Source organism: Carassius carassius, chromosome 28, assembly GCF_963082965.1.
Source record: "Carassius carassius chromosome 28, fCarCar2.1, whole genome shotgun sequence".
Taxonomy (NCBI): domain Eukaryota; kingdom Metazoa; phylum Chordata; class Actinopteri; order Cypriniformes; family Cyprinidae; genus Carassius; species Carassius carassius.
Window position 1 is genome coordinate 27,305,429 of NC_081782.1, and position 144,179 is coordinate 27,449,607.

Sequence of the window (144,179 nt, forward strand, 5' to 3'; positions counted from 1 at the left end):
ATCATAGTACTGAGACTGCTCTTCTTAGAGTTACAAATGATCTGCTCTTATCATCTGATCGTGGGTGTATCTCTCTATTAGTTTTATTGGATCTTAGTGCTGCGTTTGACACAATTGACCACAACATTCTTTTGCATAGTCTTGAATACTTTGTTGGCATCAGTGGAAGTGCATTAGCATGGTTTAAATCGTACTTATATGACCGCCATCAGTTCGTAGCAGTGAATGAAGATGTATCCTATCGATCACAAGTGCAGTTGGAGTACCTCAAGGCTCAGTACTAGGGCCGCTACTCTTCACGCTTTATATGTTACCCTTGGGAGATATCATCAGGAAACATGGTGTTAGCTTTCACTGTTATGCTGATGATACTCAGCTCTATATTTCTTCGCAGCCCGGTGAAACACACCAATTTGAAAAACTAATGGATTGCATAGTCGATATAAAAAACTGGATGACGAGTAATTTCTTACTGCTAAATTCTGAAAAAACAGAGGTGTTAATTATAGGACCTAAAAACTCTGCTTGTAATAACCTGGAACACTGTCTAAGACTTGATGGTTGCTCTGTCAATTCTTCATCATCAGTTAGGAACCTAGGTGTGCTACTTGATCGCAATCTTTCCTTAGAAAGCCACGTTTCTAGCATTTGTAAAACTGCATTTTTCCATCTCAAAAATATATCTAAATTACGGCCTATGCTCTCAATGTCAAATGCAGAAATGTTAATCCATGCATTTATGACCTCAAGGTTAGATTATTGTAATGCTTTATTGGGTGGTTGTTCTGCACGCTTAGTAAACAAACTACAGCTAGTCCAAAATGCAGCAGCAAGAGTTCTTACTAGAACCAGGAAGTATGACCATATTAGCCCGGTCCTGTCAACACTGCACTGGCTCCCTATCAAGCATCGCATAGATTTTAAAATATTGCTTATTACTTATAAAGCCCTGAATGGTTTAGCACCTCAGTATTTGAATGAGCTCCTTTTACATTATAATCCTCTACGTCCGCTACGTTCTCAAAACTCAGGCAATTTGATAATACCTAGAATATCAAAATCAACTGCAGGCGGCAGATCCTTTTCCTATTTGGCGCCCAAACTCTGGAATAACCTACCTAACATTGTTCGGGAGGCAGACACACTCTTGCAGTTTAAATCTAGATTAAAGACCCATCTCTTTAACCTGGCATACACATAACATACTAATATGCTTTTATTATCCAAATCCGTTAAAGGATTTTTAGGCTGCATTAATTAGGTAAACCGGAACCGGAAACACTTCCCATAACAACCTATGTACTTGCTACATCATTAGAAGAATGGCATCTACGCTAATATTTGTCTGTTTCTCTCTTGTTCCGAGGTCACCGTGGCCACCAGATCCAGTCTGTGTCCAGATCAGAGGGTCACTGCAGTCACCCGGATCCAGTACGTATCCAGACCAGATGGTGGATCAGCACCTAGAAAGGACCTCTACATCCCTGAAAGACAGCGGAGACCAGGACAACTAGAGCCCCAGATACAGATCCCCTGTAAAGACCTTGTCTCAGAGGAGCACCAGGACAAGACCACAGGATACAGATGATTCTTCTGCACAATCTGACTTTGCTGCAGCCTGGAATTGAACTACTGGTTTCGTCTGGTCAGAGGAGAACTGGCCCCCCAACTGAGCCTGGTTTCTCCCAAGGTTTTTTTCTCCATTCTGTCAACGATGGAGTTTCGGTTCCTTGCCGCTGTCGCCTCTGGCTTGCTTAGTTGGGGACCCTTCATCTACAGCGATATCGTTGACTTGATTGCAAATAAATGCACAGACACTATTTAACTGAACAGAGATGACATAACTGAATCCAATGATGAACTGCCTTTAACTCTCATTTTTGCATTATTGACACTGTTTTCCTAATGAATGTTGTTCAGTTGCTTTGACGCAATGTATTTTGTTTAAAGCGCTATATAAATAAAGGTGACATTGACATTATTATTACACTTGACGTTTACCTACATTATTCATTGATTAGACTTAATGTACACCTACCAAATATTACCTTTACCTTACCTTTTGCATATACACTGTGCAGAATTAAGAGGCAAGTTGATTTTCTGATCATATTTTTTATATAATTCCAAACAACATCAATCTTAACTATTAATTTTGCATTTAATCTTTTATAAGTGATATATAATCTTTTTTGGCTTGTTTTATCTGTAAAAGAAAATCTGCCTAATAATTATGCATACCTGGATATAAGGCGTTTTTCACTTCCAAGTTCCAGCCTCCTTTTCTAATGTGTAATGCACTGCTCACAATTTAAGAGATATATTATTCGAATGCTTGGCGAAAGACATGCGTTTTTAATCTAGATTTAAACAGAGAGAGTGTGTCTGAACCCCAAACATTTTCAGGAAGGCTATTCCAGAGTTTGGGATGTGAAATGTGACGAAATTTGAAAAAGCTCTACCTCCTTTAGTGGACTTTGCTATCCTAGGATCTTCCAAAAGTCCAGCGTTTTGTGACCTTAGGGAGCGTGGTAGAAGGCTAGGTACGCAGGAGCTAAACCATTTAGGGCCTTATAGGCAAGTAATGATAATTTGTAACTGATACGGAACTTAATAGGTAGCCAGTGCAAAGGCTGTAAAATAGGGGTAATATGATCATATTTTCTTGACCTGGTAAGGACTCTAGCTGCTGCTTTTTGGACTACCTGTACTTTGTTTATTGAAGATGCAGGACAACCACCTAGAAGTGCGTTACAATAGTCCAGTCTAGAGGTCATGAATGCATGAACTAGCTTTTCTGCATCAGAAACAGATAACATGTTTCGTAGCTTGGCAATGTTTCTAAGATGGAAGAATGCATTTTTTTTGGGAAAAAACTTTTGGGACAAGTTGCTGTCTAATATAACAGATTTTCGACTGTAGAGGAAGTAACAATACATCCGTCTAGTTGAAAATTCTAATCTACAAGATTCTGTGTAGTGTTTTTTGGTCCAATAATTAACATCTCTGTCTTATCCGAATTTAATTGGAGAAAATTATTGGTCATCCAATCTTTTACATTTTTAACACACTCTGTTAGCTTAGATAATTTAGAAGTTGAGTATCATCAGCATAACAGTGGAAACTAATCCCGTATTTTCTAATAATATTACCAAGGGGCAACATGTATATTGAACATAGAAGGGGACCTAGGACGGATCCTTGTGGCACTCCATATTTTACTGATGATAAATGAGATGACTCCCCATTTAAATAAACAAAATGGTAGCGATCGGACAGGTAGGATCTAAACCATCTTAGAGCCTGCCCTTGAATACCTGTATAGTTTTGTAATCGATCTATGAGTATGCCATGATCTATGGTGTCGAACGCAGCACTAACATCAAGTAAAACTAGAAACGAGATGCAGCCTTGATCTGACACAAGAAGCAGGTAATTTGTAATTTTAACAAGTGCAGTTTCTGTGCTATGGTGGGGCCTGAAACCTGACTGAAATTCTTCATACAGATCATTTTTGTGCAGGAAGGTGCTCAATTAAGCAGACACAACTTTTTCTAAAATTTTAGACATAAATGGAAGATTTGAAATAGGCCTATACTTTGCCAGTTCACTAAGATCTAGTTTTGGTTTCTTAATAAGAGGCTTAATAACCGCCAGCTTAAATGGTTTTGGGACGTGACCTAAAGATAACGATGAGTTAATGATATTGAGAAGCGGTTCTTCGGCTACAGGTAACAACTCTTTCAGTAATTGAGTGGGTACAGGATCTAATTAACATGTTGTTGGTTTAGATACAGTGATAAGTTTATTTAGCTCTTCCTGTCCTATATTTGTAAAGCACCGCAGTTTATCTTTGGGTGCGATGGGAGAAACTGAAGTGTTAGACGCTGTAGAATCTACATTAGCTATTGTATTTCTAATGTTAACTATTTTATCAGTGAAGAAATTCATAAAGTCATTACTATTAAACGTTGGTGGAATATTTGAATCAGGTGGCATCTGGTTATTTGTTAATGTAGCCACTGTGATAATAAAAACCTTGTTGTTTTGGTTATTTTCAATGAGTTTGTGTATACTGTATGCTCTGCTCTGGCAGTTTTTAGAGCCTGTCTATAGCTGGACATACTGTTTTTCCAAGCCATTCTTAAAACTTCCAAGTTAGTTTTTCTCCATTTGCATTCAAGACTACGAGTTACTTTCTTTAAAGAGTGAGTATTACTGTTATACTATGGCACAGCATTTTTTCTCTAACCTTTTTCAATTTGATGGGGGCAACAGCTTCTAATGTATTAGAGAAAATTGTTCCCATGCTGCCAGTCATTTCGTCTAATTCATGTGTATTTTTGGGTACAAATAGCAGTTGAGATAGATCAGGCAGGTTATTTGCAAATCTGTCTTGCAATGTTTTGCAACATATCATATCGCAACCCCTGTATCGTATCGCCAGATTCTTACCGATACACAGGCCTACTAAGAGGTCACCATGCATTGGTGCGCACAGACAACACAGCGGTGGTAGCTTATATCAACCACCAAGGGGGTCTGCGGCTTAGGCTTTTTTTTTTTTTTTTTTTTTACAAACTAGCGTACCAGATCCTTGTGTGGTCCCAGAGCAACCTTTTCTCACTGAGAGTAGTTCACAATCCTGGGCATCTAAATATGAGAGTGGGCATCCTGTTGAGGCAGGGGCCAAAACCCATGGAATGGATGCTTCACCCAGAGGTGGTGAAGCAGATATGGATAACTTTTGGCCAGGCTCTGGTGGATCTGTTTGCGACTCAAGAGACATCACACTGTCCCCTCTGGTTCTCTCTCTTGACTCACCCCGCTCCATTTGGGGCTCGATGCCATGGTACAGAAGTGGCTGAGACTTTGAATGGGCATGAAGCCTCTGATCATTCAAGAAATTCACACATCATTGTAAGAAGTAAAAAGCTACAATTTGAGACCAGAAATGCATCACGTAACTGTAAGAGTAAATAATAATTATAATAATTATTATAATAATAATTACTAAGCACCCACTTGTAAGGAAGCTTATAAATTATTTTCTCTATTCAACTCTTTCACGTTACGTGACAAATGAATGAACGATAAGTTAAAGCTTTTGAGGCTGTCACTTGATGAAGGAACGACTTAAACCTGTTTTACTTCAGAGATAAAACAATTCTATTTCCGGCTCAAGATTGCATTAGTTAAGTTCATAAGGCTATCACGTGACGAAGGAACGACTTGTCAGATAAGAGGTTAGGTGAGCTAATCATAGACTGAAGAGCTGGGTAAACAATTAATTAATCTTTTCTGTTTCTTATATTATTATAGTTTTGTGTTGTTTTTAGTGTGATCAATGTTTGCATAAGTAGTAGTTTTTATCATATCTTAATAAAATGAACAAAATGACTTGGAAAAAAAGATTAATTCGGTAAAACAATCCGAACTTCCCATCACTACACCCGACTCTCAGCATGAGAGAGAGAGAGAGAGAGAGAGAGAGAGAGAGAGAGAGAGAGATAGAGAGAGAGTGTGTGTCATGGTCAGAACTATATTGCCACCCAATATAAGAAAATATTATCAAATAAGGTTGTGAAAATAAACCTTTTTTCTTCATCCTTTTATTTTATTATTATTTTACATTTTGAGCTTTGAATAAATAAATAATTAACTTTTCAACAACAACAACAAAAAATGCTCTAAAACACACTGGTTACAATTATTTGTAGTTCTAGAAATCATAATATAAACAATACCTGAAGATCTATATTTCCAATCATATTTATTTTTATGTTATTATTATTTATTTATTTTTAACGGACCAGGACTATAAATATGAGGAACACAAAGGCCAAATTCCCTTATATCATTCATCACAATGAGAAAAAACAAAACAAAGAATAAAGTTCTGACATGCAGCAGCAGATTGTTGAGCTTCACAAAATATAAGTCATGACAATATCACAAAATAGAAAGTCAAAAGGGGGAAGAAAAAAACAACAACAAAGAAACAAAGGGCAACAATTAATCAACCGCAAATGTACATATCTGCCTACAGTACAATTTCTGTGTCTATTTCAGTGCAGGGCCGTCAGAGTCAGCAGGGCCTCCTCTGCTGGCCGTATTACAAATAAAATTGTGTGAATTTTTATTATTATTTAGATATAATTTTCATTTGTGTAATGTCCACAAATTGGCCTATGATTAGTTTCATTGAAGTTAATATCCTACATAAAAATATTAACAGCCGCAGTCAAAAGAGGAATAAATGAGAAAGGATAAACTACTCAAACTGAATTTGCTAACAAAGGTTTTATGCACCTTTTTAAAGATTGCAACTGAGTGGCTAACAGCAAGAACCGAGCACAAGAAGTAATTTGACAGACACACTAACACACTTTATTTAGAAGTGACAGGTGAGTGCTTTAATATTTGACGAGTATTGTATCATGCACATTGTTATGGAGGTGTACATTGAAAATACTGTGATGTGGTGTGTGTATGTCCAGCATTTGTACACTTTTGCTGCTGTGGGCGCATCGTCATTGTAGAGTGACGTGAATCTTCATATTGACCCATGTATTGGTGGATTACTTTTACTGATCCATGTAGGGACATTTCCATTTACATTTAACCCACCCTATAGCCTACTGTTGAAATTGTCGATCAGCTTTTTTTGAGAGCCTGTGTGTGGCATAATATGCATATGGCTGCATCGGCTGTGTAAAATAGATGTGAAAGTTACTTACTGAAGGCACTGACTGAAACCCCATTGTATGCTACTGATCTATATTAACTTAATGTAATGTGAGGAAGATAGTTTGAGTAGCCAAAGTCCACATTCCAAGGATCTCAAATGGATAATTGTAGAAAAGAGTTTAGTCTTGGGGTCAGAAAGGCTTGTGATGGGCAGTGGTTGGATCTTCCAACAGAACAATGATCCATCACAATCAACCATCACAAAGGATCATCAAAATCAACAAACAAAATGGGTGCATTTTGGATATGAAATTTACAGCTGAGAATGAGTTTAGAAAAAAAGTGACCCAATTATTGGGAATCCTAATGATTGTATTAACAATAATATTAATAATAATAAAATCCCCATTGTATATCATTTTGTTTCGATTTCAGTAGACATTGAAATTTTGAAGCTCATGTGGAAGTTTGCTAACGCCCCCTAGTGGGTTGCCTGGTTGACAGCCACTGATTTAATTCACCCATCTCAGTAGTTTGAATGTGAAAATGCGGATTTGTGGACTGGTTGCCAACATAATATGGTAATTACCCTACTGTCCAAGTAATCAGTGGCACCAGAATATTATACAGATTTATTGTTCTTTCCTATATATTCCTTGAGAGGAGTAACAACACATCACAAACACAAACATTTATTGGTAGAGAGGTATATATATGGATATTTCACAATAATGCAGGGGGTGGAGGGGTTCTGTACTTATATGCATTACACTTCAGAAAACGGTTCTTCCTTTGGTTTTCCAAACCTATCACTCATACAAAAAAATAAATACATAAATAATAATAATAACAAAAGGCAAAAAAAAAAAAAAAAATCAGGTACACTCTATTTGACCCTCGACCAGTGAAGTCAACTAAAATATTACTTTATTACTCTTTCAAACACTAAAACATTTCAAATTGATTTTTATTAATGTTTATTTGAATATGAATAGGATCATATAGTATCTTTAATCAAACAATAGTACACTGAAGAAATTTTTAATACACAGAGTATAACAAAATAGCAGGATATTAATGGCACAAATTCAATATCAAGACATAGGTAAATCTAAATCGGGGGGGGGGTAGAACAACCAAATAAATAATGTAAAATAATAAATATTATATTGGAAGAGCTGAACTCTATACTAAAACCTAAACCAAGGAATAAGTGCTTGAGATCTGATAGAAATCTGGGGCCCTTTCTTTGTACACTGCTAACTCAGTTAGCTGGATTTAATTGTTGACGATTTGGCATGATCTTGGATTGGTTGGTTCTTCAAAACTCATCTCGGAGTTGCTGTCAAAGGCAAACCGGTCTGCAAGCTTAAACCTGCTTGGGTGCAGGCTGGTTCCATATAAACAGGATTAGATTGCATCTTTTTTTAAGTGATACTTAAAATCTGTCCCAGCAACTGCTACTTTATTACAAGAGTACCCCACTGATCCATTGAGAATAATTTAAAATAATAAAAAAATGTATTTGAAAATAATAAAATGCTTTGTGGTCTATAATCTGTAAATTTTACTATCTGAAATATTTATTCATCATGAAATAATTACCTCATAATTGGAGTCTTACACACATGCTATAGAGTTAGTGTGAGTAGTGCATTAATTGGAGTGGTGACAGTTATTATGGGAGTGGCTTGATGGAGCGCAGGAGATGCAGATTACTTGATCTTGACCCTTAAGAAACTTGTAATTAATGCCGTCACATAACAAATCTGCTTCAAAGATAAAATTAAATGAAATTTTAATTACAACACTGACATAATCATGTAAAACAAATAAAATAAACACCGCACATTTCATTTATCTGTTATGACATTACTTTTGTTCACTTGGTTGTTTATTTATAAAGGTCCTTAATTTGGTCAAGCTTTCCATTAGGTGCCTTTTTTTTAATGATATGATGCCATTACGTTGCGGTCTTGCCTTCAGCCCATCGATGCTGATGGTTTCAAGCAGAAATGTTCACAAGTCTTTAACTTGGAGTCCGAGTCAAGTCTGAAGTCTTTGGTCATGAGTCCGAGTTCAGATGTAAGGTTAATGTACACCCAGTCTGTTACTTGTATGTTTGAATCCATTACCATGCTCAAAACAGTTTTTCTGTAATCAGATTCTATAATAGAGTCCTATCTACCATGACACATATGTGACAGATATAACAAAACCATACAAATAAATAATTTTTTTAATAAATGGGGGGTATTCAATTAAAGTTCCAAGAGGCACGGCCTCTATATTTTCTTCCAAGTAGAGATCCTGACGAAAAAAAAAAAATCCTGTATTGAATTTTTACATTTAGATACATGCGAGGCCATGTGACAAAAAATAAAAGTTTCTTTTCAGGCTTTTCCTCCTGAAATCTATACTATTTTAATTTTATACTTAAAACATTATCTAATAAAAATATATACAATAATCAAAATGTTCTCAAACTTAAGCAGAAAAGAAAGATAACCAGCAGTTTCAAAGTTGTATCCTAGCCATCTAACATCAATTTCCCAATTATAATTACATGATTCTTCTGAAATGTTCTTAGCCAACAGATGCTAAATGTACTTCAGAAACGTCTTGCCACATCTGGATTGAACATGTTATAGATATAATAGATACTAAGAAAAATAACTATATTTGCAGCATTGTTTTTATTCTGCCGTTTTATGGCGTTATTTTTGTGCCTCAATCCTGAGCGAGTTATTGTACGTTTTGAGCACAGATAACTATATTTTGCAAGCGCATTACATTATATTTTGAACAGAAATTAACAAATCGCAAAAAAAAAAACATTTGCTTGAGCAAAGAAAAAACTATTCCGTGCTCAATAAATGTATTTGCTTGTTTGCTATTATCCATATTAATGTGCAGTAATAACCCATCTCACCCGGTTTACTCAGGTTCTCTCTCACAAACTTATTCTCTGCACATAAACCAGTGTGAATAAACTATCTCTTAAAATAAATTTGGAGGTAGGTTAAAAAGCCAGATTGTGAAGTTTTAAGTAGTTGTACAGCTTGAAATGTGAAGTTTATTTTTGTACACAGATAATGGCATATTCATGGAAGTACAAATGAAATTCATCTATATATTTGTCACTTAAACTATTTTAAACAGAAATCCTGTCGCCCCCTCTAGTGGACATTAAGTGTTAAGGCCTTCATTGCTCGGGTAACAAAAATCACTAGGATTTTTTGGGAAGTTAAGTCTGACCAGTTATACAGCAACGCGAGTCAGACGAGTCTGAAGATCTGAGCTGAATTTGGTGAAACATTAAAGTTCTAGTAGGTGTCAATTACTCTTATAATAAATAATAATAATAATGTTTAAATATATGTTGGCTTTCTCAAGCCCAGGAGCGTATCCATCGTTTCAGAAGTGAGGGGGACAGAAATCACACACACACAGAGACATATACATATATATATATATATATATATATATATATATATATATATGTCTGTGTGTGTGTGTGTGTGATTTCTGTAATCTATATCGCCTAATATTCAACAGTTTTTTAACAGTAAGATTTTTAATGTTTTGAAAGAAGTCTCTTCTGCTCACCAAGTCTGCCTTTATTTGATCCAAAGTACAGCAAAAGCAGTAATATTGTGAAATATTTATACTATTTAAAATAACTGTTTTCTATCTTAGTATAATTTAAATGTAATGTATTCCTGTAATCAAAGGTGAATTTTCAGCATCATTCCTCCAGTCTTCAGTGTCACATTAATCAGAAATCATTCTTAATATGCCGATTTGCTGATTATCAATATTTAAAACAGATGAGTACATTTTCTTCAGCATTCTTTGATGAATAGAAGGATCCACAGATCAGCATTTATGTGAAATAAAAAGCTTTCGCAACATTACTTAGTCAGTATATATATATATATATATATATATATATATATATTTTTTTTTTTTTTTTTTTTTTATAAATTATAGAAATTAATACTTGTATTTAGCAAGGATTCTTTAGATTGATCAAAAGTGATGATAAAGACATCACTTTACAAGAGATTTCGATTTCAGATCAATGCTGCTCTTCTGAACTGTCTATTTCATCAAGGAAACCTGAACAAATTCTACTCAGCTGTTTTCAACATTATCATAATAAGAGTTTTTTTTTCTTAGCAGCAAATCAGTATATCAGAATTATTTCTGAAGGATCGTGTGACTGGAGTAATAATGCAAAAAAATTCAGTTTTGAAATATCAAATTACATTTTGAAATATATTCAAATAGAAAACAGCTATTTTAAATAGGCTAGTAAAAATATTTCAAAATTTCACTGATTTGCAGTAGGCTACTTGGATCAAATAAATGCAGGCTTGGTGAACAGAAGAGACTTCTTAAAAAAAAAAAAAAAAAACATTAACAAGCTTACTGTTCAAAAACTTTTGACAGGTAGTGGATACTAAAGGCAACTAATGTTTCTCTTTTTTTGGCTTAGAAATCTATAACTGCTGGACAATAACAAATAATAATGATTTGTTTATATACTACAAACACTTATCACATAATAAGGCAGAATAGTTTCTATACTGTAATAAATGCTATGCCAGTTAGCAGTGCATTGTTCATATAATTTATTTATCACCTGCTGGAGATTTTTTTGGACTTGAAAAACCGAAAACAACTGTTTTCATACAGTGATAGCTGGACGCTGTTGTCCATATTAGGAGTTTCCTGGTATGACTTTCTGCGCGAGAGCGCCCTCTGGCTTCGATTATGAATGAAACACACACAAGCACACACACACACACTGCAGGAGAGTTTAGCGCTCTTTGATGTTCATTTCGCTTTCTCGGTCCGAAAAAAACATCAGGTCATGCGCAGACTATCCTGTCTCTTTGAGTTTAAATCTAATATTTATTCACACCAGCTCTTGAAAACCTCTATATGAACACACTAGCCCGAAAAAGTGCCTTTAGACTTAAAAGACAAAAGTAATAAATGTTACAGACATATCAAGGAACTGTTCAGTCCATTATTGATTTTGATTTACACTTCACTTTTATCCAAGGAGACAGAACTATTTGCACTGTATTTACAGTGGGACAATATTCATACAGTACTATAACCTAGAAATAATTTAAAGGGGTCACTTGCAAGTCACAGCAGCACGAATTATGTGCCCAGCCACATCTGTTTCAAATATTATGCTAATTAACAGTGAGCGGTGGTTTCAGACATTACAGTGCTTCACTCATACTGACTAATTCTGCTGAAAGAATGAAAAGACATGCTGAAGGCGCAGCGATTCGACCAATCAGATGAAAGCAGCATTTCAGCGCCGCCCACAAGTGCGCATGAAATATTGAAGCCATAAACCGATTTGTAAACCCCAAAAGACAAAATGAGATAGAGCCAAAAACAAAATTTCCGTTTGTTAAACTAAACGTAAAAAACGAATAAACGAGCCATTTTTCCATTTCTCGTTATTGAATTCTAAATAGGAAATGATAGGGCTTTGGTTCTACTAGAGACCAATAGCCAATCACAGTTGACCTTTAATTTTCCGATTGGTTGATTTTGTGGCACACTTGTAACGCTGCTGTAAGTTGAGCGAGCGTGTGTCAAGAGTTGAGCGTGCATAGAATTAAGAGGTTGAGAGAGAGAGAGAGGGACTTGACAGGAGCGCAGAGAATAAGTTTTTGAGAGAGCACCTGAGTAAATCAGGTGAGATGGGTTATTACTGCACGTTAATATGAATAATAGCAAACAAGCAAATGCATTTATTGAGCTCGGAATCGTTTTTTTTCTTTGCTCAAGCGATTTTTTTTTTTTTTTCGATTGTTAATTTCTGTTCAAAACAATGTAATGTGCTTGCAAAATATAGTTCTCTGTGCTCAAAACATACAATAACTCACTCAGGATTGAGGCACAAAAATAACGCCATACTGTTGTAGTGAAAGTAATTATAATTGTGCTGCTCTGTGTGTTTCTGTTGTTGTTAAAATAACCGCGTCATCTGTGCAGCCGCGTGTCCAGAGAGAGAGAGAGAAAGCACACAGAGCTGAACAGATTTATCCAGATATTTTAATCAAATCCATAAATTTGTTCGAAGAACCAAATTAACCAGAGATCAGTTATCGCAATTAGAAAATCTGGCATCTTTTAAATCATCTCAGATCTATTAAGCAAGGTGTAAAGAATGGACCCCTGATTTTTTTTTTCTTGTGGGTGTTTGAGTAACAAATGGCTGAAGAGTGAATGATTATCTTCCTTATTGTCTCAATGCAATGCCTTACTTGTTTTGTTTGCACACTGAACCTTTGTGTATATAACCAACAAAGGTCAAATATGCCCATCAAACACTGCAGAAATCAAAAGCTTCAAAAATTATTACATTCCATTCATTACCCTGTGCGTATTCAGCGTGACAAAGCCAACAGAAACACAGGAAGCAACAAGGTGCCGTCCTGCCTGCCTAATGATTATCAATGCATATGACGCTATATAAAGCAGAGAGCATCAGCAGAGAGAAATATAAATACAATATGGACACAGATTTATGAGAGCACAACAGATACACATGCTCATAGAGCTTTAAAAGGTAGCAGCAGCAGCTCCCAGAAAAACCTTGGAGAAAAACCAGCAGGCCATGTCTACCATATTGTCTACGTAAAGTGATATTGAAATCTGGACACCAGCAAACACTGAACCATAGAAAGTTGGCCTAATACAGCTGGCATTATAGTAGTAATGTGACACTCTTGAAAAATGTAACACAAATAAAATCAAAGCCTTGAGGATTTCTTTCTTTGAGCAAGACATTCAACTGCAAAAGAGCATAATGATCATGACAATATTTTTTGTCATATATAAACCACTAAAATGAATGAGCAGTCATGTTTACTTTTTTGTTTGAGAGCCATAAAGTGATTATGCTTCAAATCATTTCACAGTGATAAAACAACACTAACAGAACAGTTCACTGACAGGCCTTTGGGACTGGTTTTACACAAGATGCCCATGAAGACAATGATCTTACCACTATTTTAATTAAGCTACATTGATCTGCGAAGCAGGTTGTTCTTGTCAGGCTCTAGAAATTCTTCGACAAGAGCAGTGGTCACATTCCTCAACACGTCCTCCAGACAGGAGATATCACTGCAAAACAAATACATAAATAATAAAAAATTAAAAGATATCAAATTTGCTATTATTTGTCTTTTACATTTAAAAATTAGGTGGCGTTCATGAAAATAGAGTGGCCTCAAAATGCATTTGGACATTTAAGCCACACATAAATAGGCTTTCTCAAAACCAGTATCAATGTTCGGAGCCATTTTTGGAATGATGTTTTATGAATTGAACACAAAAGTAGTGAATACACGATCAACAATATCATTTACCGTATTTTCCGGACTATAAGTCGCACTTTTTTTTTTTATAGTTTGGCTGGTCCTGCGACTTATAATCAGGTGTGACTTATTTATCAAAATTGATTTGACATGACCCAAGAGAAATGAACCAAGAGAAAACTTTACCGTGTACAGCCGCGAGAGGGCGCTCTATGCTGCTCAGTGCTCCTGTAGTCTACACTGAAAACATAGAGCGACCTCTCGCCGCTGGAGATGGTAAAGTTTTCTCTTGGTTCTTGGTTCTAAATAAATGCGACTTATAGTCCAGTGCGACTTATAGTCCGAAAAATACGGTATTTGAAAACTTGAATAGAAGGTACGGACCGTTCTCCTGGTGCTGCACAGAATTCTGTGTAACACTTGATCTTTGGCTCAGTCCCGCTGGTCCTAAGTGTAGCAACAATGCCATTCTGAAATGTGAATGTGACCATTTGGCTATTTCTTGACAATGGAAGAATCTAAAGGAGATATTAAGAGAACATTTATTCCAGTCAAACGGTTTGTCAAAGCAATTCTTTTGTATATTTCTTGATTGATGACATACACATTTTTTGTCAGGCTGACTGCTGTCATAACCAGTGGTCACATCTCTGATGTGTGTGATGCAGTAGTCACCACATGATTCTGGGTAAACACCTGGACCCCCAAAATTGCGCAAATGACTAAATATTTTATGAATAGTTGGTGGGTCATTGCAGATGACATAGGATGTTCTGGAAATGTGATAGCCATATCTGGGGTACGACAGTGAAGAGAAAAATCAACATACTGTACGATCAAATGTGAACGCAATGATACAGTATACACCTAAAAAAAATTATTTGATTATCATTAGACACTTAAAGGGGAAAAAAAAGAGAAGCAGAAGAGATACATTTCATAGATGTTGATTAGTTGTTGGTTCAAGGACAGGTTTTTGGTGTGTAGATAAGCAGCCATCTCAGCCACAACAGCAGCTGTGCTGACTCCATCCTTATCAAGAACCATGTTCCCACACAAAAACCCTGGCATCAAAATAAAGACGAAGACACAACGTTAGCATTCTTCTACATATGCTTTAACACTCAAATTGATAAATACACACCCTTTTAAACTGTGTGACGTACAGTATTCTGTATTTTTGGGTGAACCATCTAAACTATCCCACTATATTTATAGAACAAACAGGGCTGTTAAAGGGATCATATGATGCGATTTAAATTTCTCTTTTCTCTTTGATGTGCTACAAGCTCTTGGAGCGTAAAGAAGATCTGTAAAGTTGCAAAGACTAAAGTCTCAAATCCAAAGAGATATTCTTGATCAAAGTTAAGACTCTGCCAAGCCCCAATAAAACAGCTCATTCTAACATGCCCCCACATGTCTACATCACTATGTGGAAATATTTGTGTAATGCCGCCCAAATGTTCATGCAAAGAAAGGCGGCATGGTTTCAGTAACAGTTAGTGTTGAAGCAGTCATGTCAGGGAGATGCTGTGTGTATCTAGAAGAAAGCAAAAGCACTTTATTTGGCCTTCCGAGAGTAGATGCATTTAGGAATCTTTAAGATTACAACAGAACAGCAACACTTTTTATGGATGACTAGGGGTGGGACGAGACATTTATCCCACGAGACGAGACGAGACACGAGACTGGGTTCACAAGAACGAGACGAGATTTTTCAACTTTTTTTTTTTTTTTTTTTTTAAAGAAATCCTTAATGATGAAATATATAGGGAAAAATAATCTTTTATTCAACTGAAAAACACAAAATGCAAAAAAAGTAGGTGCATTTTGAAGTCAACTTGTACTTTATGAAAGTAAACATTTATTTAAATAAATTTTGTGCAGCAATAAACGTCATGTAAACACTGCAGAAGGTTTTGCCACAAACTCAACTGACAAGTAATTGCACAAAAATTATAAATAGTATAAATAAAAATAAACAACACAAATATCCCTTTGAAGTGAAGAAGTCAGTCAACTTTATTATTTAGTAAACTGATTTCCACTTTAATAAAAAAGTATATATAATAAACACGATTTATGTATCAATTTTAAAGAATAAAGCAGTGGTTTAGGTTTGGTTTAGGGCCCTATGAAATCGATAAATTTTTTTCCTGACTTCTGTTTTATTTTAACTTTTTTTTCAGTTTGAATTGTTCTCAACTCCATTTTGATAAATAAAATTGTATCAATTAGGGCCCTATGAATTTTTTTTACCTCACTAGATTTATATTTTTTTATTGTTACCTAATTTTGCGTTTTAGAATGTTTAATTATTTGAATGTATAAACTAAATTTATTTTATTTTTTCTTAAAGTAGCCTTATTAATTTTTTTCCCTCGGAAATTCTGTGTTCATTGTTATCACAAGGAAGGCATAAAACAGTAATTTATTTTATCATTAATCTTTTAATAACTGAAAATGAAAAAAAATGGCAAACAAAGGGGATTTACTATTAAAATTAAAACATGGAAGAAATGTTGTTTGATTAAGCCTTAAATTAAAAAACATAACTGTAGTAGTAGTAGTAGTAGTAGTAGTAGCCGGCTATGTAGCCTACATTCTACTGAATAATAGTACCGGACTTTTATTTTGATTGGTTGCTGCGAATGCCTTTAAAGTTCTGTGTGACATGAAGCTATTTTTACTTAAATAAAATGGTAAAATGCTCATGAAGTGACTCTCAGAGAAGTTATGCAGACATTGTTCATGTGTTTCCGTCCTCATTTAGAGAGCGTCAGGCGTGCCTCTGTGTGTAGTAAAAAAAACGTGCTTCTGCGCCATTCATTAACAGAGACGCAGAACATGCAGGATTCATATTTAAAAGGATTTTTGCGGTTTTATAATTACAGATACATATTGTGATTTGATTTAAGTGTAATGACCTACTTTTGATTGATTAATTCAAAGTTTGACACATTTTGTGACATTCCATGTAAAACTGTGAAATCTGTTTTTATGACTGGATAAAGACTACACTGCATAATTTTTATGAGTCCGCTTGCCTGATGTGAACATAAAATATTGTACATAAAACCACTGGTGAAACTAAGGACATTATTAACAGTCTTTACATTTATTTTCAAAGATGAAGCGGGATTATGGAAAGGGGCGTTACATTTCCGATGAGTGCTTGCGGCGTTCGGCCAATCACAATGCACTGGGTCAGTTGGCCAATCAGAGAAGACTGCACTTGTCAGAAGGAGGAACTTTGTAGAAAATGACTGTTTGAGAGAGACAGGGCATAGAGCAACTACAACAATGTACAGTTTTTGATGTGTTTTTTGAACATTAAAGCATGTCAACTCTGTTACACCAAATAAACAAAATAATGATCTTCAAAAAGCATTATATGACCCCTTTAACATAGTTTGAACTTCAGGTGTGTCTGCCGATAAATGCACTTACCAATGGATTCTTCAAAGGAAAAAATGACCTCTTTTCCTGTTTTTGTTAATTCGTGGATTCTATTTCCAATCCATTTGAAGCCAGGCAATGTTTCCTAGGATGAAGGGGAGTGAAGTAAAAATACCAGAGTAATAATGTAAGAAGTTAAACTATTAAGCAGTGGCTTTGTATTTTATTTAGCAAACAAAAATATTCTAATCTTCATTTAGATCATAGTCTCTATGTAAGAATAGCAAAGCACTCAAGCTAATAACTTCAAATTGAGACTTGAACTTACCTCAAAATGAAAGCCTTCTATGCGTGCAAAGGCTTTAAGTATTTTGGAAGAAACAGCGGTGGCCAGCATGTATACTCTCTCCATATCTGCTGGGTCAGGGTGTGCTTCCTTCCAGTTAAACAACATCCACCAGCCAAGCAATGCAGCCAACTCGTTTCCCGTGAACACTTTCCAACCACAACTGCCCATAAAACATAGGACACAAGTTATACGCTTGTAGGGCTTGCATGTAGCTGCTCAGCCATAGAAACTCATTTCATGAAGCCTCCACCACACAGTTTGTGTGCAGATATTAAATTGCAGTGGAAGTTTGGAATTCTTCAGCTGTGGAATCAGTGTTAATGAACAAGAAAACCTACTTGTCATTCTGCTCTGCAACAGCCAAGCGATCAGCATCAGGGTCTGTGGCCACAACAATCCGGGCCTCTTCTCTCTCAGCCAAACGAAGGGACAGCTCCTAAAACAAAGTCAGTGTCAGTGCAACACAAGTCAGTGGTTGTATTTGCATGATGACTTAGGCCCAATCCCAACTCTATTTTATACCCCTTCCCCTTGTCCCTTGAAACAGACTGTCAAGGGTTAGGGGTGAAATATTTCCCTAAGAAATGTGACACATCATCATACGTTGTCTAGCACCTACAATACACACACCTACATTAATTCGCTGCTTACTGACACACACACACACACACACACCAGAGATGGCGCAGCTCACACATGCAGAAGCAAAGAAACTTATCAACACTGCCCAGTGAAACTTATTAATAATGGTTTAAATACTGAATCACTACATTATATGTTCCAGCAATGAAAGGATAAAATCACTGTTATTTAAATAATATAACTCACTGTAAAGAGTAGCATGGACACACGTACACACAACTTCCATCTCTCTCACTCGAACTGGCAATATTTGAGAAAAAGGTTTAGTGATTTCTAATTATTTGGGGGAATAGCCCCACCTCAAAGTCTATGGTGGTAATAATCGCCCTGATCAGACATTAAAATCACTTGCGGCACTATCATGCAGTCAGTAACATTAATGATATAACATCAAACTTTTTTTTTTTTTTTAACAATTCTTTGAATAACATGACTGTAATATGAACACATTATTGAATGTAACAAAACAAATGATTACTTTTCCATTAAAATCTTTATAAATGCTAAAACTGCTTACATTTATGGGTCTTTTTGTTTATCAGGGCTGCCATGTTGCCACTGTAGCTGGTGTATAATTAGATAATTCTCATACATCTTTGTTTGAGGTGTGGCATTGAAAAATCTTTGTTTAAGGGGCTATCTGACCCTTCCCCTAGCCCTACGCCTCCAACCAAAACACCTCTACTCCTTCACGTGAACTCTCAATACGGAGGGGTTAGGGGTAAATTTAGGGTGGTCGACTGATATTGTTTTTTGACAGCTGATGCCTATATCTTGGAAAGCAGGGGGGCCGATAGCCTATATATATATCGTATATAAATTGTAACCAACTGAGCACTCAGTATTCTGGGACGTTTGTGTGCATTGGGAATCATTTTCATTAAAGCCAGGTTAACCCTCATTTTGCATACATTTAAAAATTACATGAAAATTACATGAATATGACAGTGGGCAAATGCATAAAGCGTAGTATAATTTGAAAACATGAGTTTAAAAGTTTAAAGCATTCAATTCACATGGACGGACCGTCACACAGAGAACATGTAATCATGCTGGATAAAAATGCTCACTTAACAAGATCTCACAGCTGGATTTGATAAAGTCTGCAAGGTCTGTGAAATTAAATGTTCATTAGCCATTCGAAGATTTGTTTGAATTTTATAAATGTGTATTTGCTTCATGCTGACGAAATAGCTCACAATCTCCATTCTAGTTCATTCCAAATGTGTTCGATGCAGCTGAGGTCAGGGCTCTGTGCCAGCCAATCAATTTCTTTCACACTAAAATCATCCAACCATGTCTTTATGGACCTTGATGAAATAGAAAATGGCCTTTTCCAAACTCTTCCCTCAAAGTTGTAAGCATAGCATAGTCCAAAATGTGTTGGTATGCTGAAGCATTTAGACTTCTATATGAGGCTGAGCACAAAAACAGCCTCATGCCATTATCTCTCCTCCACCAAACTTTACTATTGACAAAATGCAGTCAGACGGGTAATGGTCATCCATCATTTGCCAAACCCAGAGTTGCCAATCAGAAGGAACAAATTTCCACTGGTCCAGTATCCAGAAAAGGCATGCATTACACCACTCCATCTGACGTTTGGTATTGTACTTGTGGGGCTTGCATGCATGTAGCTGCATTTCATGAAGCTCCCACCGCACAGTTTTTGTGCAGATATTAATGGCAGTGGACATTTGCAATTCTTCAGCTGTGGAATCAGTGTTGGCAATTTTTGAGCACCATACACCTCAGCACTCAGTGACCCTGCTTCTTTGCGTGACCTAAATGATTCCACTTTCCAATAATATCACTTACAGTTGACTGCTGAATATCTACCAGGGATGAAATTTCACGAATTTACTTGCAAAGGTGACATCCTATCACAGCATCGCACGTTTTAATTCACTGAGCTCTACTGGGCATCTTATTTTTTTTTTTCGTTTTATATTAAACATAAAAAGGAGCAAAAGTGGTTTATTTTGTTTAAAAATCTTATTAATGTATGGGGTGGGGGGGGGGGCTTTTACCCCACACATTGGGTAAAAGGCCACGATATTGATACAAATAGTTCATCTAAAATAATGATGCTTTTTTTTTTATTATGTCCAAGTTAATACTTTTTCAAAACAATCACTTTAGCTAAATGTATACTATTTTCTGCTTATTTTGAAAAATAAAAGAATTAGTTTTTGTTCAATAAATATGTCATTAAAATGTTAATATAAAAATGTATATTTTAAAATACACAAGATCAATTTAAAATATAAAGATTTTGAAAGCATCGAAAGATATCCCATAATAATTGAATATAGATTTACAGTAGTAACAACAACATTTTATTATATGACATGTTTAATATCATGTAAGAAATAATTGACGATGGCCTGTTGAATTATTAGAAAAATATGCTACGTGAAGCAGAATGACTGTTACAACTCGGGGTGTGCATTATAGTTCTAATAATTCAACGGCCCGGGGTCAATTATTCCACTTATACTACGGTTACCACACCTCAAGACATCGATCAGATGACATATTTAAAGGGCTTTGCATGCTAACTATGTGACAATTATTACAGTTAGATATGCGAATACGGTCAAGAGTGCTGCCTGGAACTACGTTCGCTGTTCGTTTCCCTGAAAATAATTGCAGACCTCAAAACATTCGTCAGCCAATCAGATTCAAGCATTCAACAGCCTCAGAGTATAAGTTTTATTAAATATGATGATTTCATTCTAAACATGGTGAGCTAAGATGGCTAAGATAATATATGATATTTACCATATGAATCTAACCATGTCATGTCAACAACTGGAAAAGTCAGCCATCTATTATGATGTTAAAGGTCCCCTTCTTCGTTCTAAATCTCAAAGTTCAATGCCAAGCGAGATATTTTATTTAACAGAATTCGCCTACAACGAACGACCCGTTTGGACTACATTCCTCTAGTTCCTGCAGTAATGACGTCACTAAAACAGTTTTTTGACTAACCTCCACCCACATGAATTCACAAAAAAGGGGGCGTGGCCTTGTTGCACTCCGACGGAGGAGGAACAGCTGCGTTTGTGTTTGTCGCCATGTCGTCGAAACGCTGTTATTTTCATCTCGGAGTCTGATCACCTTTGTTTGGGCTTCCCAGGGATGCTGTACTTGGAGATTAATGGTTACAATTTATGTTTAACTCGGTTCCCCGAAAATTATAATTCACGTTAAACTATGTGCAGCACATTTTGCTGAGGACAGCTTCCTCAATCTCAATTGAGGAAGCTCAAAGTTTAATGCCGGATTTGCACAAAGATTATTCCTGAAAGATGGAGCAGTTCCCTGTTTGTCTGGAGATGGCGTTGTTTATGGACCACAACCGGTAAGTGTATTTTATTATTTAAGTTGGTGCGTTTAACAGTTTCTGTAACTTATTACACAAAGGGCAACGCTGTTTAGCTTTGTTAACTAGATGTTAGGGCTGTGCAAAAAAAAAACGAATGGGATTTTCATGCTCCTCAGCACATGCTCCTGCCCACTTGCTTCTCAAAACTAGTCCAATCGCGTTTCCAGGAGGGCAGCATGCGCTCAGCTGATGTCGAATCACAACACAGGAACCGCTGGCCCAATCAGAACTCGTTACGTATTTCTGAAGGAGGGACTTTATAAAACAAGGAAGTCATCAGCCCGTTTTTATGTCAGTGAAAACAGCGGTATACAGATAGGTGAATTGTGTGAAAAATACTGTTTTTTTTACACGCGAAACATGAACACAAAAAAAGAGTGAAAAATGGGACCTTTAATTAATGCGCGCCTTTTGCCCCAACAGCAGGAGCACATTTACCCCAAATACCATACTTTTACATATAAAGGTGCCATAGAATAAAAAAAAAATCACTTTTAAAAAGGTGTTTGAACACAGCTTTGTGGCCGCAGTGTGTGAAAACAACCAGCCTACAATGGTAAAAATTCATTGTCTCTGCCTGTTTTTCTAATGCTGCCTGCACGTGCTACCAGAATTATTGTGAATAGTAATGTGGTAGTTAAAAATTGCATTTGAAAGCAATGTGTTAGGTCAGTTTCTTTTCTGAGAATGGAGCAGGGTTGGCAAGTTTTTGCAACAAAACCCATCTGAGGACCTGAAAAGCAGCCTGGGCCAACAGTGTTAAAGTAGCCCAGTTCCGCGGGAAAACCGCAGACTTTTTATACATTTATAAAAAACATTTATAAAAAATTACTTGTGGGATATTTTGATATAAAATGTTGCATACACACTTCAAAACAAAATCAAAGGGACATCAAGAAACAATTAAAAATATTGCATCAATGCATTCTATGACACCTTCCAACGAATCAGAAAATCGTTAAAAGACCCTTGTCTTAAAAATTAATTTTAGCGATTCTCATTTGCCACTTAAATCTACAACATTTAAAAAATGTAATATTCGATTAAGTAAGGACAGAATCAACTATGCGGTGCTGTGCACGAACATGTCAAGGATCAGACAAAAATACATGTGCATCTTGAAAAGCGGATATTTTGGAAAGTGCTACGTCACATTTTGTGCCATCTAGTTATTTAGAGGAAAATAATATCAAAGGTGCCTTTAGCTCCGTTGTATCATATATATATATATATATATATATAATAACAAACATAATCGCAGTGTGGAAGCATTTAAAACTGTCCAAAAATATGTAAAAATCAATACAAGCACTGTGAGAGACTGTTTATCACTACATCGCATGTGTTCGATGAGCGGTGGAAGGGGTGGTTGCTGCTGGTTAATGTATGGTGACTGAAATCCCAAAATGACTTTAAACAATTAAATAAACTGCAGAACGTGTTGTTTTTTAATACATTTACAAATTGCATGTATTCAAACAGCGCTGTATGAGCTCGCGACGCCAGGGTTCAAAGTGCGAGGAAAATCTGTGCTGAAATAGTATTAATCATCAGTTGCTTAGTAACATTTTTAGGAATTTTTACAAGGCACGTGAGAATTCGATATGTGAAACAAACGTCTTCCCAAATTCGTAATGAGAATCATTTATAAATCTGCTGTACTGGTGTCTTCCTGTGGGTTTCTGCCTGAGAGAAAGCAAGACCTCCTTCAACATTAATAAATATTCTTGTAATTGTAATTTTGTTCTAATTTAATTTAATTATTATTATTATTATTATTAATATTAATATATATATATATATATATATATATATATATATATATATATATATATATATATATATATATATATATATATATATATATAGACACACACAAAGAAAGAAAGAAAGAAAGAAAGAAAAAGAAACTTACCAAAACTGTTTCTCCTTCCTCTGGGTTAGGACAACTCACAGTGGAAAAATCTGGATCTGGATCCTTCTGTTCTGGAACAGGGATGGGAGGTGGAAAGCCAAACTGCTGAAAGGCTCTCTGGACATAGTTGTGACCAACACCATGGAAAGATGAGTGCACAAACTTCAGGGGAGACATTGCATTAAGCTCTCTGCAATGAAGAGGGGGTGGAAATTGTGTGATTCTATTGTTTATATATAAATGCACCTCTATTGGGAATTATTTTTAATATCCCAATATACAGACTTAAAAATACAGTTTGTTTTTGGTTAGTATGTTTGGTGTCAAAAAGAACATTCACAGTGCACGAAGATTCTTTATAATAGATAAAAGGATTTCTAGAAGATAAAAAGGCTTTTGACACTCAATGTCCTATAATGTATTTTAATGGCACCGAGATGCTGCTTTTATTTTTATCGATTAGTTCAAATTTAATGTTTTGCTACAACACGTGATTAACCACCCGCTTGTGATGTGCTATGAAGGACCAGAAGTATATTACACAGAATTCACTTTTGCATTGACAAAGATGTGACGTGAGCAGTGGTATAGGAAAAAATGCAAGAAGATGTGAGTGAACTTCTTTTAACTTGAGCGCAGCGTTGTTAGCATGCTGTTTTATGCATGAGATGCTGCAAGAGATGCTAGCGCAACAATCAAACACGTCCACATTTACCTAAAAAACATAAATATAAAAAAATAGAACTATTACTGTATGTCTGATATTTAATGTTTGCATCGTGGTGACATGCTGAAAGCAGCCGAGCATCATTTTTACAGAAAATGTATAGTTGATTATAGTCTACTGGTGTTCCTTCAATACCCTCAGTCATTTTGCATTTGAATTACCTTGACTTTTGATAATTTTTTTTTTTCTTTTAAGCATTTTTCTTGTTTTATTTCTGAACATATGTATAAGTTTGTACAAGATGCAGTTGTATTTCTTGCATATTTTCTGCAAAGTTATTTAAGTGATTTGTTTAACAATTACGTAACTTCATGTATGGTGCACTTGGAATAGAATTTTCTTTAAATAGAGGGTTATTGGTTTAGTTCACCCAAAAATCTAAATGATGTCATTAATAACTCACCCTCATGTCGTTCCAAACCCGTGAGACCTCCGTTTATCTTTGGAACATAGTTTAAGATATTTTAGATTTAGTCTGAGAGCTCTCAGTCCCTCCATTGAAGCTGTGTGTTCAGTCTACTGTCAATGTCCAGAAAGGTAAGAAAAACATCATCAAAGTAGTCCATGTGACTTCAGAGGGTCAGAGGGTTAGAATATTTTGAAGCATCGAAAATACATTTTGGTCCAAAAATAGCAAAAACTACGACTTTATTCAGCATCGTCTTCTCTTCCAGGTCTGTTGTGAAATTTAAAAAAACTGCAGTTTAGTGATATCCGGTTCGCGAACGAATCACTCGATGTAACCGGATCTTCTTCAACTAGTTCACCAAATCGAACTGAATCTTTTGAAACGGTTTGCTTCTCCAATAAGCATTAATCCACAAATTACTTAAGCGGTTAAGAATTAATAATAATAAGAAGAACCAGTTGCATCGGTTTTCGGATCACCAGTAGTTCTTTCGGACAGTTTGATTCAATAAACCGGTTGAAGAAAGCGGTTCACCGGTTCTTTTGCATCAATCACCAAAAAAACAGTTCGGTTTAGACTCGCTGTGTCAGTCTGTTTCACACATGCGCAGTATCATCAGCTCCTCGGTTCTCGAATCGGACACGTCTGACAGAAACGGTTTGTCTATTGTTCGTTAATCTGGCTCGGCTCGGTGTTCATCTTCAGTTCTCTCTACACAGCAGTTCAGTCAGTGTACTGTTTGAGTAAATGAATTACTCCGGGATATTGGTTTGTTTGAACTCAGAGGGATTGTCAGCCACATTAAAAATGTTAACAGCTTAAGTCATTTGTGTATTGATGCTTATTGGAGACGCGAACCGTAAAATTATTCAGTTCGATTTGGTGAACTGGTTCAAGAAGATCCGGTTACATCAAATGATTTGTTCGCGTACAGGATATGACAAACTGCAGTGTTTTGAAATCTCACAACAAACCAGGAAGAGAAGACAATGCTGAATAAAGTCGTGGACAGTAGACCGTACACACAGCTTCAATGGAGGGACTGAGAGCTCTCGGACTAAATTCAAAATATCTTAAACTGTGTTCCGAAGATAAACGGAGGTCTTACGGGTTTGGAACAACAAGAGGGTGAATTATTAATGACATAATTTTGATTTTGGGGTGAACTATCCCTTTAATAAAGAAAAGGGTAATTGAATCTTGTAATTACATTTTTAAGTTGACTTGCTAAAAATCATAAAAATCAAGAATCTGTCAAACAGAAGACAGGGAGAACAGAAATGGTCTATTTACATCAGTTTCTTCCTGGCACCTTTATTTTTTTGTGTACAGTTTATAAAGACTAATAGTACTTTACTTTAGTACAAGTGAGAGACTGCACCTTTGGAAGCAGATACTGTTTAGCTCTTCCATGTACCAGCGGCAGACGTCCTCCAGTGGGTCTCTCCGTAAGAGGCTGCTTTCAACTAGGTCCTCATTCCACGACTCAGGCCAGGGTTCACTACTCTCCTCAATGCAACGCAAGATCTCCTTATCATGTGGAGAGGAGATCTGTGCACCATTGTGCCAGTAAACCTTCAGAAAGTTGAAAAAGATAAAACGAAACATCTTAGACTCACTGCACTGAGGTAATGTATATGCAAGAGGTCGTCTGATTGATCGGCTTGCCGATTAAATTACCAATATTTGGCATTTTTGATTAATTGGCATCGGCTGATTGTGCTGTAAATTAGGCCGATTTATAGGCAGGTGCACCGGCGGGCTGTTGAGGAACTCCCTCTGAGACTGAGTGAGACACAGAGCAGCTCACACTCTGCAGCAGAGATTTGTTCACAAACGTTTTACCCTAGTTGATGCCGGAAAGTTATCATATTCAGAAGTGAAATAAGTAATTTGCATGTGAAAGTATTGTTTTGAGAAGGTACTTAAAGGGTTAGTTCAAGCAAAAATGAAAATTATGTCATTAATTAACTCACCCTCATGTTGTTACAAACCCGTATGACTTCGTTCATCTCCATTCATAACAAAAAGGACGACTTTATTCATCATTGTCTTCTCTTCCGGGTCTGTTGTGAGCGTCTTCATGACACTGCAGTGACGCTGTTGACGTATGACACTGCAGACATGTTATCTTTGTTATTGGGCGCACCAGAAAACACGTCAGCAGCTTCGTGAACATGCTCACTGATGATGAATAAAGTCGTTATTTTTGGAACAAAATGTATTTTTGATGCTTCAACTAATTCCAACTGACCCTCTGATGTCACATGGACTACTTTGATGATGTTTTTATTACCTTTCTGGACATGGACAGTATAACGTACATACATTTTCAATGGAGGGACAAAAAGCTCTTGGACTAAATCTAAAATATCTTAAACTGTGTTCCAAAGATGAACTGAGGTTTTACGGGTTTGGAACGACATGAGGGTGAGTTATTAATGACATAATTTTCATTTTTGGCTGAACTAACCCTTTAAGTTTTGAGCCATGTATTATTACGCTAAAGTGGGCTAATACTACTATCTTGTACCCTGCAATAATAATTTGCTCAGACTCACTTTAATGAGATGAATTTTAAAAAAAAAGGCACTATATATCGGCCATCGGCTGTCCTGATTTCTAAATATCGGCCAGTGAAAAACCCATATCGGTCGACCTCAAATCTGCAACACATACATTTATTAAGATATTAGGACATTATATTAGAGTGTGCTTTTGTTACTGTTTTTCTCTTAAAATATCAGTGATATTAACCTTGGTGTGTTTACAGCCCCTTACAGAAACTAGGGGTGCTCCGATCAGGATGTTTGGTTCCAATCACTGATCTATATATGACTGGATCGCTCATCGCGTTCTAAACTGCCAACAGACAGTGAAGCTACCGGAAGTGTTCGATCTGCCATCTTACTAATCCCTACCAGCAGAGAGCACCATTGGGACACATTCAAACCGCTGTCCTAAAATAACTCGATTTGAAGCAAATCAGTCAAATGGGATTTGTTTTTATGTTATGTGTGTGTAAATTAATGTTTACGGTCTTTTGGGGCAGGATAAGCGATATATTCAAATCGTTTAGGTGGGTGTGTCTGCTGCGCACTGATGAGACAGGTAACTGATCCCACACAAAATATACCTTATTTCTTTATGAACATAATTATTCAGGAATTATTAAACATGAACGTATTATAATCAGAAATGGATTTTAATATATTACAATGAATAATACAATTGTTGTTAATATTGCTCTATAATGAAATTAAAAGCTTAACTTACTATCTGGGAAATAAAGCTTCATGTCTTTAAATCCGTACTGTTATAGTCAGTTATTTCTCTGAATAAATTCAGATTTCAGAACGAACACTTTGTCGTTTGTTATACATGTTGAGGTCGTGTCCGTCTGATGGTTATCATGTTCATGATGCTCACTACTGTAATGAACGTAGCTTTTTAATAAGTAATGGAAATTCCCGACATTTAAAAAATAACCGTTTGCATGCCTAGGGTGTTTGCATTGTAATAATGTACAGACATACTTCATATTTATAAACGCTGACTAGTTAGGTGATGTTTTCTCATTAAAATCATACAAATTCCTAATAATTCAACAGAACGTTTTCGCACACTAGGGATTACCAATATGGCGGCGCGGTGGCTTCACTTTAATGACGTCATGAGCAATCCAGTTCTATATTATAGATCAGTGGTGCCAATCCTTTATCATCGACCACAGGAAGCAGTATCTACCGATACAATCACCGATACCAATCTTTTTGAAGCCTTCTTTTAATAATGTAGAATTATTTATAGTTATGCTCTTCTCAGGACTTTTACAGACATTCATTCAGGGCCTAAATTTCATTTTTGAAAATAGGGGAATTACTCTCTTAGGTGACTCTTGTGGTGGAGGGGGGCATTTTATATTGGCAAAACAAATTTTTGTTACATTATCACAAACAATCTAAATTGAAACTTTCAACTGAAAGAAACAGTTAGTTGTACTGTCTTTTGCATTTAAATCTTCAAGCAATCCTGTAGTTAATAAAGAACTTTTCCTACCTCCATGAGTGCACCTACTATGTTGCCTTGTTTATCTAAAGTGCACTTTTCCTTGTTTTAAACCGAAGCAAAAAACTATATGTGTTGACTTCTGAAACACAGCAGACTTTAATTGTATGCATTTAAGGTGTAATCACTACATTGTCATTTCGATCCATGTGGATTTTTACCATGAACAATGTGCTATCACTTTAATTTATTGCGTGCAGCACAACAAAAACTCGGTGTGGAAAAGATAGCTGATCGTTTTTGGGGAGTTGAATAATTTGGATTGCAACTGTATGTTATCCACAGGGATTTATGTGCTTGATGAGCAGGTGTGATCAAAATAAAAATGTGGTGCATAAATAAGTTTAGACCCCTCATTTGCATACCAACATGGTTGCCAGCTGTTAATACCCATTTAATCACCATTTTAGATTGACTTATTGTTATATTGTATAAGTTAAGATTTCCATTCAAACTGAAAGCATAAATCTAGGCTGCATGGTTTCAGAGAAAAATTTGAAACTGTGACATTTTATTCACTGACAAGCTTCACTCGGCAGAGCTTAAACCGAAAGCACTTATACTTACTTGCCGGTAACCTATTAAAATAAGGGCTTGTTGATTTAAAGGTGACATATCATGAAAATCAGAATTTTCCAAGTTTTAAGTGCTATAATCAGGTCCCTGGTGCATCTACCAACTAAGGAATCATGAAAAAAGATTTACCCAGTAACTTAGTTTTGGTAAGCCTTTTTCTGCAAGTGTCTGAAAAAACGAGCGCATCTGATTTTGCTTCCTTGGTGACGTGGCTAAGGGATCTGATTATAATACTACCGCTAAGTGATTTTTATGTCCACACAAACGTGGTTTAGCCAGTGGTTCTGACTAAACCTCTTACCTTCATTCTTGAAAATATGTTCTTTTGTAACAACTTCAGGGTGTCAAAATTCTAACAGAATTTCCATTTATTGGTTGTTATATTTTAATTGTACACTTATCTTTCAGTTGTCTTTTTAGCCCAAGTGTATTGTCTCCCTGTGATGCAGCAGGGATGGCCTTGATAACTGAAAACAGTTTATAATTTCTGTTTTGTAAGTAAATTCACAATAGGATACGCAGATGCTCACCTTGTATCCATTGTCCTCTTTTCTGTTATGAGATGCAGTGATCATGACTCCAGCTGCAGCTCCATACTTTATCACAGCATATGGCTGTAGGGCAAAAAGATGGAAAAACTATTCACCGGATTCCACAGAAGTTATTATTATTGTTCCTTATCATGCTTCCCAAATAACAACTTTGTTGAGAAAGATATTTTAGTTCTTTTACAACTGTAATTTAAACACATAATAACTTTTATTATGATCAATCAATAACATGTTCTTACCACAAACGGGGTAGGCACATATGTAGAGAATAGATAGACAGGAATATCTTTACAAAGCATAACAGCCGCAGTCAACCTTGCAAGTCTGCAGAGAGGGAAAAAAATATTATCTCTCTGTATATATATATATATATATATATCTATATACACTCACCTAAAGGATTATTAGCAACACCATACTAATACTGTGTTTGACCCCCTTTCGCCCTTCAGAACTGCATTAATTCTACGTGGCATTGATTCAACAAGGAGCTGAATGCATTCTTTAGAAATGTTGGCCCATATTGAGAGGAAAGCATCTTGCAGTTGATGGAGATTTGTGGGATGCACATCCAGGGCACGAAGCTGCTGTTCCACCACATCCCAAAGATGCTCTATTGGGTTGAGATCTGGTGACTGTGGGGGGCATTTTAGTACAGTGAACTCATTTTCATGTTCAAGAAACCAAATTGAAATGATTCGAGCTTTGTGACATGGTGCGATATCCTGCTGGAAGTAGCCATCAGAGGATGGGTACATGGTGGTCATAAAGGGATGGACATGGTCAGAAACAATGCTCAGGTAGGCCGTGGCATTTAAACGATTGCCAATTGGCACTAAGGGGCCTAAAGTGTGCCAAGAAAACACCCCCCACACCATTACACCACCACCACCAGCCTGCACAGTGGTAACAAGGCATGATGGATCCATGTTCTCATTCTGTTTACGCCAAATTCTGACTCTACCATCTGAATGTCTCAACAGAAATCCAGACTCATCAGACCAGGCAACATTTTTCCAGTCTTCAACTGTCCAATTTTGGTGAGCTCGTGCAAATTGTAGTCTCTTTTTCCTATTTGTAGTGGAGATGAGTGGTACCCGGTGGGGTCTTCTGCTGTTGTAGCCCATCCGCCTCAAGGTTGTGGGTTTTGTGGCTTCACAAATGCTTTGCTGCATACCTCGGTTGTAACGAGTGATTATTTCAGTCAAAGTTGCTCTTCTATCAGCTTGAATCAGTCGGCCCATTCTCCTCTGACCTCTAGCATCAACAAGGCATTTTCGCCCACAGGACTGCCACATACTGGATGTTTTTCCCTTTTCACACCATTCTTTGTAAACCCTAGAAATGGTTGTGCTTGAAAATCCCAGTAACTGAGCAGATTGTGAAATACTCAGACCGGCCCGTCTGGCACCAACAACCATGCCACGCTCAAAATTGCTTAAATCACCTTTCTTTCCCATTCTGACATTCAGTTTGGAGTTGAAGCAACTGCCATGTGATTGGTCGATTAGATAATTGCATTAATGAGAAATTGAACAGGTGTTCCAAATAATCCTTTAGGTGAGTGTATATCTATATCTATGTATATGCAGTGCAGTTAAGTTAATGTTAAAATTACAGTAGAGTGGGTGAGTGAACGACTTTAACAGCAACCTCTAATGCTATTGTTCTTATGACTCTAAAAATGTGCTTTCAGTGCATAAATAATAAAATTGGGCTCAGCACATGCCTGAATGTAACACTATTGTTCAGTGCAGGAAGCAAGAATGTGTTCTTTCACTTCCTCTTAATGCTTTTGTCCAAAACAGGCAGTTTTGCATTTTGCTCATTTCACTTGCAAAATGAGATCGACAGCACTTTATTTTACAGTCTTGTTCCACCTGTATATACTATATACTTATTACAATAATACAATATAATAACTGGTTAACAACTAGGTACTAACCCTGAACCTACACCGAAAACCAAGCAGTTACATTATATTATCCAGTACTTTCCTGGGCAAGCACATAAAACAAAGTGCAACCATGAGATGTCTGCTAATAGATCCCCCCCCATGTTCGATTCCAACTGCGTTCTCTTCCCAACAGTCCAAAAATATATTAGGGTACAGGTAAGTTTAAAAGTGTTTGTTTACCCCCAAATTAAAACCCATCAACTACTCGCTCTAATTTTGTTCAAAACCGGTTTCTCCTTTTGTGAGCCACAGGAGAGCAAGACAGATACATGGTTTGCAACTACACCTTTAATTAAAAACTGATAAAACTGAATAAATTTGTGCACCTACTAAATAGGCTAGGCATGATGGCACATATGACATTTCTAGTTCTGAAACTCTTGTATGTGCAACAAACTGGCATGTACAAATCAAAAGATAAAATACTTGCCTATAATAACATTTAAGAAAGAATATGCTTTTTTTGTTGATGTACAGTACTGTGCAAAAGTCTTAGTGTATAAAAGGCTCTGACGTTTCTGGGTGCCTGCCGCTTTAAGACTCTTCTTCGGTGGTTACGGCAGAGGAAGTGTGTAGCTAGTGTGTTGGTTTTGGTTATAGTGAGTTCGGAAATGTATTCAAGTTCAGCAGCATATGTACCTGTGTTGTGTAGTTTCCTTAATCTGTTCTGAAGGATCCAGCTTCCAATATTAATGTGTTGAGTTCATGACAAAAAGTAAGTGACTGTCACTTCGTTGTGTTTGTGTTTCTATACTGTAGAATTACAATGCATTAACGTGCCCAGCGTGATGAGTGAGATTTATAGCGATAGAACAATGTTTAAGCTGTAAAACACTGTAGGAAATAATAATTTAACTGATGTGAGCTTTCTGATTTCTAAATTATGTAGTACGTTTGTAACATTTAATTAGGAAGAGTTAATATCGTGCTCAGGAGACCATGTGCAGACGCTGTTGTGCAGTAGCCTTTTCTCGCCAGAGGATGTCGCCATTTCTCCTTCTGTAAACCCCTTTTTAATATAGTTTAATGTAAACTGGTCAGTGATATAGGAGGTGAAGCTATTATGTGAAGGAAGTAATATCCTCATGTAATTGTTGATTATGTTTAAAGGGACATAGCAATGTTTATTGATATATTTATGTTTGATGATCCTGATTTGTATTATTTGTGTGGATTTATTATTTACGTTGCATAGTAATTTAAGTACCTAATGGTGATTTATTTGTTTCTTTATCAGACTATGACAATATTGAATATTGGAATGTTCTGATGAGTACTGCTGGATCTCAATACAGTCAATAGAAGAAATTACATCTCCTCGTTTTTTATTCCTGTATCCTGACCGATACACCATCCTGTTTACTGGCTGAAAACCTTGGTGAACTAGCCCTGATAGATTACCTCATTAACACTTAGGCCAATATTATTTTCACCAAAAAAAAAAGGTTTCATCAAGCTTTTTCTGTTTATTCATGTAATTGAAGACAGACTGATGATCAGATCAGATCTCTGTGTGGAGCACCGGCTATTGTCAGATTCCTTGTGCAAACAATTTTCTCACTGGATTATTACAATTAATGGCAAAATGAATGTTTGTAAATGCAAACTGACATTTACTACTGACACACTACAGAAGTACATAGAAAATTCAGACTTTTGCCCAGTACTGTATATATGAAATATGTCAGATTATAAACACAATGAAGGTGTATTTGGATAAAGTTCATATAACGGAGTGGAGAGTGTTACCGTTCACTAGTGCAGCCACTAATTGTTTGGGCACGAGTGTCAAAACCGACCACCAGCCCTCTTGTTTTCAGGTCAGGGACATATTTGGCTAAGTACTTGTACATTCCCTACAACAACAATGAAGAAAAAACAGAGTTATCATCATTATCAACAGAGAACCGACAATATGTAACTGCCAAAAAAATTCAAGAAATAAATCAAACAAAACAACAAAGGAAACAAGATAAAAGCTTGTGGATCTGACTTACAACTACCGTATTTTCTGGACTGTAAGTCGCACTTTTTTCACAGTTTAGCTGGTCCTGCGACTTATAGTCAGGTGCGACTTATTTGTCAAAATTAATTTGACATGAACCAAGAGAAAACATTACCGTCTCCAGCCGCGAGAGGGGGCGCTCTATGCTGCTCAGTGCTCCTGTAGTCTACACTGAAAACACAGAGCGCCCTCTCGTGGCTGTAGACGGTAATGTTTTCTATTGGTTCATGGTTCTAAATAAATGTGACTTATAATCCGGTGCGACTTATATATGTTTTCCTCATCATGACGTATTTTTGGACTGATGCGACTTATACTAAGGGGCGACTTATAGTCGAAAAAAATACGGTACTACACTTGTGTAATAAAAAAATCTAGGCCATGTTTCTATATTAGCATGATATTTTTCTCATCATTCGACATTTTTCACAGATGCATCTCAATATTATTATACAGTATATCCTGTTTACTTGTGTTGCTCAGGGGCAAGCAGGTAGGAGGGTTGGGGCTTGGATAAATGGAGGGCAGGGTAAATTTACTAGACTGTGGACTAGCTCTTCGAACTTTGTTCACTGCTGATTTGAGTGACGATGCTTCCCGTTTCAATTGTCTGTTGATGGCCTTTCATTTTTAACCAGAAATGTACATGCAGCTTTTCTGATGTTCACTGAACTTCTCAGTGCATTTTTTCTATTTGCCAAATCCAGTCACTTTAAATGTGTCCATTTTGGACTTTTTGCCACCAAATGCCTGGCGGACACATGAAACAAAAACCCTGATCAATGGCAGGAACATATTCAAGCATCGCATACCATTCTTTCCAGAATTTTTTTAAAGTCCATTACTAGAGATAAAATTACTGGTTGATGTGGCCCAGTCTGAATACATTTGGCTTCACATCGGTGATCCTCCAGTTCTGAATGAGTGCACTTGTGTGCTTAATCACCTGGCCTTAATTACCAATATCTGCTTTTACTTAATTATAATCAACTATTACAATTACTGGGATGATTAGCCATTTTGTCCAATCATTTAATTTTCATACAACAATGATAAACTACAGTGGAAAATAAAGACATATAACCTATTATTACTTATTATCTGCTCCTCATCACCGTGGAAATACTTCAACAGTATTTCAAAGGTAAAATATGAAATGCCATGACCACTAAAAAGACATATTGTCATTATATTGTGTTATATTCTTGCTATCACTATATGAATGGAATTTATATTGCAAGAAACACTGCAAACAGAGTTCTTTTTACCTGACACTACGTGCAAGCAGGCCGTTATACTGAAGGTCAAATAATGAGATTCCACCTGCACACTGTAAACCTGAACCAACCTGTGTAGACTGGATGACAGTGAGGTCATTGATGCAAGCAAACCCTGCACCCATCTCCGCTCTCAATCCAGCTGTCCCAAACGTCATCCTGGAGCACAACCTCCTCCTCAGCTCCACCACACGCCCCTCTCGCACCAGAGACTCCATCTGCTTCCATGTCTGAGGATTCTAAAGAGACCAAAACTAGTGTTGTCAACTTAAGTTTCGTTAAAAATTACAAAGATTTAAATAAATAATAATAACATCCTTGAACCCATGCATAAAATGACCCCTAAGTCTATATTCATTGGGGGTCCCAACATAGTTCCCAAACGGCTTCATTTTGGGACTTTTCCCAGCAAATACTGATATGCAATCATTTGTTTAATTGGCATTTCTTTCATTCATTCATTCATTCATGCAAATCTACTAAGAGCCTTAACAAACCCACACATAACAGTAAAGTACAGAAGTCTAATTTAGAGTGATTTTTAAGGACAGATGTGATTTTAGGACACCGCAGCGCATTGCAAATGGTCCGTTATTGACCAGATCAAAAATCAATAATGTTTTCCCATCTAAAAAGTGAAAAAGAGGGCAGCACCAGACACTCTCCCCAGCATTTGCTTTAGTATGCCAGGTGCAGCAATGAGTCAGCTGTAATGCATCTAATCATGTTTTTTTTTTCTTTTTAACAGGATGGAAAATTAATCATTCCTTTTTTTCTGTTGCTGAAAGCTCATCTCTGCACTTCCGATTAATCCAAACATGTAAGATAGCTGAACCACCTAAACATGTGAACACAAGAATGTTTAGATATCATTTAAAGTACATAATCAGTAAAAGAAGGCCTACCACTTAATCAGTCCATGACGGGAAATGCCACTTTCCGTCTATTTTTGCTGAGCTAATGGTTTTCTCTTACAACTGCCAGCTGCTTGCTCTCGTGTACTTCTATAAACACCAGTCATCCAGAGCTGGTGGAGTCTGACATTTGCAAGATGAGGTCAGCCAGACATAGGACTAGAAAACTGGCCTGTGCTACAAACTACTAAAATCTTTACAATACAATGTGTCAATTCTGAAAACAACACTTAAATAGCGGTTACAACGTACCAGACAAACATAGCAAAAACATGGTGATGGCATACCATGGTGCGTCGTCTTTAGTACCTTAAATCTAATAACATCACTGTGCCATGTCCTGCACTAACTAGAGCAGTGCTTTTTGTAAGAGTGGAAACAGTTGTGTACCATGGTAGGACCATCCATTACGAAAGAGTACTGGGGTACGGCAATGGAATCAGATGCCCATACCTTGTTACTATTATATATTTCATGATACTAAAATCCATGGGCCACGGTACAACTATGGTACATATCAAATTATAATGGTGTCTGATATCATCCCTGTGCCACCCAAGCCAAAACCTCTGAATGACTCAAACTGGCACTGCAATGCAGTGAAATGCAATGCAATACTGAATGTTTCAGAGAGTTTCTCTCTCTCTCTAAACATTGCACTTTATGGTGCACTTTATGTTTATAACATAAAACACATTTATGTAGTTTCTCAACAGATTCTGTATTTAAAAGTGTATGAGCACAGTCTGACATAGACAAACAACATATGAACAATATGAAAACACTTGAAAACCACTGACGATGGCAAGGGTTGCCAACATGATCACACTCACGCACGCGCGCGCACACACACACACCAGTCATAACGTCAAGGTGAGAAATGAGAATGTTTAAAACCGGTTACATCCTCACCTTATCCCAGGCCATCCACTGACTGACTGCTTTGTCCAGGGCCAGGTCCCCAGTGCTGCTGGGACACTGTGAGTTTGCGTTGAGGTCTCCATTAGACCCCATTTTAGCGGTAGAGCCAGATGGCTGAGTTTAGATGGGAACTTCTTCTAATCCAGCTGCTTCCAACCGGCGCGACTGGATGTTTCTGCGCACAACAGCGTGCTCGGAAATTAAAGATTAACGGCGTGACGTCACCGTTCAAATAGGTCACAGACGAAAGGCGAGACGGTCTGTCAACTTGTCACACTTAAACGCGCATCAAAATAGGTAACGTTACTGTTGAATTCCGCGTCACATCCATGCTCACAGACCAAATGACATCTGGATCGGTTTAAACACTAAATTTTTTCTGGCGACATCAACAAAAACGATTCAACATTAAATGCACTGCAGCTGGATCAGTTCACTTTAAAGCTAACAACTCTTCCTCAGCCGGTGAGCCACATGTAGTTAGCATCGATGCGTTAACGTTAGCCCAAGTGCGTTTGTTGGTGATCCGAAAGCAGTTCCGTTATTTACGCACGTCACGTCACAAAACACGTGTGCAAATGTTTCTCTATAACTGGAAGAGAGTATTGCAGGGGCTTTATGTCGCACATGAACCGCTGTGAGCATCATACTCTTCAGCTAAACTGCTGTCACAACTCAGGGGTGGGTCGGGCTGAGATGGGGGATGCTGGGAAATTGAGTTGTTGTTTTTTTCCTCTGTATTTTGTTCAACCTTGAAGTAAGGCCCCAGTGTATGGGATTATAATCCCATATCAGTGGGCTAATAGTTTTGTGGTTTGTTATTATAGAGATCGCTAATATGAAATTACAAATTAAAATGTAACTTAGTATTTGTAAATGTGACGAGACTTAATGAGTGCATAATTAGAAAATTGAGTAATGTATGGATAGCATACTGCCAACACACATGTATGTCCAAACACCATGTAAAAGTGGATTTTGCATAATAGGTGCCCTTTAAATAAAGCACCATGTTTATTGTTATATAACCTGGCATATAATGTACTGTATGTATATATGCATGACCTTAATTATACAGTGGCATGCGAAAGTTTGGGCACCCCTTGAAGAATCTGTGAAAATGAGAATAATTTTACCAAAATAAGAGAGATCATACTACATGCATGTTATTTTTTATTTAGTACTCTCCTGAGTAATATATTGTACATAAAAGAAGTTTACATTTAGTCCACAAAAATAAAAATTGCTGAAAAAGTTTTCACCCCCCAGCTGCATCGTGTTTCCTTCTGGAGCATCAGTGAAAGTTTGAACCTTTTTTAATAGTTGTGTTTGAGTGCCTCAGTTGTCCTCAGTTTGAAAAGATGTACAAAATCATACAGTCACTGCTGGGAAGGGTTCAAATATGCAAAGATGCTGTAAAACGGAAGAATCTGCAGGACCTGAAGGATTTTTCTGAAGAACAGTGCTCAGTTTAACTGTTCAGAACAAACAAGGGACTCATGCACAACCATCACCAAACAGAAAGACAGTCGTAGATCATCAGGTAACAGCACACAGTATTAAGAACAAAGGGTTCCCAAACTTTTGAATGGGGCTATTTAATAATTTCAGCCATTTTTTTTGTGTTGTGGACTAAATGTTAACATCTTTTATGTAAAATATCTTACTCAGGACAGTACTAAATAAAAAAATAACATGCATTTAGTATGATCTCTCTTATGTTATTTTTTTTTATTATTCACATTTTCACAGATTCCGCAAGGGGTTCCTAAACTTCCGCTTGCCACTGTGAACAACAATCATTTTAGATCAGTTTGTTGTAGCCACCTCCCCTCTAACTACACAGAATAAGGGGAACAAGCAACACTTTAAATTACAGTTCACAAATTTTGTTTACCCTGTAAATACATGGAACAAGGGAGGAACGTTGCACTTAAACACAGAAAACATATATATATCTGCCCAGCCAGTATACATCCAATTAAATTTAAGTGTTGTATCATGTGTTTTTTTGTGCAAACAGCTGGAAAGAGGTAAGCTTTTTTGAAGCTGCACTGAACCTTGATGATATATCATGCAAAGTTATTTGATGTTAGTGATGTTAGTTTGAAAACTGTGTACCCAAAGCAACAGATTTTGCAGAAATTTATCCAGTCACATATTTCCAGTGAGACTGGGTTGAATGCAGAATTCTTGTTTTAAATTTTTTACATTTTAAATTTTATTGTTTTAGCCCAAAAAATAAAAATTATAAATAATAATAAATAAAATAAAGAAGTGAAGCATTCAGATCCAAAAAAAAAAAAAAAAAAAAAACAGAGCAGACCAAGCACAAGCACTTTGAAAATCATTCATCTTTATTATTATATCTAAAATGTAACAATTTGTGTAGCAGAAACATATCATAGAAGACCATTTAAAATAAATGAAGTAATTTTAAAACATTGAATGTCTACAGAAACCTCTTATATTTAAATTCTAAATTTCATATCGTAAGTACACAATTCTAAGAGGCAAACTAAATAATAAAAACAAGAAAATTAACATACATTTAAAAACCAAATAAAAATATGCTCTACATTCTATGCAGAAATACCAAAAGAACAAAGATTAAATATGTAGCAAGACGGCATCGATTTCCACATCAAGGTCCACAGCAAAGGTTTGGTATGATTATAATGGTCATAACACTTGAGTTGAAGCTCAGCATTCACATTGTGGCCTGTAATGTCTAGTGAACAATGCTCTGGGGACCTACAGCTTGAAGGTCACTGAACATAATGGACATTAATAAAAGGAACACAGATAATTAATAACATTCTTCTTCATTTTTGTCTCCATTTACACTTTTGCATTGACTTTGTAATTAAAGTTATTTTTAGATTGTCCCATAACCAGAAAGAATAAAATCTGTGCATAGATGTCAACAAATAACAACACATTAATTAATGGCCCTTTAATGTGAATAAAACATGTTTGGATGATAAATGCCACTTGGAGGTGTGCGAGATCCTCTATGAAAAACCCAAAATACATTTCTGAATGTAGAAAGAAAAAATGAAGGTTTGCCAACCTGGAGTTTGTTAACGGTTATGAAATCCTATAATTGACCTTTCAATGAACAAATAAAAGCCATGCATTTTGCAAAAACTGGCAAAATTATTATTTTTACATATGAAGATGGTTTACTGTGCATAATGTGGCCCCATAAACACAGGCAAAAGTCATTACGCTCTATTGACCAATTTTCTAAACATGCTGTATTTAGCTTTAAAGATGATGCATGCATTTATTAATCCTAAAATCAATTCCCAGATTAACTCAGAAATGTCAGCATGAATTAAATGTCACCACATGCCACATTACCCAGCAAGCCAGTTACTTTTTACCACATCTGTAAGCTGGAGGCGAGACTGCTCAACCACTGAAACCTTTTGTGTTCGGTGACAGTAGTGGCACAAAAATTACACATAATTAGGATTTGATGCATTTTTCATGCATTTAGTTCTCTTTTTGAGTGTTATTATTAATGATCAAAGTATGTGCATTCTACAGTTTAATTTTTTGAAACACAGTTAAACAGGTTTTTTTTTTCAAGAGTAGCAGTAATTACCGACAGAATAAGAGCTTTTCAGTAACGTAGAAGGAATGTCAGGTAAACCAGCAATCAATTAATAGGAACAAAAACAATCTAGATCTATGTGCTCAAACTGGGCACCCTTGTGAAAAAGAAGCACATTTTAGCATACATTTAAAAATAGTACATATTGAAGAAATAATTAAATCTAAAAAGAGTATACTTTAGTACGAATTGTACTGTTTTTAGACACTTAATCACATTGTAAATGCAATTAAATGCACATTCTGCACATTTATACTGAATATAATAAGCCTGAAATTTAGAGCCCTTTTTGTACCCACTTAAGTACACCATTATATGTAATTACTTGTTTATGAAATATGGTTAATTTTGAATGCACTGAAAAATATCGATGGTAAAACTAAATATACTTAAAAATGGTTTTGATTCAAACTTTACAATATAGCACATTTGAAATATATAACTTCGAAATGTAATATCAAATAACAGTACTTGATTATAATTTAAAATGCAGTAAGACTTTTGATTTGACATTATTACAAAGTGCACTTTTTAAAAGTGCACTAAAATGTATTAAGAAACACTCATGACAGTGTACTCTCTTAAGTGGTCTTTTATTGCATTAATATTATATTATTTGCAAGTACATTTTAATAAATGCACTTTCTAAGATTTGAAGAACACTAAAAGTGCACATTTAATAGAATTGAACACACTTCTTTTTCACAAGATTCCAGCTCTCCAGTATGATCATGCAAACCCTTTTCAGTCGAAATCAGAACCTCTCCTGTGAAAGTCTTTTATCAGTTTCTACAAGTTTTCTTCAGCATGCTCATGTTTCTCTCTCTATCCGTACAAACTTTCGGTTGAGCCCCAAAACTGTTGTGTTCTAAGCTCTTTGTCTTCTTATATAAGCAAAAGCTGGTCATCTACATACTGTGACTTCAAGTTGAGCCCAGGTTTCTGGGAAAACACGGCGATGGTCAGTTTGGAGGGAACAACCCCTCTCTGCTTTGGCTTTCTCAGCTTAGCCCTCCCTGGGCAGGAAAGTCTCCACAGTCCATCACATCTCCCACAAGTCTACCTCTCAGCACTGATCTTGTATCGCAGGATGAAGTAGGCGATCAGACGGAGCGACACAAAGAAGATGCCCAGTACAATGAAGTCCAGGTAGAGCTTTGCATCTTCAACATCCAACTCCTTCAAAATGGCTCCAGACTTCTGGAAGTGGCACGTCTCATCTTTGTCGCAGTGCAGGTCTTCACGGTCAAGACCGTAGATGGACAGAATGACTCCTTCAAAACCATATCTGAAAACATTTAGAAGAAGACCACTTAAGATATACTGGTATCCTGTTTTGTTGTACTATAGAGGTCTCTAGCATACTTGATTCTGATTGGTCAAATGCAACATTGTGTTGCAACTATTGTCAGATATTTAATGTTTGAACCACTAAGTACATCTCCTTAGTGTTTAGTTTCTTTCCTATCATCCTACAGCCTCTTTCTACTTGCAAAATAAAATAATTTAAATTTAGGTCAATATCATGATCATTTATCATCACGATAAACCTTTTCTGTGCATTATATCTTGCATAATTTAAAGACGACTTAAATCATATTAGTGGCATATTTAATTTCTGTAACGGGAACTTTTTTTTTAAGCAAAGTAGAATTCTTGTTCAGGAAATAATGTTATATTATCCATAATAATTTGACTGGAATGTAAAGGAGTTAAATACACTTAATTGCTGTAATACACTTGCAGATTATATCGTATTAATAGAATAAAAGGCCACTAAGGTTTGCAAAAGGTTTCTTAAGCACACATTAAAAAGTATACTTTTTTTGATAATGTTAAAAGTACATTTCAAATAACTATTTTAATATAATTTTGTAATGTTTTGTAGAAGTGAACTTTTTGTGTAGATTGACATAGTAAAGAACGTAAATTATTTTTTTTTTTTATACCACTATGCTATATATTACTATACATTTGAATAAAAGTTTTAATACAGATTAGATTTTTGATTACCATAAATGTGTGTCAGTACTGTATAATTCAAAGAAAATAGAATTATGAAGTTACATTTATTAAACTGATAGTTCCGCAATAAGCAATAAGCACCGTGAAGCAGTGGTTTACAGTGAATTTATAACCGTCTTGTGCCTAACAACGCCCCTTAGCTCAATACTGAGTCTTTCCTGAGGTTGCTTTACCTGACATAGGAAATGTAGGATATCCATTGGAGGTATTTTGGAATGGTGTCAAAACTGACAAAGAAACCTGAAAACAGCAGCACGGGGATGGCTGTCACAGGACCGACAAAAGTTGCTACCTGTCAAAGAAACACAACACTGCATCATTATATCACCATTAGGCAAAACATGCATTTTCTATTAATGGCATCGAAATGCATTGATAATGATATTGAGGTATTTACTTGTAAGGACGTGGACGCTGCTCCTATCAAGAGTCCCAGTGACTGTGCAACCAGTGAGGTGAGTGTCCCTAAAGCCAGGAAGAGTATGAAACGCACTGCATCTGAAGGTTGAGATGTCATCCAGTACACTATACTGCAGTAGGCCACTGGGAACACGATCTGTGAGGAAGAACAGACCGCTCAGATTCATCCTTTCTGAAAGTCTGTTTTAAAGAGAAGACTGACAGTCTGAATACTCCTCCATAACATTCAAAACTATTTTTTCCATCTAATTGGAGAATTTTTCTGATTGGAGGACATTTCTGATTTTTGACCAAAGGCTGCTTGTGTAACATTGCGGCAGGATTTGTCTAAATTGAGCAAACAGTGATTTGACCTGAAAAGCAAATCTGCTTCGAGCGTTTATGCCATAACCATCTTAGTGTTCCCCCTTTCCTGATTTCTGTTCTGTTTTTAACCTGTTATGTTTCTGTAGTTTGAGGAAACCCTGCTGTAAATCCTAGTCATAACTTTTCAGGAGGAAAGCACACGTTTTCTTTTGTTCCATGTTACCTGAAACGGGACGTCCGCCATTGTTTTGGCCAAGTAGTATGCCTTTAGGCTGTACCAGTAATTTAGATGCTCTCTCAGAAAGACGCCCATCTCAAGAGGAACTATAATAACAATCAGAAAGAACAGATGAGCAAGGATAGCATGTCATTATCAAGATAGTGAAGGTGTGCATCGTAAAGAATATAATGGACATTTCTATACACATTTTACAGACTCACATGTGAGGACGGTGGGCATCAAAGCTGCGAACATGAGGAACAACATTGAGAAGAACAGCAACCCTGAATTGCTAAGGACCTTCTTGGCCTCGTTGCCGATGCCCTGGTATAAAAGACCGATCAGAATTCCAATCCCAAGATGAGACATGATCCGCAAATGTGTCAACACCTAAATGAAGAAGAATCATGTTCAAACCTTCAGTACTGACTGGCTTCTGAATTGCAGCTTAGTAACTGAATTTGAAAATATTATGAATTTAGGGAGCAAACAGGATGCATTTCTTTTCATTCTAAATTGAATTTGAGTGGAATTTAAATATAATGAAATTCTGCTGTAAAATGCTATATGTGCTAGTGTGTATTTTCTAATGTGCATATTCATGCACACAATATGAGGTATTTCCAAAAATAATTGATTAAATAAATCATTATTTAATAATGCAATTTGTGTACAAATGCATAAATTAGCAATTTATCATGTTTTCATCTTTTTATCATGTTTTTATTGTGTTAGTTAGCTAGTATTTTTTTGTAATTTTTTTACCTAATCAAAATTTGATTGAGATTAATTGGAATGCACAGTGAAAAAAAAATATGATCTGTGAACAACAATTCAGTAATTTTCAGTGAAATACTCACAAAATTGAAATCCACGACCTCACTACTAATATTAAAAGGTAATTATGATAATTATATCTCTTTATGATAAGCTTAATGTCTGTTTTTGTTGCATAACATCTGATGGTCTTTATGGCAGATTTGGCTTTGCTGTGTGTGTGTGTGTGTGTGTGTGTTACTAAACTTCCCCACAAGCTGGCAGTGCTGCTTACCGAATCTCTCATGATGCTGAGAAAAGTTCTCTTGAAAAGCACACGAAACTGTGTCAGGCAGCTGGCAGAGAAACTATGGCAACCCTCTGAAGATGAAGAGTCCTAAAGAAAACCGGTTCAAATATCACATTTACTGACTGTCAGAAAAAAAGAACACCGTTGTACCTTTTTTACCCCTAAAGGGTGTACATTAGTACCTCAGAGTAGCCATATATATTCATAAAGTGGTAATATGTAATTTTTTTATACTTTATGAAATGCATAGGGGCAAAGAAGGTACGAAGTTGTCTCTTTGAAAGTACTGCCCCAGTGAAAACCCAGATGTTGTACCCCTAAAGGTTAAAATTTTTGCAATTAAAAAAAAGGGTTGTATAGAGATTCTGCAGATCTTATATGACATGTTAGATAAAGACTTTATGTATTTTTACATACCTCATCGGAAGGTCTGTGCCACAGAAAGGGATAATGGACCCCATTACCATTCATTTCACTTCTGCAGTCTTTCTCACACTTGCACTCCTGAACGGCCTTCACCAGCCGAGCCGTCTGGTCCCCGTATTCACCAGAGGCCACCTCCATCACTGAAGAAATGAACAAAAACACTCTCAGACTCAAAAAAGACACCAGTGCTGAGAATATAGACGTGTATTACTCTCACTATATTATTCGTTTATGTATAGATAGCATACAAAAATAACATTTGCATTTGTCATTGGTGAGTGAACTGGTAAAACTTGCAGCACAAGTGTTTTTATACTTAGATAATACATAAGCAATGTTTCTTGAGGAGCAAATCAGCATATCTGAATGATTTCTGAAGATCATGTGACACTGATGACTAATGATGCTGAAAATTCAGCTTTGATATCACATGAATAAATTACATTTTTATATGGAAAAAAAATATTTTAAAATGTAATAATTTCAAAATACTATACAGTTTTTTTATTGCATTTTCAGTCAAATAAATGCAGCCTTGGTGAACAGTAAAAAAAAAAAAAAAACATTGTGATATCAGGACACAACTCTGTATAATGACATGGGTATGAAACAGGTTTTACAAGGAGAGGGTGACTTAATTTGTCAAAACGCTTATAAATCATACAGAATGAGTTTTTTTGAGAAAGTAAAAATGCACAAAGTTTCCTGTGAGGGTTAGGGTTAGGTGTAGGATTGGTGTAGGGCCATAGAATATACAGTTTGTACAGTATAAAAACCATTACACCTATGGGATGAACCCACTTTTCACAAAAACAAACATGTGTGTGTGTGTGTGTGTGTGTGTGTTTGCTAATGTTGGACCGCTGTGTACTGATATGTTATTTTCTTACTGAAGTCTGCGGGGTTGTGATAGGTGGGACAGTTGAGTCCCAGTTCTCTGAGATATGGGATTAAGCTCGATACTCTTCCTCTGTAAATACACTGGCCTTGACTGAGGACATACAGCTGAAAAAAACAAACAAACAAAAAACACCAAAAATGAAGTGTGGGAGACAGCATTTCTTATAATAGCATGTATTTAAAAATATTCTAGTATAAATGTAAAATCATGATCACCTTATCGAAGAGTTCAAAGACTTTAGCGCTGGGCTGGTGAATTGTGCAGATGACAGTTCGACCACCCTGAGCAAGAGCCTTCATCAGAGAGACCACCTGGAAGCAGGATGAACTGTCCAGTCCACTTCAGAGAGAACAAACACACAGAGAAAAATGAGTTCACAACACCTCCCTGTGGCTGGAGTCATGTCACAGTAACAACCATGAACACACTGGTGCTCTGTGGCCCTACATTATGCACATTTTCCCTTCTCCCATCCCCAAAATTACGATCTCACTTTCATTCCTATTCAGTCAGTCCGTTCTACGTCACGTCGGAACGAACTGACGAATTTTAAAGTACTTTTCATTCTAATAGAAACGGGCAAATATATTATATTACATTACATTATTTTATTTTATTTTATTTTATTTTATTTTATTTTATTTTATTTTATTTTATTTTATTTTAACTAACCCTAAAATCAAAAATGTTCTGAACTATAAACAAACAAACTTTTATGGAGAAAAAAAAAGTACAATAATTTAATTTTAGCTAGTTGCCACGGCAACATCTCATTTTATTTTAACTTAATTAAGCTTAATTTTAGATTACTAAAACCACTAAAACTTAAACTGTAATAAAAAAAAAATATATAGACAAAAATAATTTTGAAAATGACAAAACCTAAAATTATAAAAACTTTATAACTTTAAAATGATTTACAATTAAAATAAAAATAGAAAAAAAAAATCTAAATATTAACTATAACTGCACCAATGATATATTATATTATTTATAAAAGGCTTCATTTCAACTACGTAGTATAAAAAAATAAGACAATATATATGAAATATAAAAACAAAATATTAATAAAACTATAATTGTATGCTATTAAAATATTAAAATAACACTGATATTATTTTGCATTATATGATATTATATGATATGATATTATATTATTAGATTAGATTAGATTAGATCAGATTCAACTTTATTGTCACTGCACATGTAAGGTACAAGGCAACGTATAATTATATTATTTTCTATGATATGATATATTATATTATACTATATTACATATGGTGCTGCTCAAGTGTGTTTATTAGTGGGCCAGACATGATTATAGAGATGAGATTAGATTGTAATCTTCACCTCCCTCTATCAAGGCCATATTAATTATCACAGATGACAGAGACACTGCTGGATAAAGTGGAAAACTGCGTGTCTATCTTAAAGGACAAAACAGCACAACATCACAGCACATGCTGCACACAAGCTTCTGACAGGATGCTCAGCTAATGTGTTCCTTTGAGGCATGAATGTGTCCTATTTAACTCTGTGACATCATATTAACGATAACGCTGCTGCTCTTATGCAACCTATAGAAGCGAGCCGAAGCCACATGGCTTTAACTTCCATGACGGAGAATCTGTTTATCTTTGGATAAGCATGGTTATCGTATAAATGTGATTTATGAAAGTATCGTTTTATGCCAAAATTAATTTAGTTTGCCACTCTCCAAGAAAATCAGGGAATCTTTTTTGTTCTTAGCAGGCAATCCCAGAGAGGAATGAAGAGCTTAACAGAGCCCATAGAGACCAGGTCTCAGCCGTCCTACAGTATCCCAACTGCGCAAAGCCTGTAAGTGAATATGCAATTAAACTGCATTCACACATTACAAGGATGTAACAGAGAAACCTCATGGGTGAGAGATATATTTGGATCAGGGACGTCACTTGTATGCCGCCTCATAGCCAAGCATGTCATAATTTTCACGTGCACTGTAAAAATGATTTTTCAAAGTTGTAAATAAAACCAAGATTACTATTGCAAAATTCACTAGCAGTTTCTGAGTGGAGACTGTAAATCCTACACCATTTTTCTTAAGTCTGGAGAAAGCTCACCTTGTGGGCTCATCAAAGAACATGACGGGTGGGTTGTTGACGAGCTCCAGAGCGACGGCCAGACGCTTCCTCTGACCCCCAGACAGGTTGGATGTGCGTGTTTTGGCACATTCTAACAAACCCAGAGCGGTCAGGATTTCACGAACCTACAACAACAGCACATATGCATCATTACGCAATTTATTCCTGTGATGCGAATTTTACTCTCCTTGTTTGTGTCTTCAGTGTCACAAACATCCTCATTGTCAGTGTTGAAAATTGTTGTACTGCTTAACATTTTTGTGGAAACCATGATAATTCAGAAGAATATAATTTATTTGAAACTGAATTTTGACAATGCACTAGTAGTCCTTATTGTCACTTTAGTATAATGCAAAAAAACATGCAGGTCAAGTAATGTTTTATGCACCCACAGTAGACCTTTACCAAAAGTCCCAAAGATTAGGGCGTTCATACAGTACATAACCACTTGGGAAACTTCCCACGCCTCTCACTTACCATTTCACGCCTGCCTTCATCTTTTTCCTGGAGTTTGAGATTAGCTGATACCTGAGCAGGGAGAGGGAGCGATTTAGATCATGATGAGCATTAGCGCTACAACTACAGCTAACAGAGGGATTTGCATGAACTCCACAACACCTGCAATTACATGAGACGTATTCCTGTGAAACTAACAGTGAGAGCATGTTTTCTGTTTGTGTATGTTATATTTACCATGAGGTATTGTGCTTGGTATTAATGTGTTTTTCTTGGCTGAATATAAAGCTTATACAGAGGCTATATGCAACAAGGGCTGTAAAGTAAATGATTTTAAGCACTTTTGATGATTTGTACTTTACTACTGAAAGCGAATACTCATACTTTTACACAATAACAGTAGTCCCTTTCACACCAGTAATCTACTGTAAAATGACCAGAATGACTTTACTGGTAAATTAAAAAATGTGGCGTTTTATTCTGGTAAGGCGCCATTCACACATCGGTTTCATATTACTGGTATATTCTGTGACATCATTAAATGAAAAGGACATGGAGGGTTATATGAGGTCAGTGTTTTTGTTGAATTAGACAACTACACAGTGCGGAGTAAATGTGTCATCTGTCAGATTGCTTTGATTGAATCTTGAATTTCAACAGCTCTGGATTGGCCCAGAGTAGACGTCTTAAGGCCCGTTCACACCCAGGACGATAACTATAAAGATAATGCTAAAATTGGAATCGTTGGAATCACTTTCAAAACTTTTTTTTTATGGATTTCCTCATTAAAACACTGTTTCCTGGATACTCCATTGCCGAGTGCTTCATTAGCCACTGTTGCGTGTCACTAATGCAGCTCGGTGATATCATTTCAGCAGACACGCACCATCATGGCTTCCTGTACGGTGAGGTGTGGCAGTAACATGTCATCCTGCATGATGTAGCAGGACACTTTCCTGAAAGATCGCAGATCTCTGGGATGCCCGTTGATCAGGATCGCCCCCTTCATGCCCGTTTCCCTGTGTGACAAAGCACACAGTTTAAAATTAATTAACTACAATAAAGTGTTGCATGTAATTCTGTATAATTTCTTGTTATTACAATAGCACATACAGTATAGCGTGTAACAAGGACACCTTGAAATAAAGTATTTTATGTACGTAATAAAAGTACCCTGCAATTATACTTTTGGTATACTAAACTGGTATACTTAAAGTCCACTAAACCAGAACAACTAATTGTGTGCTTAATGCAATTTAATAGTGCAGAAGTCCAACTAAAATTGAAGATATGATTGTTCAAATCAAACTACTGCATGTATACTTTTCAAAACGTACATTTAAAGATCTTTATTATTCAAAGATCATACAATCGTCATCAATAGTGACAATAAAACACATTTTAGCCTTTATTAAGAAATGTGCACTGTGCATAAGTAGTACTCCAAATAAAATTATTATATTTTCTATATCAGTAAGATTTGAGCGATGTGTCAGTAAATATGTTAATGGATTTGAATTATACTTAGTATGAAATAAATGTATTTTTAATATTACTTTTTACTAGATAGAAGGCACTACTAAGAAGTATCATATTAAAAGTAACTGCTACATCTTCCAGATTGCTTCAGGAATTCTTCATTTGTTAACTGCTTTGCATGAAAGTGTCCACAAAATAAATACATTTAAATAAATAATGAAAAGCTTCTAGTAGATGAGACAAAAGGAAGAAAAATATACGATGGCTGTGCTGGATATGTCAAGCACATAACTGTTCAGTGATTAGTGGCAAATTTGGTGCCTCACTACAGATGGGTGTTCATACAAACCTCACACCAATTCACTGAAATGTAAAATAGTTAGTGCCACATGCCTTATGTTTGATGGAGTATAGTATGGTCATACTAACCTATAACCTGCTAGAATGTTCATCAAGGTAGACTTCCCGGCCCCTGAGGGTCCCATGATGGCCACCAAAGCACCGCTGGTGAAGTTCCCAGAGATCCCTTTCAGAAGGGTCTTGTAACCTGACACAAGGTGGAAGAGAAAAAAAGGTGGCCCTGTGAGAAACCTTCCACAGTCTGGACAATAAGCACAATGAACAACCTGAGCTGTCCCATACAGTTGTATAATGTACCTCTTTCAAATTCTCCTGATTACATAATGGTTGCTCTGTGATTGGAGGTGAAAAGGGATTTTTATTTGTTCACAATTGGGTTTCTGAAATTTTCCAGTTGAGTGAGATCTTGAGATAAACCCCGTTCTTGGCTCTAACTGACCTTTTTGTTTCTAACTTTCAAAGAATGAAGAACTAATGCTATAACGCTTTCTCCAATATCCACCAATTTTCTTTTGTCAAGATGTATAATGCATTCTTCACCATCTTACAGCAGCTTTGTGTGCAGATTTGTAAGCAACTGGACATTTTTAGGTTCCTGATTTAATGAACACTAGACTCAAAGAGTGTTTGTATGGAAGTCTGTTCCAGACAAACACTCTTTGTCTGGAATATTTTTCTAATCTGTGGTGGAAACAGGCTTCCATATATTTGACACTTAAGGTCTACTTAAAATATACGCATTTTATTAGGCCATTGGTTAAATTTTGTTGCATTAGACTACAAGATGACTGAATATCAGGATACAGTATGTTGTCACATTATAATGCTTTGTCACAATGGGGTAAAAGAAAATTACCTTTTAACACAAATATAGTATAAAAAATTCATTCATGAAGCTGAAATGTGGTAACTGACGCTGAGAGCAGGAACTATTGTAAAGATCAGATATTGACTTTGCCGATTGGTGGCTGGCTTTTTAAGTTGGAAAGTCAAACTTAACTACTGCAACTGCCATATTGAGTGTTCCAATTTTCCACTTAATTACAGGTAACTTTAAAGCACATTTTCAATGTTTTAATAATCTTCTGTCATGCTTTAAAGAAGTACACTTATTTTGATGTGTTGTCTAACATACATCTAAATGTAATCTATTTTAACATATACTGTACGGAAATTGCCACTTCAAAAAAAATTTAGCAAGTGCATAATAAAAATTACATTTAAATACATGACACACAAGTTTTAATAGATTAGACACTTTATTTTAACGTAAATGCTTGTCATCACATTTAGCAGCACACTCCAACCATATATAAAAACACAGTAACAGTAATTATGCAAATGCATATAAAGATGCATATAAGTTGTGTGTCCAATAAGCATGCAAATTATAATACATTTTCAAATTAACATGCATTTAAGTGTCCAAAAACACTACTTAAATTATTTTAAAGTACTCTTAAATATATACCTAAGTATATTATTTTAAAAGTGTATGCTATTTTTTTTTAACATAAGCTGCTATAGGACAATTTGGAAATGATAACAGTAGCACTATTAACTTAAGAGCTTGCCCTCAATAAACTCCTAATTTGCAGCCTATTGACAGTAGGGAATATACTGTAGGTTAGCAACTAGTTAATAGTGAATAGTGTTCCCTAATCTAAAGTGGTACCATGATAACTCATGTTTTTATACAGCAAAAAGAGGACATCCACAGGATGACCGGTTATAACCTGTTATTTATTCAGTAGCTGAAGCTGAGATGCTAATCCATTTGATTGCAGTGGCTGCCAGTTTAATTGGATTGTACTTACAATCCATCAGAGCAACACACAAATACTTCTGACCTTCCCCGTCCTCTTTTAGTGCAGGATCCCAGGGCTTCTCCCTCTGTGCACTCTAGTAACCCCAAAAATACAGGAAGGTGCATCACACTGTTTCTAAAGTGGTGCAGTCTCTAGGTGAAACCAATTGGTTAGCAAATAACGGCAGGATGATTTTGCCTAGTGCACCTGATGTGCAGCATGTGACAGAAGAGAGAGCTATTCCTGGCCATGAGGGACTCCAAGGTTACTTTGAGTCATGATCAAGTGTGCAAGAAATCAAAATAATATAGAACATGCTGCGGTACTGCATATTGGTGTCTTTTGCACCACCACAGTAGGGGGAAAAAATAAAAACAATTCTCTGCTTCTCTTATACTCATGTTGCACTGGGTTTAATCAGACGATGCATATGTTATGCTCTATAACAACATTCAAATCGCTTGGCAAACAGCAAATTTGTGCCCTGGGGATAAATGTAAGTTTGATAAGTAGTCAAATGAAGCGCCTACACACTTTCACATCCTACACAACCAAATCACCAGCAATGTAAAACACCATATCAATATAAAACACAAATGCCACAGAACCAGATCATATCATGATCGTACCACGGAATTGCTAGATTTTGTGATGGTTTATTTTAGACATATTTGTGTACACATTTCCCATAGTAAAGTCCTATTGTGGTGCTATAGTCATGTTATCAGATTTTAATTCTATTATATTTAATATATCAATCTTTAATATATTATATTAAAGGTTATATTATAACCTTCTATGTCTTGCATCCACTGAAAAAACAATATGACTCACCAATTTTCTGTATTGCACCATGGACCACCGCTCAGTTTTTCATTAAATTGCAGTCATACCAATTATGTTAGTCCTTAATAGTTTCTAATATACATATTGACTTCACTCCAGGCTACAAGACTGAGTATTGTACATTTTCCAGTATAGATTTATCTTTTTATGCCTTGAATAAAGTATACGCTTCATATGAATGCCTTAAACTTGAAAATGCAAGCACTGAATGATGTGTATGGTGTGTGGGATGCTTCTCATAAAACCAGCTTGTCAATGCAGAATTGTGACTAGATGTCTTGGCTACAACTTATCGAATGGCTATTTACAGTAACTCCTTATCTTATTGGTTGGGGTTGGGTGGGAAAGAGCTTGGGTACCTCATTCACTGATTCATTTCTATACCTAGTGGCAGAGGCAGGGGAGGCACAGCTTCCCCAAAAACCTTAGGTAAAAATTAGGATGATTTAATGTTAATAAAATGTAAAATTTTAAGTTCATTAGAATGTGTTTTTTTTGTATGTAATACCACAACATGTTACTGAATTTGTAAAGTGCCACTTTTTTATTGCGAATGTGCCGAATCTGCTCATTTAATTACAACCACTAAGTGATTCAGAATGGAAGGGGGACGCCGAGGGAGATCTGAACTCTTGTGCCTCCATTGGATAATAAATAAATAAATAAAATAATAATAGCCAATCATCATCGAGTGTTCACTTTCAGCGCTGAGGAGTGTTGAGAAAAGAAACCATGTAGGGGAGGCTAGTCTCCTTTCTGGTGTATCAACCAATCATCATAGAGACAAACTGTAAATGACATGATATTAGTTTGAACGTCTCCCACTGCGCTGATAAAGTACGAAGTAACTAATGGTGAGTAGCGATATTGAATATTTGATTGCCAACAAATTTACCAAGCTGTCATTCAAACAGTATATATACAAAAATATAAAAGTATATAAAAATAAAGGGAAAATGCGCCAAGCTGAATATAAGATATATTCAGCATATATACAGCAGTCGGCACAACAGGCAGCTCTCTTTTAACACAGACTTTTAAGAAGGGATGGATGTTTGCTTCAAGTGATAGGCCAGCTAAGTGAAGTTATGATATCTTGCTTAATGTGTGTCATTTGACTAAAAGCCACAAAAGCCATTTTAAAGTGGTTAGCAAATAATAATAATAACAATCGGCAGGGATCCCCAAGCTAATACAATTAGTGTTCCTCCTCTATTTTAAAACCCATGAGCCGCCACTATACCGATCAAACCTGCGATTCAGAACATTGTTTCCATGCCAATGTTTTACAGGCAGCTATTTTGGTCGTTCTGACCTATGAAGGAGATTTCATTGGGTAATTGAGCCATCAAGCTATTAGTCCTCCCTGGCACATGCTTCATTTTCTCCCATGCAGCTACTACAACACAAGGGACCAGTCAAGGTAAAAATACCAGAGGAGGAGGAGAGGGACTACAGAGTTCACTTTACTCTTTTACATGCTTCAGTAGGCTGGACATAGACATTATTGTCTGTTACTCGAGGCTGTGCAAGGTTCTTTAAGGGCTTTTAAATGCTATTAAAAGCTCTACCCACACAAACATCATGGAAAATATTGTTTTTGGGCATGGCAAGGTACACAGCATAAGAGTTTTAGACTTCAACATGCTGTGTAATATATATATATACAGTATATATATACACACACAACACACACACACACACATATGGTTACTTTTAAATGTATTGCATTACAAGATTGCATTGCTCCTTAGAAAATTTTCTCAACATGGGGACAGGAGAGCTGTCAGTCAATAAATGGTAAAACAAAATAACTGCCGTTACTTATTTGAAAGCGTAAATTAGATATTTTTCATGTAAATTAAAAAGTAATGTAACTTTAGTAGTTACCTGAAAAAGTAATCTGATTACGTAACTCGCATTACCATAATGTGTATAATACATAATGTGTCGTCACCAACACTGTACAGTAAATGATGATTGCAATTTAATACAATTAAAAACAATGACCTTCTTTATATACTTCTAAATTCTAATATTTGAAGTAAACTACAAGTCCAGATTCAATAACAATTATGCACTTTTTTTCACAAGGGTATATAGAACACTTCATGTTTGAGTAATGTAAAAAAAAAAAAAAAAAAAACTCTGTGCTGACCAAAAGCCCATCAAATAGCCATGAAGTTTTGTCACATGACTTTAACAGAAGGATTGTAAGAACTTTTTCAGGTCCCAGAAACAGCGCCTGAAAAATCACTCCTGTAGATTGCACTATTATATATTTATGACACAATCATTGGCAAGGAATCCATAATGTGAGTGCTTAAATTATAACAACACTTTACAGGAGACCCAACATTTGGAAGAAATTAGGTCTTCGAAATCTAATGGCAAAATCTAGATATAGCGAGCAAGATATTTAAACCATGAGATATTCACGGTTATGTCTCATTTAAACTTTGATGTTCGGGGTCACGCATCTTAACATAGAAAATAGCAGAATAGAACAGGTACAATAAAGTGAATAATAAACTGAATGTCATTGCGTGTCGGCCCTTCCCATATTGTGCATATTATCATTATAATGCAATATATAAGGGAAAAGTTAAATTAATTAATTCTTATATAATACTCAAATAAAACTTACAAATAAAATGTTAATTATTACAAATTCAAAAAGTCTTGCTTGAAACAGTTAAATGAATATACTAGACTAGACTAGAACAGAACAGAATAGAATAAAAAAGTTCTTAATAAAGTGCCAACTTTTCACCTGGAGACATTATGTGTATAAGGATGAAGACAGGAAAATGCACTGTGTAACAGGAATAATCCATTAATGATGGAAAAAATGAATCATTCCTAAAGTAAACAATGTACATCCAAGATATTCTGACAAGTTACCTAGTGACAGGGCAACGTGCCTCCTCCAAAAGCATTGCTCAGTAGCAGCCTTATCTTCTCAAGTGCACAGCGATGGTTTCGTCCTGTTCCAGCGCGCCCTCAGCTCTCAGCAGAGGTTACTGGAGGTTACTGGAGTTTATTGACCGATAGTTACCGGCTGTGAGAGCGGAGCTGAGCTGCAGGCAGTGCCTCTGCTCGCTATGTCTTTCCTCTAAGTATGGATTACAAAGATTTGTTAGACAGCTAAATCCCAGTTTCTATTGCAGTAAAGTTGAAGCTGTCCATCACTCTCTATACCTTATTGGTGAACAGACACATTTTTTAAAGCAACTCAATGGTTCAACAGACTGACACCCAGGAAAAGTTTGAACCAGATAAATTCAAGGGTTAAAAATAGAAGAACCTTTTTTTTCACGCAAACATCAATATTCAGTGTATGAATCTCAACAATGGTGACATGATTCATGCTGTAGTGTATTCTGGGTGCATCATACAAAACTCATCCATTGCTCCCAGAATGCATTGCGGCACAAAGCATGTCACCATTGTTGAGATTCATACACTGATTCTTGATGTCTGTGTGTATCTAAGCATTCAGTTCTTCTAAGTGATTTATGACCAATGTAATTTAAAAAATACAGTCACAAAGTCAGAATATCTGATTTAAACTGCTGGATCTTATGTTCTTGAAACTCACTCACTATAATCACTCATATGAAAATAATAGCATAGACTAGATACTAGATGAGAGCAGTTGATCAGACCATTAAAAGTAGCCAACATCACCTGACCACACTTTTCTCTCACTGCTTTTGCCATAACAAACAGTCAGAGCAGCCAAATAAAAACTAATGATTTTTAACCTTTTCATATAAACAAGCTTATGTTTATATTCAGAATTATATTTCAATGCACACATTTTATGCATTTCAATCATATATTCATATTCAATAAAGAAGTTTTTGTTAACCTAGTTTACTGCATCAAATGACATAGCATAGCACAATGGCTGGCAATAACACATCAGCTGCATAAATGCTTCAGTCTCGTTGTTCAGCCCAAGGCTCTGAAAGCTTTGATCGCTGCTGTTGTCTACAGGACCAAATCAGCCCTGTCAACATCTGCTCCATACTTCCAAAATGTGACATCATCATGGTTCTATCCCTGATCATTTCATGACAAGATTCTCTTATCCATGCCCGTCTGTTTGCCAATCCAGAGCATTTTCTGGCTGCTTCCAATGCTAAATGCATGATATGAAGGCAGGGCTGTGTGTTGAGCACCCTGTTCTTTTTGGAGAAGGACAAAAAAGCTGATGGCAATCTAAGAGGATTGAACCAAAGTCGATGAGTGAGCCACCAGAACGATGAGCCATTTGGCTATGGGACCTGGACTTCTATATATTTCATGACACAAAGTGACAGTGGAGGGTGTCACTGAAGTTTAAAACCTGCTTCTGTACTTCGGGAAAATGTTTCCACTTTTCAAACTGTAATTATTCACAATGCAGTACAATTTGAATGACAAGTTCAAAATGATTTCAAGAGGAATATTTGAACCAGAAATTGATTTTTTTTTCTGTCATGTCATACACAGCCTGAACACTATTATGTATAAGGATTTCTCCAAGGACAATTATCATTTATGGAGGCCACTATAAAAGTGCCATATGAAAATTCTCCATATGATGACAAAAAAAAAAAAAAAAAAAACTTTAATTCTTAGACTAAGCAAGAAATTCATTCATTCATTCATTCATACATTCATATATTCATTCAGTTATTCATAGCATAGAGCCACAAAATGGTACATTACAGAGGCCAACAGTTCAAAAAATAAAACAAAATAATGTTTTAATCAACTATATTAATTACATTTATTAGAAACAAATATTTATATATATATATATATATATATATAATAAAAGTAGTTCACAAAGTAAAAAAAGCTAAAGAGTGCGGGGGTGGGGTGTATGATTTGGTTGTGGGATGCTCCACTGAAAATAAAGCTCTAAAATACATTTACCAAACAGTGCATCATTTCAACCAACTTTTTTTTTTTTATATATTTTGCTTTCTAAAGACTAGTCAGAAATCAATTGATTATCTGTAAGTTCACATTTATTCAGGCCCTGTTTACACTAGTGCTATTTCATTTTAAAACAAATAACTTTTGCTACGGTTATGCCTATCATTTACACTACTCTGGCGTTTTCAACGTTCAAAAACGTCGAATTTTGAATATGCTGCTGACTTCAATGTAGTTTGAAAACTGCAGAGTTTGTGTTTCAGTGTAAACAGACCAAAACGGAGACTCGAAAACGATGGCTGCCCATGTGATCTCTGCGTATCTTGATGACCGTGTAACCGAATCATGAACAGTAATCATGCTTATTGTTGAACCTGCCAGTGACTAGAAACAGACTTCTTGTTTACACTTTTACTCGCATGCATAGTGTGCATGATTGGTCGTGTGACATGCGTTTTTGGTTATGCAGTGTAGACGAGATCGTTTTTGAAATGCAGCTAAAAGGCAAGTATAAAAGTGGATCATTTTAATTCTAAAACGCTGTTTAAAAAACGAAAACACACTAATGTAAATGGGGCCTCAGTCATTCTTTCAGTTAGTTATTTTTTATTAAAGATTTTTATGTTATATTTATTTATGCGTGCATACATGCCTATCAGAATAAAAACACCCTTCTACATATGATCAGAATAAACAAAGTAAGTTCTAATCACTAACAGCTATTCATTGTTTTTATCAGAAGACCTAGGTCACACTGAGCAATGAAGTAACACATCCCAAATAGCTATAGGGGAAAGTTGACAAAATGTGGTAAAAATAACAGATTGTGCATCTTGAAGGATGAAGAGCGCCCATCTCTCGGCCCTCTGTTCAGGCATGGCAGCTCAGGATTTACTGCTTTACAAAGCTGCTGCTGCTGAACATTTGCCAACTTAAAATTACATTACAATCCAGATGGTGAGCCTAATGAAGACTTCACTGCCCGTCAGTAAAACCCTGCTCCTTAAGGTAAAAGTATGAAGAGCAAAGCCAAGGCAAAGCAGACAGCTGGGCTGTTATGTCAGCCTCGGTGCTTTATTTATGAATTTCCATCAGAGTTATGCATGGAGGCATTTCAGGATAACATCCATCAAAAATGACACTTTTGGACCCAAAGACTAAACACTCTTGGCGAAATGCATACTCTCTATATTACTGGACAATTCATGTACTGTACTATTCCCACCTGAAATCAATCCAATTAAAGGTACAATTTGTAAGATTTTTCACTAAAATATCCAAAAACCACTAGGCTAGTGTTATATATTTTGTCCAGCTGATTACTAACAATATCTCTAATGTTTTCAACTACTTGTAAATCATGAGAAAATTCCCATTCTAAACAGTGACACGGGGCAGTGCAGTCGCCTGTCAATGACGTTAGTTCCCCTTTGTTACCGCCTTTACTGACGTAGAAACCACATGACAACAGTGTCGTAGACAAATGCGGAAGTAGTGTTTAGCGTCCAGCAAACCACTAGCTTGCTTCAAGCAGTTCCTCATTTACTTCTTCTTGCATGTTTTATGGTGGATTGTGTTACTTATTTATGGAACATAATTACTGTTTACCGCCTGCCGCTGGTTCTGTCGATGAGGACAGCTCCCGTAAACGCAAGCGTACGGGCCAACACGCTTGTGTTTTACTCGCAGGTGAGTTGTTTGATTCGTATCTTTACAAAAAACGTATGCTATTATAATGATCAACAAGATTAGTATTATGGGGCATACATGCCAAAGGTGGGGCATCGTGCCTCTAGACCCGCGTGAGGACGCGTCTGATCGCGTCTTTGCATTGACTTTGTATGTAACCTACTCACGCAAATAGTTGAACTCGTGTTTGCTATGTATGCCCAATTATTGTGTTTGAATGTACACAAGTGTATATATTTGTTGAACAAGTGGTAATCGTTTTCATATCGTCTGATTGATGGCCGTCAGCGGTTGGGTAGAAGACAACACATCCCATCATTCCACGCTCCTTCTTAACATCACCAAACCACGCGATTGTTATTGTTTTGGTAGTGCGCCCTCTAGTGGCAGGTCCTAACAACCTGTACCTTTAACAGAATATTTACAACAGAAACCAACAAATACCTTTGAAATTAATTGAATTAAAATGTTTAGCAAAATCCGTTTGTAGTGTGCTTTTAAAATACATTTTCTAGACATAAATTATTCAGAATGCATATCTGTTTAAAGAAAGCACACTAAATAACTGTTAAATTTGGAAATACATAAAAAAAAATAATTAAAAGTGTACTGCTGAATATACTGAAAATCATTTATAATAGTCTAAAAAATACTTTAATGTCATTGTATTGAAACTTGTATGGATGTAACATGATAAAGTTTCAATTCAGTAAATTTTATTTAATATTTGTACTATTGAATAACACTGCTGGTAAAAAAAACAATCAAGTACTTATATTTAGTTTTTAGTATGTTAGTCAACAAATCAAAACAAGTATACCTCTTTAAAACACATCAAAATATTATTAAAACTATCATTTTAAATATGTTTTGAAGTAAAACTTTTAATTTGACATTACTACATTGCAACTTAACTGTGCTTAAAGCGTACATACGTGTGTTAAGAAACAGTAATGAAAGTGTGCTCTTGTAAAGTAAACTTAAGTGGCCTTTTATTTCATTAGTATTATCTGCAGTGTTTTTTTTAAGACTTAAATCGCAGTACAAGTGCACGTTCAGCACTATTAGGTGCACTACTTATTCACAAGGGTCTCTCTGAACGCATTAGAATTCTGTAGTAAAACCTGAATAGTAATTCTTTACTTTTATGATACATTGCAGTGCTTCAGTGATTGGAGGTCACGCATACCTTTTTTTCTCCACCATGGTCCTTCAGGAACGGAGTAAGAGAGATCTTTGAATTCGATGTTGACTGCAGGTCTGCGGGGGAGATAGGAGAAGCGCTGGGCCTCGGTCAGATTGTTCTCTACTTTCTTCAGGTGTCCGTGTAACAGCGGCGTCTGCTGACTGGACATCAGTTCATCAATGGACACGCACACGGTTCTGGGGTCTAGCATGAGATCAGGAGGTCCATTTGTATTCTGAGGGAGGACAGAGAGAGCGCTTAGGCAAGGCAAGTTTATTTATATAGCACATTTCATACACAATGGTAATTCAAAGTGCTTAACATAAAAGAAAGTAAAATAGTCATGAAGAAATAATAAAACAAAAATAAAAACAAGCAATTTGAAACCTTTGGAAAGGATTTTAAAATGGAATTATTTAAAATGAATTTTAAACAGTTAAAAATATAAAATGATTTGACATAAAATACAGTGAATACGTAAAATATAGTGCAATCGGTTCGGACATTGCACAGTGCTCATTCAATAAATGCACAGCTAAACAGATGAGTTTTGAGTCTAGATTTAAATGTGACTAGTGTTTTAGCACATCTGATCTCTTCTGGAAGCTGATTCCATCTGAGGGCGGCATAGTTACTAAAGGCGGACTCCCCTTGTTTTGTTTGAACCCTTGGTATTTCTACCTGACTCGATCCTAATGATCCGAGTGCTCTGTTAGGCTTATATTCAGTGAACATATCTGCAATATATTTTGGTCCTAGGTCATTTAGTGACTTATATACGAGTAAAAGTACTTTAAAATCAATTCTAAATGTAACTGGAAGCCAGTGTAAGGACCTGAGGACTGGTGTGATATGCTCCGATTTTCTGGTTCTGGTCAGAATCCTGGCAGCAGCGTTCTGGATAAACTGCAGCTGTCTAATGGTCTTTTTGGGAAGGCCGGTGAGGAGCCCATTACAATAGTCCACCCTGCTGGTGATGAAGGCATGAACAAGTTTCTCCAAGTCTTCACTGTAAACAAAACATCTAATTCTTGCAATGTTTTTAGATGATAGTATTTTGATTTAGTTACTGCTTTGACATGACTACTGAAACTAAGATCTGTCTCCAGAATCACACCAAGAGTCCTGACTTGATTTTTAGTTGTTTGACCCCTAGAGTCAAGGTATGCATTCACCTTGAACACTTCATCTTTGTTTCCAAATGCAATAACTTCGGGTTTTTTTCCTTGTTTAACTGAAGAAAGTTCTGGCACATCCAACTATTATTTTCATCAATGCATTGGCAGAGGGAGTCAATGGCGCTGTAGTCATTTGGAGATAAGGCTAGGTAAATTCTGGGTATCATCAGCATTGCTGTGATAGGCAATTTGGTTCTTTCTCATTATTTGACTTAGTGGGAGCATATACAGGCTAAACAAGAGTAGTGCAAGAATTGACCCTTGTGGGACTCCGCATGTCATGGACGTCCACTTAGACTTATGCTCTCCTAGACTCACATAATAACCTCTCCCTTCTATGTATGACCTGAACCATTTGAGTACCATCCCAGAAAGCCCGACCCAGTTTTCCAGTCTCTCTAGTAGTATCTTATGATTGACAGTGTCAAACGCAGCACTGAGATCTAGCAATACCAGCATCAATATTTTGCCAGAGTCAGAATTTAAGCGAATATAATTAATTATCTTAATGAGTGCCGTCTCTGTGCTGTGATGCGGTCGAAAACCAGATTGAAAATTGTCCAGGTATCCATTTAGTTCAGCTGACTAAAAACAACCTTTTCTATAATTTTACCTATAAAAGGAAGATTAGATATTGGTCTATATTTGCTCAAAATTGTGTTATCAAGATTGCTCTTTTTCAGAAGGGGCTTAACAACTGCAGTTTTCAGGTAGTTTGGAAATGTCCCAGAAAGAAGTGAGGCGTTCACCACTTCTAAGAGATCTGCTTCTAACCAATTTAGCACACTTTTGAAAAAAGATGTAGGAAGTGTGTCAAGATATCAGGTTGATGACTTTAGGTGATGCACTATTTCTTCCGAAATTTTGCTATCAATTGCTTCAAAAGTAGACATACACTGTAGTATCTTTTTGATATTGTGGTCAAAACTGTCTGACCTCTGCATTTCTTGAGGATGTGCCAATCACCTTATGTAACACACTGCAGCCCAGAGGAGTTTGTAGACAACAAACTCTCTGCTGACAAATGACAAAAAAGATTTTTATCAAAAGTCACACTGAAAAGCTGTACAGTAAAGAAGAAGATTCAAATGACACCAAAAAAAGATGACTACTGAATACTGACAGAAATAATTGTAGATATTATAAAATAGCATGATATTACATATATTACTGCTAAAAGGTTTGGGATCAGCAAGTTTTTTTTTCTTAAGCCCATGAAGGCTGCATTTATTTAATGAAAAAATACAGTAATAACAATAATATTGTTAAATTAAACATTTTATACATATACCAAAATTTGGAATGATATTCCACATCACATAAGAAAAATACCATCCATCACATGTTTCAAAAAGGCATGTGTACTCACTTATCATTTATTTACTCTCCTGTTTCTGTTTGTATTGTTTTTAGTTGTTTGTATTTGTTTAGCCTGTGCTAGTGTTTTTGAGCTTGTGTTGTAAATTGTGTTTTATGTTTCATGTTCTGCAGAACAGGAACCTGCTGGAAACCCGTTTTTAAACTGAATAAGGGACAATTAAATTTTCTCTCTTGTTACCTTTTAACCTTTCCTGTATAATAAATGAAATTAAATGAAATAGTATAACCATTCAAAATAATAGTTCTATTTTAAGAAAATATATTTTTCCCCTTTACCAGAGCTGAAATTCCAGCATCATTACTCCAGTCTTCAGTGTCACATGATCCTTCAGAAATCATTCTAATATACTGATTTATTATCAATGTTGGAAACAGTTAAGCTGCTTTGTTGTTTTTTTTATTAAGTTATTTATTGACTGATTGATTGATCCTGTGGTACTTTTTTCAAGATTCTTAAAAGAATAAAGAAAAAAAATAACAACATTTATAAAAAAATATCTTTACTAAAACTTTACTATCACAAAACAAAAACAAAAAGAAAAACAACAGGAATAAATTATATTTATATTAAAATATATAATTTAATTTATTAATTTAATTAAATATAATTTATCATATTTAAATAGTAATAATATTTCACAATATTGGTGTGTTTTTATTAAATAAATGCAGACTTGATGAGCATGAGACTTCTGTATAAAGAAATAAATGAAAATAAAAAGTAAACAATCTCACTGATCCCAAACTTTTAAACACCAGTGTATATAACAACATACTATTTTATACATAAACTATAAATTATTCATCTCATTACATCACCGTAAGCACAGTGGTTTAACCACCATATTTCTTGGCCATACCATATCTGTGGTGTTCAACAATTTTCCATGGTATATTTTGAAGTACATTATCATGTTATTGCTCTCTAATAACATCACTGTAACATGATGGTACAAGACAGTATTTTTGGAACAGAACTCCATGCAGCAATTTAACCTGCAAATGCACTTGATTGTTTAATAAAATGTACATAGGGGTTGCAAATTTGAGGACTATATGGTAGTCTATATTAATAGTTCATTAGTGAAACGCATGCTAAATTTAAAGAGAGACAACCTAATCCGCCTCAGGCAGATGAGGTTACTATCAGACAAAGCTTATTCTAAGCTCTGGGAAAACAGTAGTGCCCAAATGTCCGTTTAATGCACTAATGTGTTTTTCATATTAAAACTATATCATGTAATATAAAAGGATATTAAAATCCACCTCATCAATTTCACATATGAATTTTTAATAATTTATTCCATTTGAGCAAATTTAGTCCTGGCATCTCATTTTTTGAAGGGAAATATTTATTTTGCGCACTAAGGATTGTGCAGTCTATAACAACAGGAAAGTACATTGATATAAAGTCGTCAGTGAGTGAGGGTTACTCTAGCTCATTTGAAATACATCACTGAAGCATGTTTTAAACAATGAACATTTATATGCATCTTATCGAGAATATGTTTAAAAAATATTCAATCTGAATATTAAAAAATCTTTTAAAACAAGTTAAAACAATCTTACCATTATGATGGAGTTGGTCACTGTAGTGTTGTTGACTGAAAAGGCTGCCATAAGACATGCCATTCCTGTAGAGTGTGCTGCGACAGACTCAGTGCAGTGAGATGCAGCATTCGTTCTCGCCTCTGTTATTGTTTACACGCGAGCTACCTGCGCTGCGTGCTCAGAAGGTGACGTCACAGCAGCGGAGGACGCGTGCGATGCACACACGGCGCGTTTTTGCAATGAAACCAAACAGAACACACCGGTGATCGATATCTACCAGGCGCGTTGTAAAACGCTGAACTGTTTTGATAAAACGTGACGCGAGACGCCACGCACAGAGCAAGAGACTAAAAAAAATGTCACGTGTAACTATATTTGGACAATTATATAGAATTAAAATCTATATGGTACAGATATAGCTTACTCTATGTACATGCATGCATTTAATAAAAATGTTTACTCAAATTAATTCTACATTATTTAGTGCAATAATGTAGTGCTAATATATGATACTGTAAATAACTTGAGTATATCAGTTCATTACCCAGAGCCTTTAAACAGAAATATAGCTCAACTTTTTATTCTATCAAACCAGAGAACTGGTTTAATGCACTCCCTCCCTCTGGTGGCTGATTACTAAAAATTACATTTTATTGGCAAAGAAGTGAACAACCATAATAATACTCATTTAAATGTATACCAATTTAATTGCAAGAATATATATATATATATATATATATATATATATATATATATATATATATATATATATACAATTACTACTACTACTTCTGCTACTACTATTACTACAACAACTACTACTACTAATAATTAGCATTATAAACTAACAAACAACTAAATATATACATGCATGCATGCATACATAGATAACATGGAAGAATGTTCAGTTAGGTTCTTTACCCAACTTTTTCTTACTGTGGATGGGTTGTGTGTGTGTGTGTGTGTGTGTGTGTGTGTGTGTGTGTGTGTGTGTGTGTGTGTGTTTGTGTCTCCTGGTCACAAGGTATTGCAGCTGTTGCCACTGCAGTGGGTCCTGAATAGTGCATTTTTGCTGACAGCATTCCTGATTGTACGCTGTTGCACAACTACCTGTTTATCAATGAGTTTCCACTGCAGGAACACACACTTATGAGTGTGAAATGAGGTCATTCTAAACATAATGGTGCAGTCTAATTCTTTTTTTAGATTAACAATGATATTCTTATCAGCAGTGATTCTGATGGTCTTCTGAGGTCTTAGCATTAAATGGCCCATAACTTAACAATGCAATATATCAAGTAGAAAGAATTGAATTCTGTTACAAATCTGTTACAAAACCAATTCATCCACATCAGTTACAGTTTTTTCAAAATACGCTTTGATTAGACAGAAAATAGAGACAATCATCAGTGGAATGAAAACTATGTTATATTGACTGGGCCCACAGCCACCTTCCCTCCCCTCCTCCAGAGCTGCTGTACAATATAAATGTGAGAGGTGTCAGCCGTCTGGACAGAGATGCTATGAGCTACAACATGATGGCACTGGGACTGATCATTATAACTCTGCTGCTGCTGACAGCGGGTGTGCAGGTACAGCTGCAGTTAAACAATACAACACAACAAGTCTTGATCTATTATTCCAAGAAATGCAGGGCCGGCCCGCGGCATAGGCGGTACAGGCAAATGCTAAGGGCGCCACTCATCCATAGGGGCGCCAGAATGAGTGAACGAGTGAATTTTTTTTCTTAATAATAGGCTACTATTTAAAAACCATTAATTCGAAATGCTACCAAAAAAAAAAAAAAAAAAGTCAGGCTCTTCAATCTTCCCCCGCCCATCGAGTGCTTGAAGTGCGTCAGAAACAGAGTGCGCGCACAATCAGTTGTTGGTAATAAGTGAGTAATAAGTGAAGTGACATTCGGCCAAGTATGGTGACCCATACTCAGAATTTGTGCTCTGCATTTAACCCATCCGAAGTGCACACACACAGAGCAGTGAACACACACACACTGTGAACACACACCCGGAGCAGTGGGCAGCCATTTTTTATGCTGCGGCGCCCGGGGAGCAGTTGGGGGTTCGGTGCCTTGCTCAAGGGCACCTAAGTCGTGGTATTGAGGGTGGTGAGAGAACTGTACATGCACTCCCCCCACCCACAATTCCTGCCGGCCCGGGACTCGAACCCACAACCCTTCGATTGGGAGTCCGATTCTCTAACCACCAGGCCACGACTTCCCCATTCCCCAATTTGTTGTGTAGCGTGCCCGACGCCGCATCCAATGTAAACAGCACTGCTTTTGTTAACACACAGCTCGTAGAAACGGGCCTGGCAGCTCGCGCCAGTTCTAGACACGGTGAAAGTTTCCTGATTGTGATGGAAGGCCGAATTTACATGACACATTATAAATGAGCCATAGTCTGTGATAGATACAGTGCCAAAAAGAAGAGAAGAGGATAAAGACAGCGGTAAAGAGATGTAGTGAATGAACAATTTATTGCATAGGAGTAAGATACTATAATTTCATGGCAGTTATTTTTACCTTAAACTTAATGTTAGCAGTTGTTCTGAGTTCTGAGTCCCCAGACTGTGATTTTGTACAATCATGTCAGTTTTAAGACGCATTTTTTATTATCACTTTTTTATTAATGTTTTACTCTACAGTTGTGCAGTTTTGGGGGGATACAGTACAGGCCAAAAGTTTGGAAACATTACTATTTTTAATGTTTTTGAAAGAAGTTTCTTCTGTTCATCAAGCCTGCATTTATTTGATCAAAAATACAGAAAAAATGTAATATTGTGATATATAATTACAATTTAAAATAATTTGTTTTCAATTTATTATACTTTAAATTATCATTTATTTCTGTGATGCAAAGCTGAATTTTCAGCATCATTACTCCATTCTTCAGTGTCACATGATCCTTTAGAAATCATTCTAATATGATGATTTATTATGAGTGTTGGAAACAGTTCTGCTGTAATGTGTGTGTGTGTATACAACCCGAATTCCGGAAAAGTTGGGACGTTTTTTTTTTAATTTTAATAAAATGAAAACTAAAGGAATTTCAAATCACATGAGCCAATATTTTATTCACAATAGAACATAGATAACGTAGCAAATGTTTAAACTGAGAGATTTTACACTTTTATCCACTTAATTAGCTCATTTAAAATTTAATGCCTGCTACAGGTCTCAAAAAAGTTGGCACGGGGGCAACAAATGGCTAAAAAAGCAAGCAGTTTTGAAAAGATTCAGCTGGGAGAACATCTAGTGATTAATTTAGTTAATTGATATCAGGTCTGTAACATGATTAGCTATAAAAGCTTTGTCTTAGAGAAGCAGAGTCTCTCAGAAGTAAAGATGGGCAGAGGCTCTCCAATCTGTGAAAGACTGTGTAAAAAAATTGTGGAAAACTTTAAAAACAATGTTCCTCAACGTCAAATTGCAAAGGCTTTGCAAATCTCATCATCTACAGTGCATAACATCATCAAACGATTCAGAGAAACTGGAGAAATCTCTGTGCGTAAGGGACAAGGCCGGAGACCTTTATTGGATGCCCGTGGTCTTCGGGCTCTCAGACGACACTGCATCACTCATCGGCATGATTGTGTCAATGACATTACTAAATGGGCCCAGGAATACTTTCAGAAACCACTGTCGGTAAACACAATCCGCCGTGCCATCAGCAGATGCCAACTAAAGCTCTATCATGCAAAAAGAAAGCCATATGTGAACATGGTCCAGAAGCGCCGTCGTGTCCTGTGGGCCAAGGCTCATTTAAAATGGACAATTTCAAAGTGGAATAGTGTTTTATGGTCAGACGGGTCCAAATTTGACTTTCTTGTTGGAAATCACGGACGCCGTGTCCTCCGGGCTAAAGAGGAGGGAGACCTTCCAGCATGTTATCAGCGTTCAGTTCAAAAGCCAGCATCTCTGATGGTATGGGGGTGCATAAGTGCATACGGTATGGGCAGCTTGCATGTTTTGGAAGGCTCTGTGAATGCTGAAAGGTATATAAAGGTTTTAGAGCAACATATGCTTCCCTCCAAACAACGTCTATTTCAGGGAAGGCCTTGTTTATTTCAGCAGGACAATGCAAAACCACATACTGCAGCTATAACAACAGCATGGCTTCATCGTAGAAGAGTCCGGGTGCTAACCTGGCCTGCCTGCAGTCCAGATCTTTCACCTATAGAGAACATTTGGCGCATCATTAAACGAAAAATACGTCAAAGACGACCACGAACTCTTCAGCAGCTGGAAATCTATATAAGGCAAGAATGGGACCAAATTCCAACAGAAAAACTCCAGCGACTCATAGCCTCAATGCCCAGACGTCTTCAAACTGTTTTGAAAAGAAAAGGAGATGCTACACAATGGTAAACATGCCCCGTCCCAACTATTTTGAGACCTGTAGTAGAAATCAAAATTGAAATGAGCTCATTTTGTGCATAAAATTGTAAACTTTCTCAGTTTAAACATTTGCTATGTTATCTATGTTCTATTGTGAATAAAATATTGGCTCATGTGATTTGAAAGTCTTTTAGTTTTCATTTTATTAAAATGTAAAAAACGTCCCAACTTTTCCGGAATTCGGGTTGTATATATATATGCTAAATCATGAACACAATGACATGGTGAAATGGGCTGTGATGCATGGGGCGCCAGGTAAAATCTTGCCTAGGGCAGCAAATTGGTCAGGGCCGGCCCTGAAGAAATGTATGGCTGCTGATGTGCATTTGTTGATTAGTTACATAATTTACTACTTACTGGCAAACACAACAGTTATATGACAGCTGAAAATATGGATTGTGGCTTTGCTCACGTTTGAACTTTTCCTGAAAGCTTGACACAGATGTGTAGGGCTGGACTTTTGGATATCGAGGGTTGTGCAGGAGAAAGTCCATATATATATGGGCATATATTAATTTTTTTAATCTAGATTAATCTCACTGTGATCTTGAAATTAATCTAGATTAATCTAGATTAAAATGGCTCATTCGAATTCTGCCGAAGGCATTCAGAATATGTGTGTTACCCAAATAAAATTGACAAACAGTAAGTCTTTGAGAATGGGTTTATCAAGCTAGTATACGCACTGCAGATGGAACGGAGTATGTGTGAAACAGGCGTGAGCAGGGCCGTAGCTGGGGTCAGCGGGGACCCGGTGAAGGTTGTACCAGTGGGCCCTGTTTGAAATTGTTTAATTTGTATGTTCGTTTATTTTTATTTATTTGTGCTATTTACACAATGTTTAAGTTTTTTTTTCAAGTTTGTAGGTGTCAAGGTACAGAAACCAAATAATTAAATGTAAAATAGCACTGGATATTCTTCAATGTAAAAATTAAATATACAGTCGTGGCCAAAAGTTTTGAGAATTACATAAATATTGGAAATTGGAAAAGTTGCTGCGTAAGTTTTTATAATAGCAATTTGCATATACTCCAGAATGTTATGAAGAGTGATCAGATGAATTGCATAGTCCTTCTTTGCCATAAAAATTAACTTAATCCCAAAAAAACCTTTCCAATGCATTTCATTGCTGTCATTAAAGGACCTGCTGAGATCATTTCAGTAATCGTCTTGTTAACTCAGGTGAGAATGTTGACGAGCACAAGGCTGGAGATCATTATGTCAGGCTGATTGGGTTAGAATGGCAGACTTGACATGTTAAAAGGAGGGTGATGCTTGAAATCATTGTTCTTCCATTGTTAACCATGGTGACCTGCAAAGAAACGCGTGCAGCCATCATTGCGTTGCATAAAAATGGCTTCACAGGCGAGGATATTGTGGCTACTAAGATTGCACCTAAATCAACAATTTATAGGATCATCAAGAACTTCAAAAAAAGAGGTTCAATTCTTGTAAAGAAGGCTTCAGGGCGTCCAAGAAAGTCCAGCAAGCGCCAGGATCGTCTCCTAAAGAGGATTCAGCTGCGGGATCGGAGTGCCACCAGTGCAGAGCTTGCTCAGGAATGGCAGCAGGCAGGTGTGAGCGCATCTGCACGCACAGTGAGGCCAAGACTTTTGGAAGATGGCCTGGTGTCAAGAAGGGCAGCAAAGAAGCCACTTCTCTCCAAAAAAAACATCAGGGACAGATTGATCTTCTGCAGAAAGTATAGTGAATGGACTGCTGAGGACTGGGGCAAAGTCATATTCTCCGATGAAGCCCCTTTCCGATTGTTTGGGGCATCTGGAAAAAGGCTTGTCCGGAGAAGAAAAGGTGAGCGCTACCATCAGTCCTGTGTCATGCCAACAGTAAAGCATCCTGACACCATTCATGTGTGGGGTTGCTTCTCATCCAAGGGAGTGGGCTCACTCACAATTCTGCCCCAAAAACACAGCCATGAATAAAGAATGGTACCAAAACACCCTCCAACAGTAACTTCTTCCAACAATCCAACAACAGTTTGGTGAAGAACAATGCATTTTCCAGCACGATGGAGCACCGTGCCATAAGGCAAAAGTGATAACTAAGTGGCTCGGGGACCAGAATGTTGAAATTTTGGGTCCATGGCCTGGAAACTCCCCAGATCTTAATCCCATTGAGAACTTGTGGGCAATCCTCAAGAGGCGGGTGGACAAACAAAAACCCACTAATTCTGACAAACTCCAAGAAGTGATTATGAAAGAATGGGTTGCTATCAGTCAGGATTTGGCCCAGAAGTTGACTGAGCGCATGCCCAGTCGAATTGCAGAGGTCCTGAAAAAGAAGGGCAAACACTGCAAATACTGACTCTTTACATAAATGTCATGTAATTGTCGATAAAAGCCTTTGAAACGTATGAAGTGCTTGTAATTATATTTCAGTACATCACAGAAACAACTGAAACAAAGATCTAAAAGCAGTTTAGCAGCAAACATTTTGAAAACTAATATTTATGTAATTCTCAAAACTTTTGGCCACGACTGTACAATCGAACCTACATTTATTCAGACACCTTCAACATTTCTCACATTATTACAGTTTTGCTATATATATATCAAAAATTATATCTGGTGTCTGTGTAATTTTTGGTTCAACTGTTAAAACTACAAAGTAATTCAGTCGAGAGCAGTGAGTGATTTTCATTTTCTTGGATTAACATTACAGCAGCCAGTAGGCAAATTAGGTGCGGTCACTTTAAGAGACGATGAACACATCCAATAATACACATCCCATTTTTTTCCTCAACCGTTTACTTTCACTTAAGAAATAACTGACAGTTTTTTCGAGCATAATGTCCAAGGTGGATATTTTGACATATTTTGTATGTATTTGTCGGCACAAGAGCAAAAATAAGCAAATTCGATGTTCAAGTGTTTTGAGACGCCTCTCTCTGCGTGAGCCCTGAACACCAGAACACCGCGGTACTGAATTGGGCTCTTTCACATCTTTTTATTTGTTCAAACTGCGATTTGTATTTGTTTGTTCAGGTGCAGGAGGGACTTCGAGAAGAACTTCGCAGAAGAGAGCTCGGTTCAGTGTCGCTGTCCGTGATACGCGGCGCGCGAGTAACAAGCTCTCTTCAGCTTTTCCGTGACTTGTGTTTGGATGCTTTAATGTTTAAATCGACAAGCGGCAAGGCTTAAAACACGTGAAAAAGATAAGCTTTCATTAAGATGCGCAGCAGTGGACCGTAAACTGTCCTGAGCATCTTTTTAGGCTGGCCTCAGCCAGTCGCTTATATAAAATATCAAGGTGAAAGTCATCATAGCTCGCTTAGTATAGACCCATCTCCCAACCCAACTTTGAGAATAGATTAACGGCGATATTTTTTTTTATCGCCCGATAGGAGTCTCACGTTAACGCCGATAACGGCCCACCACTAATATATATATATATATATATATATATATATATATATATATATATATACATACATACACATACATACAGGTTCTGGTCATAAAAAAAAAGTTTATTTAATTAATTTCATTCAAAAAGTGAGGCTCGTATATTATATTCATTACACACAGACTGATATATTTCAAATTTCTTTTAACGTTGATGATTATAACTGACAACTAAGGTAAATCCCAAATTCAGGATCTCAGAAAATTAGAGTATTGTGAAAAGGTTCAATATGGTAGGTAAAAATTGATAGCCTGAATGCACTGTAATTCGCTTTTGGATAAAAGCGTCTGCTAAATGCATACATTTTATTTTAATTTAATTTATTTTAAAATTTAATATTGAAGACACCTGGTGCCACACTCTAATCAGCTAATTAACTCAAAACACCTGCAAAGACTTTAAATGGTCTCTCAGTCTAGTTCTGTAGGCTACACAATCATGGGGAAGACTGCTGACTTAACAGTTGTCCAAAAGACGACCATTGCAACTTTGACCAACTTTATAGAGATGCAGATTTAATTTTCCAACAGGACTTGGCCCCTGCACACAGTGCCAAAGCTTCCAGTAGCTGGTTTACCATGGTATCCCTGTTCTTAATTGGCCAGCAAACTCGCCTGAACTTAACCCGATAGAAAATCTGTGTGGTATTGTGAAGAGGAAGATGCGATATGCCAGACCCAACAATGCAGACGAGCTGAAGGCCACTATCAGAGCAACCTGGGCTCTCATAACACCTGAGCAGTGCCACAGACTGATCGACTCCATGCCACGCCACATTGCTGCAGTAATTCAGGCCAAAGGAGTCTCAACTAATGAGTGCTGTACATGCTCATACTTTTCATTTTCATACTTTTTTGTTGGTCAAATTTCTAAAAGTCCTTTCTTTGTATTGGTCTTAAGTTAAATTCTAATTTTCTGAGAAACTGAATTTGGGATTTTCCTTAGTTGTCAGTTATAATCATCAAAATTAAAAGAAATAAACATTTGAAATATATCAGTCTGTGTGTAATTAATTCATATAATGTACAAGTTTCACTTTTTGAATGGAATTAGTGAAATAAATCAACTTTTTTGATGATATTCTAATTATATGACCAACACTAATTATATGCATCTTAAATGCATGTGTTTGAATTTATATACACAGAAATCTACACAGTACTCATATGTAAACTAAGACTTATTTTATTTTTGACAGCAATACTTACAATGGAACACTGTATCAACAAAAATAAATATTTAAAATGTAAAAGTAAACCTCCCTGCATAAAAGTAAATCTTCTCAATTTAATATTTAATTTAAAACTTTACATTTCTCAGTATATTAATTCTTTTTTAGGTGCTGTGCTTTGCGATTTCAACCTTTAGGAAGAAGCTCCGGCTTACCAAGATGGCGTGCAGAACCTCTTCTTTCACAGAACATTAGAAATGCTATGTTGATTTATGAATGTCAACATAAGGTGCGGTCATATTAACCAAATGTTGCGTGGCAAATGGTCAATTGTCAATAATGTAGAGATATATGAAGCCACTTTCAAACCAAGCAGTTTTCTGTTGGTAACTAAGGCAAAATCACATTAATTCACAAGAGTGAAATCTGGTTTGTGAACTCTTTCCCTTTCATGCACAACTCCTGATCCTGCAGAGAATCTGACTTGATTTCGCCCATAACATTTTTCTGAGCAACAGTAAATGTGACCGCACCTCGAGAATGATTTCTGCTGTAAAATGTCACCAAATGTTTGCACTCTTCTGTCACCACCTCAGTTAAAACATCACCTGATTTAACACAAACACAGAAAAAGTTACAGCTAATAATGTCAAAAGGATCTACCAATATGTACTCAAAATAGGTTGACCTTCAGTCTATTATTAGACTGGTCACTGTATACATGCAGTAGAGTGTTTGGTATTGGCTCTAATTGGATTAATGGAGAAAGTAGCTCAGCTTTGGTTTTCAGGGTATGACCTGCATAAAGCAACAAGAGTTCACTGACCTATATATGTCTCTCTAGTATCAGCTAGCATAAAGTCCCATTCAACACAGAGAGAGCAAATGAAAGTTTAATGTCTTTTAACAGTTCGGTCATGAAGCAGCTGGATTGCTGAATGCTTTGTGTTGTTCTTTGGGGTATTTTACTTAAAGAAACATATACCGTCTTTTATTCTGAATGTCAGTTGTGTAAGAAAATAAATGTGCAACTTTTTTTCTCAGAATTGCAAGTTGTTAGAAAGTGTGAGATTTGAACTTAGAATTGCGAATTTATATATTGCAATTATATATGTCATAATTTTATGACAATTGTGTTAAGAAATTCCATAACACTGACTTCTTTACTCTGAATTTTGAGACATACTCTTGCAATTGCGAGTAAGAATCGGAAGTCCAATTCTGATGAAAAATAGCTTACAATTATGATTTTAGTTTTTTTTACTGCATGCATGAAGTCTGAATAGCAATACAATCTCTAAATTCTGAGGAAAATAATCAGACCTTCTAGTTAATATCTTGCATTTCTGACTTTGTAACTCAAAATTACGAGCTTATATGACACAACTGTCAGAACTGCGAGATTTAAACGCTAAATAGCACTTAAGTTGCAATTAACATTTTTTTGAGGAAATGGGCTTCCATGGCCCATGTGTTGTGTTAAGCCATTTAAAAATTGTGACCAGCTGAAAAAATTATAATGTGTCTAAAATTCTAATCTGGCCTAAAGTGTGTTATGTAAATGCATGGGACTTTGAATCGTATTTGAATCACATTCATAAAATATAGTTCCACCTCGTTCAAAGCTGGAGTGTAAATGTGAATGAAAATATGATTCAAATTCCTGACGACTCTTTTCGACAATTGAGAGCACTCTTTTTTTTTTTTGACAGACAATTACTTAAACTATCTGCAAAGTTGTGAAGATGACAGTGCATGATATATAATGGTTACATACAGCTACATGACACACTGCATGAAAAGTAATAGTTGAAAAAGGTGTGGTGTATTGTTTGCAGTGTTTTAGAGGCTCGTGCAGGATCACTCACAGATCCACTTTTTTTTTTGGATGGGGCCAAATGTGATTCATTCCATCTGTGCATATGCCAGTCGGGCAGCGTGTTAGAAGCACAATGGAACAAACCCTCACAGATCTGTTTACACAGGCTCTGCCGTCACAATAATATCTAAGCTGACTCTAACTTTAACATTTATATCTGGGCTGACTTTAACATTTGAAAGGATACTATGACAAAGTTATCACTTTCCTTATTCAAACTGATGTTCTTTTTCATGAATATATGGTTGACCTAAAGAATGAAAGCTTTATCATACACTTGGAAAATTATGAGCTATATCACCATTTATCGACACTAGGGGTGTGACAATACACTTAGCTCACGAGATGAGACAAAATACAGATACTTGGTTCACTAGAACAAGACGATATTTTGCATGCATTCATTTCACCTCCGAGTGAAACACACCCAAAATGCCACTTCAAAAGTGCTCCTGTGACACCTTTGCAGTGTAACTTTACTGTAATTTTTAACAAAAACTAAATTTAAATGATGCTTTCCTATTTATTTTATAATCATGACTGATATAGCAATAAACATGTCATTTAAATATTCAATCGAATATTAATTTTTGACTGGAAAATGAGTGGAGAAAATAAATCAGATCTGGAAAAAATTACTAAAATAAAATAGAAATGAACAAAGATCAGAACAGAAATGTAAAAATGCCTTATCACTTTATTATTCTTTTTTTCTAATTTGATAACAGGCACATACAATATTGGTAGCTAAAGCTGAATATCATTAGACAAAAATGCTAGCAATAGTTTGTTAAATTCAGCAAGCCTTATATTTCACAATACAGAAAAACAAGCTGCATCCAGATGTACTGTTCTTTCAAAATAAATTATAGATAATCTACTTGAATTTTTTGTTGACAGAACACAGAAAGAAATTAAGGTCCATTCACTCCTGAGTGTGAAAACAGGTCAAAACTGATCCAATGCTCAAAAAAAGAAAAGAAAAAAGGAACATAAAACGATTATCCCTGGTTTAAGCTCAAATGGCCGAACACAAAAGTATCAAAGCGGCAAGGGGACAACACAACAGATGGACAAAGTCCCTTTTTTTGCTCGTCATTGTCACTCATAGCCTAAACAAGTCAAATTCAGAATAGAAAAAAAAAGTGCAGATTGAAAAGATACAAAGATGTAATAAGGCTTGGGACAAAATATACATATACACATTACATCATGACATGTGTGAGAACTAATGAAGGTCACCTCCAAAGAACACTCCTAAAGTAAAGAGTGACTTATTCTGCTTTATGAAAATATAAATATCTTCCCAACACATAAAAACTTTATTGGATCTGCTCTTAATTACATTCTTGGGTGAATTATTTATTTAAAGTGATCCTTTAAATTGAACAAAAATCTAATGATATTGTAGAACATTGTTTCTCCATCTATGCTTGTTGTAGAAATGTCTGGATTTTTAATAAGAGCATTAAATTGAAACACCAAACTGAAGTTGCATAAAAAAAATAAAAGTTCACAAAACAAAAACAACTGGACCATTTCTTTAACAGAAGCAATAAAAAAACACTGTGTTGATCTTATGTAATATTACAGCTGTGAGCTGAACTCTGATAACACTCACTAGCCAGAATAACATCGGTTTTGTCCCACTAAAGCCACCGTTACTGCGTGTGCTGGGTCGCTGAAGGCCTGGGCCGTCAGTTTCTACTAAACCTTACTTTGTCTTCTTGTCTGTGGCCAGCGTGTCATGAAGCTTTGAGACACATTTCTCATACTGGTCCATCACCAGCGTCCCGTTCTCATCGAAGAATGCCCCGACTGACTTCGTAATCTCCATCTCCCTCGACTGCTTGGTTTTCCCATCAGTAAAACAAATTTTAAACGTATACTGGTCATCAAACCTAATGGAAACAAGTCTGTTAGCTGCAACCAATTTAGATTTAGAAAATGTACACTTCAGTATGTAAGTGTCAGTAACACTGTCATCAACAGCACTCTAGTATATAATGTTTGCCTTTCTATTACTAATAGTAGTATAATATAAAATAGGGGTGTAACGGGACGTGTATTCGTACCGGACCGTTTCGGTACAGGGCTTTCGGTACGGTGCACGTGTGTACCGAATGACCGAATGCAATATTTTGTGTGTGGAACATAAGTACATTTTCGTGTTTCCAAACGAACATATTAAGTGGCGGAAGTTCAGCACAAATCCCGCCCTGCAGCTGATTCTAAGGCCGGCGACACACTGGCTGCGTGGCGCAAGCGTCTCAGCTGCGTGGCGTGTCCGTTTTTAATTCGGCTCCCATGTTAACAGGTTAGATCTTGCAGACTGCCTGCGTGAGACGCGCATCGCGCGGAAAACGCGTGCATGCTAGAAATAGAACCGACGCCTATTTTTCACGCGACACGCGCGAGGGTTGGAAGCATTTCCAGGCAAAATAGACAGAAAATGTCCTTTTGTACACAAATACATATTAATTCATGACATTTTGATGTTTGAAAGTCTATAGGTTGACATAAATTCAGATATAAATGTAATTTAAAAAATAAATAATTATCGATTTTCAAATATTGCACCTGTCAAACATAGTCTATTTTGCCGTCAATACTGTTGACGGTGTCCTTTATCAGTAGGCTTTATATTTATGCTCAACATGAAGTATAGATATTGTTGTCATGAAGACAAGATCCTGGTCTGTCGGCAGTCACCTACAGCAGCAGCAGCGCCGCGTCAGGCACGGTTCTGGTGAAGCAGGCCTACAAGCTGGGATTGGTAGTGCTGCACTGTAATCATATTTATTATATTTTTCATTATATTTTATTATGATATTGGTTTGAGACTGAGAGTATTTTATTTAGTGGAGAACTTTGCAGCAGTATTTTATTTCTTATTCTTTTTTTAAATTTATATATATTTTATTAAAAAGTATTTTTTTTAAAAGTGTATAGTAATAAAAAACCTGCAGTTTAATGTTTGCATTTCTTTCCCTTACTGTACCGAAAATGAACCGAACCGTGACTTTAAAACCGTTGTTGTCCACACATATTCAAGTAATCACAGTGGCTGTAGCTTTCCTGTCATAAAGAAATTGGCCAAATATTAAGGATTAAGTGGTCATTTGAATTAAGTTCTTTGGCCAATATTAAACAAGGATTAGATTGCGCAGTAAAGTGTAAGAACAGTTCTAAGGCCACTGGTGCCCTCTGCAGGCATTTGATAACGCATAATGTGCATTAACTATTGTTCATAATGCATCATGTATATCAACAGTTTTGTTTTGTATTATATTGTATTGTTATGTATTATATTCATGTATTTATATTTCAAGGCCATTTTTCACTTGGGTCTATTTTTATTACTATTAATATATATATATATATTATATATATATATATATATATATATATTAATCATCTTAATTTTCGACCTAGTACTCGATTACCAAAATAACCCTAACTTTAGTGACAGCCCTAATGGAAATAAAACTGTGGAGAAGAAGAATTATTGAAGTTATTTTGCACAGAAAAAAATAAATAAACAAATAAAGGATTCTCGTAGATTTGTAAAATTAAGCTACGTTTCTGAGTCTGGGAACATTGCTGCTTATGGAGGGTCAGAGAGCTCTCGGATTCATCAAAAATGTCTTAATTTGTGTTCCACAGATGAACGGAGGTCTTACAGGTGTGGAACGACATTAGGGTGAGTAATAAGTGACAATTTTCATTTTTGGGTGAACTATCCCATTGATAAATGAAAATCACCTTTTCAGGCTAGATGAGAGCTGCCAGATGTGATCTGGGTCCATGCCAGCTGGGTCCTTCTGCAGGGCCACGAGGAAGATGTTCTTCTCTTTGTAAGACGTGTAGAGGGTCAAAATCCCCATCATGATGAAGTATGTGTGGATCTGTTAAGGGCAAGAACTGAAGCAGTGCTAAGTCTATATTCATTCACACTGTCAAGCCTCCAATGCTAACGGTCATCTCCATTGTGTTGGGAGTTTGCTTAGTGAAGGATATGAAACGACGCAGCAGGCCAGCACAGGCTTGGACTCTGGGAACGGGTGCAGGTAATCCCAAATTAAAGCTACAATGGCGAAAAGGCAGGAGACCGTGCAAATGAACAGACGTCCATCGACTAAGTTGAAGTTTTCAACGTAGCCGTATTTTTCAATCAGAACCTATGGTTGAAACAGAAAAGTGATCAATTTAAATATGCAAATAAACCACATCATAAATATATGAATTAGGGATGCATTGAATGTATATATAATATAATGTAATAATATATCTGAAGGATCTTGTGACACTGAATATTGGAGTAATGTCACAAAAATATTTAAAATAATTTCACAATATTTTTGATCAAATAAATGCATTACGATTATAAATTCTACCACAATTTTATTAATAGAAAAGGCTCACACCTTCTTAGCTGCATCATCCAGAGAGTTCTTCACCGCTGCACCGTCCCATTTGTCAATCTTGACTGGCTTTTCATCAATCCTCCACTGAAATCAAGGAATTAACTGAGATACACTACAGATACACACCATTTTAGACCTCATTGACAAAATGAATTACTTTTCCAATTTTAAACCTTGAAATAATCATTTTTAAAACGCAAAAGGTATTTTGAATGTATAAAGCTTGCATAAAAGTGCATGAGATAGATTTCCTTTGTGGTTGGTAACCGTCAGATGGGTTACTGAAATTTTTACTTATGCGTTTTATCCTAAAAGTAAAAAAAAAAAAAAACACTTGTGCATACATTAAGTGTTTTATTTAAAATATGATAAACCTGCTTCTGACAGAGTGTGAGTTTCTAATCACATGTAAATATACAGTAGTCACAGTGCAAAAAGAAATATGAAACGTTAGATGTCTCAACTGAAAACAAAGCCACATCAGCTTCCTAGTTTCAAACTCCATATGCTTGCTGAAGATGATACTAATGATGAACACGACTCAAAACTTGTGCAATGTTGTGTAATCTTCTGTATCTAGACATGTTAACGACATCAAATGATTTTAATAAGCTCGTTTAATCATGTAATGTTAGAAAAGCACATTGAATAAAGTGCATCCATTTGAACAAGTTAACATTTTTGGCCCAGAGCGACGGTGGCATCATCAATCCGAGTTACGAGTGCAGATGATTAACGTTAAATGTATATAAAAAATAATACATTTCTGCTGGGCTTTAATGATGGCTACGCAAATGCATTCAATAAAGATTTCTTACTTTTTCCAGAAGAGCATTCTTTCCGTTCCTCGCCGCCATCTTTTCTTCCTGTTCATTTGCTGTGAGCTGGGTGACTGTGATTGGTTAAAATCACACAAAAACCGTCCAATAGAAACAGAGCACCCTGCTGGATGCGGTCAAGAGGACGAGCTCTTTGATTGGCTAGACGCGATGACGTTTATCCGATTACAAACTTTTGAAGAAATATCTCATATTTAGTCTTTATTTTATTTTTATTTTTTAGAACTTGTATAATACAACAATTATTTTAGTACGCGATATTTTTCTGCTGTCATATTATGAGATTTTTACATAAGTTTACCTGTCCAGTCGTGTGATGCTGTTCCTTCAGGAGTCCTTAACCTTGTACAACATACATATACAGAGGAACATAATGTATTATTACATTCAAAACAGCATCAAAGAAACAATGAAAAAAAAAAATAACAATTACACGGGAAAATAAAAAAAAAATGACAAAGAAAAGGATTCAGCAATTCTATACATCCGTTTCGCTTTTTTATTTCTTGCTTCTTTTAGGGCTTCAATATAATGTTTAAGCTCAATTTCAAATAATAAGATGTTTGGTTTATTATTTGACCATTTCTGCTTGTGTATATGGTATTTTCCATACGTTAACAACAAAATTTTGCTCCACATTCTTATTTTTGTATAACAAAAAAAATATATTTACCAGATAGCTGAATCTTTACTTTTGTAAATTTAAATATCAGATATTCAACATCAATCCAAAACAATTGGGTAAATACACATTCAAAGAATAAATGTTTTATTGATTCTTCTTCTGTATTACAAAAGCTGCATGTAGTTTCCATGTCTCTAAAAAATCTTGAGACTACTTGTCTCACTGGATAAATCAAGTGAATAATCTTATATGTCATTTCTTTAACTTTATTGGTCAGACAGTATTTATTGGGTAAGTTCCAGACCTCTTTCAAATCAATCTGATTATACATTGAGTTCCAAAAAGGTTTGCATTTAGGCAATAACATAATTCTACATAATTCTCTAATATAAAAGTTATTAAATTTTTTTATCTATAATGTTCACGCCATCAATACTTAACCGATTATTAATATATATGGGGATAGCTTCAGAAGATACATTGCCTGATAAAAGTTGAATAAGGCCACTAGGAACAGAATCAAATACTACTGCAAATTCTTTAGCTGTTACAGGGATGATATAATAGCTAAGGAATTTACAATAATTAAAAAGATGTCCGTTATTCTTAAATAATTGTCTGACCAAAATTATACCATTATTGTACCAGTTTCTGTAAAATAAAGATTTATTTTTAAATGTAATATATTTGTTGTTTCAAATCACAGATTTGTGTGGAGAAAAATTATGCTTATAAATGAGCATCCATAATAGAAAAACCTGTTTATGAAAAGAAGAAAGCTTTATCGGAATCTTATTTACATCAAAATTACACCTAAAAAAAAAATTTAAGCCCCCCAGTTTATCAAAAATGAACTCAGGGATGATATTCCAAATTTTCCCTTTAGAGTTCAAGTAGTTCTTATCCTTACACTGTTTAAAGCTATAGAACATTACAGTCCCGCCCACAGCCGGTGCCGGAAGTAAAAATTCAATACAATTTCTGCATTGACAGTTGGGGTATAAGCCATAAAAACGTAACCATACATGGTAGACTTAAAACCCGCTACGGCTGTACTAAGCGATAGTATTTGCTCATATAAACATAGTTGAGTGTAACGTGTCCGAGGGTCAGCTTGTAGGTTTTGTAAGGGCCAGCATAAGGGACAAGACCTACAAAGTTTTGGTGAGTGTTGCAGGGAGTTTGGTAACGTTAGTTAGCATTATCGTCCACTTTAGCTAGGCTACTGTAGCCTTCATATGGTATGAGTCATATCAAGCATTTTATAATGCCACTGTCAAAACAATATTTAGCCTAGGCATACCTTTTTGTGCATTTACTGAACATTTGTGTAATGGCAACGACGTGTTGACAACTGAGCGGTGATTGCAGTCGGGTACAAAGCACTGCACCATGTTGCTGACGTTATCGTTAACTGCTGTCAAACATGCTTCAGTCGAATTCAGTGAGGCACGGTGGTTTATGGGATGAGTTCCTTCGCTCGAAATGAAAATATGTACACAGTCTTGTACCTTTGACTTTTTTTTTATTTTCTCTTACTTTTTTCACTCGAAATTATATGTTGTATGCTTATGAGTTCAGCCGTAGCTGGTTATCCTCACACATGCTCTAAAACTCTTTAGATACGGATTTTTCCGAAAGTCAATGGAAGAAATGAATGGGAAATTTACTTCCGGCACCAAAGCTCTCTCGGGCTGTGGGCGGGACTGTGATGCTCTATAGAGATCGCTAATGTGTCGTCATCATGACGTATTCACAGTGGTGAACGCAAAGCATTTTGGGAATCCGTGGCACAAACATTAGGTGCCAAACTTTTTTGCATGGAGGGAAGAACGCAGTGTTCAAGATGCCGTCTACCTGCTGTGTTATAAACTGCAATAAACTGCAAAAGTCGTTCTCATGATAGAAGTGGCATAAAGCTTAAAGGGTTAGTTCACCCAGATAGCAAAATTATGTAATTAATAACTTACCCTCATGTTGTTCCAAACCCGTAAGACCTCCGTTCATCTTTTTAACACAGTTTAAGATATTTTAGATTTAGTCCGAGAGCTCTCAGTCCCTCCATTGAAGCTGTGTGTACGGTATACTATCCATGTCCAGAAAGGTAAGAAAAACATCATCAAAGTAGTCCATGTGACATCAGAGGGTCAGTTAGAATTTTTTGAAGCATCGAAAATACATTTTGGTCCAAAAATAGCAAAAACTACGACTTTATTCAGCATCGTCTTCTCTTCCGTGTCTGTTGTAAGACAGTTCAAAACAAAGCAGTTTGTCATATCCGGTTCGCGAACGAATCATTCAGTTCACCAAATCGAACTGAATCGTTTTAAACGGTTTGCATCTCCAATACGCATTAATCCACAAATGACTTAAGCTGTTAACTTTTTTAATGTGGCTGACACTTCCTCTGAGTTCAAACAAACCAATATCCCGGAGTAATTCATTTACTCAAACAGTACACTGACTGAACTGCTGTGTAGAGAGAACTGAAGAAGGTCCTGTGAATCCACTGTCCACACCACTCATGAGACTGAGCTGAAGACTTTGCTGGATAAAATTGTGGTTGTGTGCTGTGCTTTGACCAATAAGTGTCCAAGTATTGTTGAAGGCGTTATGTTAGAATTATACACCATGCTCACATCTAATATGTAAATGTTTTTTTGTTTTCCAAAAGATTTTGTAATGTCTCTTCTCACATGTAATGTTTTTTAGCCATGTCTGTAAATAAAATACACAAAGATTGAATGGAATTCTGCCTCCTTTATCTGTATTAAGGAAGAACTGTGCAAAATCAGTGTTCTTTGGTTGCAAACACAATTACATAACTTAAATAGTAGTAACAACCAACTTAATTTCAGTTTCTTTACATATTTAACATCTAAATACATTTAGATGAATACATTAACATGTAAATACATTTAGATGAATTCATTTACATTTATAAAGAGTCCATAGAAATGATGAGAACCTGGAAATGTATGAGGTAGGTTATGGGTGATAAGTCACAGACGCATGACTCTTCTCTGGCTGGTGCGCTGCTGAGTCCCACGCAGTCTAAATGGAACCACTGTACAGGACAGTTCTGATTATCGCATGTCATCAAGCTCTTTAGGCTGTCTGCAAAAGCACCACAACACAGCCATTTCACATGCCCTTCTTTTGGGCTGGAGGGTGTTACCTTGACCAGTAGCTCTGCTCGTAAGGATCAAGTCCTTTGATTCTCTTTATTTTCTCATCATATCTCATCTTTGCAATAAGATTTAGTTTTACGCGGTATGGTACGACAATTTCTTTAGCCCACTGCATTTTGTAGGATTCTGTTTTTCACGCTTATTTTTCATTATTTTCATGCCAGAACACTAGCCTGCCATGCCAGACCATGTTAACTGGCCAAACATACCCATAATTCTTTGCGTTCTGATGACGTTGCCACCCAGTTGGTCACATGTGTTAGCGATCTCTATTGATAAAGCTCTGTATCGCCATCTCTTTGTGATGCCTTACAAACATTCAAGAAAAACAACAATTCTCCAATAATAAGCCAGATTTTAAGGGGTTTATTAGAGAGTTGCAACAGTATTTTGAAATGCTCTCAGTATCGGAAAGGCGAGGAAGACACTAAAGTGTTGTCCTTTTTTGGGGATTCCCCTGAAAAATTATTACTTTGGATTCATTTATCTGTTTATTTATTCATTTGCTTATTTGATTTTGTAATGTTTGTATATAAATATATAATTTTATTTAGGTTATACATGGTTTTTCTTTCCCCTGGCTGTTATCTATGTTTCCTGTTATATTTCCTGGTATTATGTTGTACTGTATTTACATTTGAAATATCATTGGTTAATAATAATAACAAATACCTCATATTTATTCTATTAGTCCGTGTAAATACGCCTCTTTTTGTAGTGTAAATTTAATCTGATATGGCAGTCACTTGAAATGAAGAACTGTACATCAACATCCATAACGTTAAATTTTTAAGTTGGAAAAAGCCCACTGCTACAAGACAGTGATGAAATAAATAGTCTACTAAGAAAATATACCTAATATTAATATAGTTATTTCATTCAGGTAGCCTACATTTAGCACCTTTGATTGCAAAGCTATATGTAGAGGTATATTTGCTAAGCTATGAAATAAAGGCGAAGACCTCTAGTTCACATTTAACTTTTATCCTCCTTTATTAATTAAAAAAAAAATGTATATTGATTTTATTCAATGAATTCCTTCAAGGTAAACAAGACAAAATATAAAAAGAATGATTGGCAAACATATCAATTGAAAAAACACACACACACACACACACACACACACAAAAAAAAAACCTTTAGAAAAGACTAAATGTCTGTCATATATATATATATAACCCTCCAAAGGCAAACATGTTTCTGTAAATACTGAATGAATGCTACATTATTTCACTCAAGTCAAGTCAGTTATTATGATCATAGTGTTTTGTTGATTGAAACATGATTTTTAAATGCAATATTTAAAAAGATGACATTATTACAAAGTACTGTTCAAATAAATATAATGTGTGCTTTCCATCTCCACAGAATCCAAACATATGCAACATTCTCTTTCAAATCCAGCAATAACTTTCAACAACGGAAGACAATCCAAGTGCTTTGAAAGCCCATCAGAAACAGTTCCTGTTAACATCTTTGCATCATTATCAATGTAGGCTAGTCATATTTCCAAAATAGTACAGTAATGTATAAAAATCTATTTCATCTTCTCTGATAGTACATCTGGTAGCCTACAGAATTGTATATAAAAAATTACCTACATAAAAAAAAGGACAAAATGCCTGATTTGCAGAAATCAGAAATGTTGGCACATTAAAAAGAAGTATACAGTATAGAAATGAATCTGTTCTGAATAATAATAATTAAAAAAGATCAAGATCCAAAGGTAGACAGGATTAAATGTATGTGCATTTACATGTGGTCCAACTGAATGTGTCATTTTTCAGCAAAAGTAACATTTACAACACAAGTCACAAAATAGATCTCTCTAGTAATCCAAGCTTAATAAAGTTCTGAAATGAAAGTAGCCCTTAAGAGTAGAGTGAACATTAAGCTAAAAGTGAAATGTGGATAAACTACAAAAAAAACCAGAAAGCCAATGTCTTTGGAGAGTGTCAAAACACTTAATTTAGGAAACGAAAAAAGTAGGTTTTAAAAATAAAACAATCAGATTTCTTTAGAAATATTAACGTGTCAACACTGCAATGCCTTTTAGCGTTTTAAAAACCATTTTTATAGATATTTTATTTAATAGTGTAAAACATTAGCACAGTTAGGCTTAAAACTAACTCTACACAAATATGCAAATGCAAACTTTTGCTACTAAAGTTTGATTTTACACAAATTGTGTAACAAAATTTGTTGCATTCTGAGCACTGCCACAAGGGGTGTTAGCAGGCTCAGAAATAAACAGCTATCAATTATCTTCAATGGATTTTCAAATGATTTCCTTTGTTTATTTTGAAAAATAACCTACATTTAACCACAGATATTACTGTACGGGGCGATACCAATCTATATGGCCCAAAAAAAAAAGCATAATGGTCAACCTGGATCATGGTATGCCTCGTAAACCAATCAAATCATTGCCTTGATGTAATTTAATTGCTATTGGAGCTAAGTACAATAGTCACTCACAATTTTCAGATTCCATATAAATAGCCAGATAAAAAAATCTGCCTTAAGTCCAAAGTATACTTTGTTTTTGTACTTCGAGTACGCCTTTCAAAGTACACTCCATTTGATCGCATGCGCTCTAGAAAGTTTCATCTTTGTCCAGCAGCTGCTCCATTTTTCTTCATAAGTCACGATAATTAAATATAATATGCTATAAATGTGTACTCTTTTAAACTCAAGCCGCTGCTATCTCATAACCCTCTCACACAGGGAGAGCTACAAAAAATACATTTTGGTTAATGGCAGAAACATTTGAAGGTAATTCTATCACTGCATTGAGTTACTGAGGTTCGTTTCCATCGCAGTAAAACAAGAACAAAGTAAACAGGTTACGTACAACAAGACTGCGAGTCTTGCAAATTGTTGAGCAAGCATTTGCATCTACGTACTTGTGTGGAGTAGTTTGCTGGCCTAAGGCTACAATTTTTACTCGTTTCCATGTAAATTGTTAACAAAAGAGTTGTCTGATAGATGGATGTGTCAAGAGAGATCTTTCAAAGACACTATAAGTTATAAATAAAAGGAGTTATGCTACAATTTTGTACAAAACACCTTCAGGTTTAACAAATGTCCTATGATGGCCATAAAACATGCAAGCAAACTTCTTGAGGAACAATTGTGATGAGCACAAAGGGATTGTAAGGAGTACTGTCATCCTCACTGGATTGAAGAACTAAAAAGACTTATAAATCCCATTCCTGCAGAGTTCAGATCCAACACAACGGTTTGTAATTATCAAGCGCTCTTGAAGATCTTTATTAGTTGGTTCAGTTGTGTTTGACCTTGGTTTAAAATGAACTTTTTAAGATCTCCAGGAACAGGATTGGCTCGATTAATGCAAGTTGCTTTGAATGAAAAGTCAAGAAAGTAAATACCTTATCTTGCAATACTAATCTAGATGTTAGAAAGCCTCTGTAGTGCCTCAACAAAGAAAATAAAATCATAACAATAAAACACTACCATAACCGGAGGTCACTTTAACAGCTGTAGTTAAAGTGCTCATTTCTTTTGGAGATTCTTTCTGATCTGCGTGTATTATGTCCTACTATCCCAGCATTTGTAGACCAGGACCGAAGTTCGTATTTGTTACGACTCGTTTTGTACCTGTCCACTTTTTTACGTTCTCTGTCAAACTGTCTCTGTAGCTTTAGTGCCAGTTCTCGATCCTCCTTTTCCCGATTCATTCGCTGGACAATCATATCATCAAGCCTGTCACAGACATCTGTCCGGGACACTTTTGTCTGTAGGGTGTTGTCCAAATGTTTGGTTTTGTGGCTTCTCTTCTTGCCCCTTCTTGAGGTAGGTCTGTTAAGTACACAGCTCCTGGTGGTAGGCTCATTTACGAAGTTCTCCGGGTCTTTCGTACCGTGATTACAGTGTCCAGCGTGTTTATCAAGCATCGCTTCACAAATTTCTGTGGGTTTACAGAGTTCTTCACATCTGCTAGGCCTTTTTGCGGATAAATTATCTGCAATGGTTTGAGCTGTCGACCTGATGCGAGCACGAGCTTCCTCTTTGCTACAATGATCAAATAAAAGCCGTCGTTTATTACAGACTACAGGTTTATCCTTCCGATCCTTAGCACTTGAATCACAAATGCACTGATGATCTTGCGAGCTGTCCTTGGCTACAGCACAACTGCAGAGTCGGCTGTCCCATTCTTCAACGGGACTCAGTTTAAGGCTTACGTCCTCTGCGATCGGACTCGTGACTGTACCTTTTGAGGTCACCTTGATGCACTGACGATCAACTTCAATCTGCTTCCACTTCTGCAAGATGGTCGGGCTGGCCTCGTAGCTTGTGGACTTGTGCAGAGAGCGTGTCAAGTTCCTTGGGGTTGACTTCACGATCGTAGGCTCCAACAGTCGCCCATCGGGAAGCCTTTTGGGTGGAGTGCATGGCGAGCAGACAATAGGCTTGAAATGGTTGAGTTCTTCTGATATGCTATCGTTGCTCTCGGGGCTAATGGACCTCTCTGGTTTCGTTTGAAGTACGAGTGACGAGGATGAGGTATGGATGCCCCGCCAGTGGTGTCTCTTATCTAGGCTCAGCACCGGGGCTGAGAAAGAACGACTGTTTTCCGAGGAGAGAAGGATTCCAGCGTTGTAACTATGAGTGATGATAGCCTAGAGCAGGGAAAGAGTGGTAGAGTGGCATCACTGACTATAAAATTTACAAATTAGCCTATTGCCAATCCTGCCACAACATTTGCCATTTCCTACTATAGGACTGTACAGTCCTGCTCCTAAAGGGTCAACATCCTGCCAAGTTTTACACCAACCTGCCCCAACACACTTGCCTGGAAGTTTCCATTTATCCTGAAGATTTTGATCAGCTGGTTCAGTGGTGTTTAACCAGGATATATGTGTTGTGGTCTAGTGGGTAATGTTTAGGGGTGATTATACACTAAAGCTATGGCTGTGCATATGAGAAATAGGAATGCACAAGATCCATTGGAGTGGAACAAATGAAGTGGGTTGTAAAATAAAGCGTGAATATCACAGATTTCACTTCTGAAAGCACAACTCGACCTTCCTGACATTCTCATTTTGTTGTGGTACATATGTTAAAATTTGGTTGAATGACCAAGTGTCGCTTTTCAAAATGAAATGTGTTAGCCAGTGTGTTTGTGTGTCTTGTGTGTGTGTTTTAAACAAAGTAAGGCTGGCCTGAAGAATCATCACTGTGTACCGTCCCATACATGTGTTTTGAACGATGTAATGGAACTTACCTGGGCCGACAGCCTCAGGTTTCTTTAGGGTAGTGTTTTTGTTCCTGTCCTGGTTCCTGTACTATGATAAGTATCGGCTGATACATAAGCCTTACTGATTTACTGTTGCGGCCACTACACCCGATTCAGATCATCAGCTCATTAGTAGAGACTCCAGGATCTGAAATAAGTGTTTCATACAAAGGAGATACTCCAGGAACAGGGTTAAAAAACACTGCTCTGGGTCAGGTTTGTTCAAATCTGAGCCTGGATGTTTTAGAAACTCCTGATTGATTCGTTTTTGTCATTCGTGCTTAATTAAAGAACATTGAACCTCTTGTGTCATATGTGACCCTGGACCACAAAACCACTCTTAAGTTGCTGGGGTGTAATACTGGTTTGTAGCAATACCCAAAAATACATTGTATGGGTCAAAATGATGGGTTTGTCTTTATGCTAAAAATCATTAGGATATTAAGAAAATATCATGTTCCATTAAGATATTTTGTAAATTTCCTACTGTAAATATATAAAAATATTAATTTTTGATTAGTAATATGCATTGCTAAGAACTTAATTTGGACAACTTTAAAGGTAATTTTCTCAATATTTAGATTATTTTAACAGTTTACATTTGAGTTTCCCTCTCGCTTTCAAAAGGCTTGTTAAAGTGCCATGCACATTTTACTTTCACTTTCAAATTAGCAGCAATTTAATTGCTACAATTCAGCATCAAGCAATTGTTTTTCAGGTTTCCCTCTTTTCCTCTGATTTCTTGGCTTTCAAATAGCTTTTTTGAAACAGGGCTGTTTTTTTTTTTTTTTTACAAAATCATTCTAAATATCAAATTAGACTGCTGATTATTTTAACATACTCAATAGTTTATATTTATTTAATGCCATGTCAGCATCAAAGACTATTTTAATGGCAAAAACTATTTAAAGAATAGAAGTATAACAGATACAATAAAAACCAACATACAAACAAACACAAGTTATGATCACGCAATATTTTTTTTTACATTAATGTGATATAAATTCTAAAACTTTTCCTAGCAAAATTTTACTAAATAACTCTGTGAGTTCACTTCATAAAAGAGGTACCTCCTTACATTAAAAGCTGGACAGTCCAATAAAATGTGTTCAACAGAAAGGGGAACCTTGCAAAGCATACATTGAGTAGGGTCTTCACCTTTAAGCAAAAATGCATGAGACAGTATTGTATGATCTGTGTGACATCTGGTAAATACCACTTGATCTAATCTAGTTTTAAAATAAATAAAAAATATTTAACGATGTAATTTATTATTTGTACTCAATATATGTATTTTATGTATCCCACTTTTTTTGCCACTTATTTAATATATAATTATTAATAATAGGTCTGATCACTGAGGGAGGAATTTGACATTTGTTTACTTCCTGATTAAAAGCAACATACTCATTAAAAGCATGAACTGAAATGTAATACCTTGTCAGGAAGGACATGATGTGTGTGACCTCTGGTTTTTCCTCTTCCATCCTCAGAATCTGTACAGCTCCTGCTCCTCTGAACAGCACTGCTATGAAGACAGCTGTAACACAGCTCTCTTTTTAACAATCAGAAAACTATTTATTGAGAGAAGCATCAAAATGAAGTCACAATATCCTTCTTACTGCTAATAGGGTGGGTTTGTGTGTTTTTTTTATACTAGTTGTGGTAGTTCCTGTTTGTGGCAGTTATAACACTATAAAGGAATTGAATTTTCAAATAACAGTCTTGTTTTTTTTTTGTGTGAATTTTGAGTGAACATTGTTAATATGTTTAATAAGTGTATGGCTGCAGTCTAGACACATGTCAATCTCTAAATAACTTCTAACATGTTATAATTTTTATTTGCTTGACACTTTACATAATTTCAATTCCTCTGTGTGTTACTGTTTTGATGACTGTTTCCCTAAAATGCCACAATAAATAATTATGAAGTGTGTGCTTTCGTCTTCATAGTAGTGTATCCCATTATTTCAGGCCCTCCACTCTAGAGACTCTCACTCTCTCTCTCATATATATATATATATATATATATATATAAATGGATAGTCTGACCACTAATATAAGCATATTTTAATAAAGATCAGAAAATGATCAAGTCAAATTATAAAGTAAATATAAGTTCAATACCATCTATTGAAAGCAGGGGAGCATCTTGTTTTTCGCACAAATGCTGAGACATGTCTGGTCCTCTTTCCCACCGGCTTTTCATTCTCCGAGTCTGACGGCCCACAGAACTGAAACACAGTAAACTAGCGTGATAGATGGACCATCATACATAACTGAGCAGAAACTAAACCGTTAAAGGGATAGTTCACCCCGAAAATAAAAAATTCTGTCACCATTTACTTTATCCTCATTTCATTACTTTCCTACGTTGAACATAAAAGATATTTAGAAGAATACTGGTATTCAAACGTTGCTGGTCCCCATTGACTTCCACAGTATGTCTCTCCCTTCAACGGAAGTCAATGGGGACCAGCAATGGTTTGGTTCTTCAAATGTCTTCTTTTGTGTTCAACTTGGGAGGTTTGGAATGACACGAGGGTGCGTAAACGGCGACAAAAATGTATTAGAGTTTTGAACGTACAGGACATTGACAAAGCTTCAGCATCCCACACTCTTCTTTTCTGTGGATTTTTTTCTTTCTCTCTTCGGTTTCCTCATTGCTTCCACCCTAAAGAGATAACACTGAGCTTTATATATATGACTATTACTGTATTTCAGGCTATAACGAGAAAATATAATAACATAAGCTTATTAGAAATCAGAAGTGCTTTGCATGTCAGGCTATTCTTTACAGCCGGTACAAAAGACGTTTGTGGATGCTTCCACTGTGTTGGAATAGTTCAGGAATTTTATGAAATGTTAATTTCATAGCACATAGTACCAAAAACATTGTAAAACTATGTTTACTTGTTTGTAAGTTTTTAAAGAAGTTAATGTGAGGAAACTGCAATGAAGAGTGTACAGACTTTACTCAGTAGCTTACCTTCATCTTTTGTTTCTCGAAATCTTGACGCATTTCTCCAGATTTCTGAATTGGTACAGGTGCACGGAAAATTTCTAAGGAATGAAAGCATAAATAGGCTTTTTGAGCAAAATCAGCCAGCTGGCTCACTAGATGGACCAGAGCAGATTGAACACACTGGATTCTCTCTACAGTCTCAGTTCTGTCACTAGCTCCACCCACTGGACACACACATGCCTGGACAAGACACCACAGCTGATCAAGATCACAAACCACACAGATATATATATACAGATATATACTAATACTGACAAAAAAAAACCTTTAAAGAACTTAGTTCATATTAAATTACTTGATCAGGTTTGACCAAACTGGAGTGTTTGCTCCACTGGGGCTCTTGCGTTTGAAAACACAGAACGCTGAACATTTTGACATAAGTCAGCAAAACGCAACAAACAAATCCAAGTTTTTTTTATTTATTTTTTTTGTCAAAATAAGCCTTTAATTTGTGTTTAGTAGCCAGCGGAATACAACCGAGTACTCATGACATGGCCTGCGTCTCAGTTTGTACCCTATCCATCCTAGATTCTATGTGATATTAGCAATTTTCAATACTATTTAGGGCAGAAAGGGTGTATAGCATGCACACTGGGACGCAGGGATGTTTTTGAAGTTGAAAACGCAACGCGGGAGACGCGACGCGACCAAACATAAAAAACAGCGCAGAAGGAACGCGTCAAGTGTGAACGCCCCCCAACACAGTGCTGTTTTCCTTCCAGATTACATTTTAAAAATAAAACACCTACTTACTTTTTTTCCCTTTACGTTGTTACGTTGTCCAGTGCAAAAACATTACATTTATAAAATAAATAAAATGTTTTAGTTTTATTTCTAACCATTCAAATATCGGCTGAACTGATATCAGTGAAGCTGCCAAACTGTCACGCCGCGATTTGTCGACGCGTAAATAATGACTCCGAACTCATGATCGTGTTATCTGTCGAGCCCCACGAACCTCCGTCGGCGGTCTGTCCGTCTCTCTGCTCCAGCCTCCGCCGGCATCTCTCCGGATGGCTGCGGCGGATCAGCTCCCAGAGCTCGGTGTTGATCAGGCTCTTCTCCCGGGACTGTTTCCGGGCCCAGCTGGACACCCGCAGCCGGCACAGCGGACAGCACAGGCTGCTCAGCTTCACCGTGCGCTGGAAGCAGTGCAGGCACACCGAGTGTCCACACGGCATCGTCACAGGCTCCAGCAGGATCTCGGAGCACACCGGGCACCGGACCTCCTCTAGACTCAGAGGAGCGCGCCTCTGCCCCACTCCAGCGGGTTTGGCGGACCCCAGCGCCGCCATCTTCATCGCTGTGAGCCTGCGTCTGGGTTTGAAAACAAGCCCCGCCCAGCCGTGACGTCACATGCAGCGGTGGAACGTCAAATTAACAGTATTTACAATAACAAAGTATTGGGGCATTTAAATAACTTAATTAAATAAATAAATTAAATTAATTTTTTATCATTTTAATAATTATTAAACAAATAAATATACAAATTAACAGTCTGAATATTCTGCAATTTCTAGGTGAACAATTTAAATATAAATACATTTATTCATTTTAGCAGACGCTAAATAATACAATTTAAATATATATATATATATATATATATATATATATATATATATATATATATATATATATATATATATATATATTATATTCAAATATATATATATATATATATATATATATATATATATATATATATATATATATATATATATATATATATATATATGTGTGTGTGTGTGTGTGTTTGATCAAAAGTTACTGTACACACACACACACACACACAGACACACACACACACACACACACATATATATATATATATATGTGTGTGTATATATAACTTTATTTATTTATTTTGAATGTTATACTTATTAAAAATTCCTGAAACACATCAGGGCTTCCACAAATATATCAGCACTGATAATAAGAAATATTTTGTGAGCACCAATTCTGCATATAGAGTTATTTGTGAAGAAATAGCTGACACTGAACTACATTTTACAATTTGTTAAAATAGAGAGAAAGTTATTTGTTCAAAGTCACAAAAAGAAAGTTATACTGCTTTTTTAATCAAATAAATACAGTTTTGGTGAGTATAAAGTAAACCTTCAAAGTAATAATAATAATAACAATAATATACTTTGATACCAATATACATATATTATAAGAAATCCATTCACTTTTATTAGTAGTGATAAAAATGTTTTACATTACTTTTGTAAACAAATATAAAAATAATTCCAACACATGTATTTTATCTGATACCATTATTAAAAATGGGCAAATTATTAATAATAAATAACACAGAGAGGTGTCCAAACTTCCGACCAGTAATCAGGTTTCAACAAAACAAAGAGTTTCATTCTTATTTTCATTTTATACAGTAGCCACAGTTTTGTACAATTTAAGTACACTTAAATTAAAAATATATATATATATTAAAATGCTACTCTATACATTGCATTTCATAATACCAAGATAGGTGACACTTCAGTAAAAAAGTCTATATTTTATCACATACATGAAAGAGAGAAATGTTAGTGAAGAAGTTTTCTAACAAGTTTTGTGTGATGCATGGCATTTTATTAATAACCTGAAAACAATACATTTGCAAGGTTTCTCATATATCAGTTCTCAATTAAAAATAAATAAAAAAATACTATCTGTTATTATTATAATTATTAATATTATTATTATTTTTTTATGATGACGTTCATTTTTTAACATCATCATTACAAAAAACAAAACAAAAAAGTAGGTAGCCAAACCAGTAGATTGCAGTAAAGCGGCTCCATGCTGATGAGTTAAAGCAGAGTAAGATCTGTATTGCACATATGGCCATAGACATGTCTATGCGTATGGCAGTATGGCAGCTTACAGTAAGAAATTACTCTCTTTACATCAGTTTGTGTTTGTGTGGATCTGCTGTTAAAGCTGCAGTGAAATCAGGACATCACAGTTAGTGCTGGATTCCTCTTAAAATGTTTTAGGTCAATTGCAGTCTTTGTTTTTTTTTTGTCTACGGATATGTTGTAGTCGCTTAATGACATAAAATAATAATTTTGTTGGTTTTATTTCACTACACCTTTTCACAACTGTTATTTTTATTGTAACCTGGACTTAATATAGCCTACACATAACATGATACCGTAAAACTGCATTCCTCTTCATAAAATAATAATAAATAGATTTTTTTTTTACAAATGTTTATATTTAATTTTATTTAAGCCTTATTTTAATTTAAAAAATTGACTTATGTTTATATTTAATTTTATTTCAGCCTTATTTTAATTAAAATATATATATTCTGTTTCTGTTGTAAAAATAGTTGTAGAGGCAGCATATCATGTCACACTGTTAGTTACTTACACTGTCATTCCAACCTCTTGTGGATTAAAACAAATAAACTACGGGAAGTAATTGTGACCTTGTTTTCTGTGTCTTTACCTGATGCTTCAAAAGCCGAAGTGAGGACACAATGCCGGTCTCTAGGGCAGCTGTGAAGGTGGTGCATTTGGGGAGGATTTCTTTCCGCGGTGCCTTGCAGGTCCAGCAGCAGCACATAAAGCAGCATCTGGATTCGTGCAGCAGCAGCAGCCCAAACACTTTATTACTGTGTGAACACGAGGCTGTGTACACCGTGGGCATCAGACGTGCTCCTTACCCTCCTGAGGAGGAGCAGAGACTCCGAGCGCTGGGCGCAGGCTTCGTCCGCACCAACCGAGGAGGTCTAATAACGTTTCACGGTCCTGGTCAGCTGGTGTGTTATCCCGTCCTGAACCTGGTCTGCTTTAAGAAGAGCGTGAGATGGTATGTGTGTCAACTGGAAAGGACTGTGATCAAGATGTGCCGTAAATTTAGGATCGAATCCTCCACTTCTCCGGATACAGGTGTCTGGGTGGGCAACAACAAAATCTGTGCAATTGGTAAGTGCATCTTTAATATTTATATTAAAATTAAATGTTTGGACACCTCTGTGTGTTATTTACCACTTATCATTGTTAATATATTTGTGGGAGTCATGATTTTTTAGGACTCTTTTATGATTTTTTTTTAATGAATATAATGTTCAAAACAATGTTATTTATTTAAGATTTTTATTTTTAACAATTCGTAACAATGTTAAAGCCTTTACAGTCGTTTAGATCAATTTAATGCAATTTAATGTTGAATAAAATAATTATTTTCTCTGAAAAAAATAAATAAATACATCCTACTTTGACCCTAAACTTTTCCCCATGAACATTTTCATTGTCACAATTTGTTTTCTTTTCATTGGTCTCCTAGAAATAGTGCAGAATATTCAGAATATAAATTTTAGTTTGTTGTAACATTTATTTGTTTAAAATGATAAAACAGGGTTATTTACAATTTCGGGTTTAATGAAAAGAAGAAAAAACACTGGTCACCGTTGTACTTTTTGAAATAAAGTTCAAGAGAAGATTGAGGTGAAGTATTATTGTTTTGCAGGTATTCACTGTGGAAGATACATCACCTCCCATGGACTGGCTCTTAACTGCAACACAGACTTGAGTTGGTTTGATAACATTGTGCCGTGTGGGATTGTGGGTAAAGGTGTGACGTCACTGAGCCGAGAGCTGGGACGAGACGTCCCAACTGAGGAAGCCGTACCAAAACTGCTGGAAGCCTTTACTGAACAGTTTAACTGAACTTTAATATACAACCCGAATTCCGGAAAAGTTGGGACGTTTTTTAAATTTTAATAAAATGAAAACTAAAAGACTTTCAAATCACATGAGCCAATATTTTATTCACAATAGAACATAGATAACATAGCAAATGTTTAAACTGAGAAAGTTTACAATTTTATGCACAAAATGAGCTCATTTCAATTTTGATTTCTGCTACAGGTCTCAAAATAGTTGGGACGGGGCATGTTTACCATGGTGTAGCATCTCCTTTTCTTTTCAAAACAGTTTGAAGACGTCTGGGCATTGAGGCTATGAGTTGCTGGAGTTTTTCTGTTGGAATTTGGTCCCATTCTTGCCTTATATAGATTTCCAGCTGCTGAAGAGTTCGTGGTCGTCTTTGACGTATTTTTCGTTTAATGATGCGCCAAATGTTCTCTATAGGTGAAAGATCTGGACTGCAGGCAGGCCAGGTTAGCACCCGGACTCTTCTACGACGAAGCCATGCTGTTGTTATAGCTGCAGTATGTGGTTTTGCATTGTCCTGCTGAAATAAACAAGGCCTTCCCTGAAATAGACGTTGTTTGGAGGGAAGCATATGTTGCTCTAAAACCTTTATATACCTTTCAGCATTCACAGAGCCTTCCAAAACATGCAAGCTGCCCATACCGTATGCACTTATGCACCCCCATACCATCAGAGATGCTGGCTTTTGAACTGAACACTGATAACATGCTGGAAGGTCTCCCTCCTCTTTAGCCCGGAGGACACGGCGTCCGTGATTTCCAACAAGAATGTCAAATTTGGACTCGTCTGACCATAAAACACTATTCCACTTTGAAATAGTCCATTTTAAATGAGCCTTGGCCCACAGGACACGACGGCGCTTCTGGACCATGTTCACATATGGCTTCCTTTTTGCATGATAGAGCTTTAGTTGGCATCTGCTGATGGCACGGCGGATTGTGTTTACCGACAGTGGTTTCTGAAAGTATTCCTGGGCCCATTTAGTAATGTCATTGACACAATCATGCCGATGAGTGATGCAGTGTCGTCTGAGAGCCCGAAGACCACGGGCATCCAATAAAGGTCTCCGGCCTTGTCCCTTACGCACAGAGATTTCTCCAGTTTCTCTGAATCTTTTGATGATGTTATGCACTGTAGATGATGAGATTTGCAAAGCCTTTGCAATTTGACGTTGAGGAACATTGTTTTTAAAGTTTTTCACAATTGTTTTACACAGTCTTTCACAGATTGGAGAGCCTCTGCCCATCTTTACTTCTGAGAGACTCTGCTTCTCTAAGACAAAGCTTTTATAGCTAATCATGTTACAGACCTGATATCAATTAACTTAATTAATCACTAGATGTTCTCCCAGCTGAATCTTTTCAAAACTGCTTGCTTTTTTTAGCCATTTGTTGCCCCGTGCCAACTTTTTTGAGACCTGTAGCAGGCATTAAATTTTAAATGAGCTAATTAAGTGGATAAAAGTGTAAAATTTCTCAGTTTAAACATTTGCTACGTTATCTATGTTCTATTGTGAATAAAATATTGGCTCATGTGATTTGAAATTCCTTTAGTTTTCATTTTATTAAAATTTAAAAAGTGTCCCAACTTTTCCGGAATTCGGGTTGTATAATTAATAAATGCATAAACAATTCAGGTGTTTGAAATGATTTGCTATCTGGGAAAATACTGCGGTGGTAGCTTGTCATATAATAATATTTCATTCTCCAAAAATCTTGTTCATGTTTGACCCAACAGATTTCCTTTATGGATTTTATTGAGAAATGTTGCTTGAGCAAGTGAATAATATAAACCGTAAAGAACAGGGGTCAGAGTTCTTCACATTTTCAAAGGCAGAAGTGATACAATACAGCAATACATTTTAAGACGTTTAAAACACTAATAATAAATATAGACATATGTTAAATTCATTGAGGATAAATCACTAGGATCCTAAATAATCGTAAACGATGTTCTTGATTTCTGAGCAAAATCTCTGCAAAGAGGAAGGTATTTTTATGTATTTTATTAGAGCATATGTACTCTACATGAGTAAGACTTTTATATATAATTCAATTCATTGAAGAATCCTGGACGATAATAATAATAATAACACTAACAGCAACTATTATTATAATTATTATTAGTGTCCGATAAAAAAATGGAGTTGCACAACTGATTTTAACATTGAATATTATAACATAACATTGATATTAATTAGAAATGTATCTTGAGCCTAATATCATCATATTAAAATGATTTCTGAAAGATCATGTGACACTGAAGACTGGAGTCATGATGCTGAAAATACAGTTCCCTTTCGAGGGAACTTCGAACTGCGTCCTCTAGGGGGCGCTTTGGGGAACACCTCGTCGTGACCCGTGTCTGAAGCATATATTGACAAAAAAACACCAACTTGTTGGCCGGCGACAGCCTCCGACGTCACTACCGGTGCGGCTATAAATCAGCACCGGGAGAGCACTTCATCATCTTCTTCATCCTCACTGACTGTTTTGTTTGAAGCGTGCATCTGAAAGAACCGGTAAGGGCGATCTTTCTCTGTTTATCATGGCGACAACTAGCAAGCGTTTAGACAATGTGTGCATCCGTGTCGGCGTTATTTGACACCCGATGACACACGCGAACTTTGCGTCAATTGTTTGGGTGAAGAGCACGCACGCGATGTCTTTGAGGAGGCAATCTGCGTGCATTGTGAGCGTTTTTTCAATGGAAAGAGCTCCGCTCTCGTTCGTCTCTCTTCTGAAAGAAAAAAGGCTAGCCATCTGCTTCCCGCAGTTCAGGATCTGTCCACGCTGAGGCGTGGAAGAAAATGAGCTCGTGAGAATACAGGTGGATCTGTCTGAATGGTTTAAAGAGGGACTTTCCCTTTTGAAAAAAGAAGCTCGTAAAAAAAAAAAAAAGGGGCGGAGGACGAGAGAGAGCCTCGGGAGGATGATGTTATATCTTTAACACTTTCTCATACTGAGGTTAGTGCTCTGCTGGGTTATTACCCAGGAAAAGCAGGAGATATTTGAGGATGGTGAAGAAGCTGAGGCTGAGCCTTCTCAATTCTCCTGCCCTGCGTATGTAGAGCTGTTGAAGGTTATTGAGCGAAAATTACCTTTTGACCATAGCCCTCCAGCTCAGGTGAGCCTTTCATTTGTCCATGATCTCCATACAGAGATTAAAAAGAAATGAAAGATGCCGTTTTCTTCTCGCATCCATCGGTTTCAGCATGAAAGTAATCTGCCGACATCGAGGTGATGCGCGAAAGCGGCTATGAGGGAATGCCTCCTGTAGAAAGAGCTAAAATTTTATAAATAATTTATAAATAATTTTTATCTGTGAAAATTTATTCTTTCTGCAGGGGAAACATCCTCTCTTAATCTCCCTACTTGCCATCTAAGCCCCTTCAGAAAATCATCTCGCTTAAATGGCAAGGCATACGCAGTAGCAGGTCAGGTTGTGGCTTTATTCCACACAATGCTGGTGCTTCAAGCATATCAGACTAATCTGCTAAGAGACCTGGATAGAGGCAGGGGCCTTTTTCTGATCAGATAGCTGAGCTGCGCCGCACCACGGATCTCTCTCCGTGCTACCAAGCAGGCCGCCTCCGCCATGGGCTGGACTATGGCAGCCATGGTGGCAACGGAGAGACATCTGTGGATGAACAGACATCGGGAGGAAAGAAAATGTTTTCTGCTCGATGCTCAGGTTTCGCCTTCTGAACTTTTTGGTATTTCCGTTGAGACGGCGATTTAAGAAGTTCAGGTAAAACGAAGGCGCGCTCTGCTGCTTTCAGATCCTTCATTCCACGAAAGTCCAGGTCTGAGCCCAAACAACATAGGGGTCCTGGCCTGTCTCGATCTGAGGATCAAAGATGGGCACAGAAGGCTTGTGTCGCAACTCGCGCTCCTCCCCCACCTGCGGGCAGGGATTAAAGGAATCGTGGGTCACAAGGAGGTAAGCAGAACCTAAGGGGTATGATCTAGACGAGGCAGCATTCTCGTCCGAATCGGAGTGATACCGAGGTATCTACTTGTTACCTTTGGGGATTTTTAACCCTCTGGAGTCTAAGAGGTTATCAGGAGAAAATAACCTCATAACGATGCGTTAATCGACTTCAGAGGGTTAAACTTCTGCTTTTATCCTTCCCCTTCCTAATTCTTCTGTAACCACCAGCTCTCCACCTGATCAAGATTAGGTGGAAACCTCTCGCAGAACAGTCTCCTATGCTGAACCTATAATGTTTTTTATGGTTCTATGTCCATAGCAACCACCTGACTGATGGTCCCGATTAAAGGAGGCGCCCCTTGAGCGGGGCTCTGGCGTAGGAGGGTGGGTGAGTAAATATAACCCTCTCTGTATATACTTATGTGTATTTAATTGCTGGTGGCTACGTGTCTACTAATAAACTCTGTGAGTTTCCTTTGCAGTGCTCAGTTACAGTGTTTACTAAACACTCGCCAGCACCAGCCATCCGGCTTCATGTTCCGGTATTAGGCGGCTGAGATCACAGGTTTTTCTGAGGGAGCCTACTTGATCATCAGGCCTGGTACAGCACTGCAGGGAATTTCATGGATGTCCGGCCAGGTCACCCCGAGGGGTCTCTTGGCCGCTTAGTGGTGCTGTCGCATCTAGCGGGAAGTGGAGGTGGCAGTTACAGAATTCTTCTTGTATATGCTGCCTCAGGTGATGCTCCCCTCGTCCGAGGTTTGTAAAATTGAGCTTGCCTCTCCCGTGAGATTCAGCACCTCTGCGATGCTTAGGAACCTTTAAGTACACACGCTTAGCTTTGTGTACTTTCTCAAAACCACATGGTGGTCAGTGTGCACGTGAACACTTTGCGCACTTTCTAAAAATCCACAAGTGGTAAGTTTGCACGCACTCTGCAAACTTTCTGAAATCTTGTACGATAAGGGTTACGCGCTCCGCTTCGTTCCCTTTCTTGAGATGATCAGACCTTGGTTCCTTGGGCTCCATTCAGCCAGTGTGTATTTATTTATACACCTCAAGCATCGCTTCCCTCAACATGAGGGGCTATTTGGGTGATTCTCGTAGTAATTTAGCAGCGCTCCCCTTTTTCCAAAAAAGGGTCGCCTATGAGCGCACTACTCTGAGCTCGGAGTATGAGACTGAGTTCTCTGTTTTTTCCCCAGAGCGCTCCAGTATTGTTTCCATAGATCGAGTTGATGACTCTCGATCATACTGTTTTGAGATGCAACATTCCATCTATGAGCTGCTCTATCGGAGTGCCACGAGAGCCCCTCCTTAGAACAGTATTTGAAAATCCATGCTATGGTAAGTGTGCACGTGTAGTCTTTGCACACTTTCAAAAGTTCGCACGCTAGTATTCTGCGTTCTTTGTAAAATCCTATATGGTGAGGGCTTCGCGCTGTTCCTTCGTGCCCTTTCTTGAGTTGGTAAGAGCCCTGTTCATCTTGGGCGCCACTCCACCCATGTCCACTCCACTCCACCCACCTCGGATACCTATCTAAACAAGGTGTTGCTACTAGAGAACTGTTGAGACAGCTCTTCCAGCAAGCTTATGCATAAGCTAGCGGTAGCCCCTGTGTGACAGGCAAGACTTGGTACAAATGCTAGGTTCTTAGCCGTATCCCTTTAAAAGAATCTTTCCTGATTCCAAGCCTTCAGCTCTACTCTGGGCCGAGGCCCTAACAATTAAGGGTATGTAGCTTGGGCCTTTTGGCCGTAAGGGGTAATGTCACAGACAGCCTTCTAAACGTCCCAGGGGCAACTCCGATGGAAATGGTAGAGTTGGTACTTAGTGCTCGCCATGATTCTGGCCTGCATTCCCCTCAGCATGGCGGCGTGGGTATACTGTTCCCCAAAGCACCCCCTAGAGGACGCAGTTCGAAGTTCCCTCGAAAGGGAACTGTCTCAGGTTACGTATGTAACCATGGTTCCCTGAGTAGGGAACGAGACACTGCATCCTCTAGCTCCCTTGCCATGCTTCGGACGCAAGCTTCAGACGAAGATGATGATGACGTGCTCTCCCGGTGCTGATTTATAGTCGCGCCGGTAGTGACGTCGGAGGCTGTCGCTGGCCAACAAGTTGGTGTTTTTTCAATGTATGCTTCAGACACGGGTCACGACAAGGTGTTCCCCAAAGCGCCCCCTAGAGGACGCAGTGTCTCGTTCCCTACTCAGGGAACCATGGTTACATATGTAACCTGAGACAGTTTTACATTAGAGGAATTACATTTTAAAACACACACACACACACACATGAGATTTATGACTTTTGAAGAAAAAAATGTCTTTATGAGAGTGTCTAAAGCAAAGTGAGACTTCTTCAGGAATCTCTCATCTTCTAAAATTCTTGGTTCCATTTTTTCTGTCCAAACTTTGGTTTCTGTGAAAACAGTGCCAAATTGTACAGCTGTAATTATGTTGTGGAGCAGCTCACTGTAAAGACATGATTTATATTCTGTCAGGCTTGTGGTGGAGCAGCGGTGATTTATAGGTGTTTATCCTCTGATCATTGCAGTGAACGGGCAGACACTAGATTCAATTACACGTCCTGTCCTCTACAGATGTGTGTCCTTGAGGCCAAAATCTTGTGAACACATTTGTCACTGCTGAAATGTCACCTTTTAAAGCAGAGAATGATTATGATTTTATAGCTGATGTGGGATATGGCTTTTCTACATTTGCTTGGTAGCAAAAATACTGTGTGCATAGTGTGTTTGGAAGAATCAGACCATTTCAAGCTCCTACAATGAAAAAAATCATGATATCACTTGCTTCATAGATGCCATATTTCATATTTATGGGCTGTGGTGGAGTTTTCCAGTGTATTTCTGTCTGGTCCTCACTCAATTCACCTCCTCTTTGTGAATTCGTGAGACTTGAATATATTGGTGCTTTCTGGAGATTGACAGATTTAAATACTTTTTTTTTCTCTCCACAAGAATGCATTTGTCTGCTCAAAAGTGTCAGTAAAGATTTTTATAATGTTACAAAAGATTTCCATTTCAAATACATTTTATTGTTTGGACCCTTTTGTTCATCAAAGAATCATGTAAGAAACAATATGGTTTTCATTTTTTCTTAGAAAGCACAAACATGTTTAGCTGTGAAATGTTTCTTGAGCACCAGATCATCATATTACAATGATTTCTGAAGGATCACGTGACTCTGAAGACTATGATGCTGAAAATTCGAATATGAAAATAGAACGTTTTCAGTTAGGTAATTGTTAATAATATATTTAACAAATATAGTGTTTTACTGTATTTCGAACACAGAAAAGTTGCATTTGATAGTAAACGCTTATTTTACTGTAAATTTATTATTAGAAAAAGTGTGAAGTTTCCTTTTGGCTCACCGTTTTTAACTGTTCCTTTAAAAGAGAGGTACTTACAAACCTCACCCAACAGATGGCAGCGCTTCAATGCGTATCTGCTTTTATAAAAGGACATTGGGAGGATAGATTTGCAGTGAATAGTTCTGTGGCATTTGTAATCTGGAACCAAATCCTTTCTGAAAGTAACCTTTTGTGACCTTTCATGTTTATTAATCAGGTGCCCTCCAACACATACATACAGTGAAATGGAATCCCATTGGGAAATGGTAGCAGTGTCTATATCCTGCCTGGTACAGCTTCATTGTTCCATTTATTGATTGTGGCAATTGATCATTAATATGCAATTCAGAACCGTCCACTGAAGTGGAATCAGATAGACCAATAAATCTATTATCACCCCAGGAATGTGTGTAAAAAGAAACCACCAATTGATTCACTCCATCACAATAAGGATTGAAAAAAAAAAAAAAGTAGCCTGAAAGCATGACACTATTATGGCCCAACAAAACTGATCAGCTGGAATACGTACAGTATTTATAGGCCAATAAAGATGAAAGTTTGACATTAAAAACAGACACAAAAGAAATGCAACCCTAATGGAGTCTGTCTTCAGGATTTTAATGGCTCTCTAGAGGATTTCAACACAGCAGTCAGCAAACAAGAACACTGCTATCCTTCACAGTGTGCAATGGTCACACTGCTCCCTCTGCTCAAACGCTCTCATTGATGACCGGTTGTTACAAGGCAAGCACTGATATCAGATCACAGAGCAACGGCGCGAGGACGCCCTTTTCCTTCTGGAGAGAGTGCTAAAGGAAGCTTGAGTGTGGAACAGACAAAGAGAATGTTCTGCTACCCAATTAGACCATGTGGATGACAATTGTTCAATGATTTTCTGTAATTGAAGAAAAACTAATTTTTTTTTTTTTTAATACTAAGCTCGCCATATGGTGCATTTTAACTATAGCACAACAAAATCTATCAGAGCCCATTAATAGTTTTACCAAACCTGCAGTTCCACACAAAGTCGGAAACTGAATATTCCTAGGTCATCCACTGCTAGACAGGTTTCACAGATGAAAAGAAAGAGAACATTTTGAGATTGCAAGCTGTATATACAAGTTCTGAGAACATAAGTGATTTCTTGTGACTGCATTTTTGGATATGGTAATTCTGTAATTGACAGGGATGCATGGTGGAATCCTTGACCTACCAAATGCATTTTAGATTTTAAGTTTGACTTATGTCATTCTCTTGCATTTTTTCAAGTAGGAAGTTTGAACTTTCTGAGTTGAATGGAACACAGCATGCATGTAAAGATCACTCACTGTAATAGTAGAAGTAGCTGTGAGCCACATCTCTGGTGTATGTGTGAAAACTCTCCTCAAATCAGCCATCATGATATGCTGCTGCAGGTGCTGTAGGCACAAGCCGTAGTGATAACACTGTTATCCTTATGCTACTGGGATCTCGAGCAGCAGGGGTTGAGATGATGCCCAGGAGGAAGAAGTTAGTGTCAGTAGAGTTTAATGAAGAAGCTGGAAAGTGGCACTTGTCATCGATATTTTCACATTTGTTATGCCAAAATAGACCCCAGTTAGCCCATTTACAGTCAAACCCCCAGACTCTGTTGCAGGCAAACATAGCATAAATAGGATGTTTCAAAATATGACATGTTCCTGGATCAGGATCTTTTGCTGAAGATTGGTATTACCATTCCAGCAGGCCAGCTTTAGAGGGGTTTGACCACTTCTTTAACTGGTCATGGGAAACAAGCTGAATATCCAGCTACAACCAGCTAAACACCAGTTTGGCCAGACTGGGAGACCCAGTTTGACCATCTTAAACCAGCATAGACCAACCAAGCAGCTTAAGCAAATTTTTAACTGTTTTATCGAAAATAATAAAGTTTGAAGTCACCACTACGGAGATAAGTGCTTACTTTAGTTGGGTTCCTGACCCAAGTTTTTCTCTGGCTGCTGTAACAGTGTTTCTGAAGCACATTTGTTATAGCAAAAGTTGCAAGAAGACAAACTGATCAGATAATGATGATTACTTATTAACTACTACTTTACTCATGTCTAGCACAGACAGACATAGATGAATCTTTCTAGTGTGCATATGCTGACCATCTGTGTTTGTACATGCTTTAAAAAAAATTCTTCGCATATATAACTTTGCATAAATAATTTAGCAATACTGTTGCAGCAGTATACTGCTGGTAAACATCCTGACACTGCCCACACTGTTAAAAACAATGATGAACATGTAAATATGTGCTGCTCGCTTTCCTCACAGTAACAAAATAAATGCACATCAAACATAATTGTGCTGAGAAAACAGTAATTAAGATAGCATTTGATCACAGCGATGTGGATATGTTTCAGCCAGCTATTAGGTAATCCAATACCAGCCATTTGATGTTGACGTCAATATGAAACATTAGCATTTTGCCCACCCACTTGCCTACTTGCAAAGTAATAGCAGATTAGAGGCCAGTTCTATATAGGGTTGACCGCTCTGTGTGGCTTATAGCATAGAGACACAGAGAAATAAAAAGAGTGGCTGAAGGAGGGATGTATTTTTCCCAAGCGCTGTGGCGATGCAGCAGTGCGTGCAACATGCTGTTAAAACAGGAGTGCTACTATTTTGGGCTGTTGAGCTGTCGCAGGCCAGTTTGATGGGAAAGCTGAAGGGGTGGAGTGGATGAGGGAGTAAGGGTAAATGTGAAAGTGAGCAGCATTTTGAAAATTAGCTTTACGAGTTATCAGACATTGAAATGGACGGAGATAATTTTCTATTGGATTACAAAGCAGAGCCAAAGTGATCCTGTTATTGAATAACCTACATGTGGGAATGTGCTTGTACTTGTGTACTCTCTCCTGGAGGCCTATTAGCCACAGCGGAGGAGCTGTTATTGATCTGTGCACCTCCAGAATCCTTGTTGTCTGAGTACAACATTACTGCAGTGAATTATTGACATTGTAAACCATGAATTATTTTATGTTTCACAGTGAATCAAACATGATGTCCTTAAAGCCAGTTACATTCTCATCTGCATTACAGCTTACTCAGGAAATTAATTCTATGTAAAGAAATAAAACTTAAAAAGCCATTTGGAACGTTCACATAGAGATGATGTGTTTTTTTAAAGATAAACAGCCTTTGATTAATGTCTGGAAAACAATCTAAATTAAATTTTAAGTGTTTAATTGTTTTATGTAAAGATGTTTACTGTAAGAAGTCACTCACTGAAAATGTAAAAATAGTTGTTCTTTGAAATCTGTCTGAGCCAAAAAGGTCAGTATAGGATAATACATGGAGAAAGCTAACTGTTAGCATTCCCGTGCATCAAGTGGCTTGACTGGTGCAAGGCTGAAATGTCATGATGTGACCAATCACTCTGGAGCCACTCTACTTTGCTGACCTTGTAAATGTGTTGCATATTTTATGTTTATTCAAAAGGTAATGGACTTTGCAAGCTATTCCGGATTTGAAAGTAATGCATTGGCCTGCATTCTACATAGACCCACATGGAATCTGCGTTCACACAACAACACAGTTTAAATCCAAATCTGAGTTCTAAAGATTTTCCTCCAAAATCAGTAGAGAGAGAGAGAGAGAGAGAAAGAGAGAAAGATTCTATAGATAGTTATATCACTATTGCAGGTAATGAGTACTGGTAATAATGTATTTTGTGATTTATTTGCAAGTTGCAAGTCCATTTGTAAGATAACCGAGTTAATCTGCAGCTTGGCTTAGAGCAACTTTTTATTTTATTTTATTTTTTGCTGTAGCCTGCAATTTATGTTCCTCTTGATGTTAATTTCACTGCCTGAAACCTTATTTGCATTTACCAGGGGATCCTGCTTAATTTTATTTGGCACACCAAATGATTGCATTACACATACCTTAATGCTATGGTGATCATAACAGCGTCAGCAATATTAATAGTAATTGGACACCCAATGTACTAACTAACCATGCAATGTTTTTAAGTAACCACACATTAAGTTCCTTTCCCTTCCTTGCATTTATTTTGTTTTCCCATATTAAAAAAAAAAGGAAATTATATCAAAATGTCAATGCTGCTCTTTTCCAGAAAAGGAAATGCATCTATTCATTGTTCGGTTGCAATTTTGCTGGGTTTATTAAAAAGTTATTCAGTGATTAGGTAAAAGACATGACATGATGCTTATTTTTCTATTATCTGTTAATTATAAATTAATTAAAAAATACATTACAAATGCTATTTACCTTCCATTGGCTAAACCATAAACACCCTCTATGATGAGCATGTTTTTAATTTCTAAATTAAATTAAGTTTTAAACATTTTTAGGGGAAATAAAATTAACGTCAGTTTGAAACAACTGTTCTAATAGATAGAAAGATAGATAGATAGATAGATAGATAGATAGATAGATAGATAGATAGATAGATAGATAGAACTAGATGACTATTTTTATTTACATAAATTCTGTCATGTGGGTTCCTTTCTTTGCAGATTTCATATTTAATGAAACACAAAAAAACCAATACGTGCTTACAGATTTGTGTTCACTCTTCATTGTCTTTCAAGGACAGTGTGCAGCAAGACATTCCACATCATTCCACATTCATCCATAGTCTATAAAGGCATCCCTCCGACCCGACACACCCACTCAAAGGAAGTGCTATTCTGCTTGGTTTTCTCCATGTCTTCAGGTGAACGCAGTGCCATATAGAAGAAGCCCTTCCTGCCATGGAGTGATGTCATTCAGCATGTCAGTACAAAGGCAGCCAACCATGGGATTGGGGTTCTGGTCGGGCTGGATCCTGTAATTGGACTGGTGCATACCGGCCCATCACTGATGGTCAGGGTCGAACAGCCTGTCAATCAAAGAGTTGGCCTGCTGCGTTAGTATTCAAGCGCAGTGCTCGTGGGTGAATAGAAAGGAGGAAAGGGGGCAGGACTTGGACTGCAGTGGCAAAATGGAAGACACCTCAGCATGCAGTGTGAAATGAAGGTTTAAATGAGGCCGAATGAAGGACGACGAGTCCTGATGAGAAATAACTCTCCCGAGCTGCTGCTTTCGTCAGATGAAAATGAAATGCAATGTTCCCTAACCTACAAAACATTCCCAGCCTCCATAAACAACACTACAACCGGCCATATTGATTAGAGGCACCCTCACTCGAAAGAGTCACGCGGAGAGAGACTCATATAAAACTCTTCAGCCTGTCAAATTAAAGCGAGATATTACTCTCCGGCAGGGGTGCAAAAGTGCACCTGAATGAATGCTTTTCTGCAGAGAGCTTCTTGCCCCTCTTTTGTGTCTGTGAATCAGGAAGTCTTATTCTTTCTTCAGGGCAATCGATTACCGATGTGGTCTTAAACAGGCATTAAGCGAGTGGGAAACTGGGCTGGTGATTTTGCCCCTTGAGACTTCAGGTTGTACACAAGCTCCAGAGGAATAAATTCTGCCTTTAAGAGTTTCCTGTGAGTGCGGCTCTCATAGTGACAAAACCAGACTTTTGACTATCGGCATAATGTCTGGTCTACTTTGCAACAGAACCACTCATTTAGACAGAAGAGACATCTGAATGACCACACACAATTTATTTTACTATTATGTGCCATTCAGATGCTTTACATTTGAAATTGATGATACAACACTAATAGATTAAATTAATTAAAATAAAATGGGGTGGCATTTTATAAAAAAATAAATAAAAGCAGATTTAGAAAAATGAGAAACAAAATGAACTGGTCTAAAACACTGCAGAAGAAGTAACTCATTCATAATCTTTCTTAAGTTGGTAAGTGACGTTTCACAAACGAATTTCGGGAGAAGCGTGCACGGATAATTAACACGGCCAGTTCATCATCATCAGCAATTACACTGGTTACCAATCAGCTCGAGAAAACGCCTATAAATAATCAAGTGCATCCTACCTTCGTTATCTCTCGACTTTCAGAATTCGGTTTGCGCAGTTTGCCATCTCATCACAGACCCAATTTTCCATCCAATGAAGAGATCTAACGTTAGACCGGGGATTTTTTCAGATCTGCTGCAATTCGCCGGCCCCATGATCACTCCTATCCTGCCTAACACAGCCGCCGAGCATCAAGTGTTATCGCGACACCTGCTCTTCTCAAACAGCCACAGGCTGTGGCCAACAGTCCGTGCAAAGCCCCGAGCTTGCCTCGCTCGACACCACCAGAGAAGTAATGGGGCCTCGCCCCAGATCTCACCGAAGCAAAGCCTCACTCACTTGCTGCCGCGGCTCAGCCCTTCACTGCGGCTTCCGGCCGCAACGCAGTTTGAGGCTGCCTCCACTAGTAGCGCAGACCGTGTGTTGCAAATTAATATTTTTCAGGTGAAGCTGCTAAAATGCAGGTCTCGCTGCTAAAGTTTGTTAAACGATGTTATGACGTAATTCTGTCCGATGTCGATGCCATTTTTTATCCATGAAGCCAACAGGGCATTTTTTCAGAGTTATCCACACCGAAATGTCTGAACCCATTAACGTTACACCTGCCTTACCGTGCATGTCCAAACCTCACTCAGATGATACAGACATAAGTTTCATTTAAATTTTCTGGCAGGATCAATTTATTTATGGAAATATTTCACCATTTACTGGCGCGATCACTCAGAATTGATCTAAAACGCAACTGCCCTCGTGTTTTCCGCAGGACAGCAACCGTGAGTAAATTTTCTGTTGTCTTTTAGGACTGCAATATGAAAAGCATGCAAAATAATTTTTAGAAACCACTGTTTTTCTCCACTGCCGCAGCAGTGCCCGCTCTCGCAGGATCCTTTTTTCCATATTTCCTCAGTGCCGCAGCAGTTCTCGCTCCCGCTAGAGTTGAGCGATATGGTCATTTTTCAAATCGTCATATCGTCAGCCTGTAAGATCGACAATGCACGATAAGATCATGCATGGGTGAAGCTAAACCCCTTGTTCTTGACAAATCATAACTATTGGATGTTCTAAACCGCGCAGGTGCGCGAGAGAGAGCCTATGGAATCACCAATAATCAAAAGCCGCCACCCCCTCCATCGGTTTTGGAGGATTTCACCAAAATCACTGGTCCGCTTCTACATTGCCCTCCCAGCCATTAGATTTTCCCCAGCCATTAATATCCTCACCCCCTTTCGAGCTATATCATCTTGTCCTGGCAGACTTTCTGTGGTGAAAAGAATGGTCCAGCATCGTTATTCACTGCGATAACGAGGCTACTGTACATTGAATTAATAATGGCCGTTCTCATTCACCCACCTTAATGCCCTTTCAAAGACGTTTAATCTGGATCCCCGCTAACGATCAGTTCATCATAACCTCAAAACACATTCCTGAGGCAAGTTTTGCCTTTCAGAAATTCAGGCTGTTGGCACCGCAGGCGGAACCACTCCCAACCCCAGTACCTCCTTATTCAGAACTAATATTCCTCTGAATCATCCTCTGAGACCCCTTCTCGAAACTTCAAGAGATTCTATTCTTCAAGCCATTTCCCCAAGTACCCTGCAGTCATACTTCACAGCATGGAAATGCTTTAAAGCATTCCACTCCGCCTTTAATCTACCGTTCCCTGATTTTTCCCTGCTCTCCATCACCTCATTTATATCACACCTCAACATTAACAAAACCCTCCAAGTCAGCTCCATCAAAAGCTATCTAAGTGGAATCCAATTTTTCCATAAACTCATATTTGGTTCACCCTCACCCCAAATAGCCAATTCACAGACCTCCCTTCTCATCAAAGGCATTCAAAGAGCCCACCCCACGCGCCCAGACTCCAGGCAGCCCATAACTTTCGAAATCCTGATTAAATGCATTTCTACGCTTCGCAAAGGTTACCATTCCATCCACACTGCTCGAACGCTAGATGCCATGTTTATTCTAGCCTTCTTTGTCTTTCTCAGATGCTCAGAGCTCACTACCACTTCCAGCTTTAATCCAAATATCCACCCCACCATTTCTGATCTAGCAGTCCTGGACAATGAAGCCATGTCAATTCACATAAAGCGAAGTAAAACAGATCATACCATGAAGGGCCACTTTATTTTTATTTTTAACCTCCAATCACCTATTCTCCAATACCAAACTCTCCTAGCCTTCCTCCAGCCCAGGAAAGCCCAAGCTAAATCCCTTTCCGACCCTCTTTTCACAGACGACTGTAGCCGCCCCGTCTCCCGTCTTTGGTTCCAGAAACACTTGAAATCTGTCTTACTTCTGTCCGGCATCTCAGCTGACGATTTCTCCAGCCATTCCTTCAGAATCAGTGCAGCCACCATAGCGGCTCAAAATGGCCTTTCCCAACATCAGATCCAAACACTCGGTCGCTGGTCATCAGAAGCTTTTAAGAGCTACATCCGATCAGACCACGTAAATCTCAAGAAAGCCCATCAAACCCTCATCAGCCACCCTCCCAGCCAATCTCCATTTCCCAATTCCAACAGCACCCCGCTCCTTCAGGAGCCATCATATATTTCCCCCGCTGCTACAGCAGTGTCAGCTGCCCCAGGAGCCTTCACGTGTTTTTTCCTCACTGCCGCAGCAGTGTCAGCTCCCGCAGGATCCTTTACGAATTTCCTCATGGCCGCAGCAGAGTCAGCTCCCGCAGGAGCCTTTACGAATTTCCTCACTTCCGCAGCAGTGTCAGCTCCCGCAGGAGCCTTTACGTATTTCCTCACTGCTGCAGCAGTGTCAGCTCCCGCAGGAGCCCTTACGTATTTCCTCACTACCGCAGCAGCGTCAGCTCCCGCAGGGGCCTTTACGTATTTCCTCACTGCCGCAGCAGTGTCAGCTCCCGCAAGAGCCCTTTTTCATATTATCCTCACTGCCGCAGCAGTATATGCTCCCGCAGGAGCCTCTCCATATTTTCTCACTGCCGCAGCAGTGTCAGCTCCCGCAGGAGCCTCTCCATATTTTCTCACTGCCGCAGCAGTGTCAGCTCCCGCAGGAGCCTCTCCATATTTTTCTCACTGCCGCAGCAGTGTCAGCTCCCGCAGGAGCCTCTCCATATTTTCTCACTGCCGCAGCAGTGTCAGCCACCGCAGGAGCCTCTCCATATTTTTCTCACTGCCGCAGCAGTTTCAGCTCCCGCAGGAGCCTCTCCATATTTTTCTCACTGCCGCAGCAGTGTCAGCTCCCGCAAGAGCCTTTTCCATATTTTCTCACTGCCGCAGCAGTGTATGCTCCCGCAGGAGCCTCTCCATATTTTTCTCACTGCCGCAGCAGTGTATGCTCCCGCAGGACCCTCTCCATATTTTTCTCACTGCCGCAGCAGTGTCAGCTCCCGCAAGAGCCTTTTCCATATTTTCTCACTGCCGCAGCAGTGTATGCTCCCGCAGGAGCCTCTCCATATTTTTCTCACTGCCGCAGCAGTGTCAGCTCCCGCAGGAGCCATTCCGTATTTTTCCACTGCCGCAGCAGTGCCAGCTCCCGCAGGAGCCTTTCCATATTCCCTTACTGCCGCAGCAGTGCCAGCTCCCGCAGGAGCCTTTCCATATTCCCTTACTGCCGCAGCAGTGTATGCTCCCGCAGGAGCCTCTCCATATTTCCTCACTGCCGCAGCAGTGCATGCTCCTGCAGGAGCCTTTTCCATAATATCCTCACTGCCGCAGCAGTGTATGCTCCCGCAGGAGCCTTTTCGATCTTCCCAACTGCCGCAATAATCGCGTCTCCAGTAGGAGTTCCCATCTCTCTCTTTCAAGTGGATGCTTCCATGGAAGTCAAATAGACACTGCCGTAACATTTATACACCAAAGGACGCCCAGCACCCATCTAACATTTAAGCACAGCTTTTGGGGAGACGTAAATTTGCGTATCTGGCTGCTGTCCCGTTCTAATTGCTTTTTGGGGAGCACTTGGGCTAAGCCGAACTCCGAGCTCAGACCCCTCTCCCCGGACGGGGGGGGGGGGTGCCCCGGGCTCGGGAGTCTTGCCGGGCTCGGAGCTCTCCCCCCGGACAGCACGCCAAATACGCATAACCTTTATTTAATTATAAGTAAATGCGAATTCTTGAAGTGACGTTTCACAAACGAATTTCGGGAGAAGCGTGCACGGATAATTAACACGGCCAGTTCATCATCATCAGCAATTACACTGGTTACCAATCAGCTCGAGAAAACACCTATAAATAATCAAGTGCATCCTACCTTCATTATCTCTCAACTTTCAGAATCCCTCCGCCACCCCGATCTCGCACCTTCAGCCAAGTTTCTACCCCAGCTCAGGTAGAAAAACTCAGGGGAGCACTTGGGCTAAGCCGAACTCCGAGCTCAGACCCCTCTCCCCGGACGGGGGGGGGGTTGCCCCGGGCTCGGGAGTCTTGCCGGGCTCGGAGCTCTCCCCCCGGACAGCACGCCAAATACGCATAACCTTTATTTAATTATAAGTAAATGCGAACTCGTGAAATTAATAATTACTTGATGTAAATAATTAACTGTCACATCTCCCTCATATCACTTTTGTGGGACATAGAATGATTAAATTTATCAAACAACAAAAATATGTGGTGGCTACTGCCTGTCACGGTCAGTAAAATTATTTTATTGTATCTAACCTTTGGAAAAACAAGAGAACTTAATTGTAATAGTAAATGTGCACTTGTACTGTCCTATCCTAGTAGAAAAACCTGTTAAAATAATGTACTTGTAACTAAAATAATATTAATGAAATCAAACATCACTTAAGTGTATTTGAAAAGAGTACACTTTCATGGCTGTTTCTCAAGACACTTAAGTACAATTACAGTTTGTAATAATGTCAAATGAAAGGTTCTCCACAATTGCTTTTCAGTACATTTGACAGGACACATGAACCATATTTAAAAGACATTAGAAGTTATTTTGAAATTACTTATAAAGATGTACTTAATTCCTAATTAGGTAGAAAAAACATAAGTTTAATTTATTGCATTTAATGACATTTTAATTGAATTACAATTAACATGCAATTAAGTTTCTGAAAACATTTAATTCAGTCACACTTAAGTATAGTTTTTATAAGATATTAATTCATTAAGTACTTTAATGTGTACCTCTTTTACATTAGGGATTTATTGGTAAACCGAATTAATATTGTTGCCAAGTATTATTATTTTTTAAACCATCGGTCATGTTTTATTTAAGACATCAAGTGATCCAGAACAGATCCTCAGAGCGAAAGAACACAAAAAAAAAAAAAGAAAGAAATTGAGGAATTATTGTGCTTTTTTATATTATTATCCAATTTCCGTCATTTTATCATACAGGATGGGGTAAGGAAGACAAACTGTCTAATACCACAAAACATCACATAATCAAATCCATTACTTTTTGTGCTGTTGATTTCCCATCAAAATGATGTCACTTCCTGGAGATTGACATCAAGAAACTGGCCTATGTTAACTTTTTCTGTCATAGCAGCCCAGTATCTGTCTGTTAGCAAAATAAAAAAATTGTTTCTTGAAAGACTAGCAAAATCCTCCAGGAAACTTCAAAGGAAAAAAAAATAAATGCATAAAGTCACCCAATAAAACTAAACCTTGCAATTATGAGAAAGCTGAATGGCTGAATGGACTGTGGGCTGTGAGACAACCTTCTCTGCTGTAATAAAGAGGCTGAAAAGAGTTATTGCTGTGAATTAACGATGTGACTATTCTTTTAATGCCGTCTTCCTTTGGATGCTCAGTTCCCACTTTTATGTGATTGCATTTAATAGGATCTATTATTAGTATACAGTTTAGCTGCCGGGGTGCTTAGCTTTAGCACTTGCCCTGCCATCAAACAGACTCAAGGTTTGAATAAATGGGCAATAGTGGAGAAAGGGGAGTGAAAGTAAATACACTGAGAATGAATGGACTTGAAATGGCTTGCTGTCATTGTTTGAAGAGCGTGACACAGTGACGCACAACACCAGCCTCCTCCGTTCGTTTTTCATTTCAAATGAATCTCCCAAACCAAACAGACTTGACTGGGTTTTGTGTCAGAGCATCTTCCCAAGCATTCTTTTTTATATATAATCTAAGAAAATTGATTTTTCATCCCCTTTGTACCTTTATGGCACAAGTAAAGACCATTTGTGGCTGATTTTGAAGCTTTTGAGATTAAATGTTCCACCTCCCCTGAGGACATTTCCATATATCATCTGTAAATAACTCATCAAACCTTCATCTGTACATAGGACACATGCACATTCACAGTTCTGTCTATGAACATTTTTCTTCTCTGTATAGTTTATATTACTATTGTTATTTATAGTTTATTGTCTATTCTCTTTATTATTAGTGTTTTTATTACCTTAATTATATGTTTGTCTGCACTATGTTTGTACCTTTTCTATTGGAAGCTCCTAACACCAAGACAAATTGCTTGTGTATGTAAATACACTTGGCAATAATGCTCTTTCTGAATCTGATTCTTATTACTTTAATATTCAACATGAAACAACATTAAAAAGCCATTGCACCTTATTAATGTGTCACATTACCAAGAAAATCTGGAATTTTAAAAAGACATTACAATTATATATATATATATATATATATATATATATATATATATATATATATATATATATATATATATATATATATATATATATATATATATATATATATGAATACATTGACTTGTATGTATGTAAATGTGTGCTGTATATGGGTTAATGCATTGTGAATCTATTTTCAGACTACGTTTGCGTATTTAAAGTGTTATGTGTGTCCAAACAGTCCAGCATTTTCTTCACCAATTACACTAGTTGTTATGGATACCAGTAGAAAAAAGCAAGCTGTGAACTGAAATAAAGCTCATGGCAATGCTGAGGCTCTCGTTTTAGTAGGGGCGAAGTGATGCATTTCCCTCATCAGTCTAATTAAGCTAAGTGGCAGTCCTTTGAATATGGCTGTCTAGTGACATTGCTATGAAGGTCTTTGGTTTCTGGTGGGGATTGATAGAGTGGATTCCAGTAAAAGGTTGTGTGAAAGCCAGTCAAGAGAGCAGCAGAGGAAATGGTGCACCTGGGAGACATTTCTGTGACATGGTGACCTCTATATGGAGTTTGCTATAAAATCACCCAGACTGCAGCTGCTCTCTATTGAATTATTATGGGAAGAAACAACACAATAGATTTTCATCATGGGAATTAAATTAAAAAGTGTCTGCCATGATATTGCCATGTTCCACTGGTGATAATACCATATTTCTTTTCAGAAAGGATGCAATTGAGGCAGTGCAGTACATAAAGCGGGAAATAAAGCAAAACAATTACAGAATTTGAAATTAAGTAGTGTAAAACATTAAAACACAAAAAACTGTAAAACTTTATTTATTTATTTTTTTTGTTGTTGTTGTTTTTGCTTTTCTTGAGCTCATTGCATTTTAAATGAAAACTCAGTGCCTCCATATTGCTATGACCATCTCATTACCCTAACAATGGGAACATTTTGCAACCTGTTACATAAAACAACATGATTTTTTAAATATAATTATAAATTTTTATATATAACTTTGTATATTTGAGCTACACTAATGAAAATAGACTGAAACAGATCCACAAAGTTAACATGGTGTTAGGTGGGGTATTGTTCCTTTGTGAGTGCATGATTTAACATTTCACTCATAAAGACAGTCACTTGACATGTTCTTGACTACATCAGCATTTTTGAATGAAATGGTTAAATTAACTCAGTCATAATAACAGTGTCTTGGTGTAACTTTGCAACCTGCAGAAAGAAATCCACAGCCTGGCATGAAATGGACAAAACATATGAAAAAGCTTTATGAAAAACACAGGCTTGAATCTAAATATACTCTTAAAAATAAAGGTTTTTCAGGATACCATAGAAGAACCTTGTTGTTTAAAAATGGTTCAATAAAAAACCTTTAACATCTGAAGAACCTTTCTGTTTTACAAAAGGTTCGTTGAGGTGAAATAAGGTTCTTCAGATTTAAAAAAGGTAAGAAAGAGATGGTTCTTTAAAGAACCTTTGACTGAATGGTTCTTTGTGGAACCAAAAATGGTTCTTCTACAAAAATCCTTCATTCTAAAAATCCATAAAATTTACGGTAAAAAAAACAGCAGCTGTGGTTGTCGGCATTTTACTGTAAAGAAACACGGTAGCAACGGTTAAGTTATTTCAACAAACAAAAATTTTTTATAAAAAATAACAAATTTGAAATGTAATGCAGGGAATTCTGGCAATTTATGGTTATTCATTGTAAATTATACAGTCTTTTTCACTTCTAAAAACTGTATACTGTTATAAAATTAATGTCCAATACATGTAATGTCCACTACAGTTTTTCACTATATATAGTAGAGGAATTTACCTTTAACCATTTAACAGGTTTTTACTATAGCATTTTTACAGTCTTTTACCGTTAAATTCACTGTCATTTTTTACATTGTACGGCATCGCTGTGAAGAACCTTTTAAGCATCTTTATTTTTAAGAGTGTAAAAAAGGAAATAATTTATTATTGATTCCTTGCATTAATGTACAACCCGAATTCCGGAAAAGTTGGGACGTTTTTTAAATTTTAATAAAATGCAAACTAAAAGACTTTCAAATCACATGAGCCAATATTTTATTCACAATAGAACATAGATAACATAGCAAATGTTTAAACTGAGAAAGTTTACAATTTTATGCACAAAATGAGCTCATTTCAATTTTGATTTCTACTACAGGTCTCAAAATAGTTGGGACGGGGCATGTTTACCATGGTGTAGCATCTCCTTTTCTTTTCAAAACAGTTTGAAGACGTCTGGGCATTGAGGCTATGAGTTGCTGGAGTTTTGCTGTTGGAATTTGGTCCCATTCTTGCCTTATATAGATTTCCAGCTGCTGAAGAGTTTGTGGTCGTCTTTGACGTATTTTTCGTTTAATGATGCGCCAAATGTTCTCTATAGGTGAAAGATCTGGACTGCAGGCAGGCCAGGTTAGCACCCGGACTCTTCTACGACGAAGCCATGCTGTTGTTATAGCTGCAGTATGTGGTTTTACATTGTCCTGCTGAAATAAACAAGGCCTTCCCTGAAATAGACGTTGTTTGGAGGGAAGCATATGTTGCTCTAAAACCTTTATATACCTTTCAGCATTCACAGAGCCTTCCAAAACATGCAAGCTGCCCATACCGTATGCACTTATGCACCCCCATACCATCAGAGATGCTGGCTTTTGAACTGAACGCTGATAACATGCTGGAAGGTCTCCCTCCTCTTTAGCCCGGAGGACACGGCGTCCGTGATTTCCAACAAGAATGTCAAATTTGGACTCGTCTGACCACAAAACACTATTCCACTTTGAAATAGTCCATTTTAAATGAGCCTTGGCCCACAGGACACGACGGCGCTTCTGGACCATGTTCACATATGGCTTCCTTTTTGCATGATAGAGCTTTAGTTGGCATCTGCTGATGGCACGGCGGATTGTGTTTACCGACAGTGGTTTCTGAAAGTATTCCTGGGCCCATTTAGTAATGTCATTGACACAATCATGCCGATGAGTGATGCAGTGTTGTCTGAGAGCCCGAAGACCACGGGCATCCAATAAATGTCTCCGGCCTTGTCCCTTACGCACAGAGATTTCTCCAGTTTCTCTGAATCTTTTGATGATGTTATGCACTGTAGATGATGAGATTTGCAAAGCCTTTGCAATTTGACGTTGAGGAACATTGTTTTTAAAGTTTTCCACAATTTTTTTACGCAGTCTTTCACAGATTGGAGAGCCTCTGCCCATCTTTACTTCTGAGAGACTCTGCTTCTCTAAGACAAAGCTTTTATAGCTAATCATGTTACAGACCTGATATCAATTAACTTAATTAATCACTAGATGTTCTCCCAGCTGAATCTTTTCAAAACTGCTTGCTTTTTTAGCCATTTGTTGCCCCCGTGCCAACTTTTTTGAGACCTGTAGCAGGCATTAAATTTTAAATGAGCTAATTAAGTGGATAAAAGTGTAAAATTTCTCAGTTTTAACATTTGCAATGTTATCTATGTTCTATTGTGAATAAAATATTGGCTCATGTGATTTGAAATTCCTTTAGTTTTCATTTTATTAAAATTTAAAAAACGTCCCAACTTTTCCGGAATTCGGGTTGTAAATGGTACTGTAGTATACATAAAGAGTACCAAGTTTTTTACAACATTATTCCATAGTACAGCCACTGTATATTGTTTGAACGATAAAGGGGCAGTTAAACCAAAAATTATAATTCTGTCATAATTTACTCACACCCATATGTTTAAAAACTCCATGAATTTCTTTCACTTGCTTAACACAAAAGAAGATATTCTGAAAAATGTGGGTAAACAAATAGTTTCTGGTCCCCTTTGACTTCCATAGTATTATTCCAATATATACATATGTGTATTATACTGGAAATCGTGGGGTTCTTCAACTGTTTGGTTATTCACATTCTTCAAAATATCTTCTAAAAGAAAAAAAAATCTATTAAACAGAAGAAAGAAACTCATATGGGACAACATGAATCAGTGATAAAATAATTTACATTTTTGGGGGAACAATTCCTTTAGGTCTACAGAGATCAAATCAGACTGTAGAATAACCAACCTCCATTTTTCCTTTAAAAATATTTTTTCTTTTAATTAAAGTTGCAGTATGTATTATTGAATGCTAGTGTTTGAAATGAGAACTACAGTCCAAATTCAACATATCGAAGAAAGTTGTTTCTCCCTCCCTACATTTCAGACTCGACACTCAATCGAGTTTCCAGACTGAGGGCACAACAGCAGGAATGAATGCAAGTGACAATGGGAGGTGGCGAGCCTTAAACTGTAATTTGATGAGTTGATTTATTTGCGTTTTCATATTCCTCTGGTCACTGAGCTTTTTAGATGGATGCCACGGCATTTTAGGTCGGGTAAAATCGGACCCACTTAGTTTGCTGGTTTCCACTGCTGCAATATGCTGTATTTTCCATAACTGGCAACCCAGGGTGTCGAAATACTATTGAGTAAAAGGGCAGTGGGCGGAGTCACACAGACCAAAACAAAAACAGACATTCCAACATGGAACACACAGCCGTTAATGTCTAACCATTAGATCCTTTACAGTAATAATACATCACTACACCACATAAGGAAAGTTTCTTAGTCATATAAACTTCCTTCAGGCCAGTGCTTACCAGGCTTTGATGCATTATTTGTCTTCATCATGTTGACTCTTGTGGCTGCATTTAATCCATTTCATTTCCATGGCTGGTTAAGACTGTTTGAGCCTTTCTCAGATAATGGTCAACAGCTCATCCCCACCTCTATTTGTGCCCTTATCCTGCACCTCTACTTGTCATTCATGGATAAAGCCAATGATAGCATTTCAGATGGAAATGTCGAGTCAACACACAGGAGTGATGAAGATGTAACACCTCCACCTAATATAACACATCTCCCACAATTTCAAGGCAATGTTCTTTTGATTGAGGCACATCACATGCGGGCAGATGAGATGAAAAATGTTAGACAAATGAAATGGCGTTACTGATGTGGCGAGAGCTAATGCAATTTCTCCATTTATTGCTCTGCAGAGAGCTGCCATGGGAAATTATAACACCTCTCGTCTGCCATGCTTGTGGCGAGAACTATCATTTGAGTAATTCAATTGTTCCATAGTTTTAAAGGAATTGTTCACCCAAGTATATGCTGGAAATTGATTCACCCTCAGGCCATCTAAGATGTAGATAAGTTTGTTTCTTCATGGGAACAGATCTGGAGAAATGCAGCATTGCATCACTTGCTCATCAACAGAGGTGGGTAGTAAGTAACGAGTTACATTTACTTCGTTACATTTACTTGAGTAATTTTTTGGGGTAATTTAATACTTTTTGGAGTATATTTAAAGATGGGTACTTTTACTCTTACTTGAGTAAATTATTTGGGGAAAATCTGTACTTTTACTCCGTTACTGTGGGCGACGTTCCTCACGTTACTTTATCTTACTGCAATAAATGTTGTCTACTTTTCTCTGGACAATGAGCGATGCCCATTCGCGAATGATTCATTCTTTTGAGTAAATTCTGTTTAAAGGCTTGATCAAACCAATTTGCAAACGAGTGAATTGGTTTATGAAATAGTTTGAATGATTCGTTCAGTTCCCTGCCACACGCGCTGATCGTCTGAAGTGGTTCACTCAGAGTTGTAGCGTTTAAGAACATCAGCAGCGTTGAAAACGTGGATATGGAACTGCACTAAATTGAAAGCAAATCTGCAAAGGCTATTATTTGCTTGCGATGGAGATCCTTATTAGATGAACACCGCGTGTGCTGTCCAGGGGCGCTGCACAAGATCCCAGGCCCTATGCATAGGCAGTCCTAATGGGCCCCCCACCCTTGAAAATATATATTCCAGACTTTTCAAGGTCCCTCTCTTCCTTTGGGGCCCTGGTAATCAGTACTGGTTTTACCCCCAGTCCGACGCCCCTGGTGCTGTCTACTGTTTAAGGTAATAACTTGGGCTACATTCGATTACAGTACAGTACACGATACCACTGTGACATTAGTTTGTTGTACGTGTGTGGCTTATAACAGAGGGGAGTCAAGTTGAATGCAGCTTCCAAAAGGCAAAAAATAGCCGATTAAGATTTCATTAATTTTAATACAATCACACCGGTGCGAGTACGTTCAGCAGGTCATATCATCAGCTGCTAAATTCAGATCTACGTTCGCTGGCTGGCGCTGAGCCAGAGATAGATGCGTTTTACAGCACTGCGCATTATAACCAATCACACAAGATTCTGTGGAGCTTTTGAATGCAATGGCCAATCAGAGGCGTTCAGATGAGTCATTGCTAAAATGCCGGTGCTTAGTTCACTCGCTCACTGACTGAATACCTCTTTCTGGTGAATTCTCTCGTCAGAAACAACAAAGTGCAGATGTGTGTACGAATCTATAATTAAGATATTGATTTCACAGTGTTAACAGTTTCAGTGATTTTAACAAGAGGGTCTGGCTGCAGACTTGCATTTGCACTCTCAGACTTGCATTCTCAGACTTGCACTCTCAGACACTTGCACTTCCGCTAGCGACGTCACTTGAAGTCTTTATTTTTTTTATTTTGTTCTATTTATTGATAACTTTTTGTTTGAATCTCTCAACATTTTACAACAGTAGACTATGGAAGCATATGGGTAGCAATATTCAATTTGGGATGTAATATGCAAAATGGCAATGCAATATGTAAAATGACAATGCATTTCTGTTTTTACATTTACATTTTCCAATACATTTGTGCAACGTTTGGTGCAAAATGAAAATGAAAATTAAATTATATAATTTTCATTTGCCATTTCATACACCAGTTTTCATATGTACATTTTTTTAACGCTTTATAAGTTGCAAAATTAAAATGAAAATGTATTAAAGAAATTATTAGATATGTATAACATGTTCAAGCAAAAACTGTTGCAAAATTATCATTTAAATGCTATTTTTCTTAAATGCATTAACACTCACAGTCAAGACACTTTTCATTCAATTTTCATTCAATGTCCCGCAATGAATGTAGCAAAATTCAATGTGCACATTGAAAATGCATTCCGAGCCGATGACGTGTCCGCCCCCTCGCGCCATGTCAATCACTGCGTGAACAAGGCGGGGCTTGCAGAAGGTCAAGAGACTCAAATCTCAATTAGAGGATTCAAGTGAGAGAACATGGACAAGACAGTTGGTCCGTGTACGTTTTGATCATTTCGTTTTATGGCTTCAATATTTCATTCGCACTTGTGGACGGAGCTGAAACCCTGCTTTCATCTGATTGGTCGAATCACTCCACCTTCAGCTCAGTCTTTTCATTCTTTCAGGCAGAATAAGAGTCAGTGCGAGTGAAGCACTGTAATGTCTGAAACCACCGCTCACTGTTAATTAGCATAATATTTGAATCAGATGTAGCTGGGCACATAATTGTACTTAATAATACTTGCAGGACCCTGTACGTTACAGTACTAATTTAGTTTTAATCGTTTAATCACCACTACAGCGTCTTGTCTCCATTGGCAACACGCACGATTTGTGTTGATTGCAAGTGACATCACAGGTAGCGGAGAGTGCAAGTAGCAATTGCAAGTGACATTGTAATTCAGTTTCTTTTTTCTTGTCTTTGCCGCCTGGATACTGTTGTAAAATGTTGAGAGATTAAAACAAAAAGTTATCAATAAATAGAACAAAATAAAAAAAATAAAGACTTCGAGTGACGTCGCTAGCGGAAGTGCAAGTGTCTGAGAGTGCAAGTCTGAGAATGCAAGTCTGAGAGTGCAAGTGCAAGTCTGCAGCCAGACCCTTCTCGATTGTAATGGGAGTTTCTGAGAGTGACTGAACTCTACAATAGACTGTCAGTGAAAATGATCTTTAATAATGTAAATGTTATTTGCTCTCTTTGTGAACAATGAAAGATTAGTAGCAATTTTTATATCGCATTAACTTTCAATGTTAAATTCACATTTAATATAAAGTCAGTCGTATTAAAAATTTTATGGCATGACACATCTGTTACTTAAGTAAACAGACAGGGTTTTATAATAAATTACATAAATTGGAGTAAAGGCTGATGAAATATATACATTTATACACGCACACATACATTACATAAATTTTATCTATATATCTAAATAAAAATAGACTCAGTATATATGACCCAAAGTTATTAGTAACTAACTACTGGAGTAGATTTTTTATCCGATACTCTTTTACTCTTACTCAAGTAACTATTCAGACTAGTACTTTTACTTGAGTAAATATTTCTAGAAGTACTTTTACTTGAGAACAGTTTTTGGGTACTTTACCCACCTCTGCTCATCAATGGATTCTCTGCAGTGAATGGGTGCCGTCAGAATGAGAGTCCAAACAGTTGATAAAAACCATCACAGTAAACCACACCACTCCAGTTCATCAATGAACATTTTATGAAATGTGGATTTGTTTTAGTTTTTTCCAAACATGCAGCTTTTCTCCTAACAATATATTAATTGATATACTGGAGTAACATGGAGAACTTGTTTCAACTCTCATTCCCCAGGTTAAAATAAAATAAAAAGCAAAAAAAAAAAAAAAACTAAAATACAAGCAAGTACATTTGTGGTGCATTCTTATTTAAAAAAAAAAAATAATCGTCACAAAATTATAAAGGTTATACACTATAAACACAATAATTGAACATATCCATGCGGTTGATGCTGTGGTGAATGAATTCAGACAGTGAAGCTGCTTCCATGTTTGGTGAGAGCGTTCTGTAACGACTGGGTGAAGCAGTGGCAGGAAGCAAGTGCGGGATTAATGATATTTAATGAAGACAATGATACAGACAGTACTTGAGACACAAACAACGCTGGGAGGAATGCACAGTCCAAGATGGTGGTGATGAATGACGAATCCGGAAGACGGAGGTGAGTAGGCAGCAGGAGAGGGTGACACAGGAACTGCGGGGAAGTGAACCGAAGGTAAGTGGTGTTGCTTGGCGGTGGGTTGCGTAGAGTGGACGGGGTTCCGGGGAAACATGGACATCCAACGCAGAAACACACAAGAAAGCAAAGCACAGGTCACAAACATGAAACAACGCTCTCACGAACACAAGACGCTAGACAAGCCAATATATAGGGATGAGTAATAAGTGATAGCTGTTGATGATGACAATTAACACCAAGCAACAATTAACACAAGCAACACCACTTACCTTACAGTCGAGTTACAGAGAAGGACAGCAGCTTGTGAGTGTTTTGCCTTGTTTTCTCATCAGACTAGTGTGTGATCGTCATTGCTAGGAAAGTTTTTGGTTTAAATTGTGTGTGTCTTACCCTGGTTAATACGTGCTGAAAGTGGCGCTTGGTTTTGCGTTTGCCTATCGCGGGACTGCCTGGTTTCGATCTGCTAAATAGTGAGGCGTGGCCAAAGCCAGTGAAAGTACTTAATTAGCTGTTTGGAAAGCACTTGTCAGAAGAAACAGTCGAGCTACAGAGAAGGACAGCAGCCTGTGAGTGTTTTGCCTTGTTTTCTCATCAGACTAGTGTGTGATCGTCATTGCTAGGAAAGTTTTTGGTTTAAATTGTGTGTGTCTTACCCTGGTTAATACGTGCTGAAAGTGGCGCTTGGTTTTGCATTTGCCTATTGCGTTTCGGACTGCCTGGTTTCGATCTGCTAAATAGTGAGGCGTGGCCAAAGCCAGTGAAAGTACTTAATTAGCTGTTTGGAAAGCACTTGTCAGAAGAAACAGTCGAGCTACAGAGAAGGACAGCAGCCTGTGAGTGTTTTGCCTTGTTTTCTCATCAGACTAGTGTGTGATCGTCATTGCTAGGAAAGTTTTTGGTTTAAATTGTGTGTGTCTTACCCTGGTTAATACGTGCTGAAAGTGGCGCTTGGTTTTGCATTTGCCTATTGCGTTTCGGACTGCCTGGTTTCGATCTGCTAAATAGTGAGGCGTGGCCAGCAGATTCAATCACAGGTAATCAGGCTAATACAAAAGCGCTAAGTTTCACCGCGGCAGCGGTCGCGGCAGCCCTCGTGTGAGCCCTCCTAGTGTGAAGACGGACGAGTGTAAAGACAATCGACTCTACCTGCGCGACTCCACCAAGCAAGGACACCGACAGAGCACTTGAGTATTGCTGCCAGTCTGCAGTTAACAAAGCAGACTTCATTTCTTCTATTGCTGCTCATTTTGGTCTCAACCTCATGGTACTGACAGAGACTTGGATCAAACCTGAAGATACTGCCACCCCTGCAGCCCTCTCCACTAATTTCACTTGTTCCCACACTCCTCGTACCACTGGGAGAGGTGGAGGGACAGGTCTCCTTATATCAAAAGAATGGAAATTTGATCTTCAGCCATCACCTACAGGTACTGGTTCATTTGAATCACATGCCATTACTGTAACCCAGCCTGTTAAAATCCACTTTGTGGTCATTTATCGTCCCCCAGGTCAATTGGGAAACTTCTTGGAGGAGTTGGATGTGCTGCTATCAAACTTTCCTGAAGATGGTACTCCTCTGGTACTGCTTGGTGACTTCAACATCCACCTAGATAAACCCCAGGCTGCTGACTTCAAAACTCTGCTCGCCTCATTTGATCTCAAGCTAGTGTCTACTACAGCGACTCACAAATCAGGCAACCAACTGGACCTACTCTACATGCGCTGTTGCTCTGTGGACAACTCTTCAGTTGCTCCACTGCACACCTCAGACCACTTCCTCATTACTGCTAACCTAGCAATTACTCCTGAAGTGCCTCACACTCCAACGCAGGTCACCTTTCGACGGAACCTACGCTCACTCTCTCCATCTCGCCTATCTTCTGTGGTTTCATCCTCGCTTCCTGCACTCTCTCAGTTCTCTGCTCTGGACACGAACAGCGTTACGGACACTCTTTGCTCCACTTTAACATCTTGCTTGGACAACTTTTGCCCACTGTTGTCCAGACCAGCACGCACAGCCCCATCTGCCCCCTGGCTGTCTGAGGTTCTCCGTGAACATCGCTCTAAACTCAGGGCTGCAGAGAGGAAATGGCAGAAATCAAGAAACTCTACAGACCTCAGTGTGTATCAGTCTCTCCTCTCTTCCTTCTCTGCAAATGTCTTCACGGCTAAAACATCCTACTACCACAACAAAATTAACAGCTGTTGTGATGCTCGGACACTCTTCAAGACTTTCTCTTCTCTTCTTAATCCGCCGCCACCACCTCCTCCATCGACTCTTACAGCGGACGACTTTGCAGTTTTCTTCACAAATAAGACAAGATCCATCAGTGACCAATTCTCCACACCGCAGACTGAGGACAACTTCACAATGACCAACGCACACTCTTTCTCCTCCTTCTCCCCACTCTCAGAGATGGACATCTCCAAACTTCTCCTGTCCAATCATCCTACTACTTGTCCACTTGATCCGATCCCCACTCACCTCCTTCAAGCGATCTCTTCTTCAGTCATACCTTCGCTTACTCACGTTATCAAGTCCTCTCTTCACTCTGGAACATTTCCCTCATCATTTAAGCAGGCTCGGGTAAGCCCACTGCTCAAGAAACCATCTCTAAATCCAGCGCTTCTTGAAAACTACAGACTGGTATCCCTTCTTCCATTCATTGCAAAGACACTTGAGCGAGCTGTGTTCAACCAGCTTTCTATGTTCCTTGTACAGAACAACCTCCTGGACAGCAACCAATCTGGCTTCAAAAGTGGCCACTCAACTGAGACTGCTCTGCTCTCGGTTACTGAAGCCCTGCGACTAGCAAGAGCAGCTTCAAAATCCTCGGTACTCATCTTACTGGACCTTTCTGCTGCTTTTGACACTGTTAATCACCAGATTCTCCTATCCACCCTCAGAAAGATGGGCATCTCTGGAACAGCACTCCTGTGGGTTAAGTCCTACCTCTCTGACAGATCCTTCAGTGTGTCTTGGAGGGGTGATGTTTCAAAGTCACACCACCTTGCTACTGGGGTTCCTCAAGGCTCAGTACTTGGACCACTTCTCTTCTCCATCTACATGACATCATTAGGATCTGTCATTCAGAAGCATGGCTTTTCTTATCACTGCTATGCTGATGACACCCAACTCTACCTCTCATTCCAACCAGATGACCCGACAGTAGCTGCTCGCATTTCAGCCTGTCTGAGTGACATCTCTAGCTGGATGAATGACCATCACCTTCAGCTTAACCTTACAAAGACAGAACTCCTGGTGATTCCAGCTAACCCATTGCTTCATCACAACTTATCTATACAGCTGGGCTCATCAACCATTACTCCCTCGAGGACAGCTAGAAACTTAGGAGTTGTGATGGATCATCAGTTAAGCTTCACAGACCACATTGCTACAACTACCCGGTCCTGCAGGTTTGCCTTATACAACATTAGGAAGATTAGACCCTGCCTGTCAGAGCAAACAACCCAACTTCTTGTCCAAGCTCTTGTTCTCTCCAGACTGGACTATTGTAATGCTCTCCTGGCGGGCCTTCCTGCATGTCCTGTCAAGCCTCTGCAATTGATCCAGAATGCAGCAGCGAGGGTTGTCTTCAATGAGCCAAAAAAAGCTCACGTTACTCCTCTCCTCATCAGGTTACACTGGCTACCAGTAGCTGCTCGCATCAAATTCAAGGTACTGATGCTAGCCTACAAGACGACCAAACTCATTGGTTAAATCTTATGTGCCCTCCAGAAGTTTGCGCTCTGCAAGTGAACGACGGCTTGTGGTACCATCCCAAAGAAGTTCAAAATCACTCTCACGGACCTTTTCCTGGACTGTGCCCAGCTGGTGGAATGACCTCCCAATCTCAATTCGTACAGCTGAGTCTTTACTCATTTTCAAGAAACATCTAAAGACTCATCTTTTTCGCCTGCACTTAACCAACTAACACTAGCACTTTTCCTTTTCTTGTCTTTTAATTTTATAAAAAAAAAAAAAACCTACCTATGCGTTCTATACTAGACTAACTGAGACTTGTCATGGCACTTGTATACTGTTGTTGTTCTCTTGTTGACCTGACTGCTTCTATTGTTCTCATTTGTAAGTCGCTTTGGATAAAAGCGTCTGCTAAATGATTAAATGTTAAAATTAGCGGAGACGCCCACAAACTAATCAGTGCTGACGCATAACATACAGACTTCACCCACATAGTGCAAAACCCAGAGATCACGGTTTTCCAACCGTGACAAGCAGATGCTACAAATTTAATAGTTATGACTGCATTTTCCCAAATGTGCTACTTAAGTACACTTAATCTAAATACACCAATTAGTGCTAACATTTAAACTGATTTTAAGGGTAGTCTGATAAAATACCAGAAGTGTTTTATAATTATGCTTATGTACGCTTAAAAGTATGTTAAAATTTAGTGGGATTTGTAAAATGTAAAAATGCAGTAGAAATGTATTACTTACTACTACTACTACTACTATATTACTACTATAAATGCACTAATAGCACATGATTGGATTATTCATTCATGTTTAGATGTGTACCAAAATACACAGTTTAACAGTAAGTATACTTTTAACATATTGTACTTGAAGTACTATATTTTTCATGTGGAAAAATGTGCTATTAATGACATAGTAATGTACTTGACTGTACTTCTTAAACACCATAAACATGTTAAGTATATCATATAAAGGAAATGTTTACATAATTACAATAAACTTGAAATATTATATATTATTTTTATGTTTTAAATAATTAATAAATGTATTGATCAGTATATTTAAAAGTGTATACAAGATGGTTTGCGCCATTGTACTACAAGTGGTAACTAAATAATTTTTTTTTGTCAAGTCAAGTCACCTTTATTTATATAGCGCTTTAAACAAAATACATTGCGTCAAAGCAACTGAACAACATTCATTAGGAAAACAGTGTAACGGAGGCGTGCTACAACTTTATAATATGCTGATTGAGGCGGCCAAATATGGATGGGATTCCGGTTAGAGAATCAAGGGTCTGAGAACAGATCTTCACAAAGATGGATTTATTGAACAGTCTTTGCATTGTCATCTAGATCAGTTATTCTTTGGCAATGATGTCTGTATTAATAGTCTAAAAGAACGATAGAGAAATATAATTACAATCATATTCTGAGAATCATTTACACACTGGCATGATAGTCGAACAAATGCAATAAACAATGATTAAACACTCAAGTCTGCATTCTTAACATTAATAACAGCCCTATCAATGCAAATAGTCATGATAAATTGTGCAATGATACATTATTAATGTAAACAACATTGGTGATGCAGTTTAGAATTCTGCCGAGGCTAATACTGATTAGCGTGTTTCTCTCGCGGCAAATTACGGCCGCTACGGTGCTCAAAACTCGCCGATGGTAACCGCAGAACGATCGCGGGACATCAATAACATACACGCAATAAACATACATATGCAAATGTACTTACATCAAGGCATAAACGCATTATACAGAGCAAAGACAAGTGTGCAGAGATGAACATTCACCAAACCGTCTTCCTGCGCGTCACACTATAATCAGTCCGTGCGGCCAACAATTTTAGTCCCTAGGACAGGCTTTCGTACACAGCCGCCCCCAATTATCTGACAGGATAATTGTAAACACCAAGAAAGTCTGTCTACAGTGTCTAAGGCTCTTCCTCGAAGTGAGGAAGTGGAATCAACCTAATAACTGGACGAGTGTAGGATTTCTCATTAACTCTGACACGAGCAGTGCGAACTTTCCCGTCAGGTTCAGCCAACGTCTCAGTCACTGTGCCCACAGGCCAGAGGGCACGAGGAAGTTGGTGATCAACAATGAGAACCACTTGGCCCACAGTTAGCTCTTTGCCATCCTTTCTCCACTTATGCCGATCCTGTAAACTTGGGAGATAATCTCGGATAAAGGCAGTCCAGAAATGATCTGCCAACACCTGGCTGTGTCTCCATCTGCGTCTTCCAAGCAGGTTGGTAGAGTCGAAAAAGAGGTAAGGAGGCATCACGACGGCCCATAAGGAGTAGGTTCGGAGTCACTGGGTCGACGTCAGCAAAATCGTAAGATACGTAGCCGAGGGGCTTGGCATTTAGAATACCCTCAACCTCCGTTAACAACGTCTGCAGCACTGGCTCTGGCACCGTTTGCTCTCGTAAAATGACCCGTAGTGCAGTCTTTACAGACTTGACTTCACGCTCCCAGGTTCCTCCGAAATGAGGAGCATTAGGTGGAATGTAGCGGAATCTGATCTTCTGTGGAGCAAGCAGCACTTGAAGCTTGGGTGCCATGACATCAAAAATGTCACGTAGTTCTCGGTCTCCTCCTACAAAGTTGGTACCGTTGTCACAAAGCAATTCCATGGGCTTACCTCGTCTTGCTATAAAGCGACGCAGAGAGAGCAGGAATGCATCAGTGTCAAGGTGCTCCAACAGATCAAGATGCACACATCGGGTTGTCATGCACTTATAAAGGATGCCCCATCTTTTTTCGTGGCGACGACCTACTTTGACTGAAAGGGGCCCAAAACAATCTACCCCAGTAGAATAGAATGGCGGTTGGTGAAGTTGCAGCCTGCAGGATGGAAGATCGGCCATTTGGGGAACTTCAGGCTTGGCTCGCCAGAACTGACAATCTTTGCATTTGCGTTGATGCTTACGGACGGCTTCCCTGCCCCGGAGTATCCGATACTGGCGACGTAATTCCGCTAGCACCCTTTCAGAACCAGGATGCAAAAGTCGGCGGTCCGTCTCTTTAATTATCAGCTTCGTTGTAGAATGACCAGGATCCAACAGTATCGGGTGGATGGCATCAGGGTCGAGGTCACTGGCTCTGCATAACCGTCCCCCTACTCTGATGAGACCTGTGTCCTTATCATACTCTGGTGCAAGGGATGCCAAACGGCTGGTAGCTGGAATCGGCTGTCCAGTCTTCAAAGCTTGGACTTCAAGTGGGAATGAGTCCTGCTGAACTTGGGCCAGGATAAGTTTCTCTGCTTCAACATAGTCATCAGCTTGCAGTGAAGAGTCGCTGTCTGCAACAGCCGCCCCGTGTAGGGACCTGGCAGTGGCCTCAACAAGCTCTAGCCATGTGTGGAATTGACTGGGGTCCACAAGTAAATTATTGGAGATTTTGACAGTGCCGATGAATGCAGTTTTCCTCAACTCACTGATCTCCGATTCTACCTTAGTGACAGGTGTGGATGGCCACTGGTCAGAAGGTTGAAGGAGGAAGTCTGGTCCTGAACTCCACTGATGGGGTCTTGCTATCTGGGTCAGTGTCAGGCCTCTTGTGATGTGATCGGCAGGGTTGTGAGCCGAATCAATGTACCGCCATTCAGCCGTGTCTGTGAGGGTCTGGATTTCGGCTATGCGTGTCCCTACAAATACCTTGTAGCGACAGGACTCAGAGGTGAGCCAGTTCAGCACGGTTGTTGAGTCAGACCAGAGGGTGACTGTATGGAGATTAAGAGACAACTCAGTCTGGATCACTTTGGCTAACTGGGTGCCAGTCAGGGCTGCACTCAGTTCCAAACGAGGCATGGAGAGGCATTTTCTGGGGGCCACTCTGGATCTGGCCAGAACAAAGGCGACATGGATGTGTCCTTGATCATCTGTAGTACGCAAATAGGCCACTGAGCCGTATGCTCTTTCTGAGGCGTCGCAAAATACGTGGAGTTCTCGGATGGCACTAGGGTAATCAGCACAGGCTGGGGCATAAGGTCGAGGAAATTGCAGCTGAAGCAGATTAGGAATCTCTTGTATCCGTGTTAGCCACTTCTCTCTTAGCTGTAAAGGTGTTATTGGATCGTCCCAGCCCAAATTCTGCTTCCAGAGATCTTGGATGAGAACCTTGGCCCTGGTGGTAAACGGGATGATATAACCCAGCGGGTCATACTGGCTGGCCAAGGTCTTGTACACGTTTCTCATGGTAGGTTCTAGAGGCTCGGTTGATCGCAAATTATAACCAAGGGTGTCACTGAGACCAGAGTGGGTTCTTGTAGGTCTGTACTGGCTTTGGTCAACCACAGTTCATTGTTAGCAGACCGGGCTTCTGCGGGAAGATGTTCGATGACAGAGGGTATGTTGCAGGCCCACTGTCTCAAGTCGAAGCCTCCCTCAGACAGTAGTTGACGAAGTCCATCAACTACCTCCTTAGCTTCATCAGAGTTCGAAGTGCTGTGCAGGCAATTATCAACATAGAAGGAATTCTCAACTATGTTAACCAGACTGACCTGGTCGTTCTGGTGGTTCTGGGCACTGCATTGGAGGGCGTAGATGGCGCAACACGGGCTGCAGGTAGTTCCGAACGGAAGCACCTGCCATTCATATATCTCAGGCTCCTGGTCTCTGCACACGTTCCTCCAAAGAAACCGCAACACTGGCTTGTCCCTGGGCAATAAGCGTACCTGATGGAACATAGCTTTTATGTCCCCACTCACAGCCACCGTGTGTTGTCGGAACCTCAGGAGCACACCTAACAAGGAGGGTTCCAGCATCGGACCAGGAAGCAGCTGACTGTTCAAGGACTGACCCTGATGTTGAAATGAACAGTTAAAGACGATCCTGTTCTTGCCGTTGTGTTGCACGATATGGTGCGGAATAAACCAGGATTCAGAGGTATTGTGTGCTTCTGTGGTTATCTTGGCTACATATCCAGCAGATTCCAACTTGCGGATTTCAGTGCAGTAGGCTTTTGCTAGTTCAGGATCTCTTGCCAATCTGCGCTCGGTACTTCGAAGACTAGGAAGGACAGCATCCTTATCGGTATGGAACATGGTCATGGGCATGCGTCGGAGCAATGGTGTGGCATAACGTCGAACGCCGTCTACGTTCACAGTGGTGGCTTTCTGAAGCATAGCGAGAGCGTCTTTGTCTTGCTTGGACCTGATGACCATCTTCTCATTGTATGGGAAGGTGTCAACCTGCCAGAGACGTTCGACGTGCCGAATCAGATCATCGTGAAGCGGAGTGGTGGTGATATGAAGGCACTGCTGATAACACCGTGAGGGCTGCTTGGGGCTCATGGGACCCAGAAGAGACCATCCCAGCTGTGTTCTGATGGCTATTGGACCTCCGTCTGGTCCTCTGCAGACAGGCTGTATCGGCATTAAGAGGTGTGGCATGTCAGAACCAATGAGGAGTAGTGGTTTGACTCTGTCAACAGGGGGAAGAGGAAGATCTCTCAGATGACAATAAGCTCGTTGGAGCGCAGCCACTGGGTAGTTATGTTCTGCAAGACTCAAACCAGTTGCAGTAAAGGCATTGGGGATAGTGAACCTCTGCATGGGTTTGGTGACTGCTGAGACCTCGAAAGAAACGGACGAACCTTCGAGTTCTGTGTGAGATTGCTGAACAGTCTGTAAATGAAGTAACTCTGGGGTACAGGTAAGCTTGAGCTGCTCCACAACTGGGGAAAGCACGAGTGTTCTCTCTGACCCATCATCAAGAACGGCATGTGCCTCCATTGTGTGGTGTCCATTGTGAAGGAGGACCTTGACGACCTTTAGCATGACTCTGGGTGTACGGTTCGGTCTGTCCAAGTAAACCCGGGTCGATGGGAGGCTGACGGCGAGGACAGCACTGGTGGTATCTTTAATGGAATCGTGAAGAACTGTAAGATGTAGCTCTTTACAAGTTCTACATGGACGTTTGAGGTTGCAAGACTCTACAGCATGGGACCGTCCACATCTCCAGCATCGTTTACCATCTTTAACCCAAGATACAATCTGGGAGGTAGTCATCTTCTTGAATGCCTCACAAGAGTTGAAGTAGTGATCCCTGTGGTCACAATGGGGACAGTATGGCTTGGGCTTGGAGCTGGACTTAGGGGCTGTCGACTCAGGAGTCTTAGCTACACTCTCACGTGTCAGGAGAACTGGCCTTGGCTGCCCTCTTGGATGAGGTGCTCCTCTAGCTCTACCAGGGGGCTTCAGAGTTTCACTCTGGAACATAGCCACAGCTCTGCTAGAGATACGTTTCGCTTGGGACTTGATCTGAAGCCAGTCTGCGAAATCAGGTAGTGTGTAGGTCTTGTCGGTGCCGGTCTGGAGAATACCCCGACTTAGGCAGTATTCAACAAAACTGTCGCGATAGGCTGGTGGCAGTTTACTCAAGAGACGGTCCACATGTGAGCCACACAAAAGCTCGTAACCATTCTGGCCTTCAAGAGTTCTCAGCATACCCACTAAAGACTGTACTGACAATGCAAATGAGTCGAAGTCATTAGCGTCACCCAACTTAAGAGGTGGAGTGCTTAGGATGGCACCCAACTCAGACTGAACAAGCTGTCTCGGTTGTCCATACTTGTCTTGAAGTGCCTGCAGAGCAGCAGTGTAAGGCTGGGGATGATACATGGAGGATTTAGCGAGCTGATGGGCACTAGGAAGTTCCAAATGACTTAAGAGAACATGATATTTATACTGTTCACTGATATGATGGTGATTACTCAACAGATTGTCCAATGCTAACTTAAACAAAGCAAAATCACTCTCAGCACCACTCTCGAAAACTGGTAACGTGGGTCGTGGAATGCCATAAGCTGATGCGAGCAGGAGCTCTGGACTCAGTTGAGGTGAGTAGGCAGTTGGGGGGAGAGGCACAGATGCGTTAACGTAACCAGGAGCATGAAGTGTCGTCACCGGTGCTTGGTGGCTGAAGACAGGGAGCTGTGACGGACCCGGAAGTGTTGTCACTGGCGTTGTTGCTGTCTGTTGTAGCCTGTAGCGAAGGGAAGGTAATGTGGTAGTAAGAGGCTGCTGTGTCACACGCTGCATGCTGCTGATGGGGTACGCAGTGGAGGTCGGGATGGTGAACACTGCTGAAGGCTGAGAGGCCACATTCGACGGTAATGACACACAGTGTACTGGAATGGCAGTAGGAGCCGATGGTGCAATGTCAGGGACTGGCGGTGAGAATGCTTGTGGCCCTGGGTCAAATGCAACGGGCATGGGTGCATCTGCAGAGTGAGGAGCAGGTGAGGCCCAATGTGGCGGTCTAGGAGATGCTGCAGAAACCTCAGGATCAGGCAGTGCTGTTAGACAGGGCAGCAGCGTTGACGTCACAGCGGGCGACTGGAAGAGGGGCTGCTGAGTTTCTGAAGACATGAGCTGCGGTGAGCAAGCCTGGCTGCGCTGTGATGCAAGCTGTTGAGCGTTCAGAGAACCAGAGTCTGTAGGGACTGGAGTGGTCGCTCTAGAGTCTACAGAAAGCATGGAGGATACAAGCTTAGCTACTTCGAGTTCAGTCTCTGCTTCTTGAAGCTTGCGCTGTCGTTCTAGTTGTTTCAACAGGGCCTCCTTTGCGACTAGCGCTTCCTCTTGCATGCGCTGGGCTTCTTTAGCTTGTGTCTGCAGTCTTTGGTATTCCAGATCAATCAATGAGTCCTCTTCTACTTGCCGCTTTAGACTGTCATACTGTCTCTGTTTAATCTTTTCCTCCAACATAGCAGTCTGGACGCTAGAGAGCTCTGGTGGGACGTAAACGCCAGCGGACGTAATGGAACGCCTACTTTTCCTGGATTGAGAGCTGACACCACTGTGAGACGTTTTCCTCGAGCTGCTTCGGGGCTGACTAGGACAGTGAGAGGAAGCCTTTGGAGGAAGGTCACCAGCAGGATGGTAGCCAACATCGTAATCATCCAGATGTGTAGGCAGATTAATCTTGCGTCGAGGTCTGGACGTTGTCTCAGATAGGTCACTTTCTGCTTTGTCCATATTGGTTCGATCTTGCTCTCAATCCGGCTCGAAGGACCACCTTTGCAACGGAGGCGTGCTACAACTTTATAATATGCTGATTGAGGCGGCCAAATATGGACGGGATTCCGGTTAGAGAATCAAGGGTCGGAGAACAGATCTTCACAAAGATGGATTTATTGAACAGTCTTTGCGTTGTCATCTAGATCAGTTATTCTTTGGCAATGATGTCTGTATTAATGGTCTAAAAGAACGATAGAGAAATATAATTACAATCATATTCTGAGAATCATTTACACACTGGCATGATAGTCGAACAAATGCAATAAACAATGATTAAACACTCAAGTCTGCATTCTTAACATTAATAACAGCCCTATCAATGCAAATAGTCATGATAAATTGTGCAATGATACATTATTAATGTAAACAACATTGGTGATGCAGTTTAGAATACTGCCGAGGCTAATACTGATTAGCGTGTTTCTCTCGCGGCAAATTACGGCCGCTACGGTGCTCAAAACTCGCCGATGGTAACCGCAGAACGATCGCGGGACATCAATAACATACACGCAATAAACATACATATGCAAATGTACTTACATCAAGGCATAAACGCATTATACAGAGCAAAGACAAGTGTGCAGAGATGAACATTCACCAAACCGTCTTCCTGCGCGTCACACTATAATCAGTCCGTGCGGCCAACAATTTTAGTCCCTAGGACAGGCTTTCGTACAAACAGTGTGTCAATAATGCAAAATGATAGTAAAAGGCAGTTCATCATTGAATTCAGTGATGTCATCTCTGTTCAGTTTAAATAGTGTCTGTGCATTTATTCAATCAAGTCAACGATATCGCTGTAGATGAAGTGACCCCAACTTAGCAAGCCAGAGGCGACAGCTGCAAGGAACCGAAACTCCCTCGGTGACAGAATGGAGAAAAAAAGCTTGGGAGAAACCAGGCTCAGTTGGGGGACCAGTTCTCCTCTGACCAGACGAAACCAGTAGTTCAATTCCAGGCTGCAGCAAAGTCAGATTGTGCAGAAGAATCATCTGTTTCCTGTGGTCTTGTCCTGGTGCTCCTCTCCTCTGAGGTCTTTACAGGGGATCTGTATCTGGGGCTCCAGTTGTCCTGGTCTCCGCTGTCTTTCAGGGCAGTAGAGGTCCTTTCTAGGTGCTGATCCACCATCTGGTCTGGATACGTACTGGATCCGGGTGACTGCAGTGACCCTCTGATCTGGATACAGACTGGATCTGGTGGCTACGGTGACCTCGGAATAAGAGAGAAACAGACAAATATTAGCGTAGATGCCATTCTTCTAATGATGTAGCAAGTACATCGGGTGTTATGGGAAGTGTCCCCGGTTTCGGTTTACCTAATTAATGCAGCCTAAAAATCCTTTAATGGATTTGGATATTAAAAGCATATTAGTATGCTATGTGTAAGCCAGGTTAAAGAGATGGGTCTTTAATCTAGATTTAAACTGCAAGAGTGTGTCTGCCTCCCGAACAATGTTAGGTAGGTTATTCCAGAGTTTAGGTGCCAAATAGGAAAAGGATCTGCCGCCCGCAGATGATTTTGATATTCTAGGTATTATCAAATTGCCTGAGTTTTGAGAATGCAGCGGACGTAGAGGATCATAATGTAAAAGGAGCTCATTTAAATACTTAGGTGCTAAACCATTCAGGGCTTTATAAGTAATAAGCAATATTTTAAAATCTGTACAATGTTTGATAGGGAGCCAGTGTTGACAGGACCGGGCTAATATGGTCATACTTCCTGGTTCTAGTAAGAACTCTTGCTGCTGCATTTTGGACTAGCTGTAGTTTGTTTACTAAGCATGCAGAACAACCACCCAATAAAGCATTACAATAATCTAACCTTGAGGTCATAAAAGCATGGATCAACATTTCAGCATTTGACATTGAGAGCATAGGCCGTAATTTAGATATATTTTTGAGATGGAAAAATGCAGTTTTACATACTTTACATACTTTCTGTTTTGTTAACAGAAAGTATGGTAAAAGCACATTTAAGTTCATATTGGTGCCCCCAAAATAGCACAGCTGAGTACACAGATATGCTTCTTAAGATTATCTTAAAAATTACTAAATAATAATATTATTTATTATTAAATATTAAACACAAAATTGAATGAAGTGTATTTTAGTTCCCTTTTTTGTTGGGGGGGTGGGGGGCTGTCTGATGGCACCTATTCACTTCATGATGCAGGATTTAAAATTTCAAATAAATTAAAAATTAAATTAAAAAAATTAAATGTATGCATTTAACAGAAGCTTTTATCCAAAGCGACTTACAGTGCATTCAGGCAATTTTTACCTATCACATGTTCCCAGGGAATTGAACCCCCAACCTTGTGCTTGCTTGCTTGCTAACTGCTTCTCTATCAGGCTACTGTCAGCTGTGAATATCATGGCTTGTTGGAACAAACTCAGGAATGGAATCACAGAGAAACTATAAGGTTTATAATAATGCAGACAGTTTAAGATATTATAACAATTCATTAAAAATGATACACTGAGTAATCAAATGAATTGCAATTTATTTTAAACAATTTTACTAATTGCTGAATAATTCAGTATTGTGATCTTTTAAATATTGGATTATTGTGGCTGATCAGTAAATCATCAAATAAACAAAAATTTGCCATATTCAAGTCATATAGACCTCCAGGCAACTGCACTATTTTTAAACAGTTTAATTAGTTTTTGGCTAAAGCATTGCCCAGATAAATGTACTTTGAAAAACATGTCTTCAGACCTTTGTGTTCTGCATTTATAATTAAATGTGTTTATTGCTGACCGCCTCTTATATTCATCTCCTTCAGTCTAATGAGCCTGAAAAACAACCCAGTTGAGAAGACTGTCGACAGTTTGGCCTTGTTTGATGCCGACCCTCCTCAATAGTTTAAGAACATTGAAGTTTCTAAAATATAATGAAGCATTTGTTTTTCTCCACAGAGAGAGAAAAACACTGCTAATACTTTAGCAACCATTTTAGTCAGCTGTGAGGGTAGTATTGACTAATTGACATCAAAAAATCTTTTGTACTATAATATGGTTTCCACTAAAATATTATGTAGCAAAAATATTTCAACGTTAATAATAAGCAAATCAGGATATTAGATTGATTTCTGAAGGATCATGTGACACTGTAATAATGCTGAAAATTCAGCTTTGATCACAGTAATAGATACTGTATATTTTACAATACATTTATATAGAAAAGTTAATTTAAAAGGTTATAATATTTCACTATATAGCTATTTTTACTTTCTCTGTCTTTTCTCTCTATCTATGTATAAGTGTTTGTGTGTTTGTGTGTGTGTGTGTTAAATATTTAATCACATTCAATCACAATACATAAAATTTACATGGCACATGGTACTTAGCTCTAAGAAATACCTTCACATTTATCAGTAAATTCACATGATTACCTTACATGTACTTGAGGGGCAGACTGATGAAGAACAAGTGGCTCTGTGGAACTGGCAGATGTGGGCCTGCCTGCCTGTCCTGATGAATTATGTAGAGGAGCATGCTGGCCGTGGTCTGCCTGAGAGATAGCTGCCCTCAGTGGACTTGACATCCGGGATCCAGCACAATCACTAAACATTCGACTCCCTCCACCAGGATGTTTCATTGAACCGGGGAGGCTCTGCGATCCCCCGAGACCGGCCAGAAGCCAAGCACAGGCACGATACAAGAGAAAAAATGTCAGGAGACCAAACAGACAGACTCGGGGGAGAATGAAAGAGCCATATATTGCAAAGCAAGGGTCTAATTTAGGTAAATTACTCAAATGATGACATATTATCTACGAGAGAGGCTTGTTTGGCTCTTCACTTCTGTTGGCTGTTTTACAGACCCTATGAAAACACCAGGGGGCTTCAACAAAATGCTTTAGCTTATTAAGCTAAGCACTTTTTTAAAGATGTTCTCTTAGTTTCTATCCTCAATTGTCCTGGCCCCTCAGTTTAAATTTTTTAAGTACAAATGTAAGTCGTTTTTGCCTCTGTAATATGTTCTGTCACATACTCTTATATAACAAGTCATTGACTACCACAGTGCAATGGGAGTCAGTGGCTTCCAGTAGCTGTTGTTACCAACATTCTTCAAAATATCTTCTTTTGTTATCAACAGAAAAAAAACCTATTCAAACAGGTTTGAACAAAGTAAGTGATGATTAAATGGTGACAGATTATTCTTTTTTTTCTTCTTTTAAGGGCCCTCCAGTCTAAAAATCTGGCGATGTTCCATCACATTTTCTGAAAACAGTGCCTGCAGTAATCTATCTGAGGTTATGTCACTCTGAATCCTCCCTGTCCTATGATATCAAATAAGCATTAAATATTATCCTTCCTTCCAGTCAGGTGACAGGGCTCACAATGTTCAGCCTGAAGCGTTGTCCCACACACAAATCCAAATACGCCACCTTTGCAGATATACTGACAAAAATGCAGAATTGTGATTGGTTTATTTTTAAATTGGCAAGCGTCAGGACCTGAAATATTTCTCTTACCCACAACATGCTGAAATCCTGTAATCAAGAAGAAATGTAAGAAATGTATTTAATATTTTAGAATTTGTAAACACTATTGGTAACTACAGGTATCCCACACTGTTCATTTTTTTAGTGTGAAATTATAGTATATTACAGGATAATAATTGCATTTCTTTCACAGTAATTTCAAAGTGGGGCTTCTCTTGTAACTGCACTCTCAGAAATTTGTGTAACATCATAATGTTTTTACAGTGCATATGTACTATGATGTGAGTATGCACCAGAGTATTGTTGTCACAACTTTCAAAGACATATCTCAGAAGTTGCTTCACTGTTGTAAAAGATCCATCCACAAACAGTTATGAATATTAAATAAATTATTGATTAATCTTCATGAAAAATAATGTTAAATATGCATGTTCATGCAACAATTATAATTATAATATAATTTAAATATGAATATTCAAGGTCCAAGATCTCAAACAAATGCTAACCACTAATCACCATTATGGTGATTACAGTAATAAACAACAAAATTTATCTGAAAGACAACTTTTTGATGTGAATTCACAGTAAAACAAGAGCAGTAAATTACTGTGATGTTAGCATCATTCTGCTGTTCATTTACAGTCATTTGTAAGAAAATTACCCAGCATAAATGGAATTCACAGTAAACTTCTGACTGCAGTGACTTATTGTAAAATGATACTCTTTCATCCTGTACATTCCTGGCAATTTTTTACAGTGCACATCAGGGCCCCACTACACCCCATTAGAGTACTATAGACATGTTTTCACACAATGTTAGCATGTTAATAGCAAGATTTTTCACATTGCTATGTTTTTTTTTTTTTTTTGAGTGGACAATAGATAGATAGATTACACAGTTATATTTGTGTTAAAGCAGCCTCTATTAATGTGTTTTGTGAAGTGCTTATAGGCTTTGTGTGATATTTCTGAAGTACTCAGCAAACAGGACAAGAACAAGGCTTAGGACCTCATCCGTCAACTCTCAGCCACTGCTCCATTACAATGTTTAATTAAGGTCATTAATCCTGCTTATTTTTCATGAATTTCCCATTCATTCTTTTACATGCCCAGCCTAAACTCAACTCGCTGCGGGCACACACAGTTGTCTAGGGCAACATTCCGGTTAATTACAGCGAGCACGGTTTCATTATTAA

At 37.9% G+C, this 144,179-nt stretch overlaps 5 protein-coding genes and 1 long non-coding RNA gene across 6 annotated transcripts; 2 read left to right on the forward strand and 4 right to left on the reverse strand.

Moving 5' to 3' along the window:
• Positions 1–13,579: 13,579 nt before the first annotated feature.
• Positions 13,580–37,814, reverse strand: pgm2l1 (phosphoglucomutase 2-like 1). The gene is made up of 14 exons (XM_059514925.1): positions 37,141–37,814; positions 35,386–35,553; positions 33,782–33,888; positions 30,315–30,399; positions 30,055–30,138; positions 26,262–26,455; positions 23,745–23,934; positions 18,135–18,232; positions 17,776–17,956; positions 17,499–17,592; positions 14,983–15,112; positions 14,653–14,842; positions 14,433–14,566; positions 13,580–13,854 (listed from the first exon to the last, which is right to left on the reverse strand). The coding sequence occupies exons 1-14, from the start codon at positions 37,240–37,242 to the stop codon at positions 13,752–13,754; spliced, it is 1,860 nt and encodes a 619-aa protein (XP_059370908.1). The 5' UTR covers positions 37,243–37,814; the 3' UTR covers positions 13,580–13,751.
• Positions 23,077–96,400, forward strand: LOC132108252 (uncharacterized). Its single transcript, XR_009424423.1, has 3 exons — positions 23,077–23,089; positions 96,171–96,203; positions 96,234–96,400. It is a non-coding gene; the product is annotated as an uncharacterized LOC132108252 (long non-coding RNA).
• abcg1 (ATP-binding cassette, sub-family G (WHITE), member 1) lies at positions 40,720–65,377 on the reverse strand. Its single transcript, XM_059514922.1, has 15 exons — positions 65,142–65,377; positions 61,018–61,249; positions 50,623–50,740; positions 49,601–49,733; positions 48,736–48,786; positions 48,238–48,383; positions 46,351–46,474; positions 46,125–46,239; positions 45,226–45,374; positions 44,794–44,895; positions 43,964–44,132; positions 43,746–43,846; positions 43,194–43,352; positions 42,970–43,088; positions 40,720–42,059 (listed from the first exon to the last, which is right to left on the reverse strand). Exons 1-15 carry the CDS (start codon positions 65,202–65,204, stop codon positions 41,831–41,833), a joined length of 2,010 nt encoding a protein of 669 aa, XP_059370905.1. The 5' UTR covers positions 65,205–65,377; the 3' UTR covers positions 40,720–41,830.
• spcs2 (signal peptidase complex subunit 2) lies at positions 76,693–81,364 on the reverse strand. The gene is made up of 5 exons (XM_059514923.1): positions 81,259–81,364; positions 80,441–80,524; positions 80,042–80,194; positions 79,779–79,921; positions 76,693–77,914 (listed from the first exon to the last, which is right to left on the reverse strand). Exons 1-5 carry the CDS (start codon positions 81,295–81,297, stop codon positions 77,728–77,730), a joined length of 606 nt encoding a protein of 201 aa, XP_059370906.1. The 5' UTR covers positions 81,298–81,364; the 3' UTR covers positions 76,693–77,727.
• Positions 87,423–94,745, reverse strand: rnf169 (ring finger protein 169). Its single transcript, XM_059514924.1, has 6 exons — positions 94,339–94,745; positions 93,345–93,418; positions 92,943–93,029; positions 92,483–92,589; positions 91,793–91,895; positions 87,423–89,738 (listed from the first exon to the last, which is right to left on the reverse strand). The coding sequence occupies exons 1-6, from the start codon at positions 94,679–94,681 to the stop codon at positions 88,590–88,592; spliced, it is 1,863 nt and encodes a 620-aa protein (XP_059370907.1). The 5' UTR covers positions 94,682–94,745; the 3' UTR covers positions 87,423–88,589.
• Positions 96,401–96,705: 305 nt separating the features above from the next.
• Positions 96,706–98,067, forward strand: LOC132108520 (putative lipoyltransferase 2, mitochondrial). Its single transcript, XM_059515216.1, has 2 exons — positions 96,706–97,315; positions 97,860–98,067. The coding sequence occupies exons 1-2, from the start codon at positions 96,868–96,870 to the stop codon at positions 98,057–98,059; spliced, it is 648 nt and encodes a 215-aa protein (XP_059371199.1). The 5' UTR covers positions 96,706–96,867; the 3' UTR covers positions 98,060–98,067.
• Positions 98,068–144,179: the final 46,112 nt, after the last annotated feature.

Excerpts from the sequence above, each read along its gene's own strand:
- pgm2l1 (XM_059514925.1), bottom strand. The coding sequence starts at position 37,242 with ATGGGGTCTAATGGAGACCTCAACGCAAACTCACAGTGTCCCAGCAGC. Across the intron at positions 15,113-17,498 it reads TTCCTTTGAAGAATCCATTG|GGTTTTTGTGTGGGAACATG; the intron begins GTAAGTGCATTT and ends TTTTGATGCCAG. Across the intron at positions 14,567-14,652 it reads GTCAGCCTGACAAAAAATGT|ATTCTTCCATTGTCAAGAAA; the intron begins GTATGTCATCAA and ends TATCTCCTTTAG.
- abcg1 (XM_059514922.1), bottom strand. The coding sequence starts at position 65,204 with ATGGCATGTCTTATGGCAGCCTTTTCAGTCAACAACACTACAGTGACC. Across the intron at positions 44,896-45,225 it reads GGCACAGACCTTCCGATGAG|GACTCTTCATCTTCAGAGGG; the intron begins GTATGTAAAAAT and ends GGTTTTCTTTAG. Across the intron at positions 42,060-42,969 it reads TCCTACATTTCCTATGTCAG|ATATGGTTTTGAAGGAGTCA; the intron begins GTAAAGCAACCT and ends AAATGTTTTCAG.
- spcs2 (XM_059514923.1), bottom strand. The coding sequence starts at position 81,297 with ATGGCGGCGAGGAACGGAAAGAATGCTCTTCTGGAAAAA. Across the intron at positions 80,195-80,440 it reads TGGATGATGCAGCTAAGAAG|GTTCTGATTGAAAAATACGG; the intron begins GTGTGAGCCTTT and ends TTTCAACCATAG. Across the intron at positions 79,922-80,041 it reads AGCCTGTGCTGGCCTGCTGC|ATCCACACATACTTCATCAT; the intron begins GTCGTTTCATAT and ends TGCCCTTAACAG.
- rnf169 (XM_059514924.1), bottom strand. The coding sequence starts at position 94,681 with ATGAAGATGGCGGCGCTGGGGTCCGCCAAACCCGCTGGAGTGGGGCAG. Across the intron at positions 93,419-94,338 it reads CGGACAGACCGCCGACGGAG|AAATTTTCCGTGCACCTGTA; the intron begins GTTCGTGGGGCT and ends TTCATTCCTTAG. Across the intron at positions 91,896-92,482 it reads TCCCCTGCTTTCAATAGATG|CTGTCTTCATAGCAGTGCTG; the intron begins GTATTGAACTTA and ends GCTGTGTTACAG.
- LOC132108520 (XM_059515216.1), top strand. The coding sequence starts at position 96,868 with ATGCCGGTCTCTAGGGCAGCTGTGAAGGTGGTGCATTTGGGGAGGATT. Across the intron at positions 97,316-97,859 it reads CAACAAAATCTGTGCAATTG|GTATTCACTGTGGAAGATAC; the intron begins GTAAGTGCATCT and ends ATTGTTTTGCAG.